The 144,179-nt window shown below is 39.4% G+C and overlaps 1 protein-coding gene across 1 annotated transcript; it reads right to left on the bottom strand.

Moving 5' to 3' along the window:
- Window positions 1-23,106: 23,106 nt before the first annotated feature.
- On the bottom strand, window positions 23,107-80,231 carry WNT2B (Wnt family member 2B). The gene is made up of 5 exons (XM_075196253.1): window positions 79,286-80,231; window positions 46,040-46,260; window positions 29,382-29,659; window positions 27,637-27,901; window positions 23,107-24,185 (listed from the first exon to the last, which is right to left on the bottom strand). The coding sequence occupies exons 1-5, from the start codon at window positions 79,468-79,470 to the stop codon at window positions 23,956-23,958; spliced, it is 1,179 nt and encodes a 392-aa protein (XP_075052354.1). The 5' UTR covers window positions 79,471-80,231; the 3' UTR covers window positions 23,107-23,955.
- Window positions 80,232-144,179: the final 63,948 nt, after the last annotated feature.

Genomic DNA, 144,179 nt, shown 5'->3' with positions numbered 1-144,179 from the left:
GGAATTGTGCTAGCACTGTATGTAATGTAGCATTGTATGTAATATATAAGTACACACTTTGAATGGGTTGGGTACGGCTGAGCGAGTAGCAGTATTCCGACAACTGGGATTCCTACATAAAATAGCTGATAGCAGAAGAAGACAAATGAAATACAAGCTGACTTACCTGAAAGACGATGAGGGAGATGTCCGATGGCAGTGCAGGCTGACAGGTGGCGATTCCGACTTGGGACTTGTTTGGCAGTGCAGTGTGACGTGGGCGCGACTAACTTCAGTGGTAATTTAAAGTGGCAATGTCCGGACCCCGCAGGCTAAAGCTATTTTACGTAAGAATCCCAGATGTTGGCATAGTGGTAATTCGATTACCACCGCTTTATATATTGTATTAATGGCAGCCTAAAAATGGCTTAGCTACAGTCAGGAGCCTGCAGAGGAAGGAAGTCGACCATGAAGTTCAGAATACAACGCATTCCCTCCTCCTCTGACTACATGGGCTGCGTGACCTCCCTGTGTTGTGCAGAGATGTTCAGGTGAGGCAGAAGCCGGCTTCTCCCATTATGTTCAGTGTTATTCTCCGCTTTATAACATAGAGCAGAGAATAAGGGGTCTATTTATTAAGACCCCCCTCTGTTATGGATATTCACTTACCGTAGTTTACTGGAAGAAATGTCACCAGGGCAGCTTTGCGATGCTTAGTCTTATCGCTCTCCAGGTCAATGCAGGCTCTCTCTGCACATACGTGAGACAGTGCTGTAGCAAAAACAAGGGTTCACATTTATATTGGAGTGCTTGCAAGCATTCCTATCTGACATTATTTTGTCAAAATGTATCTCAATCACACATATAGATGGACCTCCCAGGATAGTGATGTGTTCTTTATGAAGACAAATATTCTGTACAACAATATGCCTGTCAGTACCTCCAAATTAACCACCTATGCATTTTAACCTTCACTGGTATCCTTGAGAAAAAAACATGTCTATTTTGTATAAATATAATAAAAGTTACATTCAGGTATATACACACAAACTTAACACCTCATGTTGTTTTACTGTTCAGATTTATTTCCTGAAGTGTGGTGGCATATTATGGGCATGAACAGGGCTGCACGGTTTGTGTATTTTGATTTACCTGTTTGTGAACAATTATGTTGCTCAAAAATGTAATACATTTTTATTTTCACTATTCAAAACGTCATCTTTCCACACTATTGTGAACAAAAAAGACCTATTCAATCCATTGTGCATGATACTTTCCTCACATGCAATTAATTGTTATCTCTTTAATCTGACATACATTGTGACAGTGTAAAACACTCTTATTATCATCATTAATATGCATGTGTGGCAATATATATATATATATATATATATATATATATATATATATATATATATATATATTATATTAGCATCCAAACAGCTTGGTCCTAGGACTGCCTTCCACAATAGCTATTAGTTGTTTGAGGCAAAGCAGCTTGGGACTCAACTGGGACTGATGCTTACAAGTTAGACACAAAACTGCATTAATTACCACACTACTTTATTACTGATGTAACGGTATTAATGGTATGTATTGGCTCTTTATTAAATGTGGGTTCTGGTGGGTGTGGTTATTAATGTTATGTGATGGTACGTTCTTAATTGTGGAGACTAGTAATGCAATGACAGCTCTCTTTAAAAAAATAATGTGGTGGTTTGGACTTTAAAATATAACATTACTTGCTAGTATGTGCAACACCACCTTTTCCTTTCCATAAATATCTTCCAATGTAGTTCACGTTCAGGCTCTATACATGAAACTTACATTTTTTCTATTTAGGGGGTATATTTACTAAACTGCGGGTTCGAAATAGTGGAGATGTTGCCTATAGCAACCAATCAGATTCTAGCTGTCATTTTGTTGAGTACACTAAATAAATGACAGCTTGAATCTGATTGGTTGCTATAGGCAACATCTCCACTTTTTCAAACCCTCAGTTTTGTAAATCTAGCCCTTAGTGTCTTTTCCAAAATGATCAGCTATAACTTCTATACATAAATAGCTTTGAATAATAGCATTGTGTTTTACATTTATACTACGGTGGACGTGGACATGCTAATGTATACCTCATCCAAGCCAGAGACTGACAAATATACCAATAAAGATACTAAACCATACACTTATTCATCACTGTCTTTGAACAATACTTGCATGTCCTATCCTTGATTCCGGTCTTGTCATTCTAATTTCTTTCACAATACAATACACTGCATAAAACACACAGAACACAAACCCTACACCTGGCCTTGTACCAGCCACACTCCCTTGCAGCATCCTGTTACAGAATCTTTTCACATGAAATAGCTGTGTGACAGACTGACAGCTTCCTTTTTCCCCTTAAAAATAAAATTCATAACCAAACAAAAAAATACATGTCCCAAAACATAATTTAAAATTAACTAAAATATTAACATATTTTGATTCATTTATCACAAAACTGCTAAACTGCTCCTGCCTCGTACTGTGAAATACATATGAAATAATACACACCCTACTCTAGACTATATGAATATTAGAATTTCTAACATGCTTAATAATTTACTGTAGAAGGTAATTATTTCTTATAGTAGGGGAGCATTAAGCTATATACTGTATATCTTATAAACCACAAACATATTATATAGTGCTGATTAATGCAACCAAGAGGCGTTTATTGGAATTCTATACCTATGTTATTCCCACCACGCAGCTCAATTACTTCTCCCTCTCTAGTACCTATCTCTTGAGTCTATTTCTTGATACTTATTTTTTCCTTAGAATGTTGGAAGACATTTGTTTCTATGGAGCTTGACTACAAAAGCTAACTTCTTAGCTGCAGATATAATTAGTTTATTTGTTGTATGTATGGTATTCTAGTGCTGAACACTTAATACTTCTGTGAGAACTAAGCATGGTATCCCTCACAAAGATCTTGCTTTGACGAGGGTTTTAAGTTAGCGGGATTATGAGTTCCATTGTTATACTGATCCTTGTGTCAAAACATTATGGAAAATCCTAGTTTCCCACTGAGCAAACCCTGTCATATAGCAATATTGCTGTTTTTGTGTCCAATACAGGCTAAAAATGACAAAAGATGTGGGTAGTGATAAATTTCAAAACAAACGCCCTAGGGTTCACTTTAAGTTTTTAAAGCACACTGGGATTAACCCAATCAATGTAAAAGGCTTCCTAATATCAATGGCTTCCTTAACTAGGCTGAATGGCCTCAGAGGGGGAGATTAAGTAAATACTATACACTGAGACGAACATGATTGCCCCTGAACGTCTATTGTTATGTTAGTTAACGCAGAGAAGACTGTAGACTATGGCTGCGTCTTAGATTGGGCAGAAGAGGCAGCGGCCTGGGACATGGGAAGACTTTGTTGCACACAGGGCTGAATGCCATAATGAGTGTTCAGTTTATTTATTTCTGGGGGTATTTACTGTAAAATGACCTTAAAGTACTAGAGCACCATATACATTCTAAAAATGATCATGTTCTACTATTGAGCAAAAAATGTAAATGGCCTTGTGGATATTGGGGAGGTCTCTTCCAATATTCTTGGACACGAGACAGGACCAAACCATTAATATGTTATACAGTTCAGGGCAATAATTGTGTATATGTGGTAGCATTAGGACATGCTGTGTTTTGTTTCTGGAACATCCAGTCACATTTACATTTATGCCTGGATTTGTAAAGAGACTATCATAATTTTAGGGTCAGTAGACATAGCTATTTTTTGCATTCTGTCACTTACCTGTCTTCATACCGCAAGCACTCTGTTTTCACTTGCCCGGCATTCCCCTATGCGTCTGGTCACATGAATAGTATGGCTGGCTGCGGATCTGGATTGAATTCTGATTTTTGCACCTGAGTTTCCAGACTGACCTCTCCTAGCAAGACAAGTCTAGGGGCCCAGAACTGTGGGCAAAATTTATCACATTCGTTCTCATTACAATCCACACCACAGGTTTAGCCAGAGCCATTTTTTGTCTTGTCATGGCATATACACTATCATAAAATAGATATTCGTTAGAGAATACTACAGTTAATGCTAAGTATTACTGGGATCAATTTAAACTCATAGAGCTCATGTGTTTTTATACCTTTTACTCCTAGTCCCAACATTCTTACTACTCTTTTTGCTTTTCCTTGGACTTGAAGGTGAATTCCACCCAACTTTTTTCATTCACGTCATTCAATACATAATAAGTAAAGTAAAGCAAGCAAAGTGCTTGTGTCTATCACTGCTAACTTCCCTCCTGATTACTCTGATTCATTGTAGCAAAAAGCCAACTCTTATCAATCATTGCTCTCCTGACTAATGTTCATTCCAATTTTTAAAACGAGTGAGTGAAAATGTTTTCTTTGGTAACCAAAGATCTGGTAAAAGTTGACTTGTGTGCACAACACTGAGAAAGGAGCAATAATTAAAAATGAGTTGTGGTTATTCAAAACAGTGGGTGTGTTTTTTGTATTTATAATTCATTTCATAGTATACGAACACATAATACAACATACAACACACACAGACATATACACAGTACAAAAGACAAAGACAAATACCACTAATAATTAACAAAATAATGTCACATAAATTAATTTAATGTATCACATAATGTATATCATCATGATAAACATTTAATCCTGCACTCTTAACGGTGGTGAGGATAAATAAAAAGGGTAATTGGTGGGATCCAGCCCACAATACTCACAAAATCATCATCATTATTAAAATGTAAAAAATATGTGCCAGAACACTATTTATTTTAAATGGTAATAAAAAAATCTATAATAACTTCACAATTTGCATATCTATAATCGCAGTGCTGCCACTGGGCTGTGGAGCTTGAGTCGGGGTGGAGGGAGAAGAATGGGGAACCCACCAACCCTTGCTTGCAATGCATTCCTATTGTTAACTCACAGGTGCAGCTGCAGAACACAACAGAAGTATGTTTAGCAAAAAGCTCCCGATGTCAAAACGCTATAGGATGTTAATATTGTAACCCTACGTGTTTCATTGGTACTTTGACTCCCACACGTCTGCTTATTCGTTGCTCCTGCGTGCATGATCTGTACTGTTATTTAACTTGCATTTATTTATACACAGGCATATTGCCATCACACACATATATATACACATACATACACACACACACATTATATATATATATATATATATATATAGGTGGGTGTGTCACCTGTCCATCAAGCTAGGCCTGTGGGAGGAGTGTCAGGTATAAAACCCTGCTTGTTTCATTGTTCAGGGAGATCAACGCTGGGCTAGTTGGCTGATCTGGACAGAGAGCTGGACTATGTATAGTAAGCGTGAAGGCTCTCCATAATTGCTGTGCAAGTATACGGTGTCAAAACATTATTACCATCCTGACAATAAAGAACCATAAAAAGGAAGAAGTTGTACAAGTGTGCTTCTGCAGTAGCGGGCTCTTGCCACAATATATATATATATATATATATATATATATATATATATATATATACATAGTAACAGAAAAAATAGAAACTACAGCGCGTAACTCTGAAGAGACAGGAGAAAATTAATGTCCTTCTAGACGGTTGACAATCCTATGTTCAGGCGGCTGCCTAATTCCCATACGACCAGATGGTGAACTGGATTAAATCTACAACAAAACAAAATGGGAGGGGGCGCCATATAGTATAATACTGTATGTAAATACAGACAGGTGTACCAATAGTCAGATTTTAAACGCCAAGTGGGTATAGACACTCAGATGGTAATAGTGGATTAGCAGGGAAAAGGAAGATGAGAAACCACTCCAAAACACTGACACCGTGCCAATATAATATGCGTACCAGATATAATATCTTTCAGGCTTATCTGTAAGTCTAACCAGACTTTTCGCCAATCAGGGTGGGTCTTGGCTCTCCTCAGAAATATCAGGTATTTCATACAGTGTTGGGAGATTCCGGAGCTGGCACTTCTTATACACTCAGAGGTAATCTGTTAATTTTGTTTCCTCGAAAGACTCACGGGCAGCCCTAACCAATGGGTTAACATCCTATTCATAAGTGAAGATCATCCAAGGCTATATAATAGAACTCCTCCTCTTCCCCAATGTCTTTGACTGACTTCTCAAGATGAGTGTGCCCACTATCTGACTATTGGTACACCTGTCTGTATTTACATACAGTATTATACTATTTGGCGCCCCCTCCTATTTTGTTTTGTTGTATGTATATATATATATATATATATATATATACATAAAATAAGTTTATTGAGTTTTATAAAATATTTGCTGGGGGTACAGAAAAAAAACGGGGAGGGGAAGGGGAAGATATAGATCAGCGGGAAAGGGGTACATGGTGGGTAAGGAACACAGCAAAATATCATAACACACTGTCACCTGTCTGAAGTAGTCAAATACAAGTATAGCCAGTTGGCTACTGAAGTTAGAATTGAAAACCATAATAATAAGTCACGTCTTCTTTTACAGTATGGATACCAGACCATTATAACCATGTAACCTAAGCACTGTGAATTTCTTAGATAAAAAAAATGTTAAGGCCCAGGAGGACCAGTCATGTCTAACTGATCGGGGGGACCAAGGCGGGGCTCCCTCTCCCTCCGTAACATAAATATGCCAACTACGCCATTTCACTAGTGGGAAATGGCTGCCGTGGAATACGGAATTCCTAGAGTCTCCATCTCGAAACTGAAGTTCACTTTTGCTATAATATTAGGCAAAGTTGGTGGGGTCAGTTGCTTTCAGGCCTCTGCTATGGCAGCTCTCGTTGCAATGAAAACTTAACCCATCACATATCTGTCTCAGGATGGAATTGAGGATGGATAATGGTGTAGCTCTGGGGGGGGGGGGGGGGGGTAGGATGTCCAAGTATTTCACCTGATGATAAACATCTAACCTCAGGGTTTTCAGGAAATATGGTATATATATCCTCTCTCAGAACAATTATGCCAGCATGTCGGGGGTACTGAGGGCCAAATTTTGTGCAACTTCTCAGGGGTCACGTACAGTCTGTTCAAAAGTTTAACCAGCATTTCAGTCTAATTGAGACATTTGGACATTCTGAAGGAGTTCCGAAAAATACGTTCCCATTCCTCCCGAGAACTCTATCTGGAGATCTAACTCCCATTGGCGTTGTATTTTGGATTTGGCAATGTCAACTTGTGAAGTTAAAATAGATATACTAGCTCTGTTACTGCTCTTTGTAAGGTTCACATGATATATAGCTGGATGGGCCTAACGTCAATGTCCCTCTAGATGCCCATCCTGAAAGGTTTAAATAAGTGATCTGTCTGGCAACATCCCTCAGGGCCTTCACTCAGTCGGTCCCACACTATAAATGCGTCCCTAGTAAGAGCAGGCAGGTTATGGGCATGAGGTCTCCAGTCTTGGGGAACCCACACTAAATCAATCAATGGAAAATCAGGATTACAAGCCTTTTCTAGGTCAACCCAAGGCTTCCTTTCCCCTGGAAGGAACCAATCACGCATCTGCAAAAGCAGACATGCTTCATGGTGCCTCCCTAGATCAGAGAGGGCCAAATCCCCCTGAGCTTTTCTCCTAGTCATACGTTGTAAGGCCATTCGTGGAGGCCTAGCCTTCCATACATATGTCCTCATAACCTTAACTAGTTTATTTATCAAGCAAGCTGGGAGTCGGAATGGGAGCATGTGGAATAAATATATCATCTTTGGGAGGAGCAACATTTTGAATGCAGAGATTCTGCCCAGCCAGGAGACCTCGTAGCACATCCATGAAACAGTTAAGGACTGGAGTTGGTCCAGCAGCAAAGGGAAATTCTTGTTTTAGAGTATCTAGATACAGGGTTATCTGAATACCTAAGTAAGAAATTCCTGTAGATTTCCAAGTATAGGTATATTTGTCTTTCAGGTTCTGTAATCTCTCTTGCGGAATGTTAATGGGAAGAGCCTCTGTTTAAATGTATTAAGTTTGTACTGAGAGGTCTCGCTAAACTGGGCTAGAAGTCTATGGATTGCGGGAAGCGAGGTCTCCAGGCTAACGACAAATAATAAGACATCATCCGCGAACAAGCAAAGCTTGTGGGCTTCTCCTTTCACAACCACTCCCTAGCATTCCTGGCTCAGGCTCACCCTAGTGGCCAGCGGGTCAATTGCCTTGAGGTATATTAGAGGAGACAAAGGGCAACCCTGTCGGGTGCCATTGGAGATTGGAAAATTGTTGGACAAAAACCCATCGCTAAATACCCTCGAAGAGGGTTTAGTATATAGCACCAGGATAGCACACAGGATCTCCCCAGCCAGCCTCATACTCTCCAGAACCCTTGTTATATATAACCAGTAGAGTCTGTCAAACACTTTTTCAGCGTCCAGTGAGAGCAGGAGCAGTGCATCTTCCCTTTTGTGGATCTGTTTTATGAGGTGGAAGATACGCTTTGAATTGCCAGGAGCTTGTGTGCCCGTGACAAACCCCACTTGGTTCGGGTGAATCAGCGTAGGGATAACTGGGGAGAGCCTGTTAGCGATGAGTTTCGTGAAAATTTTAATGTCCGAATTTAATAGGGCTATTGGTCTATAGTTTTTACAGTCTGTGGGGTCCTTTCCTGGCTTAGGGATTACTATAATATGGGATTCCAGCATTTCAGCAGGGAATTTCCCTGCTGTTGTGCCCACATTATATAGTTTCTCCAATATGGGCACCAATTACTCCTGGAAAGTGATGAAAAAGTTATTAATGTAGCCATCTGGCCCCGGCACCTTGTCTTTGGGGAGATGTTTAATATCTTGTCTAATTTCCTCCTGGGACTATGGAACATTGAGCTCATCTCCTACTGTGGGGTCTATTGAAGGGAGGGGGAGTCCCTCCAAAAAGGAGGATATTTCATACTCAGTCGGATGGTGGGCAGAGGGGTCTAGTTGGAGGTTATATAGGCTTGAGTAAAACAATGCAAAAGTATTTGCCCTTCCCCAGGGGGTTATAGCATTTTGTGCCCTTAGAGTTTACTATGTACTTAATCCAGTTGTGGGCCTGAAGTCCCCTCAGTTTCCTTGCCAATAGCCTGCCTGCTATATTGCCTGCCATATAGAATTTTTGACGCAATCTAGACAATGCTATTGAAGTACGGGTTATGAGTAACTTTTGCAATTCAGCCTTGACTAGAGAGATCTCCGAGCCAATGAATCTAGTGGGGTGCTGTTTGTGTTGTGTTTCTAGGTGTTTAAGTTTAGTTTCCAGCTCTGTCTGTCTATGTAGATTTACTTTCAGCCACCTAACTGCCACCTGAATAGCTGTGCCTCTTACTACAGCTTTAAGAGTATACCAATAAGCAAAGATTGAGGTCTCCTTGGGGTCATTAGTTTATATATAAGATAAAAGAGCCTCTTTAATTGCTAACTTGGCTTCCAGAGAAGAGAGCAAGTGGGCTGACACACGCCATGGGCATAGGGGAGGGTACTGTCCTGTGGGTTTCCAGGACCAGACCACTGGAGCATGATCTGACCAAGAGATAGGGAAAATCTGTACCCTACCTGTGTTCTGCAGTGACTATTTATCTGATAGGATAAGATCTATTCGGGAGTATGTGTTGTGCACTGAGGAGAAATTTTATTATTGTATTATTATACCAATTGTAACTGTTGCTTGAGTCCATCAAAACTATTTATATAGTTTATCTATATGTTTAATTGTTCCTGCAGCATACAATAACAGAGCCTTTCTAACTGTCTACCATCTATTATCTATATATGGCTGTGGGTTTTCTTACAAACTTTATATCTTCCTATAAGGCTTGTTAATTGATTTTTAACAACTTATGGCACACAGTTAGGAACAGCAGATATATCTTTAAGTAAACAATATTTTGGAAGTGTCTCTTTGTGGTGTTCTGTTTGCCCATTGAAGTGGAAGAACACTCGTGAAACGCATAGCAGCAGCAGCATCCTCTGATCTGGTTAACTCGGTAAATGTCCAAAGTTTGAAATCTCCTCATAATTGCATGTGCATATGATATTTTACTTTTACTGCACATTCTAAGTATTATTCATTATATTAAGTGCAGTTGGAACATTTCCCTAACTGTTGGACTGGAACTTTAAGTGATTTGCAGGGTAGTAACTAGAGCAGTACGACAGGTGCCACTGCCAAGGGCACAAGGCCGAAGGAGGCACACTTTTCTCTCCCCACAGCCTTCTCTCTGCTTCTGGTGGCTGGACCTTCCCCTTAGATCAGCCTCCTTGTTATATATACTTCGGATCGACGATACGTTTCTCCCCTCCTCCCTATCTCCTCCCCTCTCCTCTCTCCTTTACTCCCCTCTTCCCTATCAACGCCCCTCTCTCCTTTACTACTCTCCTCCACTTGCCCACTTTTTTCATAAATGTCACTGTCACAAAAAAAAATAAAGGAAAGTAATGGTTACACATTTCACATTTTTGTAGTTGTTATTAACCAATTAAATATTTCTATGCCCATATATTATTACTTCCTGTATGTAGCTTCTTCCCTTCCCTTCCCTCTCCCTTTCTCTCCCCCCCTTCCACTTCAGAGATCAACGTGAACTGATGAGGAAGGGCTTATCCCTGAATATATCCACCATACCGACTGGAGGTTTGGTAAGTGTGTTTTTGGGGAGCTGGTGGGGGCATTAAAGTGGGGACTTATAGAAGTAAGTGTAATGTAGAGAGGAGACTATTAAATTAAAGATAGTAAAAATAATGCAATGTTGGGTCAATTAATGTAGGGTTTCATTGGGGCTACATAGGCTAAATAGGCCTATTTAATAATAAGGAATCCTATGAAGTTAATTCCAGGGCTGGTGGTGGGAACAGGTGTGTTTTATTAACGGGAATGCTACTAATTTAATGACTGGGAGGGGGATGTGTTTATTAAGTGGGAATTCTATTAATTTAATGTGAGGGCTGGTGGGAGGGGGGGAGTGGTAATAGGTGTATTTATTAAATAGAAATGCTATTTATTTGGTAATGGGGCTGGTGGGGGCAAATAGTTTTGCTTATCAAATGGGTATGTTATTAATTTAATGTTGGGGAAGGTTGGGTACATCTATCTTAAATGTGAGTGCTGGTAATAGAATTTTCTAGCTGGATGGTAGATTTAGTTCAATAAAAAAAATGCTACTGATTTAATATCAAATGGGTTGGGGGTAGGGAGGCCTAGATTGTTCACTCACTGCCCAGCTTACCAGGAGATGAATAGTAACTATCTCTTTTTCAAACAGAGCAGCAAGGATTTGGCCAAGCAGCAACTGAGTTTAAGACAGTAGCAGCATCGCCAGGAAGTCAAAGCTGCAAGACCAGGTAGGAAAGAGCAGCACAGGGATGGAAGACAGTCTAAAGGGCTACGCACACTACCACAATAAGATGGCCATGTGCTTCCAGTGGTGCGCTGCAGCTTTGGAGGTGGTATCTACTCACATCAGGAGTGTGTATGTATGGGTAGTGTGGGAGGGTACCAGAGTTATTTCTCACCCAGGGCACCAAAATATCTAGTTTTCTGCTGATTTGTAACATGCTTGTTTATTATTCATATACGAATGGTGCACTGATCTTTTCCCTGTAGAAATTTCACAAAATTATATAATTATTACAAATGTTGGAACATTAACACAAATTATTTTGAATACTTTATAAAATACATTTCATCAGTATTTCTGGTACTGTATTGTTTTCAGTGTTTTTATATGTTTCTAAGCACTTTGAATCTTTGGTCTTGAAGCCCAGATAAGATGAATAACATTTACACAACAATAACTATGAGGAGACCTGATTATATACAGTAGTCCTGTCCTAAAGTTTCTCTTATATATCAATATTCCCTACTACTACATCATCATTCATCCTCTATTTATATAGCGCCACTATTTCCACAGCGCTGTACAGAGAACTCGCTCACATCAGTCCCGACCCCATTGGAGCTTACAGTCTAAATTCCCTAACATACACACACAGATAGATAGAGACTAAGGTCAATTTAATAGCATCCAATTAACCTACCAGTATGTTTTTGGAATGTGGGAGGAACCCGGAGCACCCGGAAAAACCCACGCAAACACGGGGAGAACATACAAACTCCACACAGATAAGACCATGCATTGGTATACTCTTCTTTTATCTCTTCTATCAAGAATTGTCCTGAAAGGCCTGTCAACTTGTAACCATAAGTCTATTTTGTAGCAGAATAGGGTCCCTGTCCACCTCTGCACTCTTTAGTCACCTATGCTCCTTTTTTCTTATCTGTACAGTATATTGTTGCTGTTTTTTATTTGGAAGTATAGTATGAAGAAAATTTGGTAATGTCTTCATTTGTTTATTATTATTATTATTATTATTATTATTATCGTTTATTTGTTAAGCGCCACAAGGTTTCCGCAGCGCCGTACACGGCACAAACAGTAGACTATACAGGGTAAACAAATACAGAACAATAAACACAAAGTACCAGAACTTCAGAAACTCCAGGCAGGCAAATACTGTAAAGACGGAGCGGAAGAACAGGTGTGGAGACAGGAGGGGAGAGGGGCCCTGCTCATACGAGCTTACATCCTAAGGGAGGGTATACAAAATCAGGCACAAGAGGAGTGAAGCAAAGGGGAGAGAAAAGGAGCCAGGGGAGAAACAGAAGAGGTGGGAGGTTAAGTGGATGGTTGGTAGGCCTTAAGGAACAGGTGAGTTTTAAGTGCCCGCTTGAAGGAGCACAGATTGGGTGAGAGACGGATGGAGCGAGGGAGGTCGTTCCAGTGAAGGGGGGCAGCTCGGGAGAAGTCTTGTATTCTAGAGTGGGAAGAGGTGATCAGAGTGGAGGAGAGGCGGCGATCGTTGGCCGAGCGCAGGGAGCGGGCGGGAGTGTGAATGGAGAGGAGGTTAGAGATATAAGGGGCAGTAGACTGGGAGAGTCTACTTGTTTACTGTAGATTTTTAAGTTAAAGACTCTGTAACTGTACGTTTTTTACTTGATTTTAAATATACAGACACTGTAAAACTGTTAAATATAGCAGAGCAACCTCTTTTCCTTTTTATGTTGATGGTTTTGTAGCCCTGGTAAACTCCTAAAATCATATCCAATTTTGCATTGAAATGGATTTCCAATGCGTTTGTATCTAGCTCAGTATTTTTTAAATAAACACTCTCTATTCTACTTGACAACGTCCCATTCTGAATAATTGCTGGAGGTTTCATTGCTAGTCAGTAATTTTACTGACTCACTTTTACACCTGGAAAGCACTAGTAAACTGTATAGATACGAATGAGCCTTAAAGCTTTGTCATTGAGGTGATTTTCCGTCATTCATTGGGCCTGATTCATGAAGGCACACACTCTGAGCGCAACCTGCATTTAGTATGAAGCACACATATTTAGGCATCAATCTCAAGATACGTGTGCTGTTGAAATTCCAGGCAAGTCTGCTGTGCTCTACTACACAAGACACTGCAGGATAAGTCCAATACGTATGTTAATTATAAATTTGCAAAAGAACACACAGGAGAAAAAAAAACATAGAATTAATGTCACCTGTTAGTAATATAGGCATTAATGATCAAACAGGTTTTTTTTTTCATGAAATACGTTTATTAGAATGTTGTTATTTCTACTGAACATAAAATACATTTTTAGAGTCGCTTGTGATTACAAACACATGTTATAGCATGTATACGAGACTGTCATACTGATCAGAACTTAGACTAGACCTGCAGCTGGAGCAAGAGATGTGGCAGAAAAACAAGTAACTTTGGGATGTTCAGAGCTTGATGCGAATGTGGCTGTGTGCGCTTGAGTTTGGCACACCCCTACTACAGCAGAACGCCCCTTCCCCGCTCCTTTCTCTCCCCAAATTCATAGGCTGTAGTAAGTGTCCTTTGCATTCACGGACGCAGCGGACAGGGTTGCGGTCACGGACGTATCTTCTGGTTCTGGGCATGCGCAGAGCAATTTTGCATACGATACGCTCAAAATCAGGAGATACATGCCTTGATGAATCAGGCGCATTGTGGGTAAATTATGGTGTGATCATTTTTGGGGACTGTGGAGTTTTTATGTCATTTATGTCAAATGTCACATAGTATATATATTTGTGTGTACAAGAAATTGAATACATAGAGATAATTTAATTTCAGCATGACCTCCTCTCATTTCCACATCGGACTCATTTATATCTATTAAACCTGCAACACGTTTAGCTAGCAGTCAAGTAGTTAACATCCCTTGGCTGGAGACCTATGTTTCCCTCATGTTTAGAATTAATAGACTTGTAGTCCTCATTTAAAACATCCTCCCACACCAAGGTCTCCCACAGGTTACACAAATATTAGTTCAAACAACCCAATAAATCTGTCCCACAAGAGGCAGATAGACCTGCAGTTTTGCATCTCTGGAAATGGGGGATTTGCCATTTGGAGGAAGAAGCATACTGTAGTTTGGTTTTCATGTGTAATAAATCCTGGAGAAGGTAACATACTCCAACAACCCTTTTTTTTAAAGGAAAAGACCAATGCTGCATTTTTTCTTAACAATTTACTCTGCAACATATATCAAACTTATTAAGGGGCATATTTATGAAGCCTTAAACCATGCGGAATCTGCTTTTTCGGCATGGTTTAGGCATTTTTAAGTACGTTAATTTAATAAAAGTCAAAGACTGGAGATATCTCCTGCATTAGTCAAATTACTGCATTAAACTGCAGTCCCCATAACTCTCAATGGATGACAGTGATGACAAATGATACTTACAGGCAAAAAGCCGGCAATTATTAATTAGGCCCCTAAAAGAGACAAGCAGGAATCCAGGATGTTGCAGAAGCCCTATATCTAAATGTACAGCTGCAGTTTCTTGCTTCTAAGATAGAGATGTAGAAAAAATATACAGCGCTGAAACTGACAAACACTCTCGGTATAAATTCGTGGAAATGTATAAAAAAATCTTTATTCCTGCATATTATTATAACAGACCCATAAAGCATTAAACATTCATAAACATAAGTGCACTGGGGTAATTATATGTTGGTACTATGATCCCCTATCTGAACACATCAGCGGTCTTGTCAATAACTGATAGAGCTGTAATTAGCAACACAAGGGAGTGAATACCCCTACACAGATAAAGTTGTATGGAATAATATAGACCAGTAAGGACTTAAGCATGCATTAATCAAGCACACCCTGTGTGGATCCTTCTCAAATGTCAATTTGTGTGACGTATACTGTTTGCTCTGCTCTGGTCAGCAATATTTACACTCCGCAACTCACTGTCATTTTCTCATGCAATAAACTCATTAGGGGTGTTATGCTCGATATGAATTAATACATCCGTTGATGAGAAAGATCTATATGTATATATGTGCACATATAAGAACATATACAGTTCTATGATGATTGTATGCCGGCTTCAGTGAACAGTCAATTGAGCAGGTAAGTATCCGTTACTCACAATACCCCATACAGAGGGATGGGAAGTCAGATGTCCAATTAGTATTGTCGCCGTCCTAGGGGTCAGAAGCCCCCTTCTCTTAGAGCGGCTGAGCTCCACCTGATGGACCCGCTCCTGCACTTCCGGGAAAAATCACGTGAGTGTATCGATAATTTCAAGGTTGGAATCAGGCTCACACTGAAGTGTTAGAACAGATGATCCCTGTATTATATACAGGTGACATTAATTTATCATTTTTTTCTGTGCGTCCTTTTGGGACTTTATATATTTCACATTTGTACTGCACATATCCTGCAGTGTCTTGTCTGTCAGAGCAGAGCGTACCTAGACCCGTATTCCGTTGGTAGTCGTGTAATCGGCACTTACGACACACACCACACTGACAAAAAATCACAATGAGTATAACAGCGATAATCTAATGATATCGACTAACCATGTAACTGACAACTAGTATTTCCGGCAGCTAAAATCCCCTTCAAATGTAAAATGCGACTTTGCAAAACCCATAGAGTAAACATCACGTCACTTTAAATGGACATCATGATAACTGCAGTTTTACAGTGGGGTGGACCCACAGCCTGGATTACATTAGATAGACAATGTTATACTCATCGTCATTTTTTTGTCAGTGTGATGTGTGTCGGATTTGTAAGTGACAGGTTACCCGACCACACCCCTGTATTCAACAACAGACTTTTCTTCAGATCCGCACCTTGTTGAATATGGACGTGCGTATGCCCAATTTCCATGTGGTTAAAAAATCCACACTTTGGGCCTGATTCAAGTTAAGCAAAAAATTGAGTAAGTTTTGTTTCTAAAGTTTTCTGGACAAAACCATGTTGCAATGCAAGGGGTGCAAATTATTTTATCATTTTGCACATAAAGAAAATACTGACTGTTTTTTTTATGTAGCAAACAAATACTTGATAACTTACTTGTAAGCTGAAATTTAAAGTTGATCTAGGGAGAAAAAGCCAGCATTTTCCTTATGTGCAAAATACTAAACTAGTTTGCACCCCTTGCATTGTAACATGGTTTTGTCCAGGAGAAAACTTAAGGGAAAAAAAGAGTACTTTCCTTAATGAATCAGGCCCTTTATGTTTATTTTGCGTGCCTTAATTAATCAGGCCCATGGTGTTTTCCAGTCAGAGAATGTGTATTCATTCACATCAGTCCCTGCTCTGGCAAAGCTTACAGTTTAATTTCCTACCATAGACACAAAAATGCACATACACAATAAAGCCAAATTTAGTGAGAAAACAATCAACCTGCCAAAATGTTTTTGGACATTGGGAAGATACTCACACACATACAGGGAGCACATACTGTACAAAATCTAGTTAGCACGCCAGTCAGAATTGACCCACTGGCCTCCATTAAAAAAAGGAATTTACTGATATATATATATATATATATATATATTATACTGTAGGTGCTATAAGTATATAAGTTAGCCACTTGCAATTTTGACATATGGTAATGAGGAGGAGTTCCTGCTCAACTTAGGTAAGTGAGCTGGGCTGGGGTTGAGGGGGGTGTTATGATGTGTCTGCTGGGGGTGTTTAGGATGTCGGGAGGGGTTAGGATGTGTCGGGGGGAGGTTAGGATGTGTCTGGGGGGTTAGGATGTGTCTGGGGGGTTAGGATGTGTCTAGCGGGAGCTGTTATGTGGGGGTGGCATAATGTTTTTGTGGGAGTGTCGTGAAGTGGCTGGGGGATTGGTGTGTTAAATGTTATGTTTTATTATGTATGTCTTGTATATTGCATGCTAAAAATTAAGAGGCGCTCAAAAAACCTTAAGCATATATATGTGTGTGTGTGTTTAAGGGTTTTTGCGCGCCTCTTTATTTTTATCTAAAACATACATTATAATAAAACATAATTTTATATATATAGGAAAGTCCACGAGACACCTCGCAGCAGAGATTACAACTGTAATTGCCAGCAATGTGCGCAGCGCAATGTCCGCATGCCACATCGCCGGCAATTGAATCTCCCCCATATTGTTGCTTTATGAATAAATTAGTTTGGAGTTATGTCATTTTCTCTCATTATTGAATTTATGTTTAAGGGTTTTTGAGCGCCTCTTAATTTTTATTGTGCTTTTATCTTTGTATGGGGTTGCAGAGCTCCTAGAGGCAGCCATTTCTCTTATACATTAACAATTGTGTTTCATTATCTGACCATTTCCAAACATATAGGTATCTGTGATTATTTTTATCACACATATTTTCCTTTTTATATAATTATATACAGTGTGATCTGTGCTGTGTACTGTGTTCACTAATTATTTTCCATATTTCATGTACCTATACATTTTCCAAACAGGTCCCAACATTCCAGGATCCATACAAGAATCCAGTACCAGGTTCTGAAAGCTGTAATAATAGGTAGGTGAGAGCAAAACCAGTTTAATACACAATGGGGGGAATTTAATTGCTGGTGATGTGGCGCATGGACATTTCTGACAAAATCTCTGCCGCAAAGTGTCTCACAGACGTTCCAGAGACACTTCGTGGCTAATTGAATTCCCCCCATAATGTCATGTGTAAAGAGGCGCAGCCTCAGTCCATGTTGGCCATGCCCCCATCACTATCTGACCACGCAAACATCCCTTCTACTATGTGTGGAGGGGGCGCAGAAAGTTGCTGTACCAGGGCACCAAATTCCTCTTGGCAGCCCTGAATGAGGGAAGATCATGACTGTGAAAGAGTACAAATAGTGTGCACTATGCACTATTTTAATTGCAGTAAATAATGATGCCCCTATGCCCACTTACCAATCCTCCTCTGTGGCAGAAGCGGGCACTATGCCAATCCAACTTGTATGCAACTGAGCTGCAACTTTTTCTTGCTAGTTACATTTAGAAATTAATCTTTATTACAACATCACATAGTAAAAGGCACACATTTGCTCTGTGCCAATAAAGACACTGTAATACATATATAAGAAATGTTTCTGGGTGGAAACAGAACTAAAATAGCATTCACAATTGCCCACTGAGAATATAGCTGTAATTGGAAACAAGCATCAATAGACTAAGAATAGAAGGTCCTGCTATAAGTCTGCATTGAAACAATGTTCAGCAAATGCATAGATCTGCTGCAAAGTTCTTGCACTAAAGTCATCCCATGGAGAGTTTAATATGGAATCCTCACTGTCACATGGAAGAGGGGGAAGTCCATCACTCTTCAGGTTATGGTTTTTACTTGTAGAAATAGTCATACTGGATGTCTCCCAAATCTTGGCTGGATGGTTATAAGGAAGATACTCCAACCTGTATATTATTTACCTCCAGGTGTCCTCAAGATGATTGTCTGGGGAATGGGAATTCCATGCTGTCAAGATCCATTATGATGCAGTGTCGTTTTGCAGGTATCCTTCTATGGCGTACAGCTGTCAAGGCACTAATCAGCCACCTGAGTAACTGATGTCGGAAGAAAGAAGAGCATTGCTCTTGTCTGACGCTCATTCGCCAGTTCCTTTGTAAGTCACCGTCATCTGCTGAGCCATCTGCCATAATTATTGCCATTGCATGTAACTCTGCTTCTTTCTATCCTGGAGAGACATACAAACACAATTCTATACCAAAGGGTGCACCCGCATGCTGCAAACCAACTTTGGGGTAAGATTTTAAAACAAATTTATTCCCAGTGCAATCCTACGCCTGTAATTGTGTCTTCTTTTCTTTTTACTTTAAAGAGACTACAACGCTTCTGCTTTATATTAGAGGAAATCAAGTGGGCGAGTTCCATGCGTTGTTACTTTACAAAGTGATACTCCAAACACAGTGATAAAATCCCATGGGCTGCTATGAAAATATTGGGATAGTCCACTTGGGAATCTAATTGGTTAACTTTAATGCTAACAATAAAACTATGTATCTCATTCTCCCCAGTACATTTGTTGTTTCAAGTTATAATTTATCACTCAGTTTTGTCTTATATTATTTCCCTTAACCTCCAGTTGTTTCATGCATTATATTCTTCTAGATAATATATTAACTTGAAGTTTCTTTTTTAAAATCCATAGATCCAAATGCCTAATTTATGATTCTATACCCCATTTCCCTAGTCCCCCATTTCATTTGCATAATTGTTTTATCTAATCGTTTTTCTGACTTGTATAACTGGTTGCCCAGTCCTTATTAAATTAGGTATACTTTTTACTCCAGTACTTCAATCAATACATACAGTATACTCATTTTCCCAAATTCTTAGCCAATTAAACAGTTTCTCCAGTCCTTATTTAGGTTCTATATCAGTGTCCCTAGTCCTTTATTTGATTCATATACCCATTCCCGAAGTCTTTTATTTGAACTTTTTACCTGTTTTCCCTTTTATTTGATGGTTTTCTATTCATCTATCCACTTTCCTGTACTTTATGTACTTTGTTTGATTCATACACATGCTTCCTCAGTCTCCTATTTAATTTGTATATTTAACTTGTCCAGCCCTTTATTTAATTTGTATACCAGTATACCAGTTATAAATTTGGTTCATATAATAGGGAGTCCCTGCATATACCCAGGGATGACCCGGGAATTAGACCCGGGTCTTTTGGATGGTTATTACCGGGTCCGACCCAGGTAGCCTCCAGTGTGAACGGTGGGTGTCGGTTTCACCGACACCCATTGAAAAGTTAAAAAAAAAAAAATCACAAGAGGAGTCAATGAGAGCTCCTCTTGTGATGTTGCCATGAGACCCAGGCAGACTTGTGTTCAGTGTGAACACGGTCTACCTGGGTATTTGGCAGGTTCGGAGGATCTATCCTCTGGCAATATCCCGCGTTCATATACCCGGGATATTGCCGGGGTGGCAATCTGAAAGTGGTATTATATACATATTGTCCTGTACTTTATTGATTTATAAAAACATCTCAATAATCCTAATTATATACCCACCTTACCAGTCCTTGTTCGATTCATATACAGTACCCACCTAGTCTTTCCATTTTTAGTCATATTCCAATTCCCTAACACCCTTACTTGGTTCCTATACCTGACTCACCAGTTCATTATTCGATTCACATGCCCAAGATAATTTTCAATTGCATACACATTCTCCAGTCTTTCAATCTATTCTTATGTCCGTCTAATCCAGTCATTTGTTTGATTCATATAAACATTTCCCTTATTAATTTCCAGTCATTTATTTATTACATAACTATGCTTTTAAAATTCACATACAAGTCTTAACAGTTTGTATTTGATTTATATACTTACTTATACAAGTTCTTTTTAGTTATGAAAATGTTTTCAGTCATTTATTTGATTGATATCCTATTTCATGTAGATCTATCATACCAGTCCTTTAAGCGTTACCCACTTTCCTGAGTCCTTCCTTCAATTATGTACATATTCCTCAGTCCGTTATTTGATTCATATACCAATTTTCTCAAGTCAATTATGTATACTTTCTCCAGCCATTTATTTGATTACTATAACCGTCAGTGGGTGCGGGGTAACATGAGCACTCCCAACCATTTAATTTTGCTCCTTTGTCATGTGTGAAAAGTATTAGCAATTCTCTGGCGTTTTCTTCCTCCTTAGCTTTTTTACCAGATGCTAATTCTGCTTGTAAGATGGTTCTACATGTAATGTCAATTTATTGACTTGATCGACCTTCAAAAAAAAAAAGCCATAAATGCAAAACACACAAGTAGGGAATTACAGCCTGCAAAATAAAAGTAGGCAACATCCAGGTTATATGAACTGATTGGTGTTCTGGTAGGACTAAAGGTCATGGTATAAGTGTCCTTATATGACAAGCTTTTATGGTGGTGCTTTATGGCCATTATATACAGCCTCATTCCATTCACCATATTGATTTCACCAAGTACAGCCCCACTCCAGCGTATGTCACTTCTCATATACTCACTCCTGTGCCCCTTTTGCTTACTAACTAAGAGCACCCTGGCGCTGCTTCTCAGCTGCCAACGTCAGCCATATAAACTAGCAACTAGCACTGCCAACTTATAACAGTGCCAAATTATAACAGTGCCAACTTATGACAGTGCTACTTGACAGTGCCAACTTATGACAGTGCCAGATTATGACAGTGCTAGATTATGACAGTGCTACTTGACAGTGCCAACTTATGACAGTGCAGTTTAGACTTTCATGATAGTCTTCTTTTAAATATCATGTTGCCCTCTTTTACAAATAAGCACATGTATTTTCCCCTATAATTGGAAATGAAGCACCTGGCATTGCCCAAATTCGTCCTTATTTGAGCAACTTCTTGGGCTTTTTTATGTTGTTACAGGAGTGCTTACTTAGCTTGTGGTTATTGAATAAAGAATATACAGTACAACTCCATCACTACTACTTTTATAATACACAAGTGATGTTAACATATGCATAGACTTCTGTAACAAATATCCGCATACTAAGTGAGTTCTGGGGCTAGATTTACTAAACTGCCAGTTTGAAAAAGTGGAGATGTTGTCAATAGCAACCAGATTCTAGCTATCATTTATTTAGTACAGTCTACAAAATGACAGCTAGAATCTGATTGGTTGCTATGGGCAACATCTCCACTTTTTCAAACCCGAAAGTTTAGTAAATATACCCCCTGATGTCACCACTTCAGTGTTTATTAGGAAAACTTGTGTATGGATGTCAGGCAGGCGCGATGACGTCACGCCCGACATGCACTGCGAGCGCGACGGAGGAGGAGACCATGGAGGGAGCCGGATCGCTAGCTGACCGCAAGGTAAGAATTTTCTTCTTTTTTTTTTTTTTTCAGGTTTTTTTTTTTCCTGCCTCTGACGGGCCCCCCTGGGCTGCAGGGCCCCCGGGCACCTGCCCATTGTGCCCAATGGGAAAGACGGCCCTGTGTACCGCCAGGAATATATTACAAGTATCCTTCACAAATTCCAGTTAAATTTCAAAATATATGGTCGGCCTGGCTTTCCCACTTTGCGGCCTCTTGAGTCTAACTCATAAGAATATTATACAGCTATAGGGCTAGATTTACTAAACCGCGGGTTTGAAAAAGTGGAAATATTGCCTATAGCAACCAATCAGATTCTAGCTATCATTTATTTAGTGCATTCTACAAAATGACAGATAGAATCTGATTGGTTGCCATAGGCAACATCTCCACTTTTTCAAACCCGCAGTTTAGTAAATATACCCCATAGTCTTTTTTATATTCCCATCTCAATCAGTGTTATACATTGGAGTAACGGATCTTCACTCACTATCACTTTTCTGGAGACCTTTCAATTCACCACTCAGACCTTACATTATTATTGATAGACAGTTTTCATTATTCATACAAATTTGATCTCAAGTGTTATTATGTTGCTTATGTAAATGTCCTGCTATCCTACTACATAGAAGAGCTAATGTTATAAAATATATGATACTCTGCAGTTGCCCCCCTTCACTTACCCTACTCTCTCTTTATTTTTTCACTCTCCCCCCCTTAAATTTATTTTTGTTCGAAAAAATGTTAATAAACTATATTTAAAAAACAAAACAAAAAACTTTGCCTACAGCTTCGTACTTTTATACGGTTGCAGATTTGTAATATCCACATAATTTATAATAGAGAGTGCATTGTCCCATATATTGGGTTCCTCTCCATATAAGCAAATACATTGATAATATACTCACAGTCCTTCATGCTTCATGGGCAAAGAGCACAAATAATTGGTTTGCAATATAAGTTTATATAGATTTAAAAAAATATTAAAGCAGTATACACAACATACAAGCAAGTTTACAAAATGTGGGTGTCACAGTCACATCCAAAGTCCTCTTTTTCAGAATCGTTTGAAAGTCTTTATTTTTTTTACTTGTGCAGTCGGCATGGGAGATTTCTGTTGTGTACAAGTTTTTGGAAAATCCCCATGGCCTTTCAAGCAGCTTCATAAGGTTTGTTGACTTTACCAGTACAAACATATTCATCTAACTTTATTTAATTGCAGTCTTCCAAGCACGATGAAGACTCTAACCATGAAAATGACAAAGTGTGCATGATAAGCGCAGTTACATCCTTCCAGTGAACTGTGTCCTTGTTTCTGAAAGTGGAGAACTGTCCTGTAGGCTCTTACTGCAGGGGTTCCCAAATATTTAATCATTTGGAGACTTCTGCAGTAAATAATTTGTTGTTTTACTCTTGCTTTTGTCATCAATATATTTATGTATACTTATAGCATTTTGATCAAAAGCACTTGCATATAAGGACCAGTCTCCATTTATGATAAAAAGCCACACAGCAGGAGTAAGCTGTAAAGTAGCGGTCTGGTGTGTACCACTAGAAGACCAGGAAACACAATTTGAGAACCACTTATTTTATTGCAATCTTCTCATACAGAAAGGACTGATTCTTAGCTGGCCTTTTGTCAGAGGGTCCGCATTACATCCTGAGAAGTGTAGTCTTGTCGTTAGTGCCTTGCAGAATTACTTAAATAAGAAGCCATGCAGCTGTACTACACTTACACCCAGAATCCCGCGGGGCCCGTGACTTCTTGTCAAATGTGCAGATCTTGGTTGGATTCAAGTCTGGTCCACCCACTCTGCCCTTTTTGGTGCCTTACATGTGTGTACATCTACCGTCTCTTCACATTCTTTACAGCGCACGGCACAACACCAGTGGAATTTACACTCGCATTTGGTGGTCCGGGTGACTCGGGTGGTGTCATAGCCCCTACCACAACACATGACTTCACAGCCATCTGTCCCACGGGAGACCTTGTCACATACTCTTCCTGCAGTGCCCAATGAACCTGGAAAGAGAGCACAGTGCAGCATATTACAAAAAGTCCATTTGTCCCAAAAGCACATACAATATACCAGGGGTGAATTAAGATTACCATGGGCCCTGGTCTGTAACTGACATGTAGAGACCGACCACTTCCTAGTATATATGTGTATACATATATTCATATTCAACTTTATGATTGGTGGGGATGAGAAATAATATGGAATTGGTCTGATTTAAACCTAGCATATAGAACAAGAGAAGTGATACATTACAGTTGTACTCACACAAGTTAGGAACATAGATTGAAATTTATATTCAACAGGGCTGAGACAGACAGAAAGCAGGGCCCCACTACTGCACTGGCCATCTGCCCCTGTTTCAGTGGCGAATCCAGGGGGGGGGGGGGGCGATCGGGGCGATCGCCCCCCCCCCCCCTCCTAGCAGACACTTGCTGCCGACGGCTGTGTTTAAAACACAATCAGAGCAGCCGGGCAGCACACTGTCCCTGCCTGTCACGGCTGGACGGACCTGCACATAGTGTGCAGCCGTCGGCAGCCTAAGATGCTAGAAAGGGGCGGGGCCTAAATAACCCCCCCCTAAATCGCCCCGGGTACAGCATTTTTCTAGATCCGCCCCTGCCCTGTTTTAATCCACCACTGCAATATACAAGCAGGGGTAAGTCTAAAATAAGTCTAAAATAATGCAAAAGTGAGATAATTTTGTTTGTCAGCAGAATTTTGGGACACAGAAAATGATTGTAAAACAATTTATAAAATTTAATTTTTTCATACTGCTATAGACTAAATGCATGCTTGCTATCTCGCTGGTACTTCTAGTAATGAGCAATTTGACACTATTTCTCTTCTAGAGTGTATAATACTCTAATACAAATGTATGTTCATGTAAGAGAATGGTTACAACCACAATTATGTTTTTAATTTTTAAACATACAAAGCAATTTTTACATATAATGGTAGATTAACACTAACATTGGATCAGTCTATGGGACCCAGAGAGATCCTAACCTTGTGCACTAATAAAACACATACTTTTACATGTTTGATTACAATATCACAACATTATTAATTTTTAAGAACTATGTACACCTTTCAGTTATGCTACTTGTGTCACTAAAACGTACAATTTTGTCTTTTTAAATTGTCCAACAGCTTTCAATTTAATAGAAAGTAAAGTCAAATTGGTTGCTATGTTGTAATTTTAATTTAGTGCCATGTGTAATCCAGTAGCAACTTCTATATGTGCCTAAAAGACTTTCCGAAAACCAGAGGCTGCATGTTCTCAAATAATCCAGTACATGACATCATTGCTTCCAGTTTGCACAGTGTGCACTAGTAAAGCAGAGTGGAAATCCCTCCTCAGACCTAGTTAACACAACAAAATAATCAAGCCTGATGGATGTACAGTAACCATTATTGAAGTAGGAATATCCATGCATCTGACAGATTACTGATTTTATGATGTCTGGTCTTGATCAACTTCTTTTGAATGTTTGACTGTATGATTGCTAGGATGAACACAAAATCAATTTAATTGTTTCCCTAATGTTACCCAATATATTTTCCCAAATGTTTTTTTGTTTCTCTCCTTGTAGAAAAATAACGCCTATTTCTTAGTTTCTGACAAAATGAATCAATACCAACGGCTGAAAGATTATAGCTCTGACAGTTTTCTATCTTCATAGCAGTGATTGGACATCCGCAGCACTTGTTCCCCCATGATTGCATGTCACAGTTAAACGGTGCTGCATTGCTTTGACAATAAACTCCTGTTCATCTTTCTCTCTGGCTCTCCTCATCTCCCTCCAGCAATTGGAGCGAAAAGGATTAAATGGCCATTTACAATAAGGCCCCTTAGGGCTTGTACTTAAGCAGGTTGATTTGAAATATCACCTCCTTAGGAAAATGGACTTGTGATCAGAAGAATTCTGTCTTGTGAAGCTTCACTGTTGCCTCGAAACCTTCCCCTGTCAACAACTTTATCCAGTTCAACATATCATGTCATCATGTCATTTAACACACTGTGACATGAGCCACTAGGTCTTTACTGTAGGATAATATGTGTGTATAGGAAAGAGGAAATAATCCATATCTGTGTTTCTTTGAGTTATTGGAAAATAAAGGGTGTATGTAGAAATAACAAGCATAAGAGCCTGACGCCGAGTTGAGCATAAGCCTGTTTGCGTTGTGTACAATCCGCAAATGTATTGTGTACATCGCCACAAAACTAGCTGTACGCATAAGTGCATATGTTTATTTCCTCACATCTAACGCATGCTACTACTTGTGACAGTAGAGGCGGGACCAGGGAGGGGAAAAAAAAGTTCAGGAAAGAAGCAGGTAAAAATAAGCTAGTATGCGCTAGGTTTATGTCAGGCGTACCATTACATCAAGACAGGCAGAGTTATTTTCTTTCATTGCCCTTAGACACAACATAAAACTGCTTTGTGCATTGTGTGCAACAGCAACGTAAGTAAATCACCCACCTTGCTAATAAACAAATCTTGCTGTAAAGCACAGAAACACGCCATAAACAGAAATAAGTAATGTAATGACATTTCTTTGGCTTGATGAAGAAGTATAGAAATATTCCAGACAGTGGGGCCCATTGAGATAATGGGGCCCACTGAATGGCAGATGCAGAGGGTCTGAACTAGCAAGCTGTGGGCCCCGGTTCCCTGCTCCCCACTTCCCTGCACTGGGGCCCACAGCTTGCTAGTTCCACCTCTGATATCAGATATAAGTTAAAGGGGTCATTCATTTTCTATATCTATTGTATTTATCACAAAAAAAAGTTGGCTTTCCCATGATTTTGACCAAGAATTCGGGTCTTCAGGATAACCCCTAGAAAAATAAATGGGCAAGAATCTAATAGAACCAAAGATTATCAGCAATAATTAGATCCAGTTTGCATTGAATCTATTCATTAGATGACCAACCGAGTCTAGGTTCATCCCCATTTTAAAATGGAGGAGGGGTGGGGGGGAGGTTGTGTAATGAGTTTTCATGTTTGGAATAGAGACGTTTTAAGAAAGTCAAACATAAAATCTCTGCATAAACAACATCAGCAATCTAACAAAACCACTCAATTAATCCTCTCCCAAATATATTGTTTTGTGGTGTAACAACTTGTGAAAAAAAGATCAACCATCAAGTAAAACAGCATTTCTGTGACTAGGTTCTATGGTTCTAAGCTTTTTGAAAAAGACTAGTTTAAGATAAGGATGAAATGATAATACACATAAAAGTGAAACAGATTTGATATATCAAAGCAATTTTTAAATGATTACTTTTAAACAAGAGGAAGCCTGTGATTACTTTATGTTTTGGCTGCCAGAAGATCAAACAAGGTGCTGAGTTTTGCAAGAGTTATCTTCTGACTGCAGCAGAATTTAGCTGGGGGGCATTTGCAAGACTAAAATGTTTTTTTACCCGAGGAACACGAATGAGTCTTACCTGCAGACTTGTCCATCACACAGTAATCAGGAGAATTCTCAAAGTACACAAGGTCCTTTTTTGTAGGTTTTCTGAAGTTCTGATTGGCCACTGTGAAGCTAGTACCATCTTGATTCATGGTGACCTGGATTGCCCCGTTGTATTTCCTTCTGAGATAGTCCCCTGTTTTTCGAAAATCTGACATTGCTCGCCAACAAGTCCTTAATGTGCATGACCCGCTGACCCCATGGCACTTACATTCAAGCTTCATAAAACGTTTTACTGCCTGTGAGACAGAGGATAGGGATTAGAATGGAACGTCACATAGAAATACAAGTTGTTAATCACTCATCACACATAAAAAGCTATATATACAGGCTTTTACAATCGCTATGGTACAAAGTTTGTAGTGAGTCGTGGCATATAAGTAATGGCATTAGGGGGTTTATTTAAAATGTCTTGCAACTAACCAGGGATTTGCTTTTATTTTCTAAACTGTACTAGGAAAACTACTGACTGGGTTACAGTATCTATTTATTATATAATCTCCTAAAGGCCAGGTATCCACTGACATTATGTTTGTGCTTTTTTTTAATGCTAGTAAAAAGGTGAGTGAAAATGCACATATGAATAATGCAAGATGCATTGTGAAAAAAAGTAAAGAATTTGATTGCTATTAAAAAAAAACATGATTATGTACCGTGACATTAGAGACAATGTCATTAAGGAAAGTAAAAAAAAAAAAAAAAAAAGAGTAACTTTGCTGAGTGCAAATTAGTTTATTATTTTGTACGTAAGGAAAATACTGGCTGCTTTTTCATGTAGTACACAAATACTTGATAGCTTTATTTTTACACTAAAATATAAAGTTGATCTAAGACATGCCATCACTATCACAACTATAAATCTGTGCCCACATTTTAAATTTACCTCCCTCTCCAATGCAACATTGTTTTGCCCAGGTGCAAAGTTACTCCTTTATTTTGCTTTACCTTCCTTTTCAGACGTGTTTATATGTGTGATACCAGCGTAAACCACTAGTAAAAGGCGTTAAGTTACTGCCAGTAAGAACAAGGCTACTTCCTATAAAGTAAACTGCAAATTTTAAACACATTAAAAACACTAAAAAGAGATATATACTCCTAATACTGCATCAGAGTTCTCCTGCTATCCAGAAGTAATTAGTGAAATTAGGAATGACAAAGCTATTGTATCACTAAGCAGTTCAGAAGAAAAATGTAAACTATCCAATTTGCAGCTGATGATCCAATATGGGCATGGGGAATCTGGCAGATTAATGTTCCCAATAAACCCCTCCTCTTCAGATGTTATCTTATGACTCCCTTTGAAACCATAACTATTTACTCTCTTTGAGCTAGAGAACCATAAATTACCCAGCATGGAAATGTATTTATTGCACAAAATATTTCTGCCTTAACCTCCAGTGGGTTCTATCCAAAAGCATTAATAGCTTAAAAAGTTTAGATCTGTTCTCCTTAAATCTGGACACATGAACACATCTGGAAGAAGGGAGGAGGTAATGTTTTCTTCTGTACTTCCATTTTTTTTTTTACTATTTTCAACAGGGAGATATTATAGCACATGACGAATCATTTGGTTTAATTCTTACATAAATGAGCTAAGCACAGTAATCGTCACTATTGATCATTGAGAATGATTTATCCTCTATGTGGAGCATTCCCGACAATTTATTTATAACAAATCTCACGTTCTCATCAATACACAACAGTCTCAATGGAACTCACCATCCTTCCACAACGGTTATTGTGCAAGTTCATCAAGGCTCGAGCGTCCCTCACTTTTTTTTCTTTGGCGTCCACAAAATCCTTGGCAAACTCAATCCCAAAGTCAATGTTGTCACTGCAACCTCCCCAGTCAAACTCGCCTCTCTCATCTCTGTAGCGCCCCCTTTTCTTGGGGTCACAGTTGCATGATTTCAGTTCTCCTTGACTGCAAGCACGAGTAATGGCATAAACCACCCCAGCATAGGAAATGGCATAGACAAACGCTGCTTCTCGACTACCTAGAAAAAGAAATAAAATATCCAGTTACTTCTATACCTATGTTATAACTAGTCTATCTGTGGTCGGTGACAATACCCAAACCTGTTCAGCTTGCTGTGGATAATATAATGCAAAAAGGAGCTTTCAATTCTTTATTTCCTTGAATTTAAGGAAACCTAGCAATGCATGGTTTGAAATGGTGCATATACGAGTGGTGAGCTTTACGATAGACCTTTTAATTATCTTAATTTGAAATATGTGACTTGCATAATGGACAAAATAAATATTACACTGCTTTGAATATTGAATAGTTATTTTGCACCTATATGAATATTTGGCAATGGAAATAGCACAGTGCACTTCATCTAATCAATGGACAAAGCAAATAACAAGTTTTGTCAAGGTAATATCCATAATGTACGCTAATGCTACTTAATAAACAAGCATTTTTCCTGGGAAAAAAATGGACAAATGCATAATCACTGTGATTTATATGCATTATATACATATGCAAAAAACTGTTGTATGTGTGCATTATTAAGTTAGGATATGCTTTATGATAAAATCAGTTTAGAGTTGTGACAGTGTGGCTATTACTGTAATCTCTAATGACTGTCATATATAACTGTAATCTGTTGAGGTCTGGAAGATTTCAAAACGCTGCCGGCATTCAATCACACTGCTCCCAAAGTCCTATGCGCTACACCCGTATTGTCATGGTGCCGGTCGTGTGACATGCCTGTCATGCGGCTGCCAGTGTGCCGAGCAGTAATGTAATTTGGCAAGTGAGTAGATCACTGCAGCACCCCACCACTGATATACAGTTCTGCTGTAATATAGTTTCTATAAATTGTGTTTTTTACAGTACTATAAATGTTACAGTACCATCTAGAGTCTACAACTGATCTTCTGACCTGCACTAACTTGAATACAGAGTCAAATCTTACCACCCACCGTTTCGAAAAGCCACCAGAGTAAAACAGTTGTAGAGGTATACTTTAAAAGTTCTCTTTCCAACCATAATCATTTAAAAGTGACTGGCAGGAAAAATACCCATGGGCCGCATATTCAGAGAGCCTGGTGGACAGATCCAAGAGAACTGTAATTCCTTGATATTAACCTCCAAAAGTCTAAATTCGGCTCATAGAGTAATAGACTAAATGCCATCAAACCTTTGCTTGAAGGTTTGAAAGTAAATAAACTCATCTCTCAAGGAGTGATGCGCCCTGGATCAAAATTTGTCAGGGGGCCCATAATTCTTTAGGATTGGCCCTGGTCTAGGTGTTTGGTGTAAATTTTAGGGTTTGTATTACAATTACAGTGAATATGAAAATATGAAAGCAGTAAAATTAGGAAATAAAGGGTATGATGGCCATCCGTTAGTGCACACTGGAGAGAAATAAAATTTCATGAGGAAAGATGGAAGGGAATGAGCAAATGCTCAGTACCGAGCTAGGTGTGTTAGGAGCAATTGGGGGAGCAAAGAGGCACTGGACACATCTTTAGTGTGTTGTAATGCATGTTTAAGGGCAGTGGTGGGCAATAGGTGGCTGCACGCTGCACCCATAGGGGTCACACGTGGCCTTCCTGACCAGTGTAATTTGCCCTTTTTAGTCTTGTTCCTAGGAATGATAGATGATAATGTCTAAGCTGACTATAGCCATCTGTAGTAATATTATGGTACATAAACAGACTCTTCTCCCAGGACAGTGGTGTAATGGGACAGGGCAGTTCGACTTACTACTGGATATCATTAAAGAAGTATTTTACTAATTTACACACATGTGATAATACGCAGTATTGCTAAATGATTTCATAAATATAATACTATGCAGCTGTTGTGAAGCATATTCATATCTCTTGAGATATTCAATCAACTTTACTTTCATAACTTACTGGAGAACATCTTCAAGAATCACAGATCTAAAATGCCCCATAAATCCAGCAAAATAAAGGAGGGTAAAATCCTACGCTCTCCTGGACACAGAATCTGGTATTTTATAGTTATTTCACCACTGGGTTAAATCTCTGTAAATTAGAATAGCATGAACGAAAAACATGAGGGTGTCAGAACTACCTGTCAAGACTAGGAACTGCATTTAAGAGACATTTTAGTACAATGTAGTAAAACAATGTACTTCCCCAGCACATTAAAATTATGTCAAATAAACTCCAATGGAGATTATGCTTCCAACATGTCTTTTATTCAGAGCCAAATAATTAACAGGCACCTAAACCACAGGGGGGCTTATTGACAAGTCCCTATAAAATTGATGCATGGTTTCCAGTTACACAGCCATTCATACTTTCATAACCACCATAAAACACACAGTTGTGTTATGGAGAGACAATAAACTGACTTTCCATATAGGGTACAGTACTCTGTATGAGTAAACCCTACTAATATGCAGCATGGACTGCATGGCGTTCGTGGACACCAGTTTTAATAAACTTAATCGCATTCAGCTACTTTGGGCTTGGGCACACAAAGTGCTATTTTCACTTTGTGGTGAGTAGAGCACTATCCGATATAAGAATAGGAGTCATTGATATCTATAGACCTAAAGTGAATACAGCAAGCCACATTTAGAGTTGAGCATATGCTAATTTTTTGTTGCACATATATATAATATGTATTTCTGTACAGAACATGTACACCCAAAATGTTGTATCTACACTTATGCAAATTTTAGTTTTGTGTCCCCTTACGCCTGAGGAGGCAGAATAAGAACTAGCAATCATAAGTTGAGTTCAAAAGGATTGTGTTCATGAAAGTGTAGCACACCTCCTGCAGATGCAGATGCATCCCCAGAAGTGCCTATGTTTTGCAAGTCATTGGAGGCATATTTTTTGTCAGTACTGGAAGCCTAGTGTAAAGATAATGATGATGGCATGTGCAGTAACATCTAGCTGTTTGTCATTAACTGTTTGCGTACCGATTCCTCCAGTTATAATACTTAATTCATTAGTGTCGTGTTTAGATTTGGATAAATCCCAGCTCTATTTGTATTTCTTATTTGTCATTTCCATTTGCATTACTGCAGGAAAGAAGATTCCCATTAGATTTTTAAAAGAGTAAATAACAGATGTATGGGTGTTTGTATTTCATTATATTATATGGTCTACAAATAGGGTAATGCGATTTTGGGTTTCACATTTACTACTAATGCTATCAAGCCATATCTCTACACTGTTGTTGGGAGTTACTATATGCATTTGTATGCCTGACACAATGGGACATTGCTTAATATACGTGGGACTCAACATACCCACATAAATATATATTTTTGTGATAGAATCTTTGTGCTTATGTTTGGAGCACAAAATGCGACAAAGTATAATGAGGCTTATGATGTATCTGCTACTATGTTCCGGTATGAATCCATACGCAACCATTGAACATGCCCTGTACTATACATTACCTATGTTAGATCACCTTTTTCCTTTCCTTCCCTGTCACGTCAGTTGTAAGTGCCAAAAAGTCAAAGGTCTGAATAACCACAGTTGCATACGTTCAATTTTTGCGCATGTGTGGTGCGAAACAACACAAAGATATGGTATGCAAATAGGTGTATATCTCACTCTAAACATTAATGTATGAAAATAATACATTTAGTTAATAAATAACATTAAATAACACAGTCCTTTATCCTCATGTGCTATCACAGTTTGCTACAAATTTAGACTTCCAATTTCTCTACTATTTTTAAGGAAGTTCTAATTCTCTAGACTTGTCTCACAATTCTCCTAAGTTTTCAGTAATAATTATATTTGACTTTCTGAAAGGAAGCATAGGGATTTCCTGGTGTTTTATTTCATGTATGGAAACCATGTACGTAATAGACTAAGGCAGTGGTTCCCAAACTTTCTCAGCTCGAGGCACCCTTAGGGTCACCATAATTTTTCCAAGGCACCCCTAAGCAAAAATAATTTTTAAGTAGTTGGGTCACAATGACGTAAGATGTATTTAGACACCTTCACCATCACATTGTGCCCCTTTATCATATCACTCTGTATCCCCTTCGCCATCTCACACCCTGTATCCCCCTCTTCGCCACCTCACACCATGTGTCCCCCTCTTCGCCATCTCACACCCTGTGTCCCCCTCTTCGCCATCTCACACCCTGTGTCCCCCTCTTCGCCATTTCACACCCTGTGTCCCCCTCTTCGCCATCTCACACTCTGTGTCCCTCTTCATCAGCTCACACTCTGACCCCCCTTCAGCATCTCTCTCTATCCCCCTCCTTCAGTGTCTCTCTGTCCCCCATCAGCGTCTCTCTGTCCCCTTCAGTGTCTCTCTGTCCCCTTCAGCCTCTCTCTGCCCCCTTCAGCCTCTCTGTGTCCCCCTTCATTGTCTCTCTGTCCCCTTCAGTGTCTCTCTGTCCCCTTCAGTGTCTCTCTGTCCCCTTCAGCCTCTCTGCCCCCTTCAGCCTCTCTCTGCCCCCTTCAGCCTCTCTCTGTCCCCCTTCAGTGCCTCTGTGTCTCCCTTCAGCGTCTCTCTGTCCTCTTCAGCCTGTCTGTGTCTCCCTTCAGCATCTCTCTGTCCCCCTTCAGCGTCTCTGTCCCCCTTCAGTGCCTCTGTGTCCCCCTTCAGTGCCTCTGTGTCCCCCTTCAGCATCTCTGTGTCTCCCTTCAGTGCCTCTCTGTCCCCTTCAGCCTGTCTGTGTCTCCCTTCTGCGTCTCTCTGTCCCCCTTCAGCGTCTCTCTGTCCCCCTTCAGCCTCTGTGTCCCCCTTCAGTGCCTCTCTGTCCCCTTCAGCCTGTCTGTGTCTCCCTTCAGCATCTCTCTGTCCCCCTTCAGCCTCTCTGTGTTTCCCTTCAGTGCCTCTCTGTCCCCTTCAGCCTGTCTGTGTCTCCCTTCAGCGTCTCTCTGTCCCCCTTTAGTGCCTCTGTGTCCCCCTTCAGTGCCTCTGTGTACCCCTTCAGTGCCTCCCTTCAGCCTGTCTGTGTCCCCTTAAGCCTGTCTGTGTCTCCCTTCAGCCTGTCTGTGTCTCCCTTCAGCGTCTCTCTGTCCCCTTCAGCCTGTCTGTGTCTCCCTTCAGCCCCTCTCTGTCCCCTTCAGTGTCTCTCAGTGCCCCCTTCACTTCCTTTACTTACCTTCTTCCCTGAAGTCTTCTATGCTGATGCTCCTCACTGAGGCTGCCGGACATGATGACGTCACGCCCGGCAGTCAGTGAGGAGGAGGATCCGGCGCTGGATGATGGGTAGGTTTTTTTTTTGGTTTTTTTTTCTAGGGCGATCGCGGCACCCCTGGGGTGCTGCGGCGCACAGTTTGGGAACTGCCGGACTCAGGGCTAGATTTACTAAGCTGCGGGTTGGAAAAAGTGGGGATGTTGCCTATAACAACCAATCAGATTCTAGCTGTCATTTTGTAGAAATTACTAAATAAATGAAAGCTAGAATCTGATTGGTTGCTATAGGCAACATCCCCACTTTTTCAAACCCGCAGCTTAGTAAATATACCCCTAAGAGACTATTTATTAAAGGGAGTAAAGCCCTATCTCTGGCAAAAATGGATGTGTTCGTCAGGGATAGGCCTTTACGCTGTACATGAAGGGGTCACCTCTGGCATGGGGAAATCTATGTAACAAGCATTCTTTGACTAACGCATTTTTTCCAGTGGTCAATATTTTTACATTTTTTTTAGATATTTTTAATTATTTTTTGGCAACTATTTTATTTTTATTTTTGTATTATTTTTTATTTGTCAAAGCTTAGATAAGAAGAACAAAAAGTACCGTATTCCCCCATGTATAAGACGCACCTTCTTCCCCCAAATTTTGGGTCTAAAAAAAAGGTGCGTCTTATACACTGCAAGCGCTACTTACCTCAATGAAGAAGTCGGCACCTGGTGTGAGAGAGGAGTCCCCGCTGGCTGTGTCCCCGCTGGCTGTGTTGAACAGCATGTCCCGCTGGCTGTGTCCCCGCTGGCTGTGTTGAACAGCGTGTCCTGCTGGCTGTGTCCCCGCTGGCTGTGTTGAACAGCATGTCCCGCTGGCTGTGTCCCCGTCGGCTGTGTCCCCGCTGGCTGTGTTGAACAGCATGTCCCGCTGGCTGTGTCCCTGCTGGCTGTGTCCCCGCTGGCTGTGTTGAACAGCGTGTCCTGCTGGCTGTGTCCCCGCTGGCTGTGTTGAACAGCGTGTCCTGCTGGCTGTGTCCCCGCTGGCTGTTTGGAACAGCGTGTCCTGCTGGCTGTGTCCCTGCTGGCTGTTTGGAACAGCGTGTCCCCGCTGATTGAAAAAAGGACCTTAAGGTCCTTCAGGCGCCTCCCACAGTCTCGGAGCTGTCAGTCTTTATGTAACACATCTTTTTTTTCATTTTGGACCCCAAAATTAAGGTGCGTCTTATACATGGGTGCGTCTTATACTTGGGGAAATACGGTACATTAAGCAAACGTTTACATTACTAAAGGTTATGTAGTAATTCAAATTACAGTGCCCAAGTTTATAAAATCTTAACATCAATATAGAAACTTATAAAAACTTTATGAGGGTGAAGTGGAGGGAGAAGAAAATGAGGAGGCGAGGGTGGGGGTGGGAGCCACCAGGAAAAATGAGCTAAATATCATAGAGTATCATCATCATCATCATCAACATTTATTTATATAGCGCCAGCAAATTCCGTAGTGCTTTACAATTGGGAACAAACATTGATAAAAGAATACTGGTTAATACATACAGACAGAGAGGTAAGAGAACCCTGCTCGCAAGCTTACAATCTATAGGACAATGGGAGTTAGAAACACAAGGGCATGTGCTACATCATATTGCACAATGGACCAGCTAGAATGCAAATGTAAAAGTATTGAGTGGGCTGTGTGTGTTGCAATGTTGGTCAGAGGGTTGTTGTCTTGCGTTAGCTGTGTAGAGGATGGTAATATGGTAATCTAGGGAAATTAAGATGGTGGTTGAGGAATATTATAACCTTGTCTGAAGAGGTGAGTTTTCAGTGAACGCTTGAAGGTTTGAAGACTAGAGGAAAGTCTTACTGTGCGAGGGAGGGAATTACACAAAGTAGGTGCAGCCCGGAAAAAATCCTGTAACCGAGAATGGGAGGATGTGATGAGAGTGGAGGAGAGACGTAGATCTTGTGCAGAACGGAGGTGTCGAGTGGGGAGATATTTCGAGACCAGTGAGGAAATGTATGTCGGTGCAATTTTGTTGATGGCCTTGTATGTTAGTAGAAGAATTTTATATTGGATTCGTTGAAATACAGGCAGCCAATGTAGAGACTGACAGAGTGACTCAGCAGAGGAAAAACAGTTAGTAAGGAAAATCAATCTAGCCGCTGCATGCAAAATAGATTGTAGGGGTTCAAGTCTGACTTTAGGAAGACCAGTAAGGAGGGAATTGCAATAGTCGATGCGGGAGATGATGAGTGCATGAATTAATGTTTTTGCGGTGTCTTGTGTCAGATATGTGCGTATTCTGGAAATGTTCTTTAGGTGTATGTAACATGATTTAGATATAGAGTTGATGTGGGGAATAAATGACAGTTGTGAATCAAGGATTACACCTAGGCAACGAGCTTGCGGGGTGGGATTTATGGTCATGTTTTCAACAGAAATTGAAATGTCAGGCAGGAAGCTTCTGTTTTTGGGTGGGAATATTATTAGTTCAGTTTTTGAAAGATTGAGTTTGAGTTGGCGAGAAGACATCCAAGATGAAATGGCAGAAAGACAGTCAGTAACGCGAGACAACACAGATGGTGAAAGATCAGGAGAGGATAGATAAATTTCTGTATCATCCGCATAGAGATGATACTGAAATCCAAAGGAGCTTATTAGTTTTCCAAGAGAAGTGGTGTAGATAAAGAGTAGCAGAGGACCTAGGACTGAGCCTTGTGGTACTCCAACTGATAAAGGAAGCGGAGCAGAGGTGGATCCAGAGAAATTAACACTGAAAGAGCGATTAGATAGGTAGCATGAGAACCAGGATAGGACAGTGCCTTCAAGACCTAGGGATTGTAGCGTTTGTATGAGGAGAGAGTGGTCAACAGTGTCAAATGCAGCAGAGAGATCCAGGAGAATTAGAAGAGAGTAATGGTTATTATTTTTTGCTGTGATCAAATCATTGACAACCTTGGTCAGCGCAGTCTCTGTGCAGTGTTGAGAGCGAAAGCCTGACTGAAGAGGATCCAACAGGTTGTTTGCTGTAAGAAAGTGTGTGTATAACAAGAGAGAAGCAAATTCTGGCTACTTCGGATAACATACCATTTAGATCAGGAGGGCTAGCCAGTGTATTAAGTCAGAAGGCATTTGAGCAAGATAAAAAGGTAGGAATGACCATGTGTCATGGAGATAGGAAAGTTAGTTCTGTCAAGCGGCCCAAACTTGAGTGAAAGTGTTTTCTTTGCCATGTAGGCCATACGCATAACCCTTCAGACTGGCCCCCTGGCTCGGCAAATCGGTAAGTTAACCCTTACTGCTCTTGGCCAGTATTGCAGGACAATACTCGGCTGCCTCAGCAAGATTTTAATGATAAATTACGATGATAGGTGATTTTCTATCACCCCAATAAATAGTCTTCTAAAACTTGTAAAAGAGCACTTGTGTTTTGGTTTCTGGACAAAGCAGGCCACACTTCTGCATATTTTCTTGAAAACAGTTCCTCCGACACAGAAATACCTGACACTCTTCCTGAATCTCTATCCAAATATTTACATATCCAATAACTGTTTAAATATTTCACTGTTGGGCTGAGACACTGTTTTTGTGCACAGTAATAAGCAGGACCACTTGATTCATTTATATAACAATCAAGCGCATAACAGGATAGAGAAGCAAGGCAGAGAGACAGGCTACAACAGGCACATTTGTTTACAGGAAACAGATCACTCTCCATTGACAGTGCCAATCTGTCTCAGCAAGGTTTCTGCTAACATTCCCTGATTAATGACCAGTTGATAAGGAGCAACCATTAATGCATAAAGCGTTTTACAAACTTTTCCTCCATCTGACAAACTGAGGACTTTGCAAACAATCAAAGTTTGGGATGCATTGTGATGAATTCATTTGAAACAAAACACAGTCCATGGCATGATACAAAACTTAAAGTGTGATATAGATATAATGTATTTTTTTCCAAATATGCCTCCACCTACAACAAGTAGAACCACGGGAACTTTTATTCTAGGAACTTCTCATGATTTGGGATAACTCTCACCAATGCTGCAAAGCTTTCTGCAGCTGCTCTAGGGTTGACAGTCTGGAGAAAGAGACAACCAAACAGCCCTTTCAGGCCATTATCCAATCAGCTCCGGCATTTCAACTGTTGCAGTGCTGGCTGGTGTAAGTTGTCCCAAAGGGCCATTCTGCTAGTTTGAGGATTGTTTGGTAAAAATACAAGTAGCTGCAGTAATCCTTTAAGACTTTTTGGTAAAACAAATGATAGTTGGAAACATTTTCCAGTCATATTCTCTATAGGCAACAGCCAACATGAATGGACCTACTTCAGTGATGACTAAAGTTTCCCTCCTAATGTTTGCAGACAGGATATTTCTTCAAAATGCCCCTGTTGCCTATACACAGTAGTACAATTCACAAGGAACCATTACTTTATTAAAAACATGAAGTAATATAATAAACGATAAGGCTTGCTCAGTTCCACAAAAATAGGATAATGTTGGCACATATAATAAAATAAATGACTACAAGAAAGTCGATAATGAGATTTGCACACCTCACAACTTTTAAAGTTTTGGAAATGGGACAAACCTGCGTGTACTACTGGTAAGTGATTGCAGGCACATGAGTAGGGAGCGTGGTCACTCGTCCCAGAGACTTGTCCAGCGCTTCTGATGAGCTGGATTAGGAAGGAAGCATGAGGAAAGACATCACATGACCCTGATATGATACTGCTGGCGATATCGGATAACTGGTCTGATACTACTGTGACTTATTTATTTAATAGCCATGTAAACAAATACAAAATGCACATGCTGCATATCTGCACTGTAATGAGTTAAAATCATCATCATCATTTATTTATATAGCGCCACTGATTCCGCAGCGCTCTACAGAGAACTCATTCACACCAGTCCCTGCCCCATTTGAGCTTACAGTCTAAATTCCCTAACATAGGCAGACAAACAGACAGAGACAGACTAGGGTCAATTTTGATAGCAGCCAATTAACCTACTAGTATGTTTTTGGAGTGTGGGAGGAAACCAGAGCACCCAGAGGAAACCCACGCAAACACAGGGAGAATCTACATGCTCCTCACAGAAAAGGCCATGGTCGGGAATTGAACTCATGACCCCAGCGCTGTGAGGCAGAAGTGATAACCACTTAGCGACCGTGCTGCCCGTAAATACAATACAAAATACAAGCCTGCAGTTATAATATGCATATACTGTATGGATTCTTTACCATTATTTCATATGCTATGTATGTATAAACATGGCCCATCAGATAAGAAGAGCTGATGTGGGCAAGCTACAGCGAGAAGTGTTAGTACTGGATCCACTGTACATTAGGAAATTGCTGTTATTTAATTATGGTTAATGAGAACATATTAATTAACAGTTGTGCATTATTACATCACTGCTTCGGAGTACTGTATTTAATCTTTGTATTTGCCTAATCATTTTCATCATTTATTTATGTAGCGCCACCAATGCTGCAGCACTGTGCAGAGAATATTTGTCACTCACATCAGTCCCTGCCCCAGTGGAGCTTACAGTCTAAATTCCCTAACACACATACATGAGGGTTAACTTTGTCAGCAGCCAATTAACCTACTAGTAGGTTTTTTGGAGCATGGGCGGAAACCCATGCAAACATGGGGAGAACATACAAACTCCACACAGATAAGGCCCTGGTCAGTAATCAAACTGATCACTCCAGTACTGTGCAGCAGAAGTGCTAACCACTGAGCCACAGTGCTGCCCGACTAATGTAGACTCATGTTTTTTTGTAACATGAACACACATGCATATTCCATTTAACCCAGAACACATTGCACTGCTCCTGATTGTCCCACTTATTTCTCAAATAATAACCCTGAGCTACATTAAATAATAGATTTTATTACATCATCACATCAGTTAACTTAACTCAGTTCAAGTATAGTATTTTACCACCTCCATGACCAGAGTGAGGAATTTGCGTTTATGTGTTACACTGGCATTGCCTGGAATCTTTTTTAGAAAAGTCAACACCCTTACACTATCCTGCCCCTGAGCATATCATGTTGACATGCCTCAGCCTTTGTTACATATAGACAGATGCAGAACTTTATTTTTGAGACTTACTGGTTGAGTTTATATGTTTGATCAATCATATTATTATTTATATAGCACCAATTATATTACGCAGTGCTGTGCAGAGAATATGTATTCAGTCACATCAGTCCCTGCTCTATTGGAGCTCACAGTCTAAATTCCCTACCGCACACTAACACATGCATACATACATACTAAGGTCCATTTTTATCAGAAGGCAATTGGTCTACCAGAATGTTTTTGGACTGTGGGAAGAAACTGTATGGAAACATGCAAACCCATAGAAACATGGTAAAAACATACAAACTCCACACAGATATTCCACTGGTTGGAATCAAAACATGACCTGAGCTCTTTGACCTGAGCTCTAACCACTGTGCCTCCATTTTGCATATTTCGTAAGCAGCATATTGTTAATGCTTTTATATTGCTTATAACAGTTTTATGGATGGTATGTTTATTGAGTTATTTTCACTGCTTTCTTATGTAATTTAATTTGCATACTGAGCACCAATTTCATGATGTATTGTAATAGTGTGTACTGCACTTGATAATGATCCCAGCAGGGATTTAAATCTCGGATTACAGACACCCTTTTTCACTACCTGCTGAAGAGTGCCTATCTATCTATCTATCCATCTATTTTGAGAAAGATCCATACTGTAATAAATTCCTAATTTCTGCCAAAGATGACTGAACGTGACACCCCAGGAGCACTAATAACCTATGACAGAGCAGGTTACTAACAGCTTGTAACTGTCAGCTGCCAGCCCTTCATTTTTAGTATCAGCTCCAGGACAGAAGGCCATATCTTTGCACAATGGTAATAGGAACCACCACACACAACACAAAACACAAAGAACATACACCACAGCCATTTCTCCTAAAATATCTTTCTTTCCCACAGTGGTCTTAGTGGTAAAGGGTCTGCCATCTATTCCATCATGGAGATCTCCACTGTATGTATGCTCCTTTGTTTCTTACATTCTCTTCTTGCCTCATGTATACCTCATATAGTTTCCTCTGCCCCCTTTCCTTATAGCTGACATTGTTTCATAATATCTCATCTGTCTACTGTCCCATGTCCCTTTGTCTCCACAATATCTCTTCTGACCCCTTGTCTCATTTGTTCTAACATCTCTCTCTTGACTTTTCCATGTCTCTTTTGAAAACCAATATCTCTTGCCTTGCCCTATACCTGTCTGTCTCCATGTCTCATTTTGTTATCTAACCCCATTGTCTGTCCTTCTCTGCCCCCTTTACACATCTCTTGTCTTGACTATTGCTTATGCCTATGTTGACCGTGCCTACATTTTTTCTGTCTCTTCTTGACTCATCCTATGTTCCTGGTACCTGGCAGATATCGCCAACGCTGGTCCCAGGTAAGTAACCTTTTTGGGAAAGTTATACTTAGACATTCCACAAAATATTATTTTCTCTTTTGAGTGGAATTACCCTATAATTGGGAGAAAAGGGGAATAGAGCAATGTGTTCCAGGTTAAATGGTACTATGGGAGGTAGGTATGTACTGTAGGGATGCTTCATGAAATGTTGGAGAATGGGGCTTATGGTACATAGTTTAGAATATATTGCACCACACTGAGGTCTGTAATTAACTCTAATGATAATCCCTGCTCTGTCAGCCAGTGTAATGCACTGTCAAATACTCTGGGTGAGAAGATCCCAGCACTTCTGACACCACAGTACATGGGAAGGTATTACGGGGTATTTCATTTTGTTGGACATCACCTTTAATGTAAATTACATTACCCAGAAGTATATTCTTTTGGAGTGGTTTATTTACATTAGTTTGTTTTTAGAAACTGGGGAATTATTAGTGACATAAACTTTACCATCTCTGTAGCCAATTTCCACAAGGGTCTGCCTTATGCTAAAGGTACAAGAAGACAGCCGCATATGGAGAATTATACCAGTACTCATCATCAATACGCCAAGAGTTAATAAAATGAATCAATGAACGGTGTTGTGGTTATTTAACAATTAGGGCCATATTTATCATAGGGTGAAAAACGTTCTGGCTGGCGAAAACTTAATCCATGTGCATGTCCAACCAGACGAGCCCAGCAAAACAAAAACAGTAAGTTAACCCTTACTGCTCCAGGCCAGTACCTGCCTTTGGTGGAATGTTAATAATAAATTGTGGCGATGTATTTTATTTGCTGCAATAAATAGGCCCCTAAAGGTCTTCAGGGTAATACACTAAGGTTAAGGTTATGTTACTAAAACATTTCTGCATTTGAATTCAATAGTTTAAAATACGGGAGGTGAGTTTAAACAGAATTTCATTATTCTCAAGTATCTTCTTGTATAATGAGATTACTGCAAACTTACAGCTGATATTTCAGCCCTCTGTAGTGTGGGTGAATGTGAACAGCACTAGTTTACACCCCTAGCAAAGAATGTGTTAATGAACACAAACTCAACTCAACCATGTCCACACAGCTTTCTGTTTTGCATCACATAGATTTCAGCTCAAGCAAAACATGCTTCTGTTTCTTTAAGAATTCTATTTAGGACTTGACCAGTGCAGGGGGAGGTAGTACTGCAATTTCTAAGAGGGTTTGTAAAGTGAAACACAAGGGTCAATTGAAAAAGCAAAAACATTTGTAAATAAACACTAAGCGGGGAATTCAACTCCCCCCGAAGTAGCGCTGCGTTAAACCTATTACCGTTCTTAGGGTAAATTTAACTCGGCTTTCTGAGCTGCAACCAAAAGGCCTGTGTTGAATGTACTGTAATTACGTATTTAAGCGTACTGTTACCGTAATAACGGTAATAGTGCGCAGGCTGCATTACTTTTCACAGTAACGTAGCCAATTGAATTCCCCCATAAGGGTTATATTAACTAAACTGCATTTTGAAAAAGTGGATATGTTGCCTGTAGCAACCAATCAGATTCTAGCTGTCATTTTGTAGAATATACTAAATAAATGATAACTGGATTCTGATTGGTCGCTATAGGAAACATTTCCACTTTTTCAAAACTGCAGTTTAGTAAATATACCCCTAAGGGTCAGAGAGGAAAAGTGTAGTTTAATAAAAGGACTTGTGTACATAGGCATATTTATCTTGATAACTTTCTCACAGGTGAATGAAGGAGAGAATACTCACATAGAGATAATTAATCTCTATGGACAGACATAGGTTCAGTGCTCTTAGATGCTTTACAGACCTTGATTACGTAACAGTGATCGGGGACAATGGAGCATATTCTATTTAACACTGTTCATTTGTTCGCTATTGTAAAGCATACCTGCCCACTCTCCCGGAATGTTCAGGAGACTCCTGAATTATGGGTAAGTCTCCCGTACTCCCGGAGAGCAGGGAGCAGTTATGTGGGCAGGATTTGGAGCCTCCATTACATGATTCTCAGGGAATCTCGTAATTTTGGCCCACCCTTCACAGTGAAATTGCGTCATTGTGGGGTGGGGCTAATAATGACGCAATTTGTCTATCAACGCCCCCTCCATCCTCACACATCCACCTCTGCTCTGGGGGTGTTTGTGTGGGTATCTTCTGGGTGCTCCAGTTTCCTCCCACATGCCAAAAATACTAGTAGTTTAATTGGCTGCTATCAAATTGACCAGGGATGAGCTGGCCCGGGGGGCAGGGGGGCCGGTCAGAAAAAGTGTCTTTTGGGACGGTCTCTTCTGCTCGACAACTGATTGGCTATGCATGGTGGATATATGTCACTACAAAAAGGAAAAAAGGCTCTTTAATACATCTTTCATTTGTGTACTTGACTTCCTTTTTATTATATTCCTGCGAAAGTTCCTCTGGATGGTGTAAAATGTGCCATATGATAAGTATAGGACAAAGTTGGGTTCCCAGATCCTATGAGTAGCTGAAGAATACAAGGCCTTAAGCCATGATGAAGACTGCCTAGCTTATCTGTAAGAAAAAATCAGGAATTTTTAGGAGCTCTCCCGGACTCCCGGGAGAGCAGGGCCACCTCCTGAGTCCTGCCTGCTTTGTGGGGGAAGTGGGTGGGGGCGAGGCTAATCGCGCCATCCTGGCCCCGCCGCCTGCTATAATAGTCCGAAATTTGTATGGGGCCTAATGACGCGAATAGTGTGTCCACGCCCCCAAGAAATAGCCAATTTTGGAGGGGTGACTCCAAAGTTGGCAAGTATGGGTAAAAGAGGGTGGGAAAAAGGAGCTGGGTAATGTTGCATTGCATCAAGAGTTTTGATCTGCAACTCTGCTGCAACCATGTTAATTATTTCCTACATTATGAGATCACTGCACCAGTGAGAGAGAGTCACATATCACAAGCACCAGGTATATACAGTACTGCCGGGCTGAGGATAAGTCATAAATACAGCTTATATCTTATGCATACAACATGCTGCTACTTTGAAGACAGAACTACAAGGTGAAATTACCTCTCCTAAGGATGACAGCAAGTTACTCTGGATACAGACATACTATACATACTTTTAGTATGACCTGCAGAGGGAAATAGTTTTTCTCTTCATACTGCATTTCAAACTAGCCAAAAGTACTGATACACTAAATTACATTCTCTGCAGTTTGTTTGGGATGTATATTATTTATAACCCATGCTGCCAAGGAAACACAGGATGTGCATATCATTTCTAGATTGTTTAAGACAAAAAAAACAAGAAAGTGATAATCACACAGTCACAGGCAGCTGACTTTTGCTACCAATCACATATCAATCATATCATGCTATCTCTGTGTAAGCAAGTTCCCAGCCCAAACTCTGTCCCTTATTCTGCTGCCTTACTTTTGCAGTCTACTGATTTTGTCTTTATATCCAGGCTGTAATTGGTCTATGCTACTGGTGTGGTTTGTAACAATAGACCTGCACAATGCTTCACTGTCAGTAGTTTAAACAGCAAGTAAGACATACAGAAAGAAGAGTTGTTGTTTTTTTAGGTTTCTACATTGATACCAGGAGGATTTTACAGACACACAAATTTTACTTAATTACAATTAATTAATTATTCATCTGTAGGTTTACAAATAATTAACAGCTACACTTATCTGATACTGAACCATTTTTAAATATAGCAGAATAATAGGACAGTACATATAAAGGTGGCACTGCTTAGAGATTACTGTATGACACTAAGATTATCAATATTTTCAGCAACATTGCCTGTGGATTTATTTTAAGGCATAAGTACATACTTCTTAGCATGACTCGCCCAAAGACTGTGTAGTCTCTGTCCAGGGTGCTGCAGTTCCAGCGATGGTGTCTGAACTGGTGCTGGCACTCTTTTATCCACTCCTTGGCTCCCTCGCCAATGGCTTGCATAATGTCAGGATGCTTTTGACACAGTTGCCTCTGCTTGTTCACCAGCCCTGGTATGTTATCACAGATCACTCTTGCTCCCAGTGCACCAATGTACCTATAAGAAGGAAAATACATGTGAAATGATATTTTGAACATATGTAACAAATATATATATTAGTGAACTCAGTGCTCTCTGTGGTTCAATAATGCAAGCAACAAGTGGTATGTAATTAAATAAGAAATGTAGGGTTGTGCGTTTGCATTTGTTACATGTGCGCTGATCTCCTATGTATTTTGTTTTATTCTTGATTTACTGCTTACATTGGAATGCTTGTTTGACAGTGAAAAGGAAGCAAGAAAAGACTCAGAAAGCTTCCTGTACATGGAAGCTCGTACCCTTTCACATAATTCACTATATTCTGTAAAGAATATACCATATACATTATATGCTACATAATGATCAAGAAAAAGTTTAAGTTTAGATGTTTGTATAGTGCCCATTTTTCAGCACTTTACATACTTGCATGGCATACTTACAAGATACAAGGATCTCAAATCAGCAGAATTTAAAAATGGATTAAATGCCTTATTTACAAGAAATGGAATTTGTAGCTTTAATTAGTAATTGACATTAATGTGTTTGGGGAGGAGGGTGGGAGGGGGTGGGGTGCCATTTCTGGTGGCTGGAAACCACTCAGGGATTAAGATTTGTAGGGGCCCCAAGGCAAGTAGTTTTGGGCAAACACTGCCACAGTATTTCCCGAGGTTGCTGCTTGCACAAGCTGTGAAAGGGTGTGAAAAAACAGATCAATAAAAAGCAAAAAGCTCCTGCTCACAGCTTCTTACTGGTGACATGGGAAACCCCCACTCAGTTGGTGATGTGCACAGAAGCTTAGTGGCTTTGACTGTGCTGACCAATAGGAAGCCACAAACAGAGAGCCTGCAGCTACTAATTTGTCCATGCAGTTTGCCTCTCCCCACACTTTGCAGACAATGTTTTGTGACAGGGGGGGCCATGCCATATTTTAATTTGTCATGGACCCTGATGTGGGGGGTCCCAGGTCTAGCAACATTAGCTTCTTTCCAGATAGGGGTGTATGTATATATTGGGCCTAATTCATTAAGGAAAGTAAGGCAATAAGGAGTACATTTTCTCCTGGACAAACCATCTTACAATGCAAGGGGTGCAAATTAGTTTATTATTTTACACAAAAGTTAAATACTGGCTGTTTTTTCATGTAACACACAAATCCATGGAATTTATTTTTTTACACTGAAATCTAAAGTTAATCTAGGACATTCCCTATCCAACTATAAATCAAAGGCAGCATGGCAGAGTGTGAAGGGGGCCAAAGCAGCATGGCACAGGGTGATGGATGGGGCCAGGAGAATGGAGAGCAAAAGCAGCATGGCACAGTGTAATGAAGGGGGGCAAAGCAGCATGACAGAGTGTAAAGGGGGTTCCAAAGCAGCATGGCACAGTGTGATGAAGGGGGGCAGGTTGGCACAGGGTGATGAAGGGGGGAGCAAAAGCAGCATGGCACAGGGTGATGAAGAGGGGCCAAAGCATCATGGGACAGGGTAATGAAGGGGGGCCAGGATAAGTGGGGGAGCAAAAGCAGCATGGCACAGGGTGATGGAGGGGGACCAAATCAGCATGGCACAGGGTGATAAAGAGGGGCCAAAGCAGCATGGCAAAGTGTGAAGGGGGGCCAAAGCAGCATGGCAAAGTGTGAAGGGGGGCCAAAGCAGCATGGCACAGAGTGATGAAGGGGGGCCAGGAGAAGGGGGAAGCAAAAGCAGCATGGCACAGGGTGATAAAGGGGGCTAGGAACAGGGGGGAGCAAAATCAGTATGGAGAGCGCAGTGTGCTCATAAAGGGGCACAGCATGGTGATGAAGGGGCACAGTAATGTGTGTGTGATGGCACAGCAGGCTTGTGGCAATGTAATGTGTGTGTGGGTGCTATTTTGTTTGTGGAGTGAGGGCGATTTAATTTTATACTGGGGACTACTAATTTAAGATGGGGTGGTTTGGGGGCTATTAATTGAATGTGGGGCTGAGTCTGAGGAGCATGAGGTCTATTTATTAAATGTGAATATGAATTATTTAATGGCAGTGACGTTTCAGGAAATAGGCATATTTATTATACGTAAATGCTATTAATTTATTGCTGGGGCTATTTGGAGGGAGAGAAATAGGTTTATTTATTAAATGGGAATACTATTATTTTAATGTTGGGGCTGGATGAATGCCTAAGTATTAATCGTGGTTCCTATTAATTTAACACCGGGGCTGTTTGGAATTTTCTAAATGTAACCATTTTTTTTACAAATAGGGCCCCCAACATTCCAGGATCCAGACAAGCCGTAACTAAAGAAACCAGCAGCCACAAGTGGTGAAAGTGACAAGAACAGGTAGGAGAGAGCAGGACAGTCTGTCAAATGTTCTGATTGTAGTGGAACAATCCCGATATTTGGTAACTGTTCTGCCCAATCTAAGGGGCAGGTTAAGACTGTGTACTCTTTATATATACACTACATTCTTTATATACTACATTATGGTGCTAGCTGTCCTTCATGGGCTGACCACTCCCCCTCTAGTGTTTGGTCTCGCCTCTACTATGGCTGGCCACACCCCCCTCTGATGAGCCCCTAGCATTGCAGTCCCCCGGTGGGCCCTTCATACCCCACTCTGACACTGGTTAGAAGTCAATGGTTGATCACAAGAATAAGTTGGTTGCTTCACTACTTTGCAAAAAAAAAAAAAGTTAAAGCAGTTGTCCACCCATAGAGGTATTTTACTTTTAAACCCCCCTCTCTTCTGATGTGAGAATGGCAGGGTCCAATGCCTGGCTATACTCACCCTCCAGCACTTGCTTAATGGTTGATTCTTCTGCTGCAGATAGCAAGAGAGATTTGAAACGCCATTCTGCTAACCCATTACAACCCATGTGACTTGCAATGCATTCAATAGTCAATGCTCTTGACACATTACAAGCTGCAATTTAAATTCCTCCTGCTAAGAGAATTAGCTAATAGACAGCCATAGGGAGTATGAAATATGTCAGACTTCTGTTGGTGGACATTTACTTTAAATCGATTTTAACATAGAATCCCCAAAACATTCCACAGTTTAATGTGTATTTATAATATAAAATATTTATGCTACAAAAAAATATTTTTTTAATCAATAGTGAATCTTTTATACTCCAGTGCAAACATTTTCATGAGGAGAGGAATGTCAGGGGCAATGTGTGAAAAGACAAGGGTAACAGTTAAATGTAATTTACAGAAAGACCAGAAAAGTCTATGATCAAAGAGCCAGCACAATTTGCTTGAAATAAAAAAAATATCTTGCAGAAAAATAGCTTTAACACTTTATAGACAAAGAAATAAGCAAGAAAAAAAAAAAAATTCAAGAAGAAAAGTAAAACAGGAAAAACACAAAAAAAATTTCCCACAATTTTTATTCTGTTTTTCTTATCATTTGTAATGTATTTTTAAACAACTCTAATGTCTAACAGAATGACTATTGAAACACATATGAATAAATATTTATGATGCATAGTACAGAAGATTTTCCTAAGAAAACATTTGGAACAGAAGTGGGATTTTCCATATCTATCCACAAGCCCTGGCTTACTTATCAAGGAAGGAATAACTGTATCCTACTCTGCGAGCTCCACGTGTCATAAAGACAGAGGAGCCAGAAGCTTGAGTGTTTCTTGCAAAGTGTAGGAGTGTTGGAAAAGACATACTTGGAGAGATTCTCTAACACTATCTCTATGCAAGTGCTGCAGTATATATTTGAGTTTATATATTTGTAATATCAAAGATGCTACCTATTCTCTATGATTATTATGAGTGTACAGAAAATGTAAATATAAATATTCCTCAACTAGTTGCCTATTTGTGGAACTGAGTATCCAATACTTGCCAACTTTTATAACCTATCCTCTGGGACATACAGGTCATGTGACAGGGGGTAGGAGGGGGCGTGGTGAAATTCTCGCATCACCATAGCCCCAACACCTACTAGAAAATGCCAAAATCTGTGACATTGAATAGTGGAGGCACGGCTTAATGATGCGATCACGCCATTAAGCCTCCCTATTCAATGCCGTGAATTTCAGAATTTTATAGTAGGGAACGGGGCTATGGTGATGCGACAATATCACCATGCCCCCCTCCGCAAGGATCAGGGAGATTGCCTGCTCTTCCGGGAATCCGGGAGGACTCCCTGAAATTCGGAAGCAATTTGTTACAAATCTTGTCATTTTGTGTCTGCCCAATGACAAAATGATGCAATTGCATCATTTTGCTATTGGGACAGGGCCAAAATGATGCAATTCTCATGCCCCACCCCCCTGCATGTTCAACTCATCCACCCTTCGGGATCTTCCAGAGGGGAGAAATAGAAAGATGGCAAGTATGGATGGTCTATTCTGAGCCATGAAGAAGTGGGTTGGAACTTGTGGAAATCATGGTGGCAGAGGCATGAGAATGGCAGCTAGTGATGGCTGTGCTTTAGACTGGGTAGGAAGATTTTACTGCACTATTTATTAGATGCAGTATTTTGTCATGTTTGTGTAGTAAATCCAGGATAGTCTACTATTTTTAAGATAAAATGACAACCGGGCATTCTGTTCTATTGAAGTATATGGGGTTATTTGTCATTAAATCATGTTATGATTTAATGACAAAGAGCAAAAATGCTCCATATTGATCAAAGTTAATTGCTAATTGGTTAAAATCGAGATGTAAAGCATTTATCAAACTGGACACAACGGGAGATTAAAAAAAACCCAAAAAAAACAAAAAAACAAAACTGGTGCAGAAAAAGGTGCTGTTACCCAAACCAACCAGGCAAATGTTTCCTTTCTTTTTGAAAACTGTATAAGAAAAATGACAGATAATATCTGATTGACTGCTATGGGATATTATTATCATTTATTTGTTATTATCATTTATTTGTTGGGCGCCACTGGATTTTCGCAGCGCCTTACATAATACGAACAGTAGACCATACAGGGTAAACATCACAGAACAATAAACACTAAGTACCAATGCTTCGGAAACTCCGGGCAGACATATGGAGTGAGGGCGGAGCAGAAGAGTCGGTATGAAGACAGGAGGGGAGAGGGGCCATGCTCATACGAGCTTACATCCTAAGGGAGGGTGGACAAAACAGGCACGAAGGGAGGCAGTGATGCAATGGGGAAAAAGGGACCAGGGGAGAGGAGGGAGAACAAGCAGAGTGGATGAGGGGTTAAGTGGATGGTTGGTAGGCTTTCAGAAACAGGTGAGTTTTGAGTGCCCGTTTGAAGGAGCACAGATTGGGAGCGAGACGGATGGAGCGAGGGAGGTCATTCCAGTGCAGGGGGGCAGCTCGGGAAAAGTCTTGGACTCGGGAGTGGGAAGAGGTAATGAGAGTATTAAACCTTTTACATACATTTTCTTGCACCAGTGCCCCAATGTGCGAGCAGCTCCAAACATTTAGCTATCCCAATATCAAAATAGGTTTTGATTCACATTTTTTTGTATAAAAAATGGCTATACAGTAAGGATACACATTTATCTATAGATTGGAAACAAATAAGACAGGAGCATTAAAAGCCAGTGACATTTTTAATAATGAATGTACTCTTTATGACCGTCTTGGATTTCAAGACTGAATTAAACATTAATAAAACCTGATAGAAAGATTGTATTTAATATAATGTACTTCTCCTTTTAAGGTAGTGTTGAGATTTGCACAGAATTAGTATTACAAACTAAAGTAAGTTAGGTTTCTCAAACAGCCCATCAATGATTCTTTCTGTGTTTGGAATGCTGGCAGGAAGACAAGGTCAGATGAGGATGGAAAGTGCAGATTACTGGAGAGCTCACTTCAGTGTGGACCTAAGTAAAGTGCAGTCTGCTCACAAAACTATTGTTAACATCAAAGTATTTGTTTTTTTGACTACTTCAGCCAGCTAATTAGCTGGATAAATGCTTATTGCTGATAATGATTAGCTTCCATCCCAATGTTTGCTAATATCAGATTGTGTTAAACTACCTTTTTGGGAAAAATAACACTGGATATCCTGTGTGTTGAAAGGAGATTTCCGTTTAACAGCCTATAGTCCTAAACATAATCCATCATTGTAATCTTCACCAATGCCATAAAGGAGCAGTCCAATACTCCACAACCATACACCACTGGAAGCCACCATTACAAGACACAGAAGCCACTGTAGTTCACTTTGCAGAAGTAGAGCTGAATAGCAGCACTACAGAATAAGACTGCACTTGATCGCATGGACTAGCCCTTGGGTTTAGCCAATGGGTGGTGTCCCAGCGGAGCAAGTCCCCTTTATTTGCTACATGAAGAGTAGGTAGCACTTAAAGGATCTGATTCTTTTTCTGATGCAATTCTTATCTGAACGCAAATTACACTTAGCCTACAAGGAGCAGAATGGAGAGGGAAGGGACAGACTAATATAGGCAACGTAAGGACGTACTCAAGTCCTGGGTTTCTCGTAAGCACGTTTGCTTTAAGCCTATCACTTTCACCAGCTACAGGGAAGGTATAAGTGCCAACTGATAGGGATTACTGTCACGGCATAGTCTTTGTTTTAAAAACTACATGTATGTGTGCCACTAACTAGCATAGAACATGTGTAAGCAGGTAAGATGGACTATTAAAAGGCATTATATGTAAAGCACGCATTAAATGCACCTTTATTTATGAATTTCATGTTAAAATATATATGTATATATATATATATATATATATATATATATATATATAATATTTTTTTTTAAATACATATTTTTATTAATGATTATACTGTTTAGGGTTGTTAATTTATTTTCTAATATACATTTTTCTTGTATTTGTGCTGATGTGACCATAGATTGTACATGAGCTTGTGTGTATATTGCAGTGTGTTCTGTCTGTCTATGAAAGGCATGTACCATTTAAGCAGACTGTAGTTACACCCAGATCAAATTGAAATGCATCTTGAGATCCACTTGCATTTGAATATGTTCGGAATTACACTCAAGTTCCGTGCTCTTCTTTAAAAGCCAGCTTACATGCAAGTTGCATTTGGGCTTGATATACATAGGCAGTGAAAAAAACATCCTGCCTCTACTGTTTCTGACCTGATTTGGGTGGACTGGCCTCCATTTGTTCTTATGGAAAAAGGGGGAGGTCTTGCTTTTATATCTATTCCTGCCCATGAGTATTTACTGCTAATCTACTCCTTCTCATTCCCTTCTCTCTGCTAATCAGTTCTGCAATACTCACCCATTTTTTCACTAACTTACTAGAGACTGCAGAGAAGAAAAATGTAACCCACCTATATTCCTGCCATCCAATTTCTATAATCGTCATGATAACATATCTTCAGAAATAGTAGTGCCACAAACAATTTAGTATTTTGAATTTTATTGTTGAACTTAGTATTTAAATTTCAATGCTTGTAATAATAATTCAGGACAGATTGCTGATTGCTTTACGGCAGTGTAATCTATGAAAGTGATCAAATTCTAAATTTTGTGCTACCAGTTTAAACTGTTGTCGAAAGAGAAAGTTCCTTTCTACATTATTGCTAATACTTTAATTTAGTGTCGTGGAATGATAAACTTTATAACTTTTCACTCTCAAACAATATACTAATCAGGAAAAAATCATAACTAAAGTAAACCATTTGTCTATATAAACAATATGACTTTTATACTTTTACAGTAGTAATAAGTAGATATCATTTTTTTTTGTTTGTCCTTTATTGAAGCATTTCAGATTTACATTTTTTTAGTTTACATTTCAATACAACCGTAAGTAACAATTTATTTAGTTTTCAGTGCAAAAACCTTTGACATTAATAATATTAACCAGAGAAGATAATGGTTATCATATGTTCGCATTGTATAATGATTTCTTCAGGCTATCCATTAAATTGGTATTAGCAAGCAAATTTGTACTGAAGTAACATTTTCTTAATAAACTTGTCTTTTTTTAGGACCTTTACAAAGGGAAAGTGCGGGGTCATGACGATGCGATTTGCATCACCACGGCCAGCCTCCGCTGCGCAATGATGCACACTGATGAAATTGTAGCAGGTGCAGGGCCATGATCGCCTAATGAGGACATGCATGACGAGACCTGATGCAGCAAATTGCATCATCAAGTTCCAGTCCTGCCTTCTTTAGAAGAAGGAGCAGGAGGGAAGCCCAGACTTCCGGGAGAACTCTTTGAAAATCGTGAGTCTCCTGGATGTTCCGGGAGAGAAAGGAAGTATGTAATAAACCAGAATATACCAAGCAAAGATTTCATTGTGTCCTTATTAAACAGATAATCACAAATTTGCCTGATATCTACAGATAACAGACTCCACTTATTCCCTTATGTATTTGACCAAGCAACTTTTTTTATCTATTACAGTAGACCCCTCTTTGCACATTTCTTAGTCACGAGGAGAGTGAAACAGAACATTTTACACCCTAGAAGCAAATATTAAGTATTAATTATTTTCTCAATATTACCACACATGAGATACAGTATATCTAAAAAATGCATGGCTAACACGAAGCAGAGGCCACAAAGATAGCATTTTTACATCTGATGCGGAAAGTACTGTGACATATTTGTCAAGAAAATAAACCTTTCTAGGGTATGGCAACTTTTATCAACTCAAATATCTTATTTTATATCTTTTATACTTGATTCAACCAAATATTCTACTTGCTAACCGTAAGAGCTACTTCATATTATTTATACAATGTATTTCATAAGTGAAAAAGTAATTATATTGATCTCTGAATACTCCCAGCACGTTACAACATTTATTTTGCATGACATCAGTACATCTTTGCTTACTTCCCAACTGTGCAGAATTATGCGGGACAGTCCTGATTCTAGGCCACTATGCCGCTGTCCTGACAATCAGAACTTTTGTCCTGACTGCTTTGAGTCTAGGGAGGTGTGTCTTGATAACTGCTGGTGAAAGCGGCAATGCAGAGGTGTTTTTAGGGGAGAGAAGGTGTGCTGGGGGCCCCTAACACTTTAGAAGTGCTTGGTACCGCCCTGGGGAATTTGGTGTACCCCAATCTGACACGCCCCAAGGTTCAAGTGACCTTGCCCAAACACTGTCTCAAGTAATAGACTTATAATGTTTGGGGGGGTCATAGTGGAAATTTAGAAGTGACAGTATAGAAATTTAGATCTAACGCTATGAAAGATGTAAGGGAATGAAATTTGATAGTTTTACAATGAAGGCAGTAAGAGAAGTGGCGGTATGGCATACCACCGTATACCAGTGAACTTTGACCACTGATCTTGGGAGATATGACACTGCAGCAACTAATGTCAAACAAAATTGTTCTGTAAAAGTAATATACCAAACTAAATGACACCAGAGTTCTCTTTTGCAGGATTTAATTTTTGAACCATATTGATTACAAAACATTATCAGGTGGCACAAAACAGGGAGCTCATTAAGCTCCCTGCTGACACTTCAGAGGGGAGAATGGTCCCAGAGCAGCACAAATAGCAAGTTATTAAGTCCATGCATACAATCTAAACAGATTTATATTTATAAACTGGCAGTATTGTAGAGAGCCCTACTTGTGACAGGTTATATCCTATTATTATACCACATGACTCCGTCATATGTCATCAGTTGCACGTAAGGACATGCACATTATGGTGTTAGTGCTAAAGACTTAAATGTCAACAACACTGTTTTCCAATGATCCCTTGCCTTTTTGTGGTAGTTTCCAATAGGCGCAACTTTCCTAATGGAAAACATCGCTTTTGTGTCTCTTGTCTTTATGGTTTTGCCTGCTGCTGTAAGCGTTTAACCTAGAAATCACCATCAGAATCTAAATTTTCACGCAGAGATGTAATTTTAATATAATAATTTAATATATTAAGACTATTGTGTGTGTTTACTAATATTAAATGGACTTTCAGTTCCACTTGTCGGAAAAATAAATGTTTACAAAAAATATAAATGTGTTGGCGGTGAGACACCTATTTTTGACAGAGTGGAATACAGTGGAATGTGGTCTTCTGCTGTTATAACCCATCCACTTCAGGGTTCAACATACTGTTAACACATGGTTATTTTAGTTACTGTTGGCTTTTAGTCATCTTGAACAAGATACTGAGATACTAAAACCACCCCAACTGGCACCAACATTCATTCCGTGGTCTAAGTCATTAGATTACATTTCTTATCCATATCCAGTATAGAACCGCATATTGCTCAATTCTAAGTAATTCAAGTGTGCCCATAGCTGCCTGAACAAGGTATAAGCAAAGACAGCTCATGGGGTTAAGAACTTATGTAGATAAGACTGGGATAGGCTATCAGAAAAGCCATTTCCATGTTGAAAGCCAATATATACATAACCAATTCTAGAAATGTTAGCTTGGGAAGTTATTTGTATGTCTTATACTATCTGAAATCTGTGTCATCAGGAGGAACCCCACTCATTCCTTGTGCATTAATGAATCCATTGTAGAGAGACTCTCGGTGATGCTTTGGATGGAATCTTAATTAAAGGTTTTGGTACAACTGGCCTCAGACAGTTTTTTTTAAGCACAAACAAGGGAAGAAAACTTCAAAATAAACACCTTCACTGTCCAGCCCTAATTAAACATATATTATTCCTGACAATCAAAAACAGAAGAAGTTCCAGCACATATACTCACTCACAATCAATATCAGGCTTCCTCTTTTAGAGACTATGCAGTCCCATCCCCCAGGCTGTGCAGCAACTCAGACTAAGACTGACATCCTTTAAAACACCTCTCAGAGGTGCTGTCAGACTGGCAGAACAGAGGACCTGGACTGGGCCTTGTAAATGAAGCTCACCCTTCTCTCTCCTTTTACACCCCAGGGACCCTTACCAGTGTTTCCCTTAGGCTGAATCAGGGGCTGGCTGGGATGAAGGGCAGGGTGCATCTGCCCCCAGTGCTGGACCCATAGTGAACTACCTTGGGCTGGGTCACTGGGCCACCTGCATTTTTTCCCCTCTAAAATAGGCTGCTGAGTTGAGTCTTTGCCAGACCTCCCCTGGGCTGAACACACACTTTTGGAAGCACCTTCCCACACAAAACAATCTCCCTGTGGTTTTTAAAATAAGGTCAGAAAAATGGGATAAACGTATCTGCCCAGAAACACTATTCCAGTGTTTTTGTCACAAAAGGTAAAGCACTTGGTGCTTTACCTGAGTTTTAAAAAAAATTCAATATCAGGACATAGAAAACAAATATATATTAATAATGTTACAAAATTAGAATTTACAGAATAATTTTAGATTAAATTTACATCCTGAGGTTCTTTGCACATGCAAAGTATAACAATGAATTTAAATGTACTCCATTTATACATTATCTGCCTCACACATGGAGGGCAAATGTTGTAGCAATGAATCTGTAACACTAGCCTTTATGAGGTTTTAGAAATCTTTTGTGAACGGAATTCCACAAATCTGTATTGTAAAGTAATGTTTTTATATTTAGTAAAGGGGCCCTAAAATTCATTTTTTAATGTCATGTCATTGCTTGGAAAACCTAAATCAAACTACTCCTTAACAGTCCCTTACTTCTTCCTAATGTTTCAGTTTTGTGTTGTCTACTAATATTGCATTTAGGTGCAAATTTGCACTAAACCATATCAGCCAATCAAATATTTGCTTTCATTGTCTAACGTGCTAGATGTAGCACAACTTTTCATTGAAATGGAATGTTAACAAATCATTTTCTGTGTGTTCAATAAAGACATTAAACAGTGGAATGTAAATGTTATTTGTTTGGGACCTAGATAAATGTCAAATTATTGTAGCAATGCAAATAATTCCAAACGTTTCACAAACTTTCACCACTTTATTTTTATGTGTCTGTACGGTTTGTACGTCATGCTTAGACAACCTTTCACCCCAGGTTTTGTTTAACTACAAGTCCCAGCATGCACTGTAAGTGCACGCATGCTTTTAGCAAAAGCTAAAAAACTACAAGTTGTCTGTCACCAGAGTATTAATGCATTTTAGTTGAGTAATGGCAATAAAGATAGACAGATAAAGTTTGTAAGCACATGTTTTGTGGGTGGCTGAACACTCCTGTCCTTTGCACATGTCCCTGGAGGCATCAAGCAATGATCAAATGATTCATCTTTTTGTAAAGCTCAATTAAAAATAGGAGCCCTTGGCATTTAAGCCAGTAGCTCAACTGAAAAACTAACACTACTCAACCGGGCTGTGTTCATTATGCTCATTACACGGAATCATGAACATCTTGGCCAAGGCTACAAGAGCTGTGGTTAGGAGGATTTCCCACTGGCATCCAGCCATTAGGTTATAGACATGAGGAACATAACCCCAGACGCAGTGAGGATAATGACATTCTTAACCCTCTGACTGTCATAATTACATGGAAGTAACATTCAAGTTACGTTTATGCTAGGAGTTCACCATCTGAGCTGTATGGTAAAAATAAGTACAACCTTTGTAAGGTAGCCTGTAAAAACTTTACAATAAGAGTGGTAGATCTGGTCAGTTTCAGGGTAATGCTTTGAATCTCTTAAAAGAGCATCATTCATTTTTATACATAGGTTTATATTTCTCACAAAGTATCATTATGAGCAATGTCATTAGATCTTTTGCAAGTTTAATGAGAAACTATGTGATCTGTGAGCAATATAGAAGACTAGTTCTTGACACTTATTAATAAAGGGAAAGTCTACTTTTGTGGGTTTTATGTAAACCCGATGCTATAAGCCGAATTGTTTGCTAGATGTACTCCCTGCAGATTCTCTATCTTCAGTGGCAGGGCACATGCAGTCCTCTGTCTACTCCTGGCCCTTGCCGCCATGGTGAAATAAACAGAATGAGGTAAGTGCTAGATACGTTCTGCTAGTGAATGAATCTAGGAAACAATTAGACATAGGACTAGGATAGGGTAGAATATTTTATACAATTAACAACTTAAATAAAGTCTGCAAAATTTTTACTTAACCTTTAAAAAAATGGAGTAACATAAAAAATGAACTTAATCACTTAGGGGCATATTTTTTTATAGGGTAAAATTCATCCTATACATCAAAGGTTCACGACCAGAATCGCAGGAAATAAGATACCCATGGGTATTCTAACCACGATCAAGTACCACCGCAATCTTTGTTCAGTTATCACCATCTCAGGATTGTGATAACAAAAGAAAATCATTGCAAGAAATACTTTATTCTTTGTATAAACCATTTTTATTCAGTCTTCAATGGTTTTTACATTTAAAAAAAATATATAACTATATATAGTTAAACTATTTTTTTGCTTGCCTTTGCTATCAGTTACACTGTACATGCTTGAATCTCTTAGCTGCCCCAGCAATATTTTATTGATAAATTGTGATAGAAAATCAGCGTTATTGCCAAGTATTAGATCTTTTATGCATGCATGATCTTACTGTGTGGACTACCCAAACACTCATGTGAATAGAGAAAAGCATATTACATAGAGATCCATAAGGCATACAGTGGAACACACAATGTGAACATGCATATTTGGAAAAGTCCTTAAATATAAAAGTCTGCACCCCACTTCCATCTAATAATAGCTATGCAGTATATCCTTTGCTATAATATATCCTTATAATTACAATTACTGATTTATTTCTATGTCCAAAATGCTTCAGGCATATAACAGAACCTGAGCACTTGTTTTGCATTATACTTTTGACAAGGTTTCTTTAGGAGTCAATGTATTAAAGAGGTTTCGACCTTCAGATATTTTGCTAAACCCACTGCTTTTGCTTTCTGGCTTGTTCTGTGTTTTCACCAAGTCATTTATACCATCAAGGCAAAATTATTTACTTTTCTTGCCCTTGTATATATCACATAACTGATGTGTGGATACAGTGCCTGATGTATAAAGTATAGCTGATTTGTGTTGCATCCAAGGGTAAAAAAAAAACAATTGTGCTTGAATGACATAAGGTCTTTGTGAAACACAGAAGAAATACCCAAAAATATAAATCACATGTTTGCAGGAGGCATATACAGAACAATAAGTATAGGCATACTTGCCTACTTTTCTTGATCTCTCCTCCAGGAGCCCCCATACGGGAGATCCAAGTGGCAAGTTCAGTGGGGTGTGGTGCCACGATCTGCGGCATTGCACAGGGTAGGGCTTCGCCATGATGACACGATTCGTTACAAATTGCTCCATCTCTAGTTAAGTGGGTGAAATGGGCCATCATTTAAATGTTTTATTGTATGGTCATAATACTGTAATACCTAGTACATGGGTCAGTAATAAAGTCTTGGATGAGTAATTTTGGGAAAAGCTGTATTGGAAAATATTACTACACTGGCAAGTATGCAAGCATGGTTAATTCATACAGCTTTTGTTAAAGGCTAACAATGCAATATGACAAGTACTAGCAAAAATATTTTCTATATCTGTAGTCGCAATCTCTTTTTGTACTGACCCTTGCAAAAATGAATTAAATAACCCTAACACCATTTGTCAAACACTGTAAATTTAAATCCTGCAGCCTAAAAATATTTACACATACCATTGTTGTCTTCTTTTTATGCTTAGGATGGCAGATCGTTATTTATCTTTGTATGGCTCAACAAAGTGTAACAGTAAAAATAAAATCATTGTTAATTCTACCCTCTACGCTGGCAATGCTGTAGGGAAGAATCCTCTCATGCACCCTTGCGATGATCTTGGCAGTAACACTGTTGCCTCTGACATGATAGACTCCATCTGCAGGGTGTTTTTTTCATTTCCTTCTGCTGTGATATAAATATTATCTATTCCAAGCCGGCTTTGCTATAAAACACGTTCCTGGAAACCCATTTACATTTAAACCCAACTCCTAAGATCTTCTAAAGTTTATTTTGCATGCCTCTTCAAGTGATAGTAAAAAAAATATTAATGCTTACATTATCACTGATCTTTGAAGCACAATAAATGATAAGTAATCATACAGTATATGATCTCTGCTGTATGTGAAATATGTGCGAGTGATATGATTCTTCTGATTATGAGGCCTATTTATGATAGGGAGAAAAGCCGTTTCTCTGGCGACAATGGGAGTTTATGCTGATTTTGGGCTGCTCTCTATTTACCCCTAGGCCATTGAAGATTGTGGCTAGAGATAACTTTTACCAGGGGTCTTTGGCGTAGGCTTCCCCATGCAAAGCATTGTTTGCTGTGCATGTGTGAGTCGAGTTCTCTTAGCTATGCCACCCAGTATCATCAGAGAGCTGATCATCACTCAGTTGCAACAGCAAAATTTTATTGTTATATTGTGGCAAGAGATGGCTTTCTATCGCTGCAATATCCGTCATCATTTCACCAGGTAATGATAAACATCATCATCATTTATTTATATAGCGCCACTAATTCCGCAGCGATATACAGAGAACTCACTCACATAAGTACCTGCCCCAATAGGGCTTAGAGTCTAAATTCCCTAACACACACAGACAGACTATGGTCAATTTGATAGCCACCAATTAACCTACTAGTATGGTTTTGGATTGTGGGAGGAAACTCGGAGTGCCCGGAGGAAACTTACGCAAACACAGTTAGAATATACAGACTCCACACAGATAAGGCCATGGTTGGGAATCAAACTCATGACCCCAGTTCTGTGAGGCAGAAGTGCTAACCACTAAGCCACCGTGCTGTACAATAATGTCTGCATTCAACAGTGAAACATGGTGGAGGTCCTTTGCAAATTTGGGGCTGCATTTCAGCAAATGGAGTTGGGGATTTGGTCACGATTAATGGTGTCCTCAATGCTGAGAAATACAGGCAGGTACTTATCCATCATGCAGTACCATCAGGGAGGCATCTGATTGGCTCCAAATTTATTCCGCAGCTGGATACTGACCCCAAACATTCAGCCAATGTCATTAAGAACTATCTTCATCATAAAGAAGAACAATGGATCCTGGAAGTGATGATATGGCCCCCACAGAGCTCCGATCTCAACATCATTGAGTCTGTCTGGGATTATATGAAGAGACAGAAGGAATTGAGCAAGCCTACATCCACAGAAGATCTGTGGTTAGTTCTCCAAGATGTTTGGAACAACCTCCCTGCTGAGTTCCTTCAAAAACTGTGTGCAAGTTTACCTAGAAGAATTGATGCTATTTTGAAGGCAAAAGATGGACACATGACATATTGATTTGAGTTAGATTTCTCTTCTGTTCATTTACTTTGCATTTTGTTAATTGATAAAAGTAAACTATTAACACTTCTATTTTTGAAAGCATTCTTACTTTGTAGCATTTTTTCCACACCTGCCTAAAAGTTTTCAACAGTATTGTATATAGCAATGAATATTTGATTGAATTAACAATCAATTTTCTGTCAATTACAAGAATTGTTTATAAAGGGTACTGTACCTTTCTATTGGATAACTACAGTCACAGATTTTGCATGCTTTTGGGCTACATAGAACAGTGTTCCAGGCAAGGTTTGCAAAAAGTATCATTGTATCATTTTCTACTCTTTTCCATTACAATTGGTACCCTGAATATAATCTACTGTCTATACTGTACTTGTCTATTTAATTGAACTATGGGGATTATTTACTAAATTAACACTTATCGCAGCGATGTGTAATTTGTTTTAGCCATGATATTAATCGTTCTGGTTCAACGGTGAAACCTATCCAGAGCGTTGAGGGTTACTCTGTACTACTTGCTTGAGCTTGTGGCACATACTTGAAACTGGAGGCTTGGTGGGAGCTTCTTGTTCCACTGTTATAATAAAAATATCATAGATATATTGTAAAACACTATGGAATTTGCTGGTGCTATATAAATAAATTATGACTGATGATATAATATATAAATTATATTTATTATTCCCTCCTACAGAAAATAATATTTAATTAATTTAAAAGCCCCATTAATTTTAAAAAAGACTGAAACTCAAAATCATTATTTCTTTTTTGTTCTAACACCATCCTGAGATACTGGATAAATAGATTCCTCCAAAGCAAAGGACAAAGCACCAGTGGAGTTATCGCTTGAGATAGCAATGTGATCACCTGCAATAACTCCTTAAACGGAAAGGCTGAAGTGCATAAAAGCCAAATTGACAGTGAAAATCTATGATAAATCTGCCCCTATTTGCCATGTCACCTAAGGTCTGGTGTAAATATGGCTGCAATATTGGTGAAGCGAGAGGACAAATACCCTGATAACGCATAGTATATGGCCCCAAACAAGACAGAAATCGATTGGATTTTTATCAGCCAAGTTGAAGGTGACTGCTATCAGCCCATGTGTGGCCGACAGCAGTAACAGGACCCTTTAAAGCCAAAACACTTCCATCTTGTCCAATTCATCCACCAACACATGTGGCCACATTGGACACAGATCCAGATGCATTATAATAGTTGATCAGCAGGAAACACGGCTAGGATTGGAATCCAACGTGTCAGACGATGGTGACTGCATGGATAAAAGAATGAGGATTTTAAAACTGTCCCTTTGAACACATGCTCAGGAACCCACAAAAAGCAAAAAAGGAGTTTAAGGTGAAACCACAAAGTATTCAAATTGGTCTCTTGTCATATGGATGCACACAGTCTGCTGGACATCAGAACTGTAGCCAAGTACAGAATATTTCAGGAATGGGACTAAATGGGTTGAATTTCTGCCCTACAGGGATATTTAACACCTTTCAATTTGAAGATGACATGTTTGCCAGAGCTTAAAAATTGAGATTTTTGTTTGTTTTCTTTTTAATCAGACCGTGAAGTATTTCTGCATGAGAAGCTACAATAGGAATAAGATCAGATGGGGAGTATCTTCTGTGAATTCCTAGAGGAACAACAAGTGCAAATGAAGTATAAAAGCTGGACAACATTTGACAATAAAAAGTTAATCCAAGTTTAATCCCATCAGTAGAGGGGTCAGAATAGATAATAAAAATGGATGGTGAACAAGTTGGGTAATTATGTACATGGAATTTTATTGGGAGCCTTACCATCAATTAAAGGACCAGTAAACCTGAAATTCTAGTTGCATTATACAAAAGTATGATGGATAACACTTATGACACCTATTCAGGTACCATTTGCCCTGAAAATTCTGAGTTGTTGGTTGGAGAGCAGATGAAAGAAAGCTCCTGCTCTGTGTCATCAGCCATTTTCTGCAAAAGACTGCTAAAAAGGGATAAATCCAGGGCGCTACTATGATAATACAGACAGGAAGTCTACTGTGTGTAGGAAATCTATGTCACCCCACAATCACAATCACAACCTTACCTACAGTGATCAGCCACAAGACTAAAACCACAGACAAGTGAAGTGAATACCATTGTTTACCTTGTTACAATTGCACCTGTCAAGGGTTGAGATATATTAGACAGCAAATGAACAGACAGTTCTTGAAGTTGATGTGTTGGAAGCAGGAACAATGAGAAGCATAAAGATCTGAATGCCTTTGACAAGGGCCAAATTGTGATGGCTAGACGACTGGGTGAGATCATCTCCAAAGTGGCAGGCCTTGTAGGGTGTTAATGGTATATAGTAACAGTGGTTAGTAACTACCAAAATTGGTCCAAGGAAGGACAATCTGTGAACTGGCCACAGAGTCTAAGGCACCTGAAGCTCATTGATACACATGGGCAGTGAAGGCTACTGTAGCACAAATTGTTGAAAAAGTTAATCTATGATAGAAAGGTGTCAGAACACATAGTATTGTTTTACATCATGTGGTCAGCCGGGTACGGGTGTGATGTTACCTGGCGAAGAGATGGCACCAGGATGCACTATGGGAAGAAGGCAAGCCAATGGAGGCAGTGTGATGCTATGGGCAATGTTCTGCAAGCAAAACTTGAGTCGTAGAATTCATGTGCATGTTACTTTGACACATACCACCTACCTAAACAATGTTGCAGACCAAGTACACCCCTTCATAGTAACAGTATTCACTAATGGCAATGGACTCTTTCAGCAAGATAACACGCCCCTTCTACTTTGCAAAAATTGTTCAGGAATGGTAATAATAAAAATGGAAATGATAAGTTATTAATGTGAATAGACAGCCCATCTTGATATTATATAGCCGCAATGCTAATGATTTAAGTACTATTGTCAGGATCTGCCCTAGGTTGCACTGCAGCATATTTCTTAGGGATGCTGTTTGCCTCCTGCATCTCCTCTTTGCTAAAAGCTGTGTTGCCATTATGTGAACCTAGCCTTCAGTACCCCTCTACCACCACAGGTGCAGCTGTTGGACCATTGTACTTTCCACCTCACTAGCAGGAGTTACCTCATTCCCTAATCAGCACCCACACATGTTTCACTGCATTTATAAGACTGCCTCTTCCAGTAATTTCTGCAATTCATTGTTGTCTTGATTGCTACTGCTGATCCTCCTGAGTATCCTGTGTCCTGTTCCAGTCTGCTCCCTGCTTGTTCCTCGGCTTCACTGTTTATCTTCTGACCCAGACCCAGGCTTTGTTTTCGACTACACTTCAGTCCATTCCCTGGTACTTTCATGGCTCTCCTGGCATTGACTTTTTGGCATGTTTGACCCTCCGCTATTCTGACACCTACAGATTAATCCAGTACTTCGTGCCTCCTGGCAAAACCTTAAGCCCCGTCTACAGTGGTGCATTCGGTACCTCATGTCTCCTGAGTAAACCATGTATTCTGTCATCTGTGGTTTATTCAGTACCTAGTGCCTCATGCCTCCTGAGTAAACCAGGTATCCGGTCATCTGTGATTTATCCAGTGCCTCATGCCTCCTGAGTCTACCAGGTATCCTGACACAGTGGTACATCCAGTGTCTTCAGTCTTTTCTGCTTCTCCAGCCTCTGTGCTAGGTCTGGTTTCCAGACACTCTGTATTGCCTCTGCAAACTGTTTTACTGTTTGTGACTTTCTGAGCTATTCAAGCTATATTGTCATTCATGCTGTTTGTATCTGCTGCCTTGAACTGTGTTGCTGTTCATCATTTACTCCACCAGTATCTGCTTGTGAAACTCTGCCTAATAAAGACACTTTACTTTTACATTATCATTCTCTCTGGAGTTCATGCTAGGAATCCTGACAACTATCAGCTGGAGGGGTCAGTACGCAAAGAGCCAATCAGAAGCAGCTAGATAGAGATGCTGATATTCAACATCATCATGTGTACCATTGTACCAATCCTCCAGTACCCACAACAGATAAGCCTGGTATAAGAGCATGAGTCAGAGGTTACCAGGCAAAGGTTTGTCTTACCTAATTTGACACACTACAGAATGTGAGCATTGGAAGGAAGAATTATCCAACTGCTCATTTCAAAGAATGTGGACATCTCACTGCAATAGCCTGCTAGAAAAGATGAGATAAACAGCTGAGTACCCTGTTTGGAAAACCCCCACTGCTATGCAGAGACTGTATTAGAAGCTGTTCCCCTTCCACATGCAAGTCACAGCAGGCCAGCAGCATGCATTGCAGAGCATCTAGCAAACAGAAATGCATTAATGTACACAGTACAATGATAGGCAAGAGACTTCTTTACCTTTACCCTTTTTTTTCATTGTGGCCAACCAGAACTACTGACACTTGTGTGCGACAACCGTGCAGGGACATCTGCACAGAGAAGCAGTGACTACTACTGCATGATAGAACAATAATACAGCATGCACAGCCAATAGCTTTGTGATGAAGGGGTATTTACAATGTAACTAGTATACCTGCTTAAATGTAGGAATCAACATTGTATATAATTGCTGTGTCTAAATTACAGCATGCATAGTACCTTGTGCCCTACTACATATTGCCGAACATTCCAGTCCTTGGCAGTGGGACAGGGGGCATTGGCACATCATAATGGGGTCATGGCCACGACCCCAGAGGGCTGCCTAGCTCTATAAAGCACTAGTCTGCCCATTAGAAATATATCTTACCCTCTGCAAAGCACCTGTGAACGGAAGGTACCTCACACTCAGTGGCGCACGCAGGGCGGGTTTCTGAGTCTCTAGAAACCCCCCCCCTGCGCTAACTAAGTGGCCACTATAGCTGCACTGTCCTATACAGCAGCTGCGCATGCGCAGCAGCTCTCTCTCTGGGTTTTTTTTTTTTTTTGGGGTCGGCGCCCCCCCCCCGACAATCCTCCGTGCGCCGCTGACACTGTTCCCACACATGGGATAAACAGTCCCACAAAGTACTGGGACAAACGTTCCCACACACTGGATTAAACAGTCCCGAACAGTCGCGGGACAAAAAGTCACAAACAGTCCTGATTTTGGCGGCACATTCCAGCCAAACTAGGATAAACATAGTTTTATCCAGTTTTTTTTTTTATTGTCTTTGGTTGTAATATGCAGTTGTATGACTGAAGGAGCACAGTTGAATAATATTTACACTACACTAAACATTGTACTTAATTTATTGCAATATCTGATGCTTATAACTGGAGATGCTAAAATTTGATTTAAAGGGGTTCTCAAACCAGTTTGTTTACATGGCTTTAAAGTTCTAAACTTTCTGACAAATTGTCAAACTTTTGATAACTAAAATATTGGAAATAATTTCAAGCAAGTTGAACAGGTCTGACCTTTTTCAAGCTAGTTTGAACATGTTCCAAGTACAATTGTAAACATGTTTTAATGGTTTTCCATGTGAACTTCTTACTCGAACACAGTAATGTTCACTGTTCCAATTAAATGTTAAAAATACTATAAAATGTAGATATTTAACTATGAACTTTAACCGGTCCAAAAAGCACAATGCACTGTGAAGTTCAAGACCCTCAAACTGGTTTGGAAAATTCAAAGCTCTCTACCCTTAACTACAAACTGAACTTTTTTGCACCTAAATCTCCTTGTTCATCTTTCCAATTTTCTTTGTCTGAGTCTACTTAGTCATTAGTAGGAAGGGAATTCGGGCAATAGATTGACAGTTTTGTAAATTTTCCCTCTAAAAATTAAACAGTAATGTAAAAGCACATTCCAAAGAAATATAATTTGATGTTTTATATTCTTATATAGATGTATATTAAAGTAAATAATTAAATATCTTTTTCAGCACTAATATCATTTGTTTAGTCTTTAAGCAGCCATAAAGAATATAGGATTACATTATATTGCGTTAATGAGATAAGAATAATTAATTGTTCCTTTCAGGGCCCTCTTAAGAACATCTTAGGCCCCCCGGCACAGCAGTGCATCGGGGCCCCTATATATACAAAAAAAAATGATTATATACATATGGGCCCTGCAGCCCAGGGGGGCCCGTCGGAGGCAGCAAAAAAAAACAAAACCCTGAAAAAAAAGAAGAAAATACTTACCTTGCAGTCAGCTGGCAATCCGGCTCCCTCCATGGTCTCCTCCTCCGTCGCGCTCCGCAGTGGATGTCGGGCGGGCGTGATGACGTCACGCCCAACATGCACTGCGAGCGCGACGGCGGAGGAGACCTGGGAGGGAGCCGGATCGCCAGCTGACTGCAAGGTAAGTATTTTCTTCTTTTTTTTTAGGTTTTTTTTTTTTGCTGCCTCCGACGGACCCCCCTGGGCTGCAGGGCCCCCGGGCACCTGCCCATTGTGCCCAATGGGAAAGACGGCCCTGGTTCCTTTAAGTGTTTGCCTAGAATATTGTTCTGGAATTAGCAAATAAATCTGTATACACAGTTTTAGTATCACAGCATTAATACATTCAAAGTTATTATAATATACTTAAAAAACACATTACATAGAATCCAATTTCTCAGGTGTGCTCTGGCTTCAAATTCCAAATGTGTGTTTAATACATTTAAATCTCTTCTCAACCCTCCCCCACTTACCCCTCTGACCACTTTCACTTCCCACTTCAAGGATAAGACTGACAAGATCCAATTAAAAATGACAATCTTTTCCCTGATCAACCACCTGCTCAATTCCCTTCCTTCACTTTCTGGTACTTTCTTCTAATTCAGTCCCACAAATATCTCTATGATCTTCTCCCACTTTGCCACTTGTCCACCCGTCCCTATCCCTTCACAAATCAGTCCACTGCTGTCTCTTGGGCTTCCCTAATTTATCTAACATCTTTAATCTCTGGTATCTTTACAGGATTTTTCAAACATGCTTACTCCTACTCTGAAAAAAATTATTCTGACCCAAATTAACTCTCATCCCATCATTTCCACCTCTCAACTTCCATGTCCCCCAAGCTTCTTGATGTGCTTGCTCATGCTCATTTCACATGCTTTATTTCCTTAATCTATTGACCCCTCTTAGTCAGGCCTTTGTTGCCAAAACTCCACAGAGGCTGCGCTAAGGCGGCCAACGCTAAACATAAAGACCCCACTTGCTGTCTAGGTGATTCTTGACACAGAACTGTCCTCTGCTCTCTATATCCAATCTGTCTCCAAGTTCTGTTATAGGAATCTGAAACATCTCCAGCACATGCACGTTTCACACTGTGCAAGTCACTCCAAAATCTTTAATTCATGCACTAATAATCGCTCACATAGACTACTGCAAACACCTTTTTACTGGCGTTCACCCCTGCAATCTATTTTGAATGTAGTAGCAACTTGGCTAATATGTCGGCATTCTTCTTATCTGTGGTACATCTGCATTTTTTCTCATGTTAAATAAAAAGTCTAATTGGTTTCACACCACTAATTTTAGATGTAATAATAACTGCTGGGCTCTTCTTCTAGAGAATATTAAGTAGCCACATTACATTAGACCAGTAACGCCCAATGTCTGACTACTTTTAGATATGTTTTGAGATTGGTTAATGTGAAATGGAGGACAAGGGGCGGATCTAGAAAAAATGTCTACCCCGGGCGATTTAGGGGGGGGCAATTTAGGCCCCACCCCCTTTCTGCCATCTAAGGCTGCCGGCGGCTGCACACTATGTGCAGGTCCGTTCGGCAGTGACAATGTGCTGCCTGGCTGCTGTGATTGTGTTTAAAACACAATCAGAGCCGCCGGGCAGCACATTGTCACTGCCGAGCGGACCTGCACATAGTGTGCAGTCGCCGGCAGCAAGCCCCTGCTAGGGGGGGCAATTGCCCCGATCGCCCCCCCTGGATCTGCCACTGTGGAGGACGCAGACATTAGTACATACTCGCCACCTTTTAACAAGGGACAAGTGCAGATGGGGAGGAACAAGATTTGCATCACCACAGTCCCGCCCCAGCACAATGATATGATTCGTCATTGTGCAGTGAGTGATGGGGTCATTATGTTGCAATTAGCATTGAATCGCAACATCAAGGCCCCATCAGAACTTCAGAAGAAAGTGAATGCTGATGGCTTACTCTGCTGAGAACACTGCCTGGAATTCAGGTCTCCGGTACATTCCGGAAGAGTAGGCAAGTGTGGTTTTGTATGGTAAAAGAATCTGTGAATAATACATTTGATGAACAAGTGACTCTTCCTACGGTCACAAAGAGGAGCACTCCTAAACATTTTAATGAGGGAAGACTTCCAGGGGCAGTGTGGAGAAAGGCCGGCTTCATTTTTAAATATAATTAGTTGTATTATATGCACGGTGCCCGAAATTACACAGAAAAACCTTTTTCATCCCGTGCCTTCCCAATGAAAGAGTGAGTGTCTGTGTCAAGATTTTTTAAAGGTAAGATATCTGGAAGTTCTGACAGAAATATGTTGTGGACATTGTCAAATGCATGCTTTTCCAAATTGGTCTTCAATAAAAATACATTAAAAAAAAATCCAAAACATCCTCCCCTCAGTTGCACTATACACTGTTTTCCTACTACTTTGTAGTTAGTGATGACAGCATCCAGGCTTCAATTTTAGGTCTTGACATAAATCAGACCTACAATTTAGAGTATATTTCCTACAGTTCACAAATGGTTTCCTGGGTCACATGATATATGTCCTGGGTCACATGATATATTCCTGGAGGCCTCCAATTCATAGCCTTACTCTGAAATGTGGAGACTTGAGGGATGGAGAGACTGTAAGGGAGGGTGATGTTTTAGAAAGAAATTGACCTTTTTTAATTAAAGATATGTTAGGAAATGATCCATTTAAAGATTGTTTACAATATATTACAGTTAATTTTCACAATACTTTCCCTTTAATTTTCATATTAGTTACGACGTTGCTATTATCTCTTGAAGTATTTATTCAGAAGAATAGATAGAGGCAGAATAGTTTGGTTGAACAAATAAACAAACTTTTGTTTCTGTGACAGGTTCATAAAACATGCATCTTCATTTGTACATTTTGAAGGAATTTAACCATTATAATACTTTAGTCTTAAAAGGAGTTGACTTTTTAAGCAATGTGCTAGAAGATTTAGGCATGAGACACCATAAGACAAGAAGTAGTGTGAAAGAGACATCCTGGAGCAGAGCGTGGGAGGAGAGACGTTTGACAGAATCAGAAGTTGACGTATGGCACAATTAAAAAGGAAACTGAAGTATATGAAAAATGAGGATGTATACATGAACTGGAAGTCTTGTTTGCCTGATAAATTCCTCCCAGTGACTCATTATCTAATGATAGTTTCCCCATTTGAATTCCAAAACAGAATTTTCTACATATCATTCGCTATTGAGTCACTGAAGATTCTTCAAGTTACTAAATTGTCTGTTTTGACTTTAAAAGGACACTGGAGGAAAAACAAAACTTTATTTAAAATGTTATTAATTGATGTGACTGTCAGTCCTTGCATGCTGAGGCCACCGGCCTAGAATATATACAGATAGATCTACTGTATGTAAAGCAAGTGTCAAATTAGTATAACAAGTTTCAATTGTTCATGGAAGCCTTGAAAGGGCCCAGTATAAGCTATAAACATATGTTCATAGTCCAAATCCACAATCTATAGAGATTTTCATGGAAGTTGTGGAAGCACAAATAGCTACAACCAGCTTCCTGTTTGTCATGTAACAAAATATGAATTGTACAAGCTTTACAAGAAATCAAGATATGTGCTAATACAATTTGGAAAACAAACAAACCGTATTTTAGTTAGCTATTTATCTAACTGTATTTTGTTGTCATGTTAGGATCATCAACACCATCATCATTTATTTATATAGCATCAACAAATTCCCTAGCACTTTACAATTGGTAACAAGCACAGTAATAAATGATGGGTAATACTGACAGACAGAAGAAGTAAGATGGACCAGCCTCTAAGTTTACAATCTATAGGACAATGGGAGCTGGATACATGAGGTTAAGTCTACATATTGTGTATGCATTCAACCAGATTGCAAAGGTAAAAAGTGCTTATTAGGCTATATGATCAAGACATACAGCAATGTTGGGATAAAATGCAATGTATATGTCTTGTACTGCATGCCTAATAAATAATTTAATTCCTATTGAATATTTTGACTTGTGCTATGTATGAATTAATCTCTCCCTTAGCAAACATCAGTATAAATAGAAATGTACCTCTTATGTATACTATAATCACACATTATAATCAGTAAAACGTGTGTAAAGCCTAAATAAAATGTGCAGTTGTTAACACAAATACACCTTTCTGAAGAAAGTAATCTGCAACACTATCACCTCCCTCTCTGACTTTTTACTGTTTGCTACGTTAATGTAGGGGGATGGGGGGCAAATTCAGAGTCAGACAGAAAATAAGTGTAGCTTGTTTATGTGCAGGTTGGTTGTTCAGAAATCTTATAATGTATAATGTATGTGATAGGTCCACTATGGACTGGTGCTACGCTAGACAAACCTAGGTGATGGCCTAGGGCGTCAGGGTTAGGGGTTACCTAAACCACTAAAAACACTGAATAATTACATAATGACGCTCCTGCCGCTCGTGGATCTGCTTTAAGTGGTCATGAATTGCTGCATGCAGCTATCCTCTTATATATTTACTTACTTTTGAAAATCTTTCTCAAAGAATCTCATAAAACCAAAAAGTTGCTTAAAAAGGAATGAAGTAGAATGAAATGACATCCATTTTTTACTTATTGTCTTTTCAATCAGAAGAATTTAATGGCTGATTTATCAATGAAAGAAAAGCCCTATTACTGGCAAAAATGGGAGTTTTCACAAGTGATAAAGATTCTTTATTTCGCCCTATACAACAAAGGTTTACCACCAGAGATAATACTGCTATTGCTGGTGATAACCTCTGCTAATGGTAAGATTTACAGCCTTTAGCCTTTGTATGAGAAATTCTATTACCCAATCCTAGGGTTTCAGTTCCCTGTACATGTAGTATCTGCACAGGCTGGCTTAAGGGAAGCAGTAAGTTAACCATCATTTTACTGGCTATCTGCATCTATGTAACTAACCAAGGATCCTGCTGAATTTACTCTCATATAGGGGCATATTTAACAACTAGCGATGGTGCACTATCGTGCACTTACCGTAATCCAAGGCCCTCTGTTTGTCCCTCATATTTAAGAAAGGTGCATCGCAGCAGATATCGTGGATATCTGCTGCTTTTCATTCTGCTTCGTTTTTGGGAGCAGTCACCATTCAATAGTATGGTGACTGCTCCCTCTCGCAATCTAACAAGTTCCGAAAAATAGTTTTTTCCGGAAACTTGTCATGTTAATGTATGACAGCTGAAGCTGGCGTACATTAACATAATTGAAAAATTTCAGTACTGTCAGCTCTGCTCTGCGTAATTGCAGTAAGAGGTGAAGTGAAGAGGATGAGGAGGAGATCCGGAAACAGCGCGTTCCGAAGAGGCGGGGTAAGTATGTTTTCTTTATCACAGAAACAGCAGTTTATCGGAACTGCTGTTTCTGTGCTGGGTTGTACATAAATATGAGAAATAGTTCAATCAATTATCAATGCAATAAGGATTGAAAACTATTTTTCACCTTATGTGAATATTGATAAATGTGCCCTATAGTATCTAGTAGAATAATCTTCAGCACTAGCTGTCTGCTTCCATGTCATTCCGTGAATGGGTGACATGTGTAGCAATGGGTGGGAAAGCAAATGTAGAAGGTTGAAAGCAGGGGCAGGCTGGACTGGGAGCAGGCGGCCATCTGCCCCCCCCCCCCCTCCCCCCGACCCCGGCCCGGCCCGGCCCATAGTGTGCAACCTTGGGCTGGGCCACCTGAATTTTTTTCCCTTTAAAGTAGGTTGCTGAGTCGGGGCTGGCAAATTTCAGGCCTCTGTTCTGAAATTTGCCAGCCCTCCCCAGGTTGAAGGTAAAGCACCATCTAGATCCCAAGTTGGTTTTACTCAGCCACTATTATGCAGCATTTTCCATAGCACTGCTCTTGGTTCTGAAGACTGGTAAAGGCTGTAGATGTAAGCCCAGCCCTAGATTACTGTAAATACTGCTAATGTCAGTATAAGACAAATCTTTGGAGCCATGTTATTGGAGATGGATAGGCTTTCATTTAGTGGCCACGTTGCCAAACATAGCAATGAATTTTAGCAGTTGTGTATGTCACAAAGAAAAAATTCTACATCAAGGTAATAGGTATAATTTGAAGGAACCTATTCCCATTAACTCTGTTTATAATGACACATCAAGGGCTAGATTTACTAAACTGCGGGTTTGAAAAAGTGGAGATGTTGCGTATAGCAACCAATCAGATTCTAGCTATCATTTATTTAGTAGATTCTACAAAATGACAGCTAGAATCTGATTGGTTGCTATAGGCAACACCTCCATTTTTTTCAAACCTGCAGTTTAGTAAATATACCCCCAAGAATTTAGATTATATGAAAATAATATTTCAAGTTAAGTTAATGCGTGATGATGACTAATAACCATGTCAATACTGGTCATACAACTTTTTAAGCATTTCAAGTGAAGGTGGTCTAATGGCAGAAACGAGGAACACATACAGGCTGGAATAAGAGGAGGCACGGAGAAGTATGCCCTGCATACATATGGTACGTATGTACATTACAATGGAGCTCATGAAGGCTGAAACAAGAAGTTTTTTGGTGTATTCCATATCCAAACGGCCATTGTGGTACTGGTCTCATTCAAAAAATAAATATCAAAACATTTTTTAATATGCATTTTAAATCCCTATATGTATTGTACATATATAAAATAAACATTTTTCTTAAAAAGCAGGGGCAACGCCAAATTTCATAGGGAAGATTTCCAATGTAAACGGTGTAATCGAGTGTTAGCTATCAAGATGCCAGGGAAGGATTTTAATGAATATTATCCTGCAATTATTTTTGTCAAATGTCAGATGACATTTATGGAATATTTAGAGCATAAATAATATACACACAAATATAGTATATATGTATAATTTCCTAGTATAGTCTACAAACTACATTGTTACATTTAAGACATGGTTAAAATACTTCAGATTTTTGTTTTCTAGGTATCTGCTAAATACTATTGTTTTGCTTTGGGGAAGAGGTTACAGACATTTCGATTCCCCCCACGTAAGTCATTGGAATAGACATATAGGATTAGCCAATGAATATGCTCAAAAGGAGGGTTACTTACTAACATATAAGGGCATTTATTAAAAACACAAGTGTTATTTTCTAACTGTACAAAGGTGCAAATCTGCAGGAAAACTATATGATCCACTAAGACAGTTTTTCCTTTTTCTAACTTGCACTAGATAGGCTGTTATTTTCTTGCTATGATTATAGTGTAGATTTCGAGCAATGTTAGTAAATAAACATCCTTGTGCTTTTAGCAAATGTCCTCATATGCTAGAGTGGGTCATTACTTTCTGGTATTTTATCACAATTTTGTATATAATAACGTTGGTTTAGTGTACGGCATCATTCCTAGATATCATGAAGAGTGCCTTTATACCAAGTAAATATATGCTGTATTAGACAGGTCCTCTATTTACCTGCAGTACTGTGACCTAACAAGTAGTCTAACAAGTCAAAGTAAACGATGACCGGAGTAAGACAGTTATGAAACACATCCAAAATATTTATATCATCTTCCCTCAATAAAGATTCCAAACACCTCAGCAAATACTATTATTTTCCTTATTCTGTATGGTTTATTATACCTTATTTGACATGTACATGAAATATCTTTCAGTTGAAGGTGTACAATTGTCACATGTCTGTTTAGGCACTATGTAACTAATTGCAACTAAAGAACACAGGGGCTTATTTACCATAGGGAGAAAAGCCTATTTTCTCCCTTTTTTGCCAGTCTGGGCTTTTCCTTACTATCATTAGGTTAGCGCTGCTAAAGCAAAGCATGGTACAGCCTGTTTAATATGGGCCGTGGAGGTAAAAGTACCACCGCATTCTTCTTATTGCTATCGGGTAGAAATGATCATAATAATGCTTTATTCATTTAAATGAATACAAATATTTATTTTTTACATTTTTTTATTTTGGAGAACCAAACTGTCTAACGAAGCGATAAGACTCCTCTTACCGCTGCCAGCCAGTATTTCCGGAGAGCTGAGTGTCACTCAGCAGCTGGGCAAACTTTTCTTGTTAAGTTGCGACATTACAAGACTTTCTTTTGCAGGCAATAAGAGGTGATAAAAAAAAATCTTAGTTATCGCTGATGCATATTAAACAGGAGCCATGTCACAATGTAGAATTCATTCTTCTAAATATGTTTACTATCCATCGTAGAACAATTTACTGTTCTCTATAATAATGTAATACCAGTGTTTGTCAAAAAATTGAAAGTTGGACGTACACTTCAAATTTAGTTTTAAAAGTAAAACTTTTGAAAAACGTAAAATATATCTCTGTATTTTATATAATAATTGTCATGAAGAGAGTTTAGTGACATCTCTTGTGCCCAACTGGTTATACTGTGTATCTATGGTTCTCTTTTGTGGGTTGAAAAGGACCAGTAACTTAACCCACTGTCAGTAAAAAAAAAGTTAATTTTGCATTGGAGATAGCAGGATACAGAAAGAAAATCAACAATATAAGCTGTTACAAATAAGAGATACTATATATATATATATATATATATATATATATATATATATATATATATATATATATAAACTTTTGGATTAGGATAAGCTACAATTATATAAAATATCCATGCATGTACACATTGTGGGGGTTTGCAAACTTATCTGATGACCATTAATACATGTTATTCTTAGCTGCATTTACACAATTGGGACTAAACATTAATGCTGTGGATTCTATAGCACAGGGCAGGCTAGGATTTGTATAAGCTCTTGGATAACACTCTCCAGCAGTAATTTGGTATTATATTTTATGACTGCTATGATTAAATATGTAGATTGTCCATTCATCTACCGTCCAATAAAAATAAAGAAACATTCACCTTATCTTCGAATAGGTTTGCAATATCTAAGATGTCACATTGGTTCACATAAACTTAAAGAGAAATAACCTTTACCAATTGATTTTAGCAACTTAATATAAAAAAACCCAGTCTGATGACTCATATATATCATATCTGATAAGAGATATTTATCTCTGTAAGCTAGCTAAACATCTTCCACAATCACCTAAGCCAATGATGTAACCATTGTGTGAAACAAGTAGTTTTTATTTTTAACTTTCCTGACTTTAATTTCCTATCTTTCGCTTCATGATCTGCTTGACTAGTGGCTCATAGAACGCAATAAGGATATCTGCATTTGTTAGTCTCTTAATGAAGCAACAGACATAAGTGTTTTATACTATTTGTGCATCAATCCTTTCCAGCTTGTTTATTGTTTACTTTATGTGGTTGAACATATTTTCATAAAATAAATAGACACCAACTATAAAGTCATTACATCTTAATAGATATTTCTTACCCCATTTGTTGAAACCAGTGGAGATACTAAAAGTCATATAATATCAAGGATGATTCTAAAACATGTAGATTGGACATTTCTACAGTTACAAATTTGAATACTACATGACACCTTTGTCATTCATTTTCTTAATTCTTCTGAACACAATTTATTTTAAATTGCTGACATACAGCTGCCTACAACTCACCAGTTCTGACTCACGTCATCTGCAAGTTTCAGTAAGGGATGGCTTTATGTTTACTTACATTGTAACTGCTTAGTTTGTAAATATTTTCTGATTTTCAGCAAGAAAAAAAAAATCACTCAGCTTGCCAACTTTTTTTTCTCCCCCCAAAACACTAACTAAATTAGTGGATTAAATAATAAGGCTACAACAAAATAAAATGCAACAGGAAGTACACTTCAGTATACTGTGAAAATCTAAATAATGAGGTCTTATGTCAACTATTTGTTTATGCTGCCTCTGCAGTGTAAATCATCTTATAAACATATAGCAGTCTTAAAATTGGTGGAAAAAAACCTACATTTATATTATATAATTGTTTCAGATGTGTATAATATATATATATATATATATATATATATATATATATATATATATATATATATATATATGAGTTGGTGCATGTGTAGTTAATATATGTATATTTTGTATCGATTTAAGTCACTTAAAGAAGTAAAATTGATTATAAAACATTATTATACATTAATAAAATATGTATTTTACAAATTATTTTTAATGCACCATGACTCTGCCAGCAATGGCCATGAAAACCAGCTATGTTCAGAATGTAGCATGAATATTTTAATGTCTGGACTTAAGGAATTTGCTAAGCCCTGCAGGGTCAATCTTATTGTCTAGCTTTTATCTTGCCCGCAGATCAGTGGGTTCAATATACAAATTGCAGTGTATCAGTTTAACTCCTTTACAACATGTCTTGAATACCTTATTACAAGTCACACGTTTTGAAGAATGCCAGTAGATCAGCTTTAAAACAAACAGCTGCCTTACCAAATATCTACGCCACATAATTGTTACAGCCAAAATATACTTGCAAAGCCTTCGCACTACAAAATATTCCCTTGTCCACAGTTATCTGCTAAAGTGAATGATAGAAAGCAGTGTTCAGCACACTCTAATGTTTGTACCTAGTGTAAGATTCATTTGATAATAAAAAGATGTGGTTAATTTCAAAACTTCAAAGGCTTTAGTGTCATGTGCAGGATTAGAGATGGATTGCAGGTATAGCGCTTGATACCAATCACAACAAATGTAAAAAAATATTTTTTTCCCCAGAAAACTTTAAAAAACACTTGACTGTAATCTTTTAAATCTCATCCCCTCAAGGTATTTGGAATAACAGCAACATGGAAGGAATTTCATTTTCTTGCATGCCTTTAACTGTTTAAATACATTTAAGTAAATGACAGGTACATGTGGCATAGAGGCAAAGGACGGACTACTTACCACCACGAGGATTCCACTCTTGGGGTCAGAATAAGAAGTATTAAAAGGTACGCAATATACATCCTGCAGTTTGTTTGGACATTGTCTGATGAAGCCAGTGTTCTTTGGCAATGCCTTAATCCAGGAGGCAAGGGCATTTTAGGGTGACTCCTTAAGGGTTCTCCAGAGTGAGATAGACCCAGCATAGCGATTTCTATATCTTCCAAAAGTGCTTTGCAGACAGGAGGAAGGGATACGTGGAAATCCAGTATATCTTGCAGGTAAGTGCTTTACTGCATGGAGTAATTTTTAATTTAGTACAAGCTCAAAAGAATAATGTTAGCAGCGAAAAAAAACCACTCCATCAATTTCCCCCAAAGTATTTATTCCTCATTACTCTAAAATAATTAATATTTGGTGAAAAAATATATATTGATGAAATTGTCCTTTCATTTGCTGTTAAAATGTGATTATAACCCTCCTTTGCCAGTTTTAGTATACAAAAATGCAATTCTGTATTAAGGCAATGCAATATGAATTTAATAAAGGTAGCTGTGGGAATTGGTGCTGCAAATATGTCACAGATAGTTCACAAGTAGCTGAAAAAAAGTAGATGTATAGTTTTGGATGCTGCAGAGATTCTCAGAGAAGAAAACTTGGCTGCTCTCTGTCTCTGGAGATGGAGAAGGGAAACCCAGAGGCTCTGGATGTTGCTGGTGAGATCTTTCTTGTGGAGGCTGTGATGAAGAGGACAGGCAGGGATGATCTGACTTGCTCCTTTGCCTCTGTCTCTGTGTCTCATTGGACAGGGAGAAGTTTGATGAATTCCTGGATTCACTTGAGAGGTAGCAGATCCCAGGGTTTGCTGAAACTCCCCCTTAGTGTGAAAGTGTCTCTGCATTGGGTGAGGATAGACTGAGCTACCTTTGCAAAGGGTTGCAGCAGCAGTATACCACCACCTGCTGCTGTGATACAGACACACAGATAGTAAGAGGAAGACACGTGCATTGAGTTATAGACAGTGCTCTGAGTTTAAGCTGACCCTGGCTGCATGGTCTTAGTGCTCTCAGATTCACATTAGTTCATTACTGCAACAAATGCTATTTCCTTAAAAAACAGCTTGTTCATTGAAAACAGATAAGCTAACCCCTTCATTAAACATTTGTTGTACAAGGCATAAGGAGTTCCTTTTATGTGATGGAGTAAATAATAATAATAATAATAATAATAATAATAATAATTCCTTTTAATTTAGTGTTCATTATTATCAAGAAGTATAATCATAGAAAGCTCTATGTATTTTAACAGATAAAGAGTATGCTGTTTGGTCCAAAGCACTTTACCAGAATCAATTAGAATAAGAGGCTGCATTGAATGTTATTTATTAACAATTTTAACCATCTTAAAAACATATACCTATTTCTAATATAACTTATGTTACAGTGCATTAATTAATTCGCCAAATGTATTATTCAATTCTCACGTTATGATAACGTATTATACTTTCATCACATGTCATTGCGATTGTAAAAAAATCTGTCAATCTTTGCTCTAAAAATGATGACACTTAGCATGTTATATTGGTACTGTTACGCTGCATAGTATTTTGTTTGTTACTACAGTACATGTGCGTTCACTTAAATTCTGAATATTTCCATTTTTTTACTAACAGATATGTCATTTTACCAAAATAAATGTAAGTTTAGTTTTACTGGAAGTCATTTGTAAACTGTTATGTGATTTGTAAATTGATGTTACTGTTGGCTGATAGTGAGATTTATTTATTCTCAGGGGTGCTTAGTATATAAGGAAATGTTCAGCAATGCATGTGTCTTGTATTTGTGCATTATGGATATGGTATAATCTTAAATGTCCATAAAGCAACAGAGCCCAAAAATACTTTAGAGGTCCAAGTCCTGTAGTTAAAATGTATGTATAAATATCCTATTAAGCTCATATTGTTATGGACTTTGATGCTTAGATATCAGCAACATAATATCATGTTAGAGCACATAAACCCATAGTCTTATATGAAGCAGATGTGGTTGGGCAGCACAGTGGCGTAGTGGTTAGCACTTCTGCCTTACAGCACTGGGGTCATGAGTTCAATTCCCAGCCATGGCCTTATCTGTGAGGAGTTTGTATGTTCTCCCCGTGTTTGTGTGGGTTTCCTCCGGGTGCTCCGGTTTCCTCCCACACTCCAAAAACATACTATTAGGTTAATTGGTTGCTAACAAATTGACCCTAGTCTGTGTCAGTGTGTCTTTCTGTGTGTGTGTTAGGGTATTTAGACTGTAAGCCCCAAAGCGGCAGGGACGGATGTGTGTGAGTTCTCTGTACAGCGCTGCGGAATTAATATAAAGCGCTATATAAATAAATGGTGATGATGATGATGGTTAACCTATGAATGTTTGGCTTCTTTCTGCATAAATATTGTATGTTATATTGCAGTTAGACTTGACTCCTGACCAGGGACTGGCTGGCAAATTTTAGCTTAGGAGGCGAGACTCGGCCAATTAGGAACATTTTAAGGTAAAAAAATAAATGTAGTCCAGTCACTCAGCCCAAGGTAGCTTACTATGGGACTGCCCGGGGAGAGGAGGGGGGGGGGGGGCAGATGCCCTCCTGACTCCCAGCCCAGACAGACCCTGCTCCTGATGCCTGAATACAAGGAAGCCAGTGACGACCAATGATAACCAACTCCTGTTACTGGACTAATTAAACTGTTTGGATTTGCTTAGAATAATGATAGTACAGGTATGGGAGTTATTATATGTAATACTTGGGATCTGCTTTCCAGAATTTTTCTCCCCCAGAATTTGGAGCACAATGTCTAACATGTACTAAATTACATTTAAACCTTTAATTAGTCGTTTCCCCACACCGCCACTGGTCTTCCCCCCCTTAATAAATGGCTTATTGAGCTACTCATAGGGGAATCAGTTTGTAATCATGGCTGTCTGTATGACACCAAGCAGCAACCATTGTTTACTTGATATTCTCTTCATTTTGGAACGCTCTGGATTACAGGTTTCCAGATAAGAGATCCCATAGCTGTATGTCTCTGAATGCCTTAGAGGAAAATAAGTCATGGAGCTGTATTAATAGGGTGACTGCTATGAAGATTATATAATATTTACAAAATAGATAAAAAAAAGTGTAGGATGTACTTATGCATATGGGCAGATCCTAGAATTTCCTGACTAGACTGAAGTTTATTTATTTCAGTGATGCCTCCAAAAAAAAAAGGATACATAAAGCCCTACATAAATAAGTGCAGCTCATGCTACTCTCATTTTCTCAGTTCACACAAAAATTACGAAGCCTTAGTAAATGTCTGTTGGCTCTCTGCATTAGGATGACCCACATTCTCCAGACAACAATTATACACAGGGGGGAAGACATGTCAGTATGTCTGGAACCTGTAAGTACTAGTGTTCAAATCATTGAGACAACTGCCAAAAATGATTGAAGCTGATGCCAAAGTATGAAAAGCATTAGTAATATCACCTTTCAATGAGCTACTCTATGCAAAGTGCTTTTGGTCCATTTATTTTATGTTTTGATGACAATGAATTAAATTGGTTTTTTGTGGATTTAATTATGTACTCTAATTACAAAAAAAACCCACTACACCAGTTAAAGTTATTACACCAAAAGACATACAAGTTAAACACAAACATAAACACACTCGGATGCATATAAAAATCCATTCACACATATATAAATACTTTATGTAAAAATTGACAAATTAAATAACTCTCCTCAGCAGATACATATCTTTCTGTATGGTGAATTTCAGAGTTGCTCCTAGATCCTAACTATATATAATAATTGTTAATTATCTTCAATGATTATTATTATCGTTTATTTATGAGGCGCCACAAAGTATCTGTAGCGCAGTACATAGAGCATGGGGAAAACAAAAACAGGACACAGCCTACAGGGCATGACATGACAATAACAAAGTGCAGTAAACTATCAACCCAGTAGAGCATAGGACAAAACAGGACAAGGCATACAGGGCAGTAGTAATAAAGTGCAGTAAGTAATCAATCCACTAGTACTACGGAGGCCTAAGTAGAGGGCTGGATATTAAGAAGCTAGAGAGTGGAAGGGGGAGAGAACTTAAGCAAGGAAGAGATTGGAGAGAGGAATAAAGTAAGCTTTACCTGTGCCCTAGAGTGAGGGCACAGCTAACAGGATTATTGATAATATGATATAGTATTATATACAATGATGTGAGGATACCACCCTTAGCTGGGATGGAAGTTACCCTCTGTGGGATTCAACTCACTCGGGTAGACCAGGATATATCAAAAATAAGACTTTATTACGACAGCACAACACCACAAGACGTTCACAAGTTACAGGGTAAATGGTAGCATGTATCCTCCAGCAATATTACCACTACCGTTTAGCAAAACAGTTATGGTGTCTCCTAGCCTGGGTTACTAGCTCACACCAATCCTGTCCTGGTAGGGTTCCCTCCAGCGGCACCACAATGCCTGGCCCAGAGTCCTTTTCACTGATGTCTTCTACACCAGGATCCTCCAAACTAGCATAGCTCTCCTGGCATTCTCCTCGCCCTATCTTATTTTCTGTATCCACAGGAAGTAGGGTCAAATGTCTCAAACCTCCCCTTTACAGAAGGGGTCTCCCAGTCAACAATTTAGCTACTAGACATACTGTCCCTGTTATCTTGATTAGACAATAGAATGGCCTGACTCAATTAGCTGTTTTGGCTGGATACACTACACATGGGGTTACAATAGTACATCAAGGAATGACACTGCACGCTTACATGGAACAATAAGACTTTTGACATATTATATCAGCAGTATTACACAATATAAGTCTGTGATACCTTTTGATACAATTACATTTATATTGATACATTTCCCCTTGCTATTTCAACCAATATATTACTGTGGAGGCACATTGCATATCATTAGAAGTTCTAACCTCATTACCTCTCAGGTCATCTGTTGACCTTGCTAATTAACATGGGCTGCCAACTAGTTAACTCAGACATTGTTCTGATTACAAACCAAATCTCAGCTGCCCCCCATAACAATGGACATTGGAGACAAATGGTAATTACATTAGCTAGCACAGCAAAATGACTGCTGTTGGTCTGATATTTTCACACAGTATGGCAATATTCTTTATATTTATACTACATACAATATTGCAGGTAATAGCAAGGGCAAAATATACCTAATAACATGAAATAATAATACACATAATACACCGATGCTCTGGTGTATATACTTAGACTGGGCCAAGGATTAAAAAGTACATTAAACTGTGAGAAACGGGTGATGAATACAAAGTTCTCAGTCCAGTAGCACCCCGTTTCCTCACATTCCTCCCCTACTTTTTAAACTTGAGCCCCAGTCTCTTCTGCAGACACTACTGCAGGTTTTATGTGGTCTCCCACGAGATGAACCAATTTCCTGCTGGGCTGTGCGCAGCCTCCAGCGTTCACTTGCTGCACCTTGTTATATTCTTGTAGCCGCCAGCACCTATCAATTCCCAGAACCTCTGCGGGAAGTCTCGGTCTCCTGCTCCAGTAGCTACTCTGAGCCCTGCTGTCTAAGAGCCTTACCGACTGCCTTTCCCTGGTTGTCTGGGGTCCTGTCTGGCTACGCCTCCCCCTTCCCCAGTTCCCTTCTGCACTGGGATTACTCATTTCCCCAGTCTGCACCCGCTTATGCACAGGGTTCTTGCAGGAATCCTGCTGCACACTATCTCCTGCAGGGACTACTGAGAGTACCATCACGCAGTCATCAATGTCCTGCTTTCTATGCTGCCTTCTCCCCTCCTGTGTCCGAATGTCACTGTTGCAGCTCTGCCCTAACATATTCTTGCAGTCTGCACAGTTGGCTACGTAGCGGTCTACATCCCTCACTAAACCTAACCACATGAACTGCTGTCTGAGCCTGGCTCGTGTTCTCCTTTTTCCTCTGTGTTCCCCATGGGCCTGAGCTATAAACCGATCCCGATATTCGGGTGGGACTACCAACCTGTACTTATGATTTGGGCTGGACACCATATACAGTAACCCATCCAACCAAGCACAATCCTCTACCACCCGAGTCTTATACGACATATCTGCTAGTGCCCGCATCCCTTCTAGATCTGGATCTAGTAGCTGGGCTTCTTGCAGTCTAGATTTATCCTCCTCCCCCAGGACTAACCCCCCCTCAGGATGGTCTTGGCTACTCACCCTCAGAGGCCCGGAGATGGTAAAGAGAGGTTGCTGATACCCGTTAGTTACTGGCGTGTAGAAGTGGTTGTTCTTCCTCTGCCTGGGGCTCACTTTTCTATGGGCTTTTCCAACAAAATAATTCCTGAGGTCTTGCCCCAAATCATTGCCCAAAATCACCTCATTGGACATTCCTGCCATAACTCCAACTTCCACCAGGTTGTTACAATGGCCCCAATGCAACTGGACTTGTGCTGTTGGAATCTCTGCCCATCGTCCATCCTCCATCCTAATTTTAAAGTACTTGTTGGGGATAATTATTCTTGAATCCACCAACTCGGGGCGTACCAGGGTGATGGCTGCCCCACAGTCCCTAAATCCTTGGGCTTTTCTGCCATCCACCCATACAGGTTTCAAGTGCCTGTAAAGGCGTCCTCCTGTTGTTTGCCTCATGTCAGCCACAGCATTGCAAGTGGCCTTAACCCCCCTTGCCTCTGGCGCATCAGGGTGGTAGTGTTTGTTTTTCCGGGGGTGGCTCCTGCCAACAACCCCCGTGGGTGGTAATTGGGCTAATTGACCTCCTTTCCTGGGACACTGCTGTTGAAGATGTCCCCAGTATCCACATCGATGGCACCACTTCCAGACTTGTCCCAAGTGTGGTATTGCTTGTCCTTGGCTGCTGGGTCTCCTTGGGCCTTCACTCTGCCCCTTTTCTACTTTCTCCCAGGACTGTGGGTTACACTTTGCCACCCAATCCTGAAGGCTGGGAAATATCTCTTTTCTCCGGATCCACTGACCAAGGACATGCTGCAGCTCTTGACGAAGCTGACCATAGTCATAGCTTCCACTGTGCACTGCTGACTGGCCTGGGGTGGGGAATGTTTGTATTGTAGCTGCAATCTCCTGAATCCTTACTGGCTGTTCCTAGTCCTTATACAACTCCTCGCTTTCAGGATTTCTGCAACATAAGTCTCAACTTGGGTGGCTTCCACTGCTGGGACGTCTGATATTTCCTTCCTGCCCGCATTATCGAGTAGGCACAGGTCCCATTTGCGTAGTTTTTCCACTAGTTGTGGCCTGAAGTCATCCTGGGTAGTAGCAATTTCCCTTGTCCGGCATAATCCCCGGAGTTCATCCAGTTTTAGGGAGTTATACTTGTTCATGGTTCACGTTTCTTGCAACTCCTCTGATAGTCTTCCTCTGGGTGCTGTGTAGCCGGTGCTGTGCTGTACCTACAAGGCTCTTGGACCGCAACCGCTTGCGTCCTTTGCAGCCTTCCCGGTTCTTGTGACACCGGGCCGAGTGATCCCACTGCTGCCACCAAATGTGAGGATACCACCCTTAGCTGGGATGGAAGTTACCCTCTGTGGGATTCAACTCACTCGGGTAGACCAGGATATATCCAAAATAAGACTTTATTACGACAGCACAACACCACAAGACGTTCACAAGTTACAGGGTAAATGGTAGCATGTATCCTCCAGCAATATTACCACTACCGTTTAGCAAAACAGTTATGGTGTCTCCTAGCCTGGGTTACTAGCTCACACCAACCCTGTCCTGGTAGGGTTCCCTCCAGCGGCACCACAATGCCTGGCCCAGAGTCCTTTTCACTGATGTCTTCTACACCAGGATCCTCCAAACTAGCATAACTCTCCTGGCATTCTCCTCACCCTATCTTATTTTCTGTATCCACAGGAAGTAGGGTCAAATGTCTCAAACCTCCCCTTTACAGAAGGGGTCTCCCAGTCAACAATTTAGCTACTAGACATACTGTCCCTGTTATCTTGATTATACAATAGAATGGCTTGACTCAATTAGCTGTTTTGGCTGGATACACTACACATGGGGTTACAATAGTACATCAAGGAATGACACTGCACGCTTACATGGAACAATAAGACTTTTGACATATTATATCAGCAGTATTACACAACATAAGTCTGTGATACCTTTTGATACAATTACATTTATATTGATACATTTCCCCTTGCTATTTTAACCAATATATTACTGTGGAGGCACATTGCATATTATTAGAAGTTCTAACCTCATTACTTCTCAGGTTATCTGTTGACCTTGCTAATTAACATGGGCTGCCAACTAGTTAACTCGAACATTGTTCTGATTACAAACCAAATCTCAGCTGCCCCCCATAACAATGGACATTGGAGACAAATGGTAATTACATTAGCTAGCACAGCAAAATGACTGCTGTTGGTCTGATATTTTCACACAGTATGGCAATATTCTTTATATATATACTACATACAATATCGCAGGTAATAGTATGGGCAAAATGTATCTAATAACATGAAACAATAATACACATAATACGCCGATGCTCTGGTGTATATACTTAGACTGGGCCAAGGATTAAAAAGTACATTAAACCTTGAGAAACGGGTGATGAATACAAAGTTCTCAGTCCAGTAGCACCCCGTTTCCTCACAAATGATATCATATTTTTTTTTAATCCATATATACCATGATGCACATCCACCACTTACAGGTAGTCTTATTAACAGTGGAAACCTTATTCAAGCACAGAAGATCAGCAGTAGGGTGGTATGAAGCCTCAAAAATTCTCTGCACCACAATTAGGTCGAATTTGGGCTTAAAGTTTGGAATTGCTGTGAAATGATTTTGTTTGAAATTCTGCTTGCAAATCATGAATTGCGGGATCACAGCTCTGATTGTCCCGGCCCACTTCCTATAAACCATCTATACTTTATTATACGCAAATCTGTAATGTATGTGGCCACATAAAGCAAACACCTGTGTCCATATACAGATCTTACAGAGAGGTGGAATGGGGGAGCAAACAGGCGGTCACTGCTAAAAGAAAAGCAAAAGGTGCTTCCACAAAGTGTGAGTTTAGGGAGTGCACACTTATACAACCAGGGTATTATAGGTTTTTTGATTTTCACTTCTATGTCCTAAAAAATTTGTTTTTCACTTGAATTTTGTTGGTGACCATGTGACATTGAAGGTAGAAGAAGGTCTGATATGTTTTACATTGATTTCAGTTTCTACATCACCAACTTCTACAATTTCAGTGAGCGGTGTAGTCTGTTCATGTGAACTGTACTACTTGTGCAGAGCTGGATACATCTTGAGAAATATCTGACTCAACCTATGGGTGTAGATATGCTAATTTTATGTGCGTTCCTTTAGGGCTTCTTTTGTTACACATATATGTCGCACTCCCCTCCAGCCACAGAGAGCGAATGCTGAAGGGGAGTGTTTAAATTTAAATATGTATGACATTGTTTTGTGTTGACATATAAAGTGGGTACAGCATTATTTGAAAAATATTAGCAACCAAGTAGATGCCGTCTAAGTTCTGTACAAGCCATCAATTCCTGAAGTGACACTTATTCAATAAACTTGACAGGCCTAATTTCTAAAGCTCTCGTTTCTTGCTAAATGAACGATTAGGAAGAGTGTTCTAGGATATACCCTGCTGTACTTTTTCTCTCTGTCCAATACTGCCAGCAGTGATTGATGGTTTGGAATCGTCACGCACCAAGATCTCATGTCCTGTTACTTATAACGTTACTGTCTTTGTAAGCTCACCCTGCAGTCCACAGGCTCTGCTGGTCTCAGATCTCCCTGCAGGATGCTGCTCAGTCTGTCTCAACTCCAGAGATCCCTCCAAAACCAGTACATGGGCGCTTACATCTTGGATCTAATCACCTGATCCCTCTCAGGCAATCAAAGTGCCGGTTCATCCCAGCTGACCGCTGCCTCCAATCAGGTGACAACAGTTAGTATAAAAGGACTTCCTGGAGCCTTTACCTGCTGCCAGCGCAACGTTGAGTCTTCAGACGTAAACCTGGTTCCCAGCAGTATACAGTCTTCTCTGTTATTCCTGCTCAGATAGTGCAGACTGCCTTCTGGTCCCAGTCCGGTCCAGCAATCTGGTTCTAGTCTGGTCCAGAATTTCAGTTCCAGTCTGGTTCAGTAATTCAGTTCCAGTCAGGTCCAGCATTTTGATTCTATTACAGTCCAGCAATCTGATCCAGCAATCCAGTTACAGTCCAGTCCAGCAATTTGGTTTAAGTCCGATCTAGCAATCCGGTCCAGCATTCCAGTTCCAGTCTGGTCCAGCATTCCAGTTCCAGTCAGGTCCAGAATTTTGATTCCATTCTGGTCTAGCGGTCTCATCCAGCAATCCGGTTCCAGTCCAGTCCAGCAATCCGGTTCAAGTCCGGTCTAGCAACCCAGTTCCAGTTTGGTCCAGGATTCCAGTTCCAGTCTGGTCCAGCATTCCAGGTCCAATTTGGTCCAGCATTTCAGTTCTAGTCTGGTCCAGCAATCTGATTCAGCAACCTGGCTCCAGTCCAGTCCAGAATTCTGTTCCAGTCCGGTCTAGCAATCCTGTTCCTGGCTGGTCTTCTTTGCTAGTCTGATCACCGACCTAATCTTCTTGACCACTTACCAGTCTCCAGTGCCATTCTCTAGTCTCCTGAAGTAATCACCATTTGTACCAGTTCTTTCACTTCCATGCAAAGGAACATAATCAGGCTACCCAGCTTTGTGCATGTAGTCACAGTTTAGCTCCAGAGACACAACCCAGTCTGGGTGCAGACAGATCGTCAGGCGTGACAGTAACATTCCTGTGGAATTAATACAAACAGGTGATGATGAATGGGAACATACAGTTTGCACTTCCCAATTGTCATCCTGCAGCCTCAGCATTAACTTCAGAATCATAAAAATATGCACCATCATCATCACCCTCATCACCATCAGCAAGCAAATATACTAATTGTACAATTAACCTTTTTTGGAACTGACATCTGGTTATTGTGACAGTATGGGCTTACTCTGTCACCCTCTCTTTTCCCCACTGGAACACTAAGGTAAGTTAAACACTTTATTTTGTATTACATACTGCTTAAAATACTTTTAAAGTACACATCTATATTTGCACACCCGGCGCCAAATGTTAATTTTACACATTTACAAATAAACTTTCATTCAAACAGACAGTTAATAGCACCATAAATAAACCCCTTTTGTAGCATTGGCCATTAATATTTCCAGTGCTGCAACACCTGTTTTCAACCTACATGCGTTGGGTATGGAGGACCTGGCCATAGTTATGTTTTACATATTGCTCCCAAAGGACAAAGGAGACTATGATGCCTTTCTATATGCTGGATCAGGGCCATTGTTCCAAACATTGTTCCCTGGTGACTTCAACTGACTCTTCGTGCATGTATTATGCACTTGACCGTTGGTTTGTTAATCATGTCATTCTGAAAATAATTCCAAACCGATTATTTTTGGCCTGCAACAGCAACTGCCCTTTTACAAAATGTGTTGCTTACTTATTAAACTGCTGTTTATTTGTACTATTGTAGGGGATGGAGAACTAGCATTCATGGCACTGTCTGGTGTTGCATTACTATTTTCACTTAACCTAAATTACACTTTCCTTTATGGTAGCCAATAATCTTGGGGGATAAGGGCTGTTGTGCTTCTCACATTAGGTTGGTGGTGCAGTCTTTTAGATGCTTGCATTATGCCTGCTTCACGGCAGCGGCAACAGGTTGCACTACTGTTCATCATCACTGCTTGATACAACCTTGCAAGCAATTTCTGAAAGTAGATTGTCTAATATTATTTCATTTTATAAGGCTATGTCACCAGAATCTGCAAATGCAGATTGCTTTGCATTGTGCACTGACAAATGACAAATGTTTTGCCACGTATTATATATTTTTTTATTCTTATTAAGTTGGGGATGCATCAGCATTACATTTCTTTTCTTCATTACCACTGACGCTAGCATTGATTCTTTTCTTCGACAATGTACATAGTGATGTTGAGTTGTCTAGTAACATTCCCCTTTTTTTTGCCAAAGACCAATTTATGTTTATTGCACGGAGAAAAAAAATCCTTTTCACCTGACCACCTTAGGGTATGGGACAAGATGCTTTGAGGGTGGCTATCGCATTGCAGTCCAACTGTTTAACCATGCTCATTCTCAAACAGCTGCAAAATAGTCACTAGCATTTATTTGTAATTTTAGACATTCACCACTGCTAGGATCTGACATATTAGCCTTAAAATCTGTAAATGACTAAATAAAGAAATCTCTGTCATAATTTCATAAAGAAGATCATAAATGTTCATAAGTTTAATTATAAACAGAGGCTATCTTTCCCATAAGTTCTTGTGTTTCAATCATATCTCCTGCTTTGGCTTAAGAGAAATGTGTAACATTTTTTGGGGTACCTGCAGTCATGGCCAAAAGTTTTGAGAATGGTACAAGTATTGGTTTTCACAAAGTTTGCTGCTTCAGTATTTTTATACCTTTTTGTCAGATGTTGCTATGGTATACTGAACTAAAATTGCAAGCATTGACACGCAGAGTCAATATTTGCAGTGTTGACTCTTCTCTTTGAAGACCTCTCCTGGCATGCTCTCAATCAACTTCTGGGCCACATACTGGCTGAAGGCTGACCGTTCTTGCCTAATCAATGCTTGGAGTTTGTCAGAATTTGTGGGTTTTTGTTTGTCCACCCGTCTCTTGAGGATTGACCACAAGTTCTAAATGAGATTAAGGTCTTTGGAGTTTCCTGGCCATGGCCAAAATTGTGATGTTTTGATCCCCGAGCCACTTAGTTATCACTTTTGCCTTATGGCAAGGTGCTTCATCATGCTGGAAAAGGCATTGTTTGTCAGCAAACTGTTCTTGGATGATTGGGAGAAGTTGCTCTTGGAGGATGTTTTGGTACCATTCTTTATTCATAGCTGTGTTCTTAGGCAAAATTGTGAATTAGCCCACTCCTTTGGCCGAGCAGCAACCCCACACATGAATAGTCTCGGGGTGCTTTACTGTTGGCATGACACAGGACTGATGGTAGCACTCACCTTTCCTTCTCCAGACCAGCATTTTTCCAGATGCCCCAAACAATCTGAAAGGGGATTCATTAGAGACTTTACCCCAGTCCTCAGCAGTCCAATCCCTGTACCTTTTTGCAGAATATCAGTCTGTCCCTGATGTTTTTCTGGAGCGAAGTGGCTTCTTTACTGGCCTTCTTGACACCAGGCCATCCTCCAAAAGTCTTTTCCACACTGTCCGTGCAGATGCACTCACACCTGTCTGCTGCCATTCCTGAGCAAGCTCTGCATTGGTGGTGCCCCGATCCCGCAGCTGAATCATCTTGAAGAGAGATGGTCCTGGCGCTTGCTGGACGTTCTTGGGTGCCCTGAAGCCTTCTTCACAACTATTGAACCTCTCTTCTTGAAGTTCTTAATGATCCGATAAATGGTTGATTTAGGTGCAATCTTACTAGCAGCGGTGTCCTTGCCTGTAGAGCCCTTTTTATGCAAAGCAATGATGACTGCACATGTTTCCTTGCAGATAACCATGGTTAACAGAGGAAGAAAAATGATTTCAAGCACCACCCTCCATTTATAGCTTCCAGTCTGTTAGTCTAACTCAATCAGCATGACAGAGTGATCTCTAGCCTTGTCCTTGTCAACGCTCTCACCTGTGTTAACAAGAGAATCACTGACCTGATATCAGCTGGTCCTTTTGTGGCAGGGCTGAAATGCAGTGGAAATGTTGTTTTTGGGATAAATTTCATTGTCATGGCAAAGAGGGACTTTGACATTAATTGCAATTCATCTGATCACTCTTCATGACATTCTGGACTATATGCAAATTGCCATAATAAAGACTGAGGCAGCAGACTTTGTGAAAAATAATATTTGTTTCATTCTCGAAACTTTTGGCCATGACTGTACAATAGCATATAATAAGGTATTCAACTGGAGAGTATGGACAACCCAACTTGTGATGGTGACAAGTGCAGAAAAACAGTTTTATTTTGTTTTTTTGCACCAGTTGATACGTTGTAAAATGAAATGAGATGACTGGGTATTTATATACCTAGAGAACTAATGCAGAATTTTTTTTGCACTAGTTGAGACAGAAAACAATGTGTGTGGCCTGTGTGTTTGAACATGTATATGAGTATTAAATATAGGAATAATGGGGTTTGAATCCATTATAATGCTTTGAGAAATGAAAAAAGGGGGAGGAGGGTTGGCAATATAGACAAGTTGTACAATGAAAGAAACCCTACATAAATCTATTGGATTAGCTTTAGTGATTTTGAGATACTACAGGTCTAGCTATGGTGCATGTTAAATAAAACATGCAAATCATGCAATCCTGCTACGTACTACAGCGTAAATATTGAAATAGTCAGAGTTCAGGCTACCAAAAATCACAGCTTACGTCACAAGACACAATTACAAATAGTGCATTTTCTTCTAGAACAATCCAGGAAGAATAAGTTCCAGCAGGGTTGTAACTTTGTTTTATAAGGCTATAGACATGTGACATTTATTGACACTTGTTGATTGCCGATTGGCTTTGATATTTTTTGCATTGCAATCTGGGTAATTCTCCAGGAACTATAAACTATTTTGAAATGTTTTGGGGAATGTAGACTGATTCACTCTTCTATAATCAGCAAGTGCTGTATTCAGTGGAAACTGATTAAATGAAGTCAAATAAATACAAATTTAAGAATATGTGAACACCTTAATTGCTTCTAAAGTGTGCATATCATGGCTAGAGATAAATAGTTTTATTTTCACTCTTATAGTCTACTAGTGTGTATCCTATTGTTTTGCATTGTATGGGGTCTATGCATTAATATAATGCAGTGCCAGTAAATATGCATCACTGCAAAGCTACAGGCCGAAAATACTCTTGGAGCGCCGGTGATGTGACCCCTCTGTTGCGCAAAGAGTTTCCTGTTTTCCAGCAGCCTAGCGCTGCCAATGAAAGGAGGAAGTGCTATGCGCATGCAAATAGTACTTCCACAGTAAGAGATTCTGCAAAGCTGGAGAGGATTCAGCAGGATCCCATAGAAAAGACAGGTAACATAATCCTGAGATGACGTTACCTTTCTTCGCAATCCATATTCCAAAGCTTCTCAGTTCCCATATGGGAATAGACTCAACAAACGTTAAGTGGATTATGGCAGGAGAAAGCTTTTTCTTTTCTCCTGCCATAAGCCCTTCATGCATTTGGCGATGATCATTTTTCTCCGTTTTAATGACTCAGCATACTTTATTGCATCATGTGCCATCTCTCTAGTCTGTAAATTAACTATCCTCTTTGCTCAAGTAATTACCAATAAATTCAGTGAAATTTCAGAGGGGTCAAACCGCTGAGATGTGCTTCAAAATCAACTTTGTTGATGGTGCATTCCTCATGCTCCTAGTTGTTTGTCAAAGTGCATGGGTTTGTTCAGTGAGATGGCAACATTTGTTGAGGAGCAGAAATTTGCACAAGCCGATAGGAGGAGTTTGCCAAAGTGAGAGCATTTCCGGCAAAGCATGTAATAGACTTAATATTGTGAAGCAGTGGAAAAACGATAGTTATCATGGGAAGTGAGAATCTTGAAACAAAATAAAAAGGATAGAGATGGTGTCCCTTGCCGTATGGAAGGGTACACAGCCAACTCCAATCTCCCAAGAAAGAGATATGAAATTTTCTTTAAGTTGGTGTTGATAGTTTTACATGTCAATTCGGTACTGACGTATTACTTTTATTATTAAATTTATCAAACCTGTACCACATGTACATTTTAAAGTCAAATTGTGTGAGATGCCAAGTTCTTGAGTCTCATACCAAACTTCAAACCTGCAACACTGTAGTAGGATAGCTATTGCCGAAAAATCCTTTTCGCTAATTGCATGATTAAAATAATACCAGATCCAAATGAATGTTATTTTGAATGCCATGTTAAAAAAATACATGAAAAATGGTAAGTTGTATTGTTAGCGTTAACTTCTTATATCTTTTACTCATTTCATTCTTTCAAGAATATGGACCTTGGAATTGTTGGACAAAATTTAATTTAAGAAAAAAACATGTACATTTGCAGGTAGATACCAGAATCTTAGTAATTAGCAAACGTGGATAAATAAGAAAAAATATGAGATAAACAATAAAACTTTGAAATAATAAAATATTTAAAAGGCATATTTACCTATTGGAATGTATTCCATGTAAGGAAATTCATATACCAAAAATGTAGCTATTAGAACATACTCCTTGCAGCTAAGCAGACTATTTTAAAACCTGCATGCTGAGCTGTGTTACCCCTGCATGTTTTCCAGTTTTCTTGCCAACAGTCACTATGAAGGATTGAGTGCACTTACTGACATCTCTCCCATATGATGGTTGTCAAAGAGCCATTTATTATATGGAATAGTCAGTCTGTTGGCCATACTCTGGTGATTTGACCAGATTTTCCTATTGTGTGCAATTCTCACAGCCAGAGAGTCAACCCTTTTTTCTTTCATTCTAAAGGCTGATAACCTGCCTTTTGCAACTCCCATGGGCAGACCATTATCACAGTGGGATTATGCATGACTGATTTTGGCCAAGAGGTGATGCTTGCTCTGCCAGAGATTCGTTGTGGAACACAACAAACTGGATTTATTTGGACTTATTTGCTCACTTGTTGGACCTGCTATTGTCAAGTGTGTGTCATGCTGTGTTTAATAATATTCTTCAGAATAAATTATTGTTCTATTTAAATCTAATACTGTGTCTGAATGATCTTGGGGACCCCGTATCTTCACACCTGGTGGTGATCACTCAGTTACAGGCACGAAATCGGAAAGTCACAGCAGAATAGATGCAGCAGAGCAAACATACAGAAAGGAGTCCTACAGGAATTTTGTCAAGCAATAAAAATTGAGTTCAACTTGGATACCAGGGTGTCCCTAATCAAAAAATTGGCTCATTGGGACTGAGAACACCCTGGCGAGGAGGATGAAGAGAAGGCCCCATCGGAGAGACCCAGTAATGGAACTAAGGTGATGTCAACATCGCCATCTGTAATAACCATTGGCAACACAAAACAGCTGCAGATTTGGTTTGACATACTGGGACCAGGAGCTGCTGCACATGAGAGGGCAGCAGTTTTGGGAGCAGCGCTGGGTTGTGGTACCTGCAAAGACATCGGTGTCAGTATTGTAAGGAAGACAGACGCCGTGCCACAATTTGTGGGATCGGCCATGTACATTGACACTTGCCTTCAGTTATTTGAGTCCATGATGGCAATGCACAATGGCGGAGTGGTCAAAATATTTGGTACCAAGTTTGATGGGTCTAGGGCAGGAGGCATACCATGTCATGAGTCTTGAGCAAGAAAGAGACTACCAGAAGATTTGTAAAATAATTTTGGCTCGATATGTGGTCACCCCAAATCCGCACTTTCAGAGCCATGGCAAGAAGCCGTGACTTTATTTAGCAGTTCATTGCAAAGAAACTGTATTCGTTGACTAGAAGGGAAGCAAGCCATGACCATAATGGACATTAAATACATCTGTATATTGGAGCAGTGGAACAGCGATGTGAATCTGGGGGAGGTAGATAGGGCAGCATTCAGGGAAGCCCAGCGGACTGATTTTTCCTTAGATGGTCTCTGCAGTGCGACTGGAAGGACAGATTGGGGACCTCAGGAGGATAGGTTCCTGAAGGGAGGTTGTACAGGTGCTTGCCAAGGCTCTCTAGAGTCAGGAGTGGCTAGAAAACATTTGATTGGTCCCCAACAGCACCACCGCCAGTTACTAGCACTAGCTTATGACATTGCCACAGTTGGCCACTTAGGGGTTTGTAAAATCCATGCCTGGTTTCTATCACATTTCTTCTGGCCTGGAGTTAACCAGGAGGTCAAATATTATAGTTCCTCATGTCAAGTCCTCCTACAGTCCATGCCCATCATAGGTGAGCCATTTAGGAGGATAGCCATGGACATTGTGGGACCTTTTAATAAACCAAGCAATACAGATAAAAGATACATCTTGACCATAGTAGACTATGCGACTAGATATCCTGAAGCCTTTGCCTTAGCATTCATAGATACTGAGTATGTGACTCAAGCCATCATGGATATCTTCAGCCATGTAGGGTTTTCCCAAGAGGTGGTGATGGTACTAGTGCCTACCCGAAAACATAAGCTTTAACATGGGCAGGACCCTACACCATACTTGAAAGATGAGGCGCGGTAGATTATGTCATTACCCTAGATGTATCAGGGAACCCAGCTGGCAATTTCCATATAAATAGGTTTAAAGCTTACATCCCCCGGGAAGTAGAAGCTGTGACAATCTGTTGCCCACTCATGGATGACCCTGGGACTAATCCAATCCCCGACATTCTGGCAGCTACTAAAAAAGACTTGGGGGGTGAACATGGTGCTCATAGGCTCGCAGTTGAAGAAAATCCAAGTACAGCAGATGCAGGGAGTGTTGGGGATACAGAGGGTCCATTTCACCAGCAAGCCAGGGCACACTCATGTAGTGACCCATAATGTAGACACGGGAGAGGCTTGGTCTATTCGGCAATGCTCATACCGGGTGAGTCCGAAGGTGCTTGCCATGATGAAAAAGAAGTTTAAGAAATGCTGGCAATAGGGCCATCGTCCCATCTAATAGCCCTTGTAGTGTTGGTTCCACCCGCAGGCTAAATGAAGTGACTGTGACTGATGCCTTTCCTATGTGCCGGGTAGATGAGCTCATTGTATGTGCCCCGATTGTTAGGGGCAACTCGCTATGTGTCCTCTCTGGACTTTAGCAAGGTGTACTGGCAGATACCTCTTACCTCTGCGTTCATCAATTCATTAGGACTGTTCAAGTCTACAGTCATGCCCTTTGAAATGAGGAAAGTCCCAGCAACCTTTCAGCGCACAGTGGATCGTCAGGAGTTCGCCAAGGCATACCTGGATGATAGAGCCATTTTTAGTAAGACCTGGGAAGAGCATCTCCAGCTTGTAGCACAGCCATACTAATCTGGCCTAGATCCACTACCCAAAAACAGGTATGTGCTTTCCTTGGGACACTGCAATACTACCATAGGATTGTGCCCATTATAGTACCATTGCCAAGACCCTGACTGATTTAATGACCAAAAGATAATCCCACCAGTTTGACTGGACCCCAGAATGACAGCAGGCCTTTGCTCAGTTTATGGACATCCTGTCCAGATCTCCAGTGTTACGGCCCTTGACTTCCAATGGCAGTTCATTGTCCAAACTGATGCCTCAGGTTGTGGATTAGGAGCTATACTGAGCCAAGTGGAGGAGGAGGGGTGTGAACATCATGTGGTCCAATTCTCCCGAAAATGAATTGATCAGAAGATGGCATATTCCACCATCAAAAAGGAGTGCCTGGCTATAATTTGGGCACTCAAGAAGTTGCAGCCATATTTGTATGGGAGGGAGTTCTCAGTGGTCACTGATCATAATCCCCTTAGTTGGCTACAACACACTGCAGGTGACAGCGGACAGTTGCTAAGATGGAGCTTGGCCTTAAAACGGTACAATTTCTCTACTTCCCACAAAAAGGATAAGGATCACGGGAACGCCAAAGTGCTAACCACTAAGCCACTGTGCTGCTCCACAGGGATGATGTATGAAACCAAAGTTACAACTCCTTATTCTAATCCATACCCAAATTGTACTTTTTAGTCCCATTGTTCTCAGGAAGCACCAGTGATGGAATTGTAACAACTCATTGAACAAACACATCAGTGGTTAAACTACATTTTGCAGGGAACATTCAGGAGTTGAGTGAATTAAGGTATCATTGTCTCTTTTCTTTGCTCTCTATCGACCAGGTTCTGGACCCAACAGTGGTCACCTGAGGGGAGGACACCTGGAGGAGGTAGGTGGGGCTGGATAGTGGCCCACCAATCGAGACCTTTTGCAACTCCCCTGGGCAGGCCGTTACCATGGGGGGATTATGAAGTTGATAAAAGTAGCTACCCTAGGAGCTGAGGAAGTGCATGACTGACATTGCCCAATATGTGAAGCTCTACTAGAGATTAGTTTTGAAACTCATTACACTGGATTTATTTGGACTTATTTTCTCAATTGTTAGGCCTGCTATTGTCAAGTGTGCAGTGCTGTGTTTAATCCTGTTCTTCAGAATAAATCATCATTCTATTTTCATCTAATACTGTGTCCGAGTGATCTGGGGGACCCCGTATCTTCATAGTAGCCTTCAATAGCAGAATGGCTGGGCAGGCATTCAGTTTATAATGGAAAGCTGGAGGGAGGAGATCAAGGAGTTTGCTGGGTAGCTTAAGGGATGTGTGGGGAAGAATTTCCTGACTTTCTTTCATTTATTGCCAGAATTAGTTCTTCTGGTAATGTGTGTTTCATTCCAGTGGTTATGTTTGAAAAATAAACAATCCTATACATGGAGATCAGAAAAAAAACATTACTAGGAGGAAAAGGGAAAATTAGTAATTATATTTTGATGTATATTCTGCCATGCTGTAAGCCTTAAGTAGACAACCTGTGGCTATTAACATTAAATTCCCATCATGCTCTTGTCCACCCTCTCTAAGCTATGCCAGCCAAAATAGGTTGAGTTAAGAAACAGTGAACGCCATGGGATGTCTATAAAGAAAGTGCAAAACCTATGACAGAATAAAATCTCCAGATCTATTAGTTTTATACTCAAGCATACAGTACAGGTGTATTTACAGTATAATAGATATCAACTATACCCACAACCCAATAAGTCAGCTTGCGGTAAATAAATGAAGAAGCATATAGGGCCAGGCTCTTTTATTTAAGGTCACTAGGGGCTAGATTTACTAAACTGCGGGTTTGAAAAAGTGGGGATGTTGCCTATAGCAACCAATCAGATTCTAGCTTTCATTTATTTAGTACCTTCTACAAAATGACAGCTAGAATCTGATTGGTTGCTATATGCAACATCTCCACTTTTTCAAACCCGCAGCTTAGTAAATCTAGCCCTAGATATTTAGAACAGCAATGTTAACTGCCAATAAGTTGAATGGCAGATAATCCTGACTGAGCTCTGATACCCCAGGTGGGATGTTGTAAAACCCCAAACAATCCAAGACAGATTTACATTTGTGTTATTATAACTTTAAAAAGCATGCTGAACAATGCTGGAATTTTGTGTTTTTATAGCGTGTATCACAAAAACATTTTGGGAAGGGATTTTACCTTTTTAAATGTCTTCTTTTATTTCTTATAGGAGAAACCTGCCAAGAAAAACACTGAAAGCTAAAAAAAACGAAACGGCGGAACATTGTTTTACAAAATGTTTACTTTCTTAGAAGCAGACGGATTAATGATTTCATTTAACCTGTATCCAGGAAAATGTTTAGCTCTAGGTTCCTTAACTAAACACTTTTTACTGTAGCATATTATCAACTGTGACATGTTTTGGATTTAAATATGTGCATATTCAAACACAATTGTTATATTGGCTCCTTAACCAGAACTTGGATATACGCAGGACAGCAACGCACACATATCTGTGTTTCTGACTACAACCTTTTCCAGTGTCAAACTCTCTTTAAACAGCTTTTGTTCTTGTGAATGTACACGATTACTGTCTATTTCTTCAAGATTTTTTTCAACGCCAGAGAAACCAATAAAACTTTTGCTAGTTGGACTTTTCTCCACAGACAGGATTCATTAGCTTAACAATGCACAGATGTACCCAAGACAGGTTGTGTCACAAAAGACCTTGCTGAAGGAAGGTTTTAGAAAAAGCACCAAAAAAAGAAAAAAAAAAAGCCCCCACACATTTCAATTTTACAAGTCTATGGCAAATCAATGTCATTCCTTGGGAAAGGCATGCAAAGAGAAATTTAATATATCAGGCTCAAATTTGCAGGAAACTTGGCTACATCCAAACTTGTCTCAAACACACATCTCAAAGGCAAGGGAAAAATACAGGGATGTCAAAAAGACAGTCGCCTGCTACATGGACTGTCCCTGCTCTGACACTGGAGAGTTCAGTATAAGGCCGTAAAGGAGACAAATAATGTTCAAAGTGTAGGTACAGCAGGTAAGTAGTAGTTATCATTTTACTAAAATACAGCAATAAATACATAGAAAACCAGACATTAATTTTTCTATGTATTTATTAACAGTTATTTATATAGCGTCTACATATTTTGCAGCGCTTTACGTAAAAAATATTTAATCATTCCCATCAGTCTTTGCCCCAGTGGAGCTTACCATCTATATTCCCTACCCCACGGACACACAGACACTTGGGATCATCTTAACAGAAGCTAAGCAACCTATCAATATGTCTTTGGAGTGTGATAGGAAATGGTCCAGAAACAGAACACAGTTATACTAACTCACCCCTCCCAGTGTGTGGAACAAATGATTTGCTGCACATTTGCATTATTTTTAGTTTTGCACTAGAACATACAGGGCCTGATTCAGCGCCAAATGTTTTCAAAAAGAGCACAGAATTTGAGCTTGCAAATTCAAGCAGATCTCAAGATACGCTTCCATTTGAATCTAGGTGTTAGTACGCTCTGCCTACACAGTACTGTACTTGCCATATGTAGACAGACAGAACAGAGTGTAGTTTAAGCACAAGCATATGTGCAATTTAAGAATATCACAACGCATATAAAAACTGATTCTGTATAATTATAAAAATAAAAAATATACAAAATGATAAAATACCTTTTTATAGTGTAACTTACTTGCCTCCACATACTCTGTGCTAGCTAGTGGCATGCATGTTTGTATTTTTTTTAAAGACTATGCCGCTGTCAGTCATCACTATCAGTAAGCCCTTACATCTGCTCTGTAGCTGCTGCAAATGATACGGCTGAAACCAAGCATACTTACAAGAAATCCAGGACTTGAATGGGCCACATCTGTGTCGGAGTATCCTCAGCACGCCCTCACTATACATGGCCTATGTTAGTCCGCCCCTTCTTTCCCCTGTTCCGCTTCTCAAGTTGTAGGCAGCAGTGTCATTTGTTTTTGGGCATGAACTGATAGCAATTGCGTTCATCGATATAAAGTCCGTTTCTGGCATGCACAGAGCTATGTCACACAAGACACGCTATGCAAATGGACGTACAACCAAACATGAATAAGACCCACACTGTTTTTTTTTTTCATCATAGTATTAATTATATTACAGCTGTCATTTTTACATATCATCTTCTTTGGCTTGAGGAATAATATTAGGCAAAACATTTTCCAACATAAAATAGCAACCTCGTGTTTTTATGCATATGTAAATTTTATGTAAGTATATAGCAACTTAGATTTAAAATAGTAGCATGATATATAGGTGGGAACTGAGCAAGTGGGCATTCCCATTATCAAAACAAATATATCACAAAGGTTAGAGTGTGTCAAGAGAAATATTTTACATTTACAATATATTTACACTTTTATAAATTATCATCATCATCATTTATTTATATAGCATCACCAATTCCACAGTGCTGTACAGAGAATGTTTGTTTGTCACTCACATGAGTCCCTATCCGATTGGAGCTTACAGTCTAAAATCCCTAACACACACACACACTGATGGACACACAGAGTTGGGTCAATTTGATAACAGCCAATTAGCCTATCATGTTTTTGGAGTGTGGAAGGAAACTGACGCAAACACAGCTAGAACATACAAACTCCACACAGATAAGGCCTCAGTCGGGAATTGAACTCACGACCCCAAAATAGAAGGCAGAAGTGCTAACCACTGAGCCTCCGTGCTGCCCTAAATTATGCAGTTTCTCATTGAAGTTTCTTACATTGATAGCATTTGGGGGAGTCAGGATCAGGGCTTTGTTTGGAGTTGTCCCAGCTCTTTTCATTCCAGGAAATGATGAAGCAAAAGCAAAACTCGATTTGTGCAATCTTTGGCCGCAATTTCATTACATTTAAGACTTTTTTATATAAATCTACATATACACTTTTTACCTAAGGCATATTAGTGTAATCTTAATTAGACAATTCACTGGAAAGAGGAGATTCTGTCCTTTAAAGAAAAAAATTGCAACTCAACCCAACCCCCCGACTCCCACACATACACACAAAAGAGAGTATAAGGTCATCCTAGGGCACTGAGACAGAAGCTATTTTAGGGTCTAATGCTTCCTGCCCTATCTGGCCCTTTATTTGAATATCCATAAGCATGGACCAAAACAGGGATCAAAATACAGTTAATAAATGAAGGTCTGTTCGCTTAAGTATATGTGAAATGCACCATGGAACAAAAATGGTGGAAATGGCTCACAAGGCCTGAACAAGTACTTTTGTTTAAGTAATCACACTGTACAGTAAAATCTTACCATTTTGTCTGAAATTTCCAAAACCAGCTCCATTGTGAATTGCAAAGAGATCTGAATGACAAGCCAAATCTTTGATAAATAGCACTTTAACATGAATGCAGCACAGTATCTCTTCAGGCAGTTTTTTCCATTTACACAACGAAAAGTCCTTTCTCGCACTTTCACGAATAGGTCCTACTATCTTTCTTGTGTTGCCAAGCAGACTGTAGAGCTGTTTTCTGCTAATTTCCTAATCGCTTTGAATCTTCATGGGTACATATGTAACCTATTGAATAAAACAACACAGAGTGCTGATTATAGCCTTGCGGCATCTGTAAAAGGTTAGTGAGCCGGCAGCAAACTGAAAGAGGTCTACTTCATTTTTAGACATTGAGCTAGCAGATTTCATTAACCTTTTACGGAAAGGAGACATTTTCAGACTGAAGTTTTGCAAAATGTGTATTGGAATAATCACGGAAATACCGGCAAGAAATGAAACGACAGAGAAAAAAAATGTAATTTAAATATGAAAAAAATTGATTCATATTTAAAGAATAACAATACAAAACACGCTATCCCTAAGGGCATTAAGAAATATAGATAGCAGAGAGTTTGTAAGCACAATGGAGCCAATTTTTACAGCACTGTTCATAAATTAGTGTATGTCCCCTATCTATATTTCCATGAGCTATCTGAGCATATGCTTTGACAATATTAAGCAGAATTTGTGACTGAAATGCCATCAGTCAACAAAAAAGCATTGTATACCACCATTTTTTGTCTTTCTGTACATAATAATAATAATAATAATAATAATAAAAATAATAATAATAATAATCATGTTTTGATTTGGATTTGGGAAGCATTGGTAAATGTGGATTTAAATGCACAGTATGCTGATGTTCACTAATTAAGATTTATTCAGACCTGAGCACTTTGTGTGCTGTTTTCTAGTCTTACTTAAACATATTAAAATGTGTGTGAAAAAAGGAACACATTAATTTGAAAAGCGCCATTCGTCCCTTAGCATTACCACTGTTGAGCTGCATGTTTTAATGTATTTTTGGTACTGGACAAAATGCATGAAAAATACAACTACCCTGATCAAGTATAAGAAATGTTACCAGGGAAATGACATTCAAGTTGCTTTTATTTAACAAATGCATGATACAGAGGTATAATGTGTCAAGTATCAATAACTTCAGGAATGTGGTGTTGCATCTGAAAAGAGTAATTGGTTTTTTTTATCATATCCCCCAATAGGTAACATTCAGCCATGGTGATTATCTGTAGAATGCAAGTAATGGAGCAGTGCTATGTACAGGCGCGGGCTGGCATATTTCAGCCCGGGGGGCACACAGGCGGCCGCATCACATGACACGCGATGCGGTTGCGTCCAATGACGCGGCCGCATCGCATGTCATGTGATGCGGCCGCCGGTCAAAATCAGGAGATTCTGCTTCCGAGGGGCGGCCCTAACAGCGCTGAAACTGAGTGGCCCGGGGGACTGATGCCCCCTTGCCCCCCAGGCTATATAGACCGTGTTACTATACTTTGTATTGGTTAATGTCAGACATCTATATACTTTAGGTTTATTTAAAATTCCCCAGCAGTTAAATTGATCTTACAAATGTCTACCATTTGTCTAAGTAGCGCCCAACTGTTCCAACCATTTGTTCCCTCTCCTGTTTTCTTCCTGAATATCTCTCATTCATATTCATTATCTAGATAATTTAGACTACGTCCTTTCAGTTACCCCTGACCTTTCCATAATACTATGCTAAGGTGTGAATATTTTTCAAAATAATTCTGGGAATTTAAAATACTGTACAGAGGAGACCGTAATGTCCAATATTTATATACTCCAAAACATTTCATACAGCTTAATGTCCATCAAATATAGACCCAGACACTTATAGAGCAATGTGCAGCATAACAACCTTATGATCAACTAATACAGCCCCATGTCCACTATATATAGCCGTAAGCTAACTCATACAGCCCTGTACAGCCCTAATGTACCATCGGTACAGTTCAATTTCAGTAGAAACACAGTGCAATAGTATTTTCTGACCTTTTTGTACCCGTTGAGTACAGGGTCATATGAGGTAAAGTTGAACAGGGTGAGCAGCATCCTAAAATGGGAAGTTTAAAAGAGTGATTTTTAGTTTCATGAATCACAGATCTCCTAAACATGGCACTAACTCTTACTAACATATGCTAAAAATCACATTTGGAAGGTCTTCACACCTTCTATGCACTTAATCTTCCTCTTTGTGTTCACTCAACTGTCTATGCTGTATAATGTTTCACACGATCTAAGAGCACATGCCAAGGCCTCTAGGAAAAACATTACCAGCACTATAATGTCGACTTAGATCATGCATGTGTCTAACTTGTGTTTATGTTCAGTTGTACAGAATAGACAAGTAACGTTAAGATGTGTTTTTTACTGGAAAAGCTAGAGAATCTCCTTCCAAACAATGATGACAATTGATTCTCACAGTATTCTGATGAATACTATATGTTATTTTCAGGGGCTGGCTGGGCTTGGGGCAGGGGCAGGCTGGGCTGGGGGGCAGGATGGCATCTGCCCCTCTAGTCGGTCCCATAGTGGGCTACCTTGGGCTGGGTCACTGGGCCAATCTGCATTTTTTCCTTTAAAATGTTTTTAATAGGCTGCTGAGTCGAGTCTTACCCCCTGGGCTAAAATTTCCCAGCCCTCCACTGGTCCATTTCACTGATAGCTTCACGCACAGATTTCAGACACGTGGCCTCACCTGGAATTTACAGTGCATCCGGAAAATATTCACAGCGCTTCACTTTTTCCACATTTTGTTATGTTACAGCCTTATTCCAAAATGAAATAAATTCCCTTTTTCCCCTCAGAATTCTACACACAATACTCCATAATGACAACATGAAAAAAGTTTTTCTGAGATTTTTGCAAATTTATTAAAAATAAAAAACTAAGAAATCACATGTACATAAGTATTCACAAAATTTGCCATTAAGCTCAAAATTGAGCTCAGGTACATCCTGTTTTCACTGATCATCCTTGAGATGTTCCTATAGCTTAATTGGAGTCCACCTGTGGTAAATTCAGTTGATTGAACATGATTTGCAAAGGCACACACTTGTCTATATAAGGTCCCACACTTGACAGTGCATGTCAGAGCATAAACCAAGCATGAAGTCAAATTGTCTCGAGGCACAAATCTTGGGAAGGGTACAATGAGCACAGTGGCCTCCATCATCCGTAAATGGAAGAAGTTCGGAACCACCAAGACTCTTCCTAGAGTTGGCCGACCGTCTAAACTGAGTGATCGGGGGAGAAGGGCCCTAGTCAGGGAGGTGACCAAGAACCCGATGGTCACTCTGTCAGAGCTACAGCATTCCTCTGTGGAGAGAGGAGAACCTTACAGAAGGACAACCATCTCTGCAGCAATCCACCAATCAGGCCTGTATGGTAGAGTGGCCAGACGGAAGCCACTGCTTAGTAAAAAGCACATGGCAGGCCACTTGATGTTTGCCAAAATGCACCTGAAGGACTCTCAGACCATGCAAAACAAAATTCTCTGGTCTGATGAGACAAAGATTTAACTCTTGGGTGTGAATGCCAGGCGTCATGTTTGGAGGAAACCAGGCACCGCTCATCACCAGGCCAATACCATCCCTACAGTGAAGCATGGTGGTGGCAGCATCATGCTGTCGGGATGTTTTTCAGTGGCAGGAACTGGGACTCTAGTCAGGATAGAGGGAATGATAAATTCAGCAATGTACAAAGACATTGTGGATGAAAACCTGCTCCAGAGTGCTCTTGACCTCAGACTGGGGTGACGGTTCATATTTCAGCAGGACAACGGCCCTAAGCACACAGCTAAGATATCAAAGGACAACTTCAGGACAACTCTGTGAATGTCCTTGAGTGGGCCAGCCAGAGTCCAGACTTGAATCAACCTGATGGAGCTTGAGATGTGCTGCAAAGAGGAATAGGCGAAACTGCCCAAAGATAGGTGTGCCAAGCTTGTGGCATCATATTCAAAAAGACTTGAGCCTGTAATTGCTGCCAAAGGTGCATCAACAAAGTATTGAGCAAACGCTGTGAGTACTTATGTAAATGTGATTTCTTAGTTTTTTATTTTTAATAAATTTGCAAAAATCACAAAAAAATTTCTTCACATTGTCATTATGGGGTATTGTGTGTATAGTTTTCAGGGGAAAAAGGAATTTATTCCATTTTGTAATAAGGCTGTAACATAACAAAATGTGGAAAAAGTGAACCGCTGTGAATACTTCCCGGATGCACTGTACATGACCATTTCTGCCATCTTTGCCCATCTATGTTTGGGTGAGCTTTATTTGAATTAAACTGTATTTTAAAACTTGCGCTTTTCTAAACAGTATACTGGGAATGGGTCTTTGGGACCCATGTTCATTATGTTGGAACTAGAACTATTATAAAACTACATAGTCCAGCACGCACTGGTACCCTCTAAGTGGAAGGGCATTCTGGCTGCTGTTGAGTTGCCTCAAAACTGTTAGTTTCGAGTCCCTCTATCCCTGCACTTTTATCAAGAGGTCTGATGAGCATTGAATTAAGGGATTCTTTAATAAGTATAAGTTTGGATATGAAAGGGTGCACTATTTTTGCATCACTTACCCAGCCAAACTGAATAGGCCCCTAACTATCATTGGTTTGTCATATCATCCCAACCTGTTAGCAGTCAAAACAGGGAATCTTGACATTAGTGGAAAGTGACAAACTCTTTGCTTGTGTTCCAATTATGAAAATACAGAAACACAAACAGTACACTATAACCCTATGCCAAAACTTAAATGTAGTACACAATTTATCATACAGAGCTCCAAAATGCCCCAATGCTTTCAAATTCTCAATAAGCAAATACATACTGTAATAAGCTGTAAATTTATTTTTAGTGAAGAGTCAATTCATAAATATTTATAGTACTAAACAAAATGAGGGACAGTAACTGATAAATATGCTTTTACTGTAACTAAGGGATACAACATTATTTAAGAAGGAGGTAATAAGGATAAACACTGGAACACAAGGAGAGGAAAAACAGTGTCACCATTATACGATAGTAGACATTCTCTGAGGAGTTTAGCTATTTAAAGATTCAGGTCATTTATTTATAGCTATAAACCTTGTATGCATGTATTTTATCATTATATTTATGTATAGTGCCAACCTTTTTATGCAAGGCTTAACATAACTATAACATAATAAAATACTGTAACAAGTTTGTGGAAATCAGTACAGTGAGTTATGAAATATAGCAAAACAAATACTACAATGTGGCTCATTCAACCACACTGTACAGCTCAGTGAGGAAAAGCTCGTTACTGGTTTACAATTTTAATTAGGGGAATAAAAATACCCCATTTATTAATAAGTTCATTTTTTAGGCACAGCACAATTTCATGCAATGTTACATTATAATTACAAATGTTATAAGTTAGAGGATACATGGATTGTACCATAGCCATATTTTAAGCTTTTGCATTGAAAATAACAACAGCAAAAACACCACAGTCAGTGGTTGAGTCCCAACTTCAGAGTAGAAGATGAATTAGGGGGAGGAGAGTGGAATCTGCTAATGTTCACTCTGATCAGACCTTAAGGTATCCCCATAGTTAAATCTTAAATTATCTTAGCTTCTTTCTGTAAGTGATTGCTCATCAGCTGAGGCATGCAAAGGGCTAATGTTCATTTGTTGGGACAGATTTAAGGGTTCAGTGAAAATCAGTGAGGTCTGTGTGGTACTTTTTTTTACCACATGTCAAATTGTTGCACACGCAGAATTAATAAAGAGGGGTCCAGTTTGCTTTAAAGATCGTGCCACCTAACTGTATTCAATATATAAAACGCCAGTCTATCCAAGTGTTTATCTACCCCCTGAATGGAGCATCATTGTAAGAAGTTCCACTGGTTATTGGGAAGGGCGGTTTTGATTGGAAAATATCCTTTTTATCCTGGTGGGCACCACTACCAACTATAACATACTCTATATGTATTCTCTTTGAACATCATGAAGAAGGAGCTTTTGGATATGCGTCGTTTAATGTCGGCACATTAATCAACATGTTTGGGAAAATCTTCTTCTCATGTTTATGTTGGGGGGAGTTCAGGGGATATAAAGATATTAGAAATATTTGAGATAAGTCTCAGCGCAATGGGGTATAGAAACATAAGTGTTTAAAGGGCAACAACAAAACCAGATTAAGAACCCATGGGGTCCTAGGCCAGTTACTGGTTTGGGGCCACCCTCTTCCGATTGGTCCATACAACTCTATTGACTTACCTTATACACAGATCATGATTCACAGGTAATACATTGATCACTATAAACAGGTCACACTAATATCACACACCTGGTACACACTGAGATGCTACCACTGCCCTCAATATTGTGTCTCACATGCAGCCCTCTGCCCATTATCTTTTATCTCCCAAACGACCCTACCCACCAGCTTTTCTATCACAAGTATTTGGTCGATCAGCTTTTCTCTCACTTGCCACCTCATATCCACCAGATTTTCCTCCATGTTCCCTGCTCACCAGCTTTTCCCTCACTTGATCCTCTGCCCACAGGTTTGCTGTTACATGTCCCCTGCTGCAAAAAAGCTTTTCCCTCACATGCCACCCCCTGCTCACCAGCTTCTCTCATGCTTAGGTGTTTTCCTCCAGCTTTTCTCTCACATGTCACCCCCACCCACTATCTTTTCTTTCATTTGCTGCTGCCCACCAGCTTTTCTCTTATATGACCCCTGCTGCCCAACAGATTTTTTCTCATATGCCACCCCTGCCCACCAGCTATTCTCTCACATGCCACCCCTGCACATCATCTTTTCCCTCGCATTAGACTACAATAACAGAGCAACAGGAAGGAACTCCCTTGTTAGTACAGCCGCTGTGCCTGCTCCAAGGTGACGTTAACCCATGTATTGGCCTGGTAGAGAAATCAGAATTCAGGAGCCCCCAACTGGAATCAGAGCTCTTTCTGCCTATAAGGTTGTCTTTATTAATTAAAGAAAAATAAATGTATTCAAATGTCTGTTGGAAGATGGCAGGTGGGCCTCCTAGGACCCAGTAGGCCCTAGGTGGCTGCCTAACCAATGGATAAACTGGACCCTATGCATCAAGTCATTTTTAGGAAGTACTTTAGTTGAGAAAACTCATAAAACATTAAAGTCTGTGGTCTGGTATTTCTGGATCAAGTCTGTTAATAGATCATATAAATAAATTAGATTCCCATATCAAAAAGGTTTAACAATTCAGACCTAATTGGAATTTGGGGTTAACCCTCTAATGATTCAGTACATAGGGAGTAAGGACTAGTTTGTATTTAAATTTAAAGGACTCCTAAGTGTGAAAGGAAAAATGTAAGATCTAGTGGATTTTAAGCTATTGGTCTATCTGCATTGGTCTGATCTATGATTGACTATATTGATGTGGGACCGGAAGACTTTTCCTCAACTTGAGTCTAACTTATCATCAAAGGATGAGTAATATATGATGTAATAAAAAAAAAAAATCTCAATAAAAAATACTTTATTAAAAAAAAAGGTTGAGTACACTATGTAAGTTAAATATTTGCAAGATAGTATGCACTTAAATCTGGCTTTTGCCTTTTCTCACAATTTGATTTATCAGTGTACAGAATCTTGTTCTGGTGGTTTGCCCTCCAGATAAAAACCAAAAAGTTTTCCTGGAGGTCTCTGAGTATTCTGATAGGACCTGGATAAGTGCGGTTTGAAAGAAATATAATATCAATGGACAAACATTGATTTCAACACAGAATATCCTTCCCAACCAGGAGATGGTAAATTGCTCCCATTTACTGAGATACAGGAAGCTTATAGAGATTCATGTTTATTAGTGATGAACAGTCCCACATATTTAATGTTATATTTTTGCCATTTAAAGGTAGAAGTTTAAGCTGGGGTTCCAAATCAGTTAATTTTTAATGGTGTGTTTGGCTAAAGTATGATTGTGCCTCCCCAAGCAACTCACAAAATTATATAGCTTAAGCTGTCTTCTAAATTTGCCTTTCAGCAATCCACTACGTTCACCCATCCATGTTAACCTAGGGATAATATCAGACCAGCGCGTATCTTAAAAGTTGGCCAGCTATCAACTGCAGATCCATGATGTTGTGTAAAATTAACCCAATTGATTTGACTTTACCCAAATTGTTACCACCTAACTGGATTATTAACAAATCAGGGGCGTGTTCCTCAGCAAGCTTCTTTATCACTAAGGGCCTGATTTATTAAGGCATGCATACTGAGCGCACTGTGCATTTGTTTTAAAACTAACCTAAATCGGGTATACATATGCCCGAATCCATAAACATAGTAGATCTGAAGATACGTGTGGTGATGAATACGGGTGTAGGTCTGCTCTACTCTACTAGACAAGACATTGCAGGATGCATCCAATACCTATGTGGAATATAAAATCACAAAATGCACAGAAAAAAAAATGTTCAATTAATGTCACCTGGTAATAATATAGGCATTAATCATCATCATCATCATTTATTTATATAGTGCCAGCAAATTCCATAGCACTTTAAATTTGGGAAAAACACAGCAATTAAACAATACTGGGTTATGCAGACAGAGAGGTATGAAGGTCCTGCTCGCAAGTGTACATTACAAAAAAGTGATTTTTGTTTTTGTTATTTTTCTTTTCCATGAAACACATTTATTAGTATGTTATGAATGTCTGCTGTACATAAAATACATTTTTACAGTTGCTCCTGATTGCAAACACATTAATAGCATACTCAGCCGTCATCACTAGCAATCTGCACTTAGATTAGACCTGTAGCTGGAGCAACAGATACAGCTGAAAAACATGTACCTGAGAGATGCCCAGATCTTGAATCGTACACTGCTGCATGTTATCGAGATTGGCACACTGTTACTGTAAACTGACTACGAGCAAACGCCCCTTCCTACCCTGTTCCCTCCCTGAAATCATAGGCTGTAGTAAGTGTCCTTTGCGCTTGAAGATACATGGTGGTGTATTGGCCACGTGCAGAGTAATTGTGCAGATTATACTTACAAAATCGCCGATTACGTGCCTTAATGAATCATGCCCCAAGGACCTGATGCTTTAGGGATCTTATCTTGTGCGAAAGTTGCGATGCGTATTTTAAAAACAAGCGGGGAGATAAGAAAGTTGCGATTCATCAAGAAACGAAACTTCAAAGGCATGTCCATCTTAAGCCATTTACACAACGGAAAATAGGATGCAACGGATTTCAAGCAGTCAATTCATCTTAAGAAGATCCGCTTCTTAACATCCGCTTCTTATTTAAAGCTAAGACAGTGTTACGTAATGGTAAATGTGGGAGAAGCGAAAGGGTTTGTTTACACATTTAAAAACACAATCGTAGTGTATTGTGCAGAACTGTTATTGACTAATTATTCTCTTTAAAACTTACATGCTTATATAAACTGGGACACATGACTTTGAAATGTCAATGAGCTAAATCACCACACCTTTTAGTCATCTACATGAAAGATCGTAATGTGTTTAATTTGAACTGAGAATGTGGATGCAATTATATCTCATAATAGTTCGCTAGCATAAATAAACATGCATATTAAAAAAAACATTAGCGTATTATAAAAACTTATATCATTAACATTACAAAATGCGTAGCATACTCTTCCATAATCGATACATAGAAGAGTACATTCAACCTCCACACATATATTCTGAGATGCATTTGCATAGACATTCTTATTTTAATTTTTAGAAAAAAAAACATGTTCCTTCATGTCTGTTACTAAGAAGGTGTGTGCAATTGTTCATTTAATTATGCTCATTAACACTTTAGGTTGTCACTAGTGCTTGTGTTGTGTTGTTTGTTTCCATCTAAGCTATGCTTTAGTGGTTAGACAATCCAGCTGCCAACAGTAGGTTCATGAGTTTGAATCCTGAGTGATGCCCATATCTCTGTGGACTTTGTATATCCCCATGTTTCTGTGGGTGTACTCCAATGTGTCACTTATAGAAGAGTACGCTAGTATATGCTTTGGTATTGGCTCTGTTTATAGAGTATTGGATCATGTATGTATATTTATGATTGCAAATTATTAGACATTGAATTCACATCCACATTTATTTCCAAAACAAAATTACAGATCATACATTCTTCATGTAGAACTACAACACAGACAAGCAGCTGTTCAAAATAAAATTAATCCAAACAAATAGAAAATATCCACAGATAAAAGCAAACCACACGTAAGTAACCCAAAAAAACTGCAGAAGGCAAAAAATGATAAACAAATTAAAGTCCAACTATTATTATTATTATTATTATTATTATTATTATTATTATTATTATATTATTATTATTATTATTATTATTATTATTATTATTATTATTATTATTATTATTATAATATTATACATCAATGAATTTACATTGCAATTTATTAAAACTGTGCATCTAACATGGATGGTAAAATAGTTAATTGTATAATTATTGACATTAATAAAATTTAAAACAGAAGAAAAGTTGTTATGAGAGAAGTCTATGCAGGTGTGTTGTGCATAGTTTTTTTGTGATTATGGGTTTTTAAAGCAAATCTTGGCTTTACAACAGTTAAGTGTTGCAGCTTATTTGGCGCTGCTGGTGTGTGCAATTGTTAATTTTCTCACAGTAACAGTTTAGCTCGCCAGTAGCACTTGACTTGCAGGCAATGGTGTATTGTTGATATATATATATCATATATATCATGCACGTATTTTCCATCTGCATGTTGGCTTAGTGGCTAGACAATTCACCATCTAACTGTGAGGTCATGATTTCGAATCCTGACTCACAGCCTTATATCTGTGGAGTTAAAATATCCTCCCCGTGCTTGTGTCGGTTTCCTCCTATGTGTCCCTTATGGAAGAGTATGCATGCTTTATGTATCCACATTTTATTTACATAGTTTAAACAAATTAAGCTGTAATGCCTTTTGTTCAAACTAGCATATTATTAACCATTTAAAAATACAAAAAAACAAAACTATTAGATATTACACATCAACCACTTCGTATTGCATTTTATTACAACTGTGCATTCATCATGGTTGTTTAAAAAAATAGTACATTGTTTCATGTTTGACATTAATATAAACTGAAAAAAATAAAATTCTGAGTGAAGATGTTAATATGTATGTTGTGCATATTTAGTAGAGATGCTCAGGCTCGTATCCCCGAGAACGGAACACACCTGAACTTAGCAAATCCGAGTACCGAGCCGGCGTACCGAGCCGAGCTGGCTTGATACTTTCGTTCGCCCTTGAAATTGAAAACGATGCAAAACGTCTTCGTTACGTTGTCGGATCTCGGATCTCGCAAGTTTTGGATTCTATAAATACCGGCCTCCACGGCAATCCAGCGCCGTTTCACAAAGGAACACAGAAGGGTTAGCACAGTTCTTGCCAGTCTGTAGAGCAGTTGGGCAGCGTCATAGGTAGATTAGAAAGAGGAGGGAGTAGCAGTGTTCTTCAAAGTCTACAGTAAAATTCAGGAGAGCTCCATTGCTCCATTGCTAATTGCCATTGCTGAAATAGAAAGAATTAATAGGTCTGTCAGGCTTGGTGTTCTAAATATGCAGTACCATAATGTACAGTGTTATATAGGTAACACACAGAGAGCAGAGCTCCATTGGTCCATTGCTAATTGTCATTGCTGAAATCCAAATACTAGGGCTGGCAGACTTGGTGTAAATCTGCAGTCAAATTGTACGGTGTTATATAGGTTACACACAAAGAGGAGAGCTCCATTGCTAATTGTCATTGCTGAAATACAAATACTAGGGCTGGTAGGCTTGGTCTTTTGAATTTGCAGTCAAATTGTACGGTGTTATATAGGTTACACACAAAGAGTAGAGCTTCATTGCTCCATTGCTAATTGTCATTGCTGAAATACAAATACAAGGGCTGGCAGGCTTGGTCTTCTAAATCTGCAGTCACATTATACTGTGTTATATAGGTAAAACACAAATAGGAGGGCTCCATTGCTAATTGTCATTGCTGAAATAGAAATAATAAGGCTGGCAGTCTTGGTCTAAGTCTGCAGTTACATTTTACTGTACCATAGCTCACTCAGAAACAGGAGAGTAGGCAGGATTCAGTGCTGAAATAGAAATTGTAATAATAGGGCTATCAGTGTTCTTAAAAGTCTCCAGTGACATTGTACTGTGCCATAGCTCATACAGAAACAGGAGGGTGGCATTGTTCTTGTCACTCTCCAGTCTCAGTCATGATGATACTAATCCCTCTACCTCATGTGCTAAAGTCTATGTTCAAGTGCATAGTGGTTTTAGGTCTGGGAAACAAAAATGTAAATAAAAACTTGTACCTTTTTAAGGTGAAAGTTTACTGTAGAAAAACATAAAATTGCCAACATGCCATTCTACCCAAAATATTTCCAAGCATACCAGCATTAGCTAGCTCCCTTCTCTCAGCTAGATCTCAGCACCTGTAATCTACACTGTCATCATATTCACCCTCATCAGTGTGTACATCATCCTCAAACAATACTAATTCATCCCCGCTGGAATCCACCATCACAGAAGTCTGTGTACTTTGATGTAATTGCTGGTAATGGCCTTCCTCTTGGAATTTGTAGTTCATTTCACGGCAGAGCTGTCACGATTTTTGGGCAATGTCAAAATATTGTGCAGACTCATCTGCATCACCACTGGGTGTCTTGGGTTTTTTCCTAGCAGCAATTTCCAGAGAAACTGAAAGAGGAGATGTAATTTTGTCATGTATTACTTGAGCTTGAGCTTGCTGACCAGGAGCTCATTGCATCTCTTGAGATCTGAGTCAGTTGGAAAGAAAGAGAAGACATAGCTCTTAAACCTAGGATTAGGTACAGTTGTCAAAATGTAATGATGTTGATAACTCTTGGATCCTGGTGAAGCGAATAAAGTACTTAATTTACAAGTCCAACATAATTAGCGGAATTACTTTGTTTAATTTCCTCCTTCAATTTCTCTTGCTGCTTTTCAAGAAGTCTAATTAGGGGAATCACTTGACTCAAGCTAACAGTGTCTGCACTCTCTTCACAGGTGACTACTTTGAGTGGTTTCAGCACCTTGCATACCGCAATGGATGTCGGGCGGACGTGATGACGTCACGCCCGACATGCACTGCGAGCGCCACACGGTAGAGGAGACCAGGGAGGGAGCCGGATCGCCAGCTGAGAGCAAGGTAAGTATTTTCTTCTTCTTTTTTTCAGGAACTTTTTTCTCTCGCTGCCTCTGACGGACCCCCTGAGCTGCAGGGCCCCCGGGCATTTGCCCATTGTGCCCTATGGAAGAGATGGCCCTGAATTCGGGTACCTCAGGAATATTTAGTGGAAAGAGAACTAGTCCTACTTGATATAATCTCTGAGTCACGTGAGAGCACAACCAGAACTTAGTTTGGTCTAAAACCTTACCCACCCAAGAATGATAATCATTCTCAAGGATGCCTGCTCAAGTCCGAATATTACTGGAATGGCATCGCTGGATGCACCTCTCTTCAACCAAGGGGTCAAGGTACTTACGGGCGCAATACTCCTCAGACAATAGCCCCTCACACTGTCTCCAAGCTCCAAGGTTGGCAAATTTTCCATTACCCTTGAATTGAATAGAGTAATTGGCTGGACCGATTGTGCTAACAAATTCTCCTTCATCCCCAATTCCTCAATATCACTACCTGAACCAGCCTCTGTCACTTGTTCACAATTGAAAGAATTGAATGTCCTGAAAAGAGAATGAGAGAAACACAGGACAGGGGAAAACAGGAAAAAGTACTACTTCATGCTGGACAACTGTCTTTGCAAAGTCCTTGGCTCAGGTGTTGTTAAGTGCAATTGGGTCTCCCAGAACAGATTCACAATTGTAATTGGAACCTTCAACATCATCATCATCATCATCAGTTATTTATATAGTGCCCCTAATTCTGCAGCGCTATACAGAGAACTCATTCACATCAGTCCCTGCCCCATTGGAGCTTACAGTCTAAATTCCCTAACATAAACACACACATACACACACACACACAGACAGACAGACGGAGAGACTAGGGTTATTTTTGATAGCAGCCAATTTACCTACCAGTATGTTTTTGGAGTGTGGGAGGAAACCGGAGCATCCGGAGTATGCTCACGCAAACACAGTGAGAACATACAAACTCCACACAGATAAGGCCATGGTCGGGAATCGAACTCATGACCCCAGTGCTGTGGGGCAGAAGTGCTAACCACTATCCCTGAATCTGGATATACAAATCAAATGAGGACTGATGAAATTAGGTTGATAACAACAGAGTAGGATATTATGAACTCTCTTCTGAACTAATCTAGTAAAATCTATATTAATATCATGTCTACTGAAACTACGTTGCATTACCTGTATTGTATGTAAGCATTTTATGTACTGTAAATTTGATCTGACTGTTTTGTATGCTAGATAACTGAGAGAAAAGGATGAATGGATGTTCATACAGATAAAGCAGTATAGTGAAGTACATGATAGATTGTTATTTATTTAGCGATTAACACATAATGGTGCGTTATCTGACTTGGAGATAGATGTGTAATACTTAGGCAGCATGAAGTTTGGTCACACAAAAGAATCGCGTAGGTCTCTCTTAAGGATTTCTAGTTGGGATGCGCAAGCATAACAACTGGGAATCCTTGTTTACAGTTGGCCGAAAAAGTCGCAGATTACATTATATCCCAGTAATTAATGAGATTAGTTATTAATAAGATCAAAGGCGTTGTATCATTATTATGGCGGAACACACAGGATCCTTTACCATTGTCTAGACAGCAGGAGGAGAGAGCACAGTGACAGGACAGAGTGGCAATATCTATATCAGAAATGAGAGCACACACACAGATCACACTATATCTAACAATAGCCTACCTAATATATCAAATACTAAAATGCTAAATAATTCCCAAGTTCAGAGTTGGTTGCAAAGTAGAATAAGCACAGGAGATAGATATTTTGCCAAGCAGAAGTGATCAGCAGACTGATTTCTGGCGGGCTTTTGCTGAGGAGGAGTTACACTGGGGAAAGCACAACCTCATTAGCTCAGTGAAGACATGGTGCTGTACATAGGACAGTTCCCCTTTCCATGTTGTCCCAGCTGTGGGGCTTACTCGATGGTGGACTCCAAGTGACCTCTCTACAAAACCACAGGATGTCCTGCTCTTCCTTTCCAATACAGGACCACAGCCAGCCTGACATATGAAGGGACAGGGGCTGTCTTGTAGGTCCCACCGCTAATGAAGTGCAGTTTGTTTAGCCAGCGCTATGCTTTTTGCCACATTCGCTATCCTCTCTGGTGACCAGGTGAACCCCCAAGGGAGCCATGAGAATAAGAGGTGGGAACAATAGAAAAGCGATGAACTAGCGGTTATGCCTGCCTCTCAAGCAGTGAGCTCATAGAGAACACTATAGTCTCTGCCCAAGCAGCCTGCTTAGGAATAAAGTAAATTAAAGCAAAACATGATTAAGCAGTGTCCCAAAAGTAGGATGAATAAGAAAATACATTATTTAGTGTTACCCTGACATTCCACTATATACTATATACCCTGTGCCGTTTCACCCACTCTATTACAGACACTTGCTGCTCCTCCCTCATCTACTTCACTGCCCTCTCCTGTGTGTAGGAATCAACCAATTCACACAATGTATTTCTGCACAGAAAGTCTGCCAAGCTGTCATTCAAACTCTTCCTCCTTAGATAGAGAAGCACCTCCCCCCTAACATGTTATCCTGCTGCACTGCAGAGGAGTGAAAGCGAGCAGATGGACATATTTAGTTTATGTATCCAGTTATTCCACGTACATTCAGCTGAGTAATACACAGCCTGTCATGTTTATTAATGTCACATGCTAGTTTTACACACTCATTATCTTCCTCTACAATTTCAACTTTAATTTCAATCACATATACACTTTATATAACCCTCTAAACAATAAACATATTTAATAATGTTTAATTTAAGAAACAGAGATGAAATAAAAGCTTATTAGTGTATAACATCTACACAGCTTATATACAGATAATATAGTTCAGTGTCATTTTGCATTTGGTGGAACCTCACTTATTTTACTCCGGATGTTGACTCGTCTGCAGTGGATGGAATGGGTACCAGTGTCTCTCTGCTACCCCTAAGGACGTGATGCTGGTCGTCAACACTTGGTACCTGTCTGTCAAACAACCTGAGCGTAGGGAATTACAGTTCCACCACTTACTATCCCAGTCCAACATCATAACAGTTAGTGTAACACCGCAGGAGACAGTGTTTCGAACGTTCTCGGTTGCTGTCTCTCTATTTGCCTTTCCTCTCAAGGTCTAGAACAGTCTCTCCATTACAAACTCATCACAAGAAAAGTAAAAAAAACATTTCAAAAGGTGACAGGTTAAGAGGCAGATTAGGGGGTAAATGTATCAAGCTGAGAGTTTTCTGTCGGGTTTGAAAAACCAATCAGATTCTAGCTATCATTTATTTAGTACATTCTACAAAATGATAGCTAGAATCTGATTGGTTGCTATAGGCAACATCTCCACTTTTCAAACCCGCCGAAAAAATCTCAGCTTGATACATTTACCCCTAGGAGTGATTTTGATAGTGGGGAGGACTAGTGGCTGAAGCTGCCAGCCACTCCAATCTAGTTTCAACCCTAATTCCATTCAATGCTTTCTAGCTAGTACCGTTACTTTATTAGCCCACTGGTTTGTGACTGATCAAAAGTATGTAACTTACTATCACTGCTTATACATTATAAAGTTATTACCAATAAAATGAATACCCCTATCACTTTCTATAACTCTAGGGATACCACATCTACTAACAAAAACCCTGGGTATGACACAGCAATACATTAGAAACATTTCAATACACCTTTACCCAGATATATTTCATCGGTACACCAGTATATACTTGAGGATCCTGCAAGGTGGTAATTGGATGAAGTGGATTTGTTTTACCTGAAGAAAGTCCATCTGTAGGAGAGGTATGGGATGGCTCTATTGGTATTGTCTTCCTACCAGCTTGAGAAGAAATGTCTGATGCACACCCATATGCTCATACCAGCTTGCACATACCTTCTTTAGCCAGCTGAGTCAGACCAGGTGCTGCTTCAGCTAGGTCTGGAAGATACATTCTGGGAGCCACAGGCCTATCTTGTCCATCTCGCCAGGGTCCAGCAGACTCCTAACCACATCCCTTCGCCTTCCAGACTGTTTATTCTTCAGGCAACACAAATCTCATATATACTAACTAATTTATGTGTGTGTATAATTTAAATCAATACAAAGGAAACAAAACAAAACATTGATTTGTCGGTTGTCACATAAGACCCTGTTCTCCATTTGACAGCTATGTCCGCCCTGTTGTGAAAGTCATGTGTGTAATTGTTAACTTAAATAACAACTACTTCAGTTGGTAACTGTGTCACTGTCACAAGTCCTCCATGTAATCTGAGTGTTCAACTTATGTACTGCCATTGTCATAAAAAGTTCTTCAGTCGCCTCAATGTCGCCCCCTATACTATAAAAACACTGAATCAATCAATCAATTGATTTTCCCTCTGCCAACTCACATGCCATTTTAAATCCCACAAGTTCAGCTACTTGGTTAAGTGAGGAGGGCAATGGGGTCCATTTCTATACCACTCGTCAATTATAACAATATCCAGTACATGTCTGTCTAACGGTGAAAAATATGAAAACATGAAAATTTTACATTTTCTTGGGGTTCACTTATGTCAGGTCTTGTGGCAAAAATCCTACTCCAATGTTCTACACAGAGATGCATATCTGTATGTCTACTTAATTTACCTTCAGTGAGTCTCCTGTCTCCTACCACCCTTTGTGCATATATAGAGGCACACTTTGCACAGGAGACAAAAAGGCAGATACCACATGCAAGCTATAAAGCATGAATCATATTTCCACAACAAAAACTTCTGCTTAAAAATTAGCAGCTTCTATATACATAAAAACAAACCCCTAGCTACTTCTGTGACTATGTCAATGTAATGTGTATACCCCTGATTCTGTCTGATGTCACAAATGTCTTAGCCCCATGAATGAGACCATGTCTACGTGTTTTTGTATCTCTTTACAAGAGAAGAGTGAGATACTAACAGAGATGTAAAGAATGAGAGCTAGGAGAGCAACGAATAGTAAAACAAAAAAAAGATTTGCAGACAAACAGAACAGTAGAAAAACAGAGAAGCAAATAAGCAAAGTATGAGATTTTACAGCAAAATGACAGCTGGATTGGACACTATAGGAAAATGGTTCTACTTTTCTACTAATCCCCTTAGCTATTCACTAAACTATGACCCCTCCCCATTCTTCTCAAGTTTAACTGAGAGTTACGTCACCCATCCAATCCAGTGTCATCCATCGTTATCTCATATGGAACTCGGTATCTCATGATCACACTACTTATATACCTTTGCAATATACTCGTGGCTATTATGGAGAAGTGCAAAGTTAACCCTTAGTTACACATACTTTGTATCTCGCATGGGTTTCTACCTGAAATACATAAAAACAACATTAGTATGTACATACTTCATTTTAAATAATGAATCTCATCCAAATAAATTATCATGAGCAACTGCAATTAGGAGAGTGTTTACAATGACCCATTGTTAAGTTGTATTTCAAGGGAAATCTTTGTACTCCTCCAGCAAACCCCTTAATCACTAAGTATATATATTTCTTTGTTTGTCCTTATCTCCAAAAAAAGACACAAAATAAAGTTAGTTTTCAAATAACAAAAAAAACAAACAAACATGATATTTCTTTTTGCTTTCAATACTTATCATCGACCAGAGACAGGAAACTAAACCCAAGACAACATAAAATAAACAACCAACCAAAAACAAAAACAAAACAAACAATATAATTTTTTTAAAAAATCCTCAGTTTGCTTTCATTTCTTAGTGACCAGGAAAAATTCCCTAGCAACGGTTATCTACAATCCTTCTATTGGTCTAAGGCTATATAGCTTCATTGCATTCAGGGTCAATTAACTAAAACCATTTATCTGGACACAATGGATATAATCTAAGTCATTGCATAGACACAACAAATTTCTTTTGTTACACTTCTTTTCCCTGGCTGTACTTTATGCATGGAATAAAAAACAAAAAGTTTCTTCAGACTGTTTGATAAACTGGTCTTTTTTCCTATTGCAAGTTTTTTTCCTAAATTCAGACTCACACACACCATACACAAACACACAAAAAATATATACATTTAAGTTACTCAGCTTTAAACCTGAATAGTTATACACTTAATACAGATTATCAGTTACATTTGCTATTTTTCTAAGTTTTTTTTTTTTATTCGGTTTCATACTTTCCTGCTTTGTGCTCCCTTCTCTTCGCTTTGCAACGCTATTTTCCACTATGCATGCAATCCTGCTACCTGCTCCCTTTACTATTGCCACAGTTTAAACAGTCATCTTAATTCTCAATTTTCACAAATATTTTTATCACTGACCTTATTCAGTACCTCTTGATAATATTACAAACCATTATAGGAAAAAGGTTTCACACATTCCTCGGTCATCTTGACTGATCACAGTATACCATTGCATACTTACCTTTACTGTATGCCAATGCATACATAACTTAACTGTATCCTTAACCTTACTGTATACTTACCTTACAATCTCTACTCACAAACACAGACCCTATCGGGCCTACTTTGACCTGTACGTGGGTCATATCGGCCATCTCACACACTTGTTCAGCACCCATATGGACACAGGATTTTCCAATGCTTTGCAGTGCAATACCCCTGTGTGAGATTTGTGGTGGCCGTGGACGAATTACACAAGCTGCGTCCACTCACTTCTCCACTGCGTATCACTAAGCAATACAAGCGACTGCCATCGTACGCAGCAAGGTTCATCATCATCACCATTTATTTATATAGCGCCACTGATTCCGCAGCGCTGTACAGAGAACTCATTCACATCAGTCCCTGCCCCATTGGAGCTTACAGTCTAAATTCCCTAATATACATACACAGAGAGAGAGAGAGAGAGCGAGAGACTAGGGTCAATTTTGATAGCAGCCAATTAACCTATTAGTATGTTTTTGGAGTGTGGGAGGAAACCGGAGCACCCGGAGGAAACCCACGCAAACACGGGGAGAACATACAAACTCCACCCAGATAAGGCCCTGGTCGGGAATTTCATTTATGACCCCAGCGCTGTGAGGCAGAAGTGCTAACCACTTATCCACCGTGCTGCCCCACGCAGGCACTTTCTACTGACTGACGAAAATATCAACACTGCAATATCCTGTCTTTCCAGCACACCTGTTAAGTACTCTAGAACTGGGAGAACTGAGTATTGAAGAATATCAGCCTTTCCAGTGAATTTCCTCTCACTGCCTACGGATACTAAGCTATCTGCTGGATCTATGATTGCAATTGGGACTACCTGTTTTCACTGTATACCTTGTATGCTACCTATTTTCACTGTATACTACCTATTTTTACCGTATACACCTATATTCACTGTATACCACCTATATTCACTGTATACTACCTATTTTCACCGTATACTACCTATATTCACTGTATACTACCTATTTTCACTGTATACCACCTATATTCACTGTATACTACCTATTTTCACCGTATACTACCTATATTCACCATATACTACCTATTTTCACTGTATACTACCTTTATTCACTGTATACTACCTATATTCACCGTATACTACCTATATTCACTGTATACTACCTTTATTCACTGTATACTACCTATATTCACCGTATACTACCTATATTCACTGTATACTACCTTTATTCACTGTATACTACCTATATTCACCGTATACTACCTATATTCACTGTATACTACCTATATTCACCGTATACTACCTATTTTCACTGTATACTACCTTTATTCACTGTATACTACCTATATTCACCGTATACTACCTATATTCACTGTATACTACCTATATTCACCGTATACTACCACAACATCAATTTTTATACCCTGTCTTCTCAACAGAACCTCTCCATAGGTCAATTTTTATGCCTTGTTTTCTCAACAGAACCTTTGCCTTAACCAGTACTTTCACAATCACACAATTCACATACACATACACCCTTGTTTTCTGCGCAGAAAATATACTTTCCCAAATGGGTGTAATAACTTCTCAGAGGTTTTAACAATTCATTTCACTATAAAATACAATAGGACTATCTATCAACGCAACTGCTTAAACATGTGGCAACACAGAACACACATATGCGTATGCTAAGCAAGCAAACCACGATTAAATAGCAAAATGACATGAAAAAGAAACAGTTTTTCTCTCTTTCTTGTCTCTAGGCTCTCACTAGCAACCCATAGATTGCACAAAGCGGATATTCGGTTAATTTATCGCTTACCAATGAAGCATTATCCAATGCGATTGTTGTGGTTCCAACGCAAAAATATATTTAATTGCAATATATATCAGAATTTGCAGCAAGCCATTATTACACATTAATGATGTTACAATAAAGCAGGAAAGTATAAAAGCACAGAATACATTACATCTTCCTTATAGTCTTCATCCAGGTTCAGTGAATACAGCCATGCTCTCATGTTGCCAGGATCAAAGAGAGAGCGAGAACAAAGGCCAGCATGCTTGTATATAGTGTACAGATAACACTTAGTGAGGTCTTCATTGGTCCAGGGTTAATGATATTCCAATTCCTTGCAAGTTATATATAGGTCATTTCATTTGATCCTTACAAAGGGTGAGGGGCAACTTCCCCCAACCCATTGTTCACATGTTTTGACTCAGAATGACCAGTTCAAATTGACCCACACAAAAGTACTATTGAGTATTAACCTCATATTGCTTGTATCTTGCGATCGCTAGAAGCGATCGCTACTCTGTCCACCCGTTAATGCTTGTGAAATAAGCTTTAATATGAGACCAAACTCTTTACCTTTTAAAACACCTTAACCATAAATACCTTTACTACAGTATTATATATGCATAGATAAACAATCTAATACATTTTAATAATAAATAAATGTGGATTGGAACCTTAATAAATATGAACTATATATAAGTGAATGTGTAAGTGTAAGTGTATGCATGCGTTATTTATCGCGCGATTGCGTCATGACACGTGGCTTACTGAATGCAATCGCGCAGTAAAAGAATATTAATCAATATACTTTCATCCAATTATTCGACTTTGACACACGGAAGAAAAGAAGAGAAAAAAATTACCAATCCGGCGGCACCTGGGACTCAGCATTCTCCTTTCTCCTCACTTCTCACTGAATGTTGGGCGTGACGTCATCACGTCTAAAATATTCACTGAGAAGTGGCAGAAGAGAGGAGGATGCTGGGTCCCGGGCACCGCCGGATTGGTAAGAAGACAAAAGAGAAGACAGGAGAATAAGAAGAATGAAGGCCAATTATGGTAAGTAAAGAAAGGGGAGAGGAAATGGCGATAGGAAACAGCAATGGAGTGGCAAAAGAATGAAGGAGGCGGCAGAGTGAGGATGAAGAAGGGCAAAGTCAGGATGAAGAGGGGCAGAGTGAGGATGAAGAGGGGCAGAGTGAGGAAGAAGAGGGCCAGACTGTGTATATGAAGGAGGGCACAGTGTGTGGATGAAGGATGGCACAGAGTGTGTGGATGAAGGTGATACAGAGTGTGTGGATGAAGGGTGCACAGAGTGTGTGGATGAAGGGGGCACAGAGTGTGGATGAAAGAGGGCACAGAATGTGTGGATGAAGGAGGGCACAGAGTGTGTGGATGAAGGAAGGCACAGAGTATGTGGATGAAGGAGAGCACAGATTGTGTGGATGAAGCAGGGCACAAGGTGTGTGGATGAAGGAGGGCACAGAGTGTGGAAGAAGGAGGGCACAGAGTGTGTGGATGAAGGAGGGCACAGAGTGTGTGCGACTGAAGGAGGGCACAGAGTGTGGATGAAGGAGGGCACAGAGTGTGTGGACGAAGGAGGGCACAGAGTGTGAGGATGAAGGGGCACAGTGTGAGGATTTTTGTACATATTGTTGTTTTATTTTGTTTGATCTTATTCCTCTTAGTATTAGCTGTAAATTATTCTTTGACAGAAATATAATTGAAGAAAATATATAAAAATATTATTTTTCCTTGGATTTATGTGTATTATTTTTGCAAACAAGTTACTAAGTATTTCTGTCCTGACCTAAACACTTATTATGTTATTTTGACCAAACTACTTATAAAACGGTACTGCTCAGTAATTATTTTGGAGGGATGCCTTGAAAAAATTATGGAGACTATAAGGGTGCCTCAAACTGAAAAAGTTTGGGTACCACTGGTATAGCCATTACTGTCCAGTCACTGTCAAGTGCCTAAAATTCAATAGTCCTATGAGGACCGGACATCCTGGTGGGTTCTTTAAAATCACCTATGCAGATTGTTGCAACCAAAATACAGTTATTTAGTAGATAGCAATACAGACGGGTGAATACACAGTCACCAGGCATATGCGATTCCTTACAAACGCAGCTCCTAGTCACTTATCCATGAACACCCAGCGCAGTCAAAAGGCACAGGTTCAATGGTGGGATTCAGTTGGTTCTCACCGGTTCGCCAGAACCGATACCTAATTTTAGGCTCGGTTCAGCGAACCGGTGACTACAGGCTGAGTCACCATCTTTGTTGGTGGGGGGAGCAGGCTCCGTTAAAAAAACAAAAACTCACCTGTCCGCGTCGTCGGCACTCCTCCTCCCTGGTCCGTCCGCACTGAATGTCGGGCGTTACGTCATCACGCCACGCCCGAAATTCAGTGAGGAGCAGTGCAGAGAGGAGTTGGCAGCAAGAAGAAAGAAGACGAACAGGAGAAGAGAAAAAAAGAGAAAAAAGGAGAAGAAAGAAACCGACAGAAAAGGTAAGTGAAGGAACGTAACCAAGGGGGAGCAAAAGCAGCATGGCAGACTTTATTTTCCGAGGCAAAGGCAGCATGGCAGACATTTTTTTTCAGGGGCAAAGCAAATGCAGCATGGCAGTCTTATTTTTCAGGGGCAAAGGCAGCATGGCAGACATTTTTTTCAGGGGCAAAGGCAGCATGGCAGACATTGTTTCAAGGGTCAAAGCAAAGGCAGCATGGCAGACATTTTTTCAGGGGCAAAGGCAGCATGGCAGACTATTTTCAGGGGCAAAGGCAGCATGGTACAATGTGATGAAGAGGGGCATTACTGTGACATAATATGAACTGGGAGCACTACTGTGACATACTATGAACTGGGGGCATTACTTTGGCATAATATGAACTAGGGGCATTACTGTGGCATAATATGAACTGGGGGCACTACTGTGTGGCATAACATGACTCATTACTATTATTATCTCGATATTAGCAGCAAAAAATAAGATTTTATTTTATACACACGCACACCTTTTACACATTTTAAAATAAACATTTTACATTTTTTAAAAGGATGTAAAGGCAACAGAGTTTGACAGATTTTTTTCAATAAGAAGACAAAATTGGAATCTGTTGTATCAGAATTGGCCTTGGATGGTACAAAACAGTCACAAGTACAACCAATCCAACCTGAAGAAAGCAGCACGTCAATTATTGAAATACAAAGCGAAGAAAATTGCAAGTGAGGACGCCAATAAAGAAGCAATATGGAAATATCTTAAATAACAGCTTTTTGTCAGGTATTCTTTAATATTTTTTCTTTCATATTTTAAAACTCTTTCTTATAACATAATCTAGTTTTGTGTACCTCTTTTTATTGTTCTTATTTGAGTATTAAATGCATTAAAAATTAAAATACCTTTTGGTATATCTTTTTATATATTTAAAACGGTCATTAGGGCAGAGAACCGGTTGCTAATTTATTTGAATCCCACCGCTGCACCGAATATATACCCTTCATTATTCCCACGCTGATGGACCATATGGGGAGGGATTAGGACGGTAGCCAGCTTGTGATAGGTGGGAAGTTGATAATGCTTACTTCTGAGTGTCCTACCTCTGATGGTTGGGGACCTTTGGTTCCCTGTGGAGAAGGTGCCTGAGAGTCTGCTGCAGGGTACTATTATGCAATGACCTAGTTGGCTAAAAAACAAGTTTGATGGCATTATATTTGTACATGCTCATTGTTTAGCCCAAACATCTAGTTCTGTCTTATTCTTGATTAAATACTCCACCTGGCAACATTTAAGAATAAATCTGTCTAACGTATAACAAGTAGCATAAATAGGCATTGCATATAATAACGTCTGTTAACAAACGTGTTATGCTCCAAATTTATGAACCTAAGCAATGATAACTTTCATACGCACCCATTGCACTACCTGTTGTCACATTAGTATATAATTTACATGTAGCTTAGTTGCATGTACTTCTTGACTTCTTGACTTTTCAAAGCTTTGCATGAATGTCACAGCAGAAAGTCATCGCTTACTACACCACAGAGTGACACAAATACACATTTCAGAGATACACATATATGTCAAAGGTGTCAAGTAAATTAGTATATTCCCTAATTCCTTTTATCAACATCTTTTGCTGTCTTTTCCTTACCCTAACAGAGGATGACTGTATTATTGAGTATTGTGCACTATACAAGTATCAGGTATACAGATACTCAGGACATGCTGATTGTGTCCTAGTGAGAAAACAAATAAACTACTGTGACCACAAAAATCTGTTTCAAAGGTTATTACTTTGCTTCACTTAAGAAGCACATTTATTTTCCTTTTCCTGAAGACTTTCTTTAAATATAATTAAATAATGTTTAATGATAAATTTACTTGTACAAGAATTCTGTAAAAATGAAGGAAATGGGAAACATTATTCAGGACGAAACCTCACGTAGCCCCGTATAATCACAAAGTGTAACCTCTGTATTACTGTCCCCAGTCTCCTGCTCTCCTTCCCACACTGACCTACAGAGCTTGAAGGGGAAGCAGCAGGCAGTTTGCTGACTGATAAGACAGAGATAACATTCCTAACAACTTTTCTCCTTAGTTCCCTTTGGACTTTGCTAAAAAATATGTATTTATGAGACCAAGAAAAATATTATTCCTGGATATTATTATACACTGGAAGCTAAATCTTTTTTTTTTCAATTGACAATCAGGTTAAGGACAATCTAGGACTTGAAAGGTTCATATACCTCAAATATACCAGCAACTTGGGCAAGTTTACTTTCACAATGCAATAGTTGAAATGCTGCCATGACTTCTGTGGAGCTGGTTTTAGGCCCCCCCATCCACACACATGGTGAATGGTGAATGCTGAACTAATGGCTAAGTTGAATTTCACATGCCTCATCATCAGTTACATCATACACAGACAACTGTTATACACAGTGGGCCTGATTCATTAAGAAAAGTAAGGCAAAAGCCATTTTATAATGCAAGGGGTGCATTTCAGTTTATTATTTTGCACATAAGTTAAATACTGGCTGCTTTTTCATGTAGCACACAAATACTTGATATATTTATTTTTACATGGTAACATGCGCTTCCCCAACTAGAAATCTGTCCACACATTTTAAATTTAGCCCTCCTTCCAATGCAACATGGTTTGATATGCTGATAATCAGGAGTTGCATCTGCGTGGTACAGGTAAAAGACTGCAAGGCAGCTCAATCAGTTTCTCAATACCTGGGGTGAAGGTCAGATGGCTTCTGTGAGATACTTCAATTTGAGATCTTTAAATTCTGTTGTTTTGTATATGTGTGGGTTATTAGGTCCCTCATTGTAGAGAAGTAGTTCCAGACAGACAAGGATTTTGTACATGGTTTGCTTATTTTCATACCGGTGAATAAAACTAGCTGATGCTATTTAAACCAAAGTACTAGACTGGTGTGACATATTTGGAGAAAAGTGCAGCCGACTACCCCAGGAGACTGTACCCCTAACCTGATCTTGTGACTATATATATACACACACATACATATACACAAACATATATAGTAGTAATTATAAAAAAACAATATAAACAAAATCACATTTGCTCAAATTTATAATAATATATCTGATCTGTCAGTCATTTCCAAAACTGTAAAAAAATGACCTCTTGACCAATTCTCATAGGGCACGTAAATTGTATATTTAGCACTAGGATTCTGAAGGTCTGCAACTCCCCTCTTGTTACCTAAATCCTCATGGGCACAGCAAATCATCATCATCATCATCATTTATTTATATAGCGCCAACATATTCCATAGCGCTTTACAATTGGGGACAAACACAGTAAACTAATAAACAAACTGGGTAAAACAGACAAAGCGGTGAGAAGGCCCTGTTCGCAAGCTTATAATCTATGGGACGATGGGAGTTTAATACATGAGGTCAAGTCTAAATTTTGCATTTCGGTCCAGCCAGACTGCAAAGGTAAAAGTGATTTCTAAGCTAAATGGTCCCGTCACACAGCAATGTTGGTCAGGGGGTAGTTGTCTTGTGTGAAATTGTGTAACGGGTGGTAATAGGGTAATCTAGTAAGGTTAAGAGGGTGGTTGAGGAATATTATATTAGGTGGGTTTTCAGGGAACGCTTGTAAGTTTGTAGACCAGAGGAGAGTCTATTGTGTGAGGGAGTGAATTCCATAGAGTGGGTGCAGCCCGAAAAAAGTCCTGTAACCGGGAATGGGAGAATGTAATAAGGGTGGATGAGAGACACAGATCTTGTGCAGAACGGAGTTGCCGAGTTGGGAGATATTTTGAGACAAGTGAGGAGATGTATGTTGGTGTAGCCTTGTTGATAGCCTTGTAGGTTAGTAAAAGTATTTTATATTGGATTCGGTAAAAAACAGACAACCAGTGTAGAGACATATAGAGTAATCACTCTATATGTCTCTACAGCAGGGGAATAATGATTTGCAATGAAAATCAATCTTTTTGCTGCGTGCAAAATAGATTGTAGGGGTTTAAGTCTGTTTTGGGCAAGACTAGTAAGAAGGGAATTGTAATAGTCAATGCAGGAAATGATAAGTGCATGAATTATGGTTTTTGCAGTGTCATGTGTAAGATATGTGCGTATTCTGGAAATGTTTTTTAGATGTACATAACATGATTTAGATATAGAGTCGATGTGGGAAACAATGGATAGTTCTGAGTCAAAGATCACACCTAGGCAGCGAGCTTGAGAGGTGGGGTTTAAGGTCATGTTATCAACAGAGAAAGAAATGTCAGGTATGCTCTTGTTGGTGGGTGGTAATACTATTAACTCTGTTTTAGAAAGATTGAGTTTAAGTTGGCGAGGGGATATCCAAAATGAAATGGCAGAGACACGGGACAACATAGATGTCGAGAGATCAGGAGAGGATAGATAAATTTGGGTATCATCCGCATGGAGATGATACTGAAATCCAAAGGAGCTTATTAGATGTCCAAGAGAAGCGGTATAGATAGGGAGCAGCAGAGGACCTAGCACTGAGCCTTGTGGTACTCCAACTGATAAAGGAAATCAGAGCAGATTTGGACCCAAAGAAATTAACAGTGAAATAGCGATTAGAAAGGTAGGATGAGAACCAGGATAGAACAGTGTCTTGAAGACTTTGGCATTGCAGTGTTTGTATGAGAAGAGAGTGGTCAACTGTATCAAATACAGCAGAAAGCTCCAGGAGAATTAGGAGAGAGTACTGGCATTTAGTTTTAACAGTGATCAGATCATTGACAACCTTAGTCAACGCAGTCTCTGTGGAGTGTTGAGAACGAAAACCAGACTGAAGAGGATCCAACAGGTTGTTTGCAGAAAGGAAGCATGTGAGGCGAGTGTAGGCTAGACTCTCTAGAAGCTTGGAGGGGCATGAGAGCTGAGAGATGGGACGGTAATTTGAGAGAGAGTTTGGGTCAGAATCTTGTTTTTTTAGAATAGGAGTAATCACTGCGTGCTTGTATAGTGATGGAAAGATACCAGTAGAGAGTGAGAGATTACAGATTTTAGATAGAGGTGAAATGAGCACAGGAGACAGGGATCTACCAATTTGTGAGGGAATAGGATCAAGAGAACAGGAGGTAGAGTAGGAAGATAAGAAGAGAGTAAAAATTTCCTCTTCATTTCAGCAAATCTATACTTACAAAAAGACAGGGTGCTTCATAATGTAAGTTTAATTAACATTATTTAAAAAAACAAAGTTATGTATGCCAGAAAGCATATAAATGATTGCTTATTCATATACAAAGCAGATTATAATTGAGTTTGTTAATAATAATTGTGTAATTATTGCCTAATTATTTATTTTGAACTACACTTCTTCTCCAGTACAGTGCCCTGATAGGGATGTGTAAACATGTGAAACAGATTATATTGCTCTATCAGATGAAGGGCACACACAGTTTGACTTTCTGCAGTGAGTGCTCTTCGTTCTCTTACCCATTGGCAATTATGTCAAACATTTGTTTTCATGCATTATATTCAAAGTAAAGACAGTTGGGAACATTTATAAAAGTGTTCTTAGGTGAAAAAGAACAACACCGTTAAATGTTGCTATATATTGTCTGAAAAAGAGACATTAACAGAAAATCCCAAGAGAAGTTTTAAATGAGGTGCTGCAAATCTCTCTCATCAGGCGACAATTACCTTCTGGGACTCGGAGGAACTATTTTATATGCTGTGAACAGTAAACTTTTTTCTTTCATAATAATGAAACATATAATTTAATGGCCAATAAAAACCACATGGCCCATCTAGTCTGCCCATTTTTTTATTATTAAAAACCTTAAACCCTATTTGAGACTTAGCTTTTTTTCAAATTTGGGATAGCCTTATGTCTATCCCAAGCAAATTTTAATTCTTCTATCATATTCACCTCTTACATCTCTGTTGGCAGGTTATTCCACCTATTTACTACCCTTTTGGTAAAGACAACCTGCTACTTCCAGGTTTAGTGCATGACCTCTTGTTCTTATATGTCTCTTCATCTGTAGAATTATTTCCAGATTTTGTTGTTTCCAACAATGTAGATTAATAAATACGTGATTTTATCACAAGCCTCTGCTGAAATCCCATATTTTGGAAAAACGCGTCAGCCCTGGAGTGTTTTATCAGATCGTCATCACCATTAAGTTGCATACAAAGAAATCAGGTCATTACAGTGATTTTTGGAATCATCCGTAATAGCAAACTCAGATTTTAGGAGCAGTAAGACTTCAGTCTGACCTTCACTTTTCCTTCAATTCACATGTTATAGCGGATTCAATTAAAGGTTACCAAGTGGGACCTGTCATATTCCTAAAAATGATATTCCTTGCTGGTTCATATGGATACTCCCTGTAATTACTTAGGTATTGTACTGTAAATGGTGGTGCTGAACAACTGTCCAGAGAGGTGTCAGGAGTAACAAACATGACAATCCCCCATCCATAAACCAGAGAACAAGGAAAATGGACTACAAATTCAAGCCACTCAATTAGTACTTGTGATCAAAATGGTGGTAGTACATAAATTCCAAATAACAGCAAGGAATGAGTATAAATTGACGGGAACAGTGATGACACTCTCTTTGCTTGTGGCTTTTGGAGTATTACATAGACACTGGATCTATCAGGTTGTTCCTTGGAGAAAGTGTTGATTCATTTCCAGTCATGTGGTGGCGGTCTGTATAGCTTTTAGTTGCAATTCTTCTCTTAACTAGGCTGGAAACACCATGGCACATTTAAGATTTTTTTGCCTTAGAAGTTTCTTTATCTCGAACATTGAAATTTGGACTGTCTCTTCTGTATGTCTTCAGATAAACCAGATACATAGACACAGGGTGGTTATCACACTTTATTGGGCCCTTCTTTTGAGACAAATTAAGAAGAGTGTTACTGCCTTTTTAATTTAGGAACTTCATTATTAGTGTTAAAAGGAGAGCCAGGAGGAGGAGATCTACTGTGAGTTTCTTCCACACATTGCACAGTAAAGAAGGCTTGTGCCCCAAAGGCTTCAGCCAGCCATCTTTCAATAAAGGCACTTTATATACTGTCAGCTTTTCAGGGAAACCAACTTAACTAGGGATGTTCACTGACCCCCGTGTTTTTTATTTGGATTTGTAGTAACTTCGTGTTTTGATTTTGGCTTTACCAAAACTGCCCTCATGTGTTTTGGTTTTGGTTTTGGATCTGTATGTTTTTGAAAAAATTGCTAAAAAATGCTAAAATTCCATAATTTGGCTCTTTTTTGTTCTTACATTATTATTAACCTCAATAACATGAATTTCCAGTCATTTCCAGTAAATTTTTGACCACCTAACAGATCACAATATTATTTTCATCCAGTTTAGGCCAAAGATTGCAGTGAGCTGGCTGGTTACTAAGCGACAGAGCAACGGCACAAACACACAGCAGTTTATAGCACATCTATGAAACATTACCACACAGAAATAGCAGAAAAGAAAAGTGGTGCAATATGAAAGTGCCCTTCGCCCCACCCCCCACCCTTATGTTGGATATTACAAAAGGTATGTACAGTTTAACAAACTAAGCATTTCAGTAACAAGGACTGACACTTTTGTGGCTGAAGTGCTTGGTTTGTTTGGACACTCACAAAACAAGCTACCAATGGACTTAAGGCAGTTAAGCTAACAGTGCTGTTAATGAACTCTACAGTGACAAGATATTGTTATCATCATCCTCCCCCTCATCAGTGTGTACATCATCCTCACACAATATTAATTCATCCCTGCTGGAATCCACCATTACAGAAGTCTCTGTACTCTGATATATTTGCGGGTAAAGTTCTTCCTCATGAAATCTGTATTTCATTTTGATGAACATCATCTTTTTTAGGGAGTTGCCTCCTATGCCTATCACTGATGAGGTTCCCAGCTGTGCTGAGAACTCTTTCTGAGTACACACTGGAGGGTGAGCAGCTTAGGTACAGCAAAGTGAGTTGGTACATGGGTCTCCAGTATGTAAAGGGACTGTCTGATCTGTCTATTTGTCTGCTGTCTTTAAAATAATCCCCCACCATTCTTTAGATGTTGTTAGTAGAGTCAGGTGGAGTTACGAATTTTGTGCAATTCTTTTAGACCAGAACAGATGTCAAAATGTTGTGCTGACTCATCTTCATCATCACTGGGTCTATTGGGAAAGCTAAGTTTTTTCCTAGCAGCAGTTGCCTGAGAAACTGACGGAGTAGTTGTCATTGTATCATGTACAACTTGAGCTGTCAACTTGCTCACCAGGAGCTCATTGCATCTTTTGAGATCTGGATCAGTTGTAAAGAAAGAGAAGACATAGCTCTTAAACCTAGGATCAAGCACAGTCACCAAAATGTAGTGATCTGATTTTCAAGATGTTGATAACTCTTGGATCCTAGAGAAGAGAATAAAGTACTTGATCTACTGTACAAGTCCGACATTAGGGGAATCACTTGACTCAAGAAAGCAGTGTCTGAACTCATTTCACAGGTAACTACTGCGAATGATTTCAGCACCTTGCACAACATGGAAAGTATTCTCCACTGCGCTGGACTAAAGAACATTCCTCCTCCTTTGCCAATGTCTTGACATGTTGAGTAAGCGTGGATGGCTTTTCACTGTTCCTCCATCCACTGCAGCATATAAAGGGTGGAATTCCACCTTGTTACCACCCTTTTGTTTCAGTTGGTGGCAGGGCAAATTCAATTCTTTTTGCAGCTGCTGCAATCTCCTACATGCTGTTGCTAAATGCCAAAAAAATTTCCAAAATATTTTGGGCCACAGACAGCATTTCCTACACGTCCCTGTAATTAATAAAAACCTCTATACCACCAAGTTTATTGTGTGAGCAAAACAGGGAATGTGATGGAATTCACCCAGCTGTAAAGCTCTCACAATATTGGTGAATTCACCCAGCTGTAAAGCTCTCACAATATTGGTGGCATTATCAGAAATCACATATCAAGAGTAGAGTCCAAGTGGGATAAGCCATGTTGCAATGACATTCCTTAGTTTTCCTAACAGGTTGTCAGCTGTATGCCTCTTAGTGAAGCAGGTGATACACAGAGTAGCCTGCCTCTGAAAGATCTGGTGTTGTTTGTTAGATGTCGCTGCTGTTCCTGCTGCTGAAGGTGATTCACCAACCCAGTGGGCTGTCACAGTCATATAATCTTTAGTTTGCCCATTTCCACTTGTTCACATATCTGTGGTTATTATTATTAATTTTTATTTATAGGGCGCCACAAGGTGTCCGTAGCGCCGTACAGGGACAAAACAATATCACAGTACAAGGTGGGACAGTGCTGTACAATTAACCATAAGCACAGTAACTCAGTAAGCTCAAAGCACAGCTAGAGAGAGAGGGTGGAAGGGTGGGGGAGAGGGATAATCCACATACGCTGGTAACCTGAGTCAAAGAGGGAGGGCATGGATGACAGGTTAAGAGCCACAGAGGGGTGCAGAGAAAAGCGTGAGGGGTCAAAGGGCAGAAGATCCTAGAGGAGGAGGGCTGAGTAGCTGGAGAGCAGAGTTAGAAGTGGTGGAAACAGCAGGAGAGATGGCACTGCTCACATGAGCGTACAATCTTAGGGATTTAGATTGGTTAAGTGTATAGTGGGTAGAATGACATTTTTCAGCCCAATAATTAGGGTTTTTGTAGCCACCTGGTACAGGTGAGGAATTGCTTGTCTAGTAAAATGGTGTTGAGATGTAATTTGGTAATGGGGACACAGGACCTCAATTAACTGTCTAAAACCTGCTGCAATAATGGTGGATATTGGACGCAGATCTAATACTAGCCTAGTCATCATGGCGCCCGTATTCCACTGTGGGACTGGGTGACAGCTGTCATACTTGCTTCCTCTTGCAAAGTATTGTTTAACAGTCAATTGTTGTTTTAAACTACTAGTAGTCTTCTTCTTGGTTTGGAGATCCACCCCCAGCAACAGAAGCAGCAGTGGGTCTAACAGTCAAGGATCCTTCAGAGGAATCCTAGAAAGGGGAGGAGTCATCTAGCTTTAGCAACTTTGATGCAGGATTAACTCCGATCACTAGTGAGGATGATATTGATGATGAAGGTGTTGGTGGTGTAGATTGCAGGTGCTGGGATCTAGTTGAGAGAAGGGAGCTAGCTGATGCTGGACTGCTTGTTGTTATTTTTTTAGCAAAAGTTTCTGATTTTCCCAAAAACTTGCCTCAAACTCACTTCAAATGGCGTAACATGGATGAGGATCCTAGATGGTTAAGGTCCCTACTTCTACTGACTGTCGCTTTACAAATGCTATAAATGGCTAGACAACTGTTATAAGGATTTTGTTTAAAACAATTCTACATTTAAGAGGTGGATTTTTTGGTCTTATGCCCAGGCATGACAATGGCCCTCTCATGACTGCCAAGAACTGAATTCCACTGGTTCATGACTTATACGAACAACATTAACATCAACATCCTCATTAGCGCCGTCATCAGCTACAGAAATATCCCCCTCATCCTGTTGTAAATTGAAGTGGCTTCCTCAGTTTCTGTATCACCAGCTTTATTGGTGTTATTCAATGACGCAATTGCAGAAATGGTAAAAGGAGGTTTTTTTTATGAGTACAGTATCAGAAAGGTCAGGCTCATACATAGCACTCGTGGAGATACTCTCCTCAGGGATTTGTGATGTTTTCGTACACACAGTTTTTTCTAGTGCCTTACGTTTTTTTTCAGCACCGATTTTACAAATATAATTTTTTTGGCATCTCTTCTAGTCTCTGAATAATGAGGTTTTGCATCGTCATGACAGACAGAAGAAGATGCCTCACTGACAGTTGCAGAGCTATCACTCATAATTAAAGATGAAGGCCTTACTCTTTCTTTGCCACTGAGTGTTTAGAATGGCATGTTGGCATTTTTATGTTTTTCTACAGTGAACTTTCCCTTTATTAGAGGTGTTTTTTCTTTACTAATGTAAAAACGTATATTTTAATTTAAGTTTCCCTGGCCTAAAGTCACTATGCCCTTGAGCATAGGCTTTAGTAGATGATGTTAAAGGAATAATATCATCATGACTGGTGCCAGCAGCTGGTTGGTGATCCCGCTCTTCTGTCGACTGATCATGATCCATATTGATGAACATTCACAATTTTTCCAAAAATTCAAATTTGTTTTAAAACTTTTTCATCAAATGACAAATGAGTACACAACTGAGTAGAGTACACACCACAAGTCAGTAATTTATCTGAGCAATGCAGTCAGATACAGCACGGCACACATGTTTGTATAAAATAGAAAATCATTGCTTTCTTCTACAAATAACAACAACTGAGTAGTGTGCTCACTGAGAGCCAGTGATTTATGTTAACAACGCTGTCAGATACACACACTAGAACAGTGTGCAATTTGAGTAAACTATAAAATAATTGCTTTTTTCAGCAAATGACAATTTCCACACTGAGAGTCGGTGATTTTTGTGAACAATGCTGTCAAATACACAAACTACAAAAAATAATGCTATTTGAATAAAATAGAAAAAGTTAAGTTTAAGTTTAAGCAAATTACAATTGAGTAGAGTACACATGGTGAGTCATTGATTTATGTGTTTTGTTCCAGGATAGAGATAAGGAAATTTGAGGGTTGAGGATGACAAGAAGGATCCTACTACTCCTGTGTCTGTGTGAGCAATGGTGCTGGATCTCCTAGGGAGGGAGGGACTTATATGTAATCCAAAACCTGCGATATCTGACGACGCGACGATGACACTTTGCCTCATCGTTACCCAACAGGTTACATCCAGTGTCAGCAAAAATATTCTTTCAGGAAGCGCAGATAAACCTTGAAATGTTTTACTATACTCTTTCCTTTGGCTGATATAATACAGTAATGTAATACTTTCTTTCAATCTATGCAGATAGCTATTTATGGTGTGGCCAACTTTTTCATCTCTGTTAAATTTCTGAGAGAATTAATCCTCCTAACAGCCAATCATATAGGTGTATATCAGGAAAAGTAACTCAGTATCTCAGTGGAGGTTACTTAAATACGTAATGGACATACTTATTTGGCTATACCCTTGTCTACCTCTAAAATACTTTTTTCCTGACTTTAGTATTACTATTCCTCCTTTTGTTTTTCTCCTTATTACATGTCAGGTAACGGTCCCAAATAAAATATTAAATGTCAGGCACCCAGATAAATATTAAACTTAATAATAGTACATGATTTGACCTCATTGAAAATGCTTTAGAATATTTGGTCAATTAGCCCAGTGGGAGGTAATTAGGGTCAGCAGACACTCTGTCAGGATGCTAACTTAACAAATACAGAGCACAACCATGCATTGTCTTAGATCTTGTATGTAATTTCCTATTTACAGTAGACATCCTTTCATCCTACCTTTAGGTATTGGAAAGGCAATGTACCCCCCCGCCCAGGTGAGAACCTTGCAGCAAAATGCAAAAGATGAAGGCCGCCTATGTAGCTATATAGAAATATTAACTTCAAAGAACATGCCTTCATGTTTCATATTTTGGGAAATCAGTGTGCCACTCTGTACTCAAGGGCAAAAACCACACAAGGGTTGTGAAGTATAGATATTAACTTTACAGGGAAACCGCAGTAGTCACATGTCTTTTGGAGATGATATTTGATATTGTAATTCCATCATATTTAGTACGTAAATGTGCAGGAGATTATGATTGGTTTATTGAAGGGGGAGTTATGTCTCTGGGATATATCTGTGAAAAGTTAAGAAAGGTCAAAACATTTAGAATATTTTTGAGCAAACCATAGTTGACACCCAGGGGACATTTCTGCCCCCCACAATAGCATATACACTGCCTCTCTGAATGTTGTCCCAATTCTGTTTGCTTAAAGAGCCTGTGTGTGAAGGGGCAGATTGTCAGCTCTTGGGGTCTCAATCTAAGTAAAGGACTGTCCATCTCTTCTGCCAGACTGCAGAGAATGATGGGAAGTATGTCCTGGACACAATAGTGAATGGGTGCCATGCGGAAATCCAAGGGTCTATTTAGGAGAAGGGAGGTAGTTGGGGGTGTCTTTAGGCATGCCCCGAATGTGGAGTAAATATATTGTCTGCAGACTGCTGCAAATTTGTCACGATTTGGTACAGGAAAATGTTGGATGTAATGCCCATGGTCAGTCTAATCATAGGCACCTCTTTCAAATTCCAGTGCCTGTTTGTTAACTGCACCTTGTTACCTTGACACAAGCACAGCAAAGTGTAATTTGAACAACAATTTCTCATCCCGTCCCAATCCACAGAGGTTTATTGTATAGTCCCATCCCTGTAGACTTCAAATACTGTCACTGAAAGTTCAACAGGTTAGTTTAAGTCTACTGTATGTTATATGAGATTAAATAAATCATTGTAAAAGATGTCATAAGAGACATATCCCCATATGTAATAATAGAAATAGAATCTATATTAGCTAAAAAATGGAAACCCTTGTGAAATCAAACTATACTGGTTATGCAAGGCAACTTTTTTTGTTAAAATGCATCAACCATTTCAGCACAACAATTAAATAAAAATTAAGAATATTTATATAAGTGTGCTGTCTGTAACAATATGACAGGTAGCAGATGTGGGGATTCTGTTGAAAGCATTTTAGATCTGTCAGCTCCTAGTTTCTGCCTCTGGTTTCTGTGGTCATTACTGTAACTCAAGATAGTACAGTGGGATTTGATTCCTATTGTATATCATTAAAGTCTAGTTCAGAAATAATTCCCATGAATATCTAACTGGCAATGGTACACCATTTATTTAAACTTATTTGTTGTATCAGATACTGTTTTCCCAGGAGAATATATTTGCTTATTGCCTGCATTCATTAATATGTCACTATCTGTTTCAGATTTAAAAGGAAATAACCTGTCAATAAAATACATTTAAAACAAACTCTTTTAACATGTACAATTACTAACCACCTAATGTTTTGCACAGTCCCTGGTGGCAAGAACCATTTTAATGATGTGAGCATTAGGTAGATAAATATTCTTTAGCAATATAAGGCCTGATTACTGGTCAAACTTGCGTCGATTTGCATAAAATATCTTACGTGAAATAGCTCTCTGCATGTTCAGATAAGGACCTTACTCCACTGAATGCAATTAATGTACAAGTGCAAATGACACTTACTGCTGCCTACGACTTAAGAGGCGGAAATGTGGAGGGAAGGGGCAGACTAACATAGGCAATGTACTGTAAAGGTGTGCCAAGCATTTTCCAATGCAGATGCGGCTGATTCAAGTCCTGGGTTTCTCATGTATGCTTGGTTTCAGCCGTATCATGTGCACCAGCTACAGGTCATATGTAAGTGCCGATTGATAGCGATGACTAACACAGCATAGTCTGTCTTAAAAACTATGGCCCTGAGTCATTAAGTAAAGCATAGCATAAAAAAGGAGTAACCTTGCACCTCGGCAAAATCATGTTGCATTGGAGGGGGAGGTAAATTTAAAATGTGGGGAGAGATTTGAGTTGGTATAGGACATGTCCTGGATCAACTTTAAATTTCAGTGTAAAATAACAGCCAGTATTTAACTTATGTGCAAAATAATAAACTAATTTGCATTGTAACATGGTTTGTCCAGGAGAACATTTATTCCTTTATTTGCCTTACTTTCCTTAATGACTAAAATAAAGTATTTTAGTATTAAATACTATAAGTATTTTTTATTTAAAAATCCATATTTTTTATTAATGATTATACTATTATTAGTTGTTCATTTGTTTTATAATATAACTTTTTTATGTGTTCTGACCTTTTATTGCACATACCCTTGTATGTATACTGCAGTGTGTTCTTTCTCTCTACATATGGCATATACTGCGTAGTCAGAGCGTACTTATACCCAGATTCTAATAGAAATGTATCTTGAGATACACTTGGATTTGAGTACGGTAAGAACTACATTTAAGTTCTGTGCAAGTTACAAACGGACTTGAATCAGGCCCTTAGTGTATCCACCATCAAAACACCATGCATGCCTATGGTTATTATAATAAGTGAGCAAGTATGAGTCCTAGTGAAAGGTAGACTGGAGACCACCCAAGCTGACACAGATTTAGATGACTTACATGCTGGGAGCAAAATATTCAAATCTTCCATCTAAAAATTGAGCTGAACAATATAAAATAGAATCACTAATAATTATATTAAAATGCTCTTTAGGTATTCTCAAGCTGTCCTTCAATGTTCAATTTGATAAGTATGAATGGGCTGTAATAATAGAAAAATAAGTGGGCCCCAATACAGAAAGTTGACTTTGGAGAAAGAGGCAAAAAAGTGCTGGGAGTATTTCATAGTAAAATGTAGTTTCTTCTAAGTATCCCTAGTTAAAATTACAAGTTTCACACCATATATTTATTATTGTATATTTTGCAAAGCACCTTAGTGCTGTACAGTAAGGAAAACAGGACATACATAAAACAGGGACATACAAGGTAAACAAAATAAATGCAGACGTGAAAACAAAGGGTATGGAGGGCCCTGCTCATTTAAGAGCTTAATTTCTAAGTGGAAGCTGAAACAAGAGGAGCGAGGCAGCACGGTGGCTGAGTGGTTAGCACGGTGGCTAAGTATACATATGTGTGTGAATATGTAAACCACTCTCACGTGTATATTCTGCGTGTCCCTCCCATGGTGGACTGGGTGGGGGAAGCTGTGTATGTGACTGTGTATTATTGACACACTGTATTGTGGCCAATTGCATGCTCTCTTTATTGTACGGTGGTCACTAGAATGCTCTGTGCATTCTATATAAGTTCAGGGAATACTCTTTGTATTTCATGTTATGGTAACTGTGATACTCTCTGTATTGTGTATGAGTCAATAGATGCTTTCTGTATTGTATGGCAGTCACTTGGATGCTCTCCACATTGTATATTGGTCACTAGGATGCTCTCTCTATTGTATGTCACTAAGAGGTTCTCTATATTGTATAGAACGGTGGCTTAGTGTCTAGCAGTTCTGCCTCACAGCACTGGGGTCATGAGTTCAATTCCCGACCATGGCCTTATCTGTGTGGAGTTTGTATATTCTCCCCGGTTTTCGGTGGGTTATCTCCAGGTGCTCCAGTTTCCTCCCACACTCCAAAAAACATACCGATAGGTTAATTGGTTGCTATCAAAATTGACCCTAGTCTGTCTCTGTGCGTGTGTGTGTATGTTAGGGAATTTAAACTGTAAGCTCCAATGGGGCAGGGACTGATGTGAATGAGTTCTCTGTACAGCGCTGAGGAATCAGTGGCGCTATATAAATAAATGATGATGATGACGATGAGTCACAGATCATCATAATCATCATCATCATCACCATTTATTTATATACAGGTCAGAAACAGATCTAAAATGGATGGAGGCAGAGTATTTTGATATGAGATTTGAGATGTATGAATGGTGGTGTTGTGGGCTTTGTAGGAAAGGATGAGTAATTTGAATTGGATTCTGGAGGACACAGGGAGCCAGTGTAGGGATTTGTAAAGTGGTGCAACAGATGTGGAGCAGTGAGAGAGAAAGATCAGTCTTGCAGCAGTATTTAGGATGGATTTAAGTGTGGATAAATGGGTGTTAGGAATGCCTGATAGCAGAAGGTTGCAGCAGTGAAGACG

Source organism: Mixophyes fleayi, chromosome 2 (assembly GCF_038048845.1).
Source record: "Mixophyes fleayi isolate aMixFle1 chromosome 2, aMixFle1.hap1, whole genome shotgun sequence".
Taxonomy (NCBI): domain Eukaryota; kingdom Metazoa; phylum Chordata; class Amphibia; order Anura; family Limnodynastidae; genus Mixophyes; species Mixophyes fleayi.
Note: the sequence above shows the minus strand (reverse complement) of the source record. Positions and strands in the feature narration are given on the sequence as shown.

What these genes read in the sequence shown, in the direction of transcription:
- WNT2B (XM_075196253.1), bottom strand. Translation starts at nt 79,470, where the DNA reads ATGCTGGGTCTATCTCACTCTGGAGAACCCTTAAGGAGTCACCCTAAA. An exon ending in ATAACCGTTGTGGAAGGATG is followed by an intron (nt 27,902 to 29,381) that starts GTGAGTTCCATT and finishes TCTGTCTCACAG; the next exon opens with GCAGTAAAACGTTTTATGAA. An exon ending in TGTGATGGACAAGTCTGCAG is followed by an intron (nt 24,186 to 27,636) that starts GTAAGACTCATT and finishes CTCTCTTTCCAG; the next exon opens with GTTCATTGGGCACTGCAGGA.